Source organism: Oryctolagus cuniculus, chromosome 7, assembly GCF_051225735.1.
Source record: "Oryctolagus cuniculus isolate XC-2025 breed Fujian yellow rabbit chromosome 7, ASM5122573v1, whole genome shotgun sequence".
Lineage (NCBI taxonomy): Eukaryota > Metazoa > Chordata > Mammalia > Lagomorpha > Leporidae > Oryctolagus > Oryctolagus cuniculus.
In genome coordinates this window covers 23448985-23593163 of record NC_142873.1, presented here as the reverse complement: position 1 = coordinate 23593163, position 144179 = coordinate 23448985, and the positions used below count along the sequence as shown (strand labels likewise).

Below are 144179 nucleotides of genomic sequence, written 5' to 3'. Positions count from 1 at the left end.
TTTCATTCCCTCTAGGCTCTTTCTGCCTTTCCCCGCCAATGTCTTGGGTTACCGAGGTTTTTATCTCACCTCCCCTTCCAGCACTGGTGCGCAGACTCCGTGGCGCGGTTCCTGTGGCTTGGCGCTGCGGGCGGTGCGGCTCCCGCGGCTTGGCTTCCACGCAGTGGGCGACCTTGCTCTCCCCATAGGTCCTCCATGTCACATCCACTAGATCCAGAAGAGTTTCCTCTGCAATTTTTTCCTGAGCCTTTTCCTGTGCCTACAGTAACTCCACTTTTATTAAACTATCTTTTCCCGGACTATCGGTGCACGCCCTCACTATTCCGCCATCTTGGCTCCACCCCCCTATCCTGAGAATTCTATGGTGTGTTTCAACCATCCTCTTTTTTTGTCAACATAGTCACACGGGTCCAGTCATTTCAATGGGGGGAACACAAACTCTATGACTCAATGGAAGAGGGACAAGAGCAGACTGTAAGAATAAGAAGTAGGGTATAAAATGCTGCTTAGCTAAAGGTTTGTAAACTTTGTCTCTATTCAGAAAAGTCTTAATTTCACTGCTTTTTTCCTAGTATGTGCTTCTGTTTTAAAAATATAAAATTTTAAAATTTGAGAGAATGTGAAAATGTGAATCTTCCATTCACTAGTTTACTCTCCAAATAGCCACAACAGCCAGGGCAGAGTCAGACTGAAGTCAAGAGTCTGGGTCTCCACCAGGGTCTCTCATGTGGATGCAGGGGCCCAAGGGGCTCAGACTGGGCCATCTTCTGTTGCTTTGCCAGGCACATTAGCAAGGAGCTGGATTGGAATTGGAACAGCTGGGACATGAACCAGTGCCCATATAGGATGCCAACAATATAGTTAGTAGCTTGACTCGCTATGTCACAATGCCAGCCTCCCTCATCTCTGTTTCTGCTCTGAACTTCATACTTTCATTTCTTGCTAACTTTGGGTTTTGATTATTCTTTTTTGTAGTTTATTGAGGTGTAAACTTAAGTTGTTTATTGAGATCATTCTTTTCTTCCCACTAAAATATTTTATTAATAATTATATATATATATGTTTATGGGGTAGAGTGTGACATTTCTTTATGTTCCTAGAAGCATTTTTAAATTTAAGATTTAACAACTTTTAATATTTTGCCACATTCTCTTCAAATGCAATATTATGTACATACACATATATTCTATTTTTCTTGAAAACATGGATATTTTTATCACATAATGTAGGAGTCACAACAATGATCATAAAGGGGGAAGGAAGATATATTGATATACAGATGGTATAATTCAGGGAAGACAATATTTATAACTATCTGTATGATGAATAATATGACACCTGTGAAATTTCTGCATGTTAACTTTGACGTAGGAGAGAAAGCATGTGATATTTGTTCTTTCTATGTCAGCTTTATTTCATTTAGCATAATGATCTCCAGTTTCATCCATTTTGTTGCAAATGTCAGGATTTCATTCTTGTTATGTCTGAGTAATATTTCCTTGTGTGTATATATACCACATTTTCTTTATGCAGTCATATGTTGATGACATCTTGGTTGATTTCGTATCTTTGCTATAAAATTGGCCTGCTATAAATATGAGAGTACAGATGCTTCTTTTATATGCTGATTTAATTTCCTTTGAATATATTCGAAGGATTGGAGTAGCTGGGTCATATGGTAGATATAATTTTAGTCTGGAGAATTTTCCATATTGTTTCCATAATGGGTATGCTAATTACATTCCTGTCAATAGTGTATAAAAATAGTGTCAAAAGTGTACCTTTTCCCCCTACAACCTCACGACCCTTTGTTATCTATTTATTTTTTTTATTTTTGTGTAATACCCATTCTTACTAGCGTGAGAAGATACTTCAGTGTATTTTTATTTGCATTTCCTGATGGTTTGTGATCCTGAGTATTGCTTTCATGTCTCTTTGCTTTTTCTTAATATGGACATTTTTTGCTATAAGATTCTTTCTTAGAATTGCTTTAGCAGATGCTGGTACATAGCTTCCTGTGAGAAAAGCATCTCATCTAAGTGCTGGTTTGAATCCCAACTGCTCTATTTCGCATTCAGTTCCCTCTTGACATACCTGGGAAAGCAGTGGAAGATAGTGCCTTGCCATTCATATGGGAAACCCATAAGGAGTTCAAGGCTGCTGGCTTCAGCCTGCCCCAGCCCAATCATTGCAGCCATTTAGGGAGTGAACCAGAGGATGGACAGTCTTTCTTTCTCTGTCTCTCTCTCTCTCTCTCTCTCTCTCTGTAACTCTGCCTTTCAAACAAACAAAGTAATTATGGGATATTTACTCTATAGAATATTATGCAGTGGTAAAAAATGAAATTTGCTCATTTGCAATGAAATTGTGTAATCTGGAAACCATGATACTGAATGAAATAAGCCAATCCCAAAGGGACACATATCATATATTTTCCTTGATCTGTGACAACTAACTGAACACCTATACTTTGTGAGTCTGTGATGGTGTAAACTGTTGAAATCTTTACTGAGTATATACTAAGTTGATGTTCTGTACATAAAGAGAATTAAAAATTAATCTTAATGAGGAATGGGATGGGAGAGGGAATAGGAGATGGGATGGTTTGTGGGTAGGAGTGTGGTTATAGGAGGAAAAACAAATATAATCCAAAAGCTGTACTTTTGAAATTTATATTTATTAAATAAAAGTTAAAAAAGAAATGTGGGTGATGAAGGTCATTCTGATGAGGTCTCAGACACAAAAGGTCATCTTTATTGTAAGGTCATAAAGACCATGGCTGAGTCACTCTATGTTCTGCTGTTGGGGATGTTAAAACTTGTGTGCAATTAAATTGGGTATTTGGCTGAGGAACTCTCTAAGCAACATGTTCAAGGTGCTGCTTTATTACTCTTCTGTCTATAGTAAAATACAAGGGGCAGGTAAGACACCTGCTGCCTGTATCAGAGTGCCTAGTGTGATGACCAGCTGAGGCTCAGGAGGACAGTTTCCTGTCCATGCTGACCTTGGGAAGCAGCAGTGATGACTCAGGTGGTTGGGTTCCTGCCACCATGTGGGAGACCTGGACTGAGCTCCCAGATCCCATCCTGGGCCTGTTCCAGCCTGAGCTCATTGTGGGCATTTGAAGAGGGAACCAGTGGATGAGCTCCTCTCTCTCTCTCTGAAGCTCAAACAAATAAAATAAATTAATTAAATAAATTTTAAATAAATTACCTAAAGGTAAAATTGTTAACAAAAAAGCACAAGGATATGGCTAGGTGATCTTTTGATAAGGAGATTAGTATGATGAGACATCTCAATGGAATCCAGGAGCTATTTATCACAACAGTAAGGATATTAGTCAGCCATCTAAACAGCAGCCAAGGCCCATTGTGCAAGACGTTGGAAAATGACCCCAAGGGCATTTCAGAGACAGTAGGGACTGCCCCGCCTTCATAAGCCCAAAGTGCTACATCTTGAGGGGCAGAGCACACTGTCAATATTTGTTCTTTGGCCTTGAGGTCTTAGACTTGCTTAAGAACACCTGCTCCTTTCTTCTTCCCAATTTTCCCTGTTGGAATGTGAATGTCTATGCTGTGCCTGTCCCACCACTGTATTTAAGATGTACACAATATATTTAATTTCAAAGGCTCACAGCTGTAGGGCAATTTGTCACAGGATGAATTGTAACTTAGTGACACCCATATATGATTTTGATGAAAATTAGATGGGGCTTTTGGGTTGGATTTTAAAATTCAGTCTGGAACAAGTAAAGACTTTGGGGCTACTGGAATAGAATGAATGCTTCTGATGTGAGAAGGGCATGAATTTTGAAATGTAATGAGTGATGCCATGGTCTGAATGTTTATGTGCCCCACCCCTAATTCATAGGTTGACATTATCCCTCTCAAGGTGATGATATTAGGAAGGGAGGCTTATGAAGTAATTATGTGATGGGGTAGAACCCTCTTGAATAAGATTAATTTCCTTACAAACGAATTCTAACAAAGACTCCCAGTTACTGCTGCTGAGTTCAGACTAAGAGATGGATATCTATAAGGAAGAGATCTTCACTAAAGCTTAAGTCTCCTGGAGCTTTGTGCACTTATCAGTCTCCATAACTGAGAAACAAATTTCTGTTGTTTATAAGCCACATTGCTTTCAATATTTTGTGATAGTAGCACAAATAGGCCAAAACAAGTGTCAAGCAAAAGAAATTTGTTATCTTAAAGAGTTATCTGCTTTCCCTTATTCATTTCAGTATTTTCCACAACAGCCAAGATGTAGCAATAAACCAAGTACCCATAGGCGTGTGAATGGATATGGTATATATACTCATGGGTACATTACGCTGAGTGAAATAAACTAAGTGCAGAAAAACAACATTGCATGGTATCATTTATGCATGGAATCTAAAATAGTTGAACTTATAAAGCAAAAAATATAATTTAGTTTCCAATGACTGAGGAAGTGGAAGAAGGGGCATGTGTGGTTCAGTGGGTACAAAGATTTGTTTCTGCAGGGAGAATAGTTCTGGATATTTGAGTTTAAAATGGTGACTGTAGTTAAAATTTCTTTGTTTTTTTTTTTTTGAGATTTTCTAAGAAACCAATTCTTTTTTGAAGATTTTATTTATTGATTTGAGAGGTAGATTTACAGACACAGAGAGAGAGAGAAGCAGAGAGAAAGGTTTTCCTTCCATTGGTTCACTCCCTAAATGGCTACAATGGCCAGAGCTGCGCTGATCTGAAGCCAGGAGCCAGGAGATTCTTCCCATTCTCAGACGAGGGTGGAGGGGCCCTAGGACTTGGGCCATCTTCTACTGCTTTCCAGGTCATAGCAGAGAGCTATATGAAGAGTTGCAGCTGGGACTAGAACCAGTGCCCACAGCACCGGCCCCAGGAAACTAATTCTTAAATTTTCTCAATGCACCAAAAAAGAAAAAGAAGATACATATCTGAAGTCTATAGTAATTATTTTGATTTAATTATTTCATAATGTATTCATATTCAGAATATTGTAAAGAGAAATACAGAAGAATTATTGTTTCAATGTACTTTTGAAATTTTGTGTGTAGGGGAGATATTATAACAGCAATCTTTGGAAAATACAATCCATCTCTTTAATGAATCACAGTAAATTATAGAGAAATAATAAAATTTACTTCCAAAATGTATGCCATATTTTCCAAAGGGCATTCTTAACCCAACAGAAGATATAGTCAAATGTATTCTGCTCATCTTCTTCATTTCTATCTTTCTTTTTTTCATCATATCTAATCCTTGCCTCTACTATTCTTTTAGATATTTCTTCCTTTGTTTTAAGACTACAATCATTTTCTATAAGTTTAATTTCATTCTTTAACTGCTCATCATATTTTTTCTGCAAAATATCTGCCTGCTTATTCAGTCTTTTCTCTATGTCCTTGTATATGTTCTCATTAAAATACCCACATGGATTTTCCCGTGACATCTTCTCTATCATATCCACCAGCTCCTGCACCTGACCCTCCTTCTCAGCCTTGTCTGCTCTGTTGCTAATGGCGTAGCAGCGGCCCCCGCACTCCTGGATGACGCTCTTCAGGCTCACATCTGCCGTCGCTATAAAGTCATCCAGGGTCTGATCCTCCAGCTCTTCTCTGCGGGTAAACAAGACGATCATGTGCTTCATCGCTGACTCCCCAAAGACACCCTTGATCAGTGCAACAGTGTTTTGATCTTCTTGTGTGTAGCGGCCCAGCGGCATAACCAGGAGAATGGCATGAGGCCCTGGGCAGGAGAAGAGGACGCACTTGCTGATTTCTTTGCAGGTTTTATCCAGTTTCTCCTTAGTGTCAAAGAGCCCCGGGGTGTCCACAACAAGGAGTTCTGTCCCCTTCCGTTCCCGGGATGCTTTTTGACAGGTCTTGGTAAGGGATTGGGCACTTACTCCAGATGAAAAGACTTCGTTCCCAAGGATGGTGTTTGCTGTCGCACTTTTCCCACTTCCAGTTTTCCCTACTAGAACGATCCTCAAAGTACGTTTTTGAAGGCCAGCCATGTCTATGTAAGGACGCTTGGGAACTTAGGCACATATAGACCTTAAGGAAGGAAGGGAAGGAAAAAAGGCCAATTTAGTGAGTAGGAATTGTTCCCAGTCCTTTTTTCTTGTCATTGTTGAAAATCTGTAACATTTTCTTATGCATAGTCCCCTCAGTGAAGACAGAAAGATGAAGCAGTCCAATTACTAAGGAAGAAATACTAGTGTAAAGAATTCTCTAACAAAAGAGTATCAGGTCCATGTTGTTTGACCAGGAAACACTATTAAAATTTTAAATATCAGCTAGTATTTGCAGACACTATTCTTGTTTATGTGATCCTTTTGTTCTTAGTCCTATCATTGTGATCAATTGTGAACAGAAATTGATCACTGTGACTAGTGAGATGGCATTGGTACATGCCACCTTGATGGGATTGAATTGGAATTAGCTGATAGAATAAAAAAGGGAGAGAACGATCCAACATGGGAAGTGAGATACACAGCAGACCCATAGAATGGCAGATGTCCTAAACAGCATTCTGGCCTCAGAATCAGCCCTTAAGGCATGCGGATCTGGCTGAAAAGCCCATAAGAGTATTTCAGGCATGGAAAGCCAAGACACTCTGGGGAAAAAAAACCTAAATGAAAGATCTCTGCGAGTGAGATCCCAGTGGAAAGAATGGGTCATCAAAGAAGGAGGTACCTTTCTCTGAAGGGAGGAGAGAACTTCCACTTTGACCATGGCCTTGTCTAAATATGATCAGAGTCGGTGAACACAGGGGGCTTCCATAGCCTTGGTAGCTCATGACAAGAGCCTAGGGTGATTACTGACGCCATAAACAAGAGTGTCAATTTGTTAAGTCAACAACAGGAGTCACTGTGCACTTACTCCTCATGTAGGATCTTTGTCCTTAGTGTGCTGTACATTGAGATTTAATGCTATAACTAGTACTCAAACAGTATTTTTCACTTTATGTTTCTGTGTGGGAGCAAATTGTTGAAATCTTTACTTAATGTATGCTAAACTGATCTTCTGTATACAAAGAGAATTGAAAATGAATCTTGATGTGAATGGAAGGGGAGAGGGAGTGGGAAAGTGGAGGGTTGCGGGTGAGAGGGAAGTTACGGGGGGGGGGGTAAGCCATTGTAATCCATAAGCTGTACTTTGGAAATTTATATTCATTATATAAAAGTTAAAAAATTTAAATATCATAGTCTCAATACTACTTAAACTGTTCCTGACTGTCATTGAATCATTTTCAGTTATCTTTATATACAGAAGATCAATTTAGTATATACTAAGAAAAGATTTCAACAGTCTGAAAATTAACAACTCAAGAATCTCTAGAAAATGTGTAAACACATGAAGACTGAACAGCATGCTCCTGAATGAACAATGGGTCACAGAAGAAAAAAATGAAGGGACAAATTAAAGAATTCCTGGAAATAAACAAATATGACAATATAACATATAAAAACTTAGGGGACACAACAAAAGCAGCAGTGAGAAGGAAACTTATAGCAAACAGTTGGTCACAACATCAAGAAAGTAGAAAGTTATCAAAGACATGAGCTCTCAGTCCATCTCAAGGATCTAGAAAAACAACAAAAAACAAACTCAAAATTACTAAAAGTCAAGAAAAATCAAAATTAGAGAAATAGCCTGGAATTGGTGTAGAAGTAGACATGTGGATCAATGGAACAGAACAGAATGCATCAATCCATGCATGTACAATCAATGAGTCTTTGACAAAGGATATAAAATGAATGCTTGGAGAAAGGGCAGTCTCTTCAAAAATTGGTGCTGGGAAAATTGGATCTCTACATGCAGAAGCATGAATCAAGACCCCTACCTTACACCTCATACAAAAATCAACTTAAAAGGGATCAAGGATCTATATCTATCCTGATACCACCAAATTACTAGAGGATAACACTGGGGAGACTCCACAAAACATTGGCATGGGCAAAGAATTCTTGAACAAGACTGCAGACACACAGTCAATTAAAGTCAAAGAAGACAAACGAGATTACATCAAACTGAGAAGCTTCTGCACTGCAAAGGAAACACTCAGCAAACTGAAGAGGGAAGTGATAGAACAAGAGAAAAACTAGCAAACTGTGAAACTGATAAAGGATTAATATCCAGAATCTACAAAAAGCCCAAGGAACTCAACAACAACACAGCAATCCAGTTAATCAATGCACAAAAACTTGAACAGACATTTTTAAAATAGAAAAATCGGCTGGCGCCGTGGCTCACTAGGCTAATCCTCTGCCTTGCGGCGCCAGCACACCGGATTCTAGTCCCGGTCGGGGCGCCGGATTCTGTCCCAGTTGCCCCTCTTCCAGGCCAGCTCTCTGCTGTGGCCAGGGAGTGCAGTGGAGGATGGCCCAAATACTTGGGCCCTGCACCCCATGGGAGACCAGGATAAGCACCTGGCTCCTGCCATCATATCAGCGCGGTGCGCAGGCCGCAGTGCGCCAGCCGCGGCGGCCATTGGAGGGTGAACCAATGGCCAAGGAAGACCTTTCTCTCTGTCTCTCTCTCTCACTGTCCACTCTGCCTGTCAAAAAAAAAAAATAGAAAAATCAAATGGCCTACAGACACATTAAAAATTGCTCAAGATCACTAGCCATCTGGGAAATGCAAATAAAAAAGACAGTGAAGTTTTACCTCATCCCAGTTAGAATGGCCATCATTCTAAAATAAAAAAAAAATACATTCTGGCAAGGATGTGGGGAAAAGTGCAGGCTAATACACTGTTGGTGGGAATGTAAATTAGTATAGAAATTATGGAAAACAGTATGTACATAGCTGAGAAATTTGAAAATAGCTGTACCATATGACCCAGCAATCTCACTCCTTGGTAATTTACACAAACAAAATTAAATCAGCATATGAAACTGTCATCTGAACCCCTATGTTTATTGCAATGGAGTTCACAATAGCTAAGATATGAAATCAACCCAGATGCTGATCAACTGATGACTGGACAAAGGAATTGTCTGTGTGTGTGTGTTTATGTGTGTGTGTGTTTGTGTGTGTGTGTTGTTTATTATGGATTACTCCTCAGCCATAAAGAAAAATGAGGTACTGCTTTTGCAACAAACAGGATTCAATTGGAAACCATTATACTTAATGAAATAAGCCAGCCCCACCCAAAAAGGCAGCTACCATATGTTTTTATCCAATTTATTGCAAACGTAATTTTTCTTTTATACAAAGAATATCTAATAGTAGAAAACCAAAGACCAACAACTTGATAGAAAGTTGAGCAAGTAATATGAATATGCAGTTCAAAGAAGACATGAAAATTTCCCTGGAATATATAGAACTACATTCAATTAGTTCATAATAGAGAAAAATAAATGAAAAACAGTTCAATATACTCTTTCTCAAGGATAGATATGGCAAAGTCCAAAAGTTTGTCAACACAACCTGTTGGGAAAGGTATGGGGGAAATAGATCATCTCCAGTGAATAGTGGGAATGGAAAAATAGCCCAACACTTACAGAACATTTAATAATATCTTTCAATAATTGCATATGCATTTATTCTTTGATTATCAATCCAAATTTTGATACTTACCTGAAAGCTACACAGAAAAAAATACAAAGGATATATGAAGGTACTTCAAATAATTCATACAAATTGGAATTAAAACGCATTTATATCAATGGGATCTCATTATAAAATTGAAATCAAGGTACACTTTTTAAATAATATACATTATTCATAAATTTTCTAAAGGTACATTTTATTCAACTGATGCCACACTATTAGCAATATCAAAAGATGAAAAACCTATCAAATGATCATCAGTATGGGATCAGCTGAATAAACCAGGGTGTATTCACACAGTGAGGTGTTATCCAAATGTAAAAAGGAATGTGAACTGTCTCTATATACAAATAAGGAGTGATCTCCAGGATATGTTGTTGAGTGAAGAAAAAAATCAAAGTAGAAAAAATAATGTATATTTCATTGCCATTTATAAGAAAAAGAGGAACATGAGTTAGATATATAAATGCCTTTTCATATATATGTGAAAACACAGTGGCAGAATAATCTGAAACTAAGAAAAAGTTACTCATATGAGGATGGAAGAAATGGGTGAAGGCAAGGAAAGATACTAAAAACTTGACTTTGAATATTATTGGTTTTGTATATTTAGTCTTAAGATCATCCAGTTTACAGCTAACATTACATTTTTAAAAGCATGAAAAAATCAAAACCAACTAAAAAATTAAGCTAATTGTATTTTGTGTGATAGATGAACCAAGGGTCTTGAAAATGCAGTCATTTCACTGTTCATACATACCTAATGGAATATAACCTAAGGAGACAGAGGAAAAACCCTACAATAATCTTAAAATGTTTTCAGGAATTGTGTTTATTGTTAGGGTGTGTGTGTGTGTGAATTTCAAAGTCCATATAAAAGACATAAACAATGACCAACACAATACCAATGAGTATGGTGAATACCCAGATTGTGGTCTTCAAGTGTTATTTCTCACTCAAAAAATTAGGGCTCTCCAAATAAAATGATGATTCCAGATCTTGGCCAAGAAATATACAAGTTCAACCTTGAACTCTATTCACTAAAAAGCAGGTGTACTATTAAAAGTTATTGCAAAACTTTATGAAAGGGCCAGCGCCGTGGCTCACTAGGCTAATCCTCCACATAGCGGCGCCGGCACACCGGGTTCTAGTCCCGGTCGGGGCGCCGGTTTCTTTCCCAGTTGCCCCTCTTCCAGGCCAGCTCTCTGCTGTGGCCCAGGAGTACAGTGGAGGATGGACCAAGTGCTTGGACCCTGCACCCCATGGGAGACCAGGAGAAGTACCTGGCTCCTGCCTTCGGATCAGTGCGGTGCGCCGGCCGCGGCAGCCATTGGAGGGTGAACCAACAGCAAAAGGAAGACCTTTCTCTCTGTCTCTCTCTCTCTCTCATTGCTCACTCTGCCTGTCAAAAAAAAAAAAAACTTTATGAAAGAAAAGAAAGGAAGGAGACAGGATTGGTGTGGGGGGGTGAAGGATGTATGTTGTCTTCTAAGAATTGTTATCAATTAAATACATGAAATCTGTTCTGTTTACATTAATAAAATTTTTAAAAGATATTACAGGCCAGTCAAGAGACTCAGTAGCTACCATGAAGAAACTACAACTGGAAAATGATGGAGCAAGTTCAGCATCAGTAAGAAAAATCAAGTCTAACTGCTGAAATATGCAAACATGTTGAAAATCAGTAGCTGGGAGCAATGCCATCTTCTTCAAGAAAATTAATTGCTCCCTTTGCAGTGTGCTTGAACACTGCAACTTATCACTATGAACGTGGATAAGTAAAGGGGGAAGTCAATCACTTTTCAGGTGTTTCCCTTATTTCATCTTTTAATTGTGTCCCAAGAGAATGAAAGAATTGCTGAAGGGAAGTTACTTTGTATATTAAAAATTATTCCATCTAATAAATGAAGAAAATATAAAATTAGTCTATCATCATTTGGAAACTCTTGATGAAACACTAAATTCATTCTAGGCAATAAAAATGCCTGCTAGCATCACAAGAGACAACAAAACAGTATGTGTTTTCTTCTAGAAGTTTACAACTTATACCCATGAAGCATTCCACCAAAAATAGTGAGGCAAACCTTAATCTGATTGAACGGCTCCCCACATATAAATTCACAAGACACTAGAACTATAGGACTGTATTAAATGGCATTATTTTACCAGCAAAGTGAACTCTCTCTAGTTCTGTTAGTTTCTCCCATTTCTTAAATTTGCCTAGGGTAACATGCATACAGTTATAGGGCAGAACAAGGATTTGATGTGAAGTCCTTAGCCACCCCTCCATTTGCCTATAACCTTCCGCACTCCCGCCCCCCTCCACATCTTAGGTTCTTCGGAGTCCATGAGTGTAAGCATCATTTTACATCTTATCCAGGATAGACTTCGTGCAGATAGTGGGGTATCCACACAGTCTCTAGAAGGGTGAGCTGGGAACAAGCCTGTGACAGGTAGGGCCAGGAGGAGGTCCTCAGTGTCTCAGTGGACTTCTTTCCTTAGTGACAAGCCAACATTGAGAGGGAAAGTCAGAAAAAATATCCCTTAAGAACTTTCTCAGAATACCCAGAGGACCTGCAGCTAACAGAAGGGTACACAAGTGAGGAAAGCATGGACTTCAGATGTGGTAAGACCTAATCTGTGGCCCAGACCTAGAACACTTAAGAACATGCCTCAAGTTCTTTGATAGTCAGCTCCTCTGTGATGAAAAGGGACAATAAAACCTACTAGGCATGATGTGAGGCCTTCCTAGAGGAGGTTCCACAAATGTGCTACAGAGCACAGCACCCACTGATTGCAAAAGTAGTTGTCACAAAATACCATTGGCATGTGAACACACACATCAAAGACACTGAAGAACTGAAAACTGATTACTCCTTCGGCATTTATGAGGTTGTACCACTTCATGTGGCCTGAAAAAGAAGAGTGTGGTAGGAAGGTTGAGAAAGTAACTAATCTGCTCCCATAGCACTCCCTTCTCCATCTCGCAAGTTGCACTGTTAAGGACACAGCTTACATTTATTACCTGTTGGAAAATAGTGAGCAGACTAAATTTTATCATCTTATCATTAATAGCCTGGATAAGACATGGAGAATGAACAAACCTTGGGATTCTGATTTTCTTTTTGAGTAAAAAGAGAGATTTAGATTGTCCCTAAATAATTTTCCAGCTCTAAAAATTTGCCATGGGAGCACTTACTTTCCTATTAAGGTTGCCAGGTTGCCAAGCAATGCTAAGTATCACCGAGCCATTAGGAAAGGCACCCTATTCAGCAAAAGTTTGTCCTGTTAAATATCGATGAATGGACACTACGATAGAAAAATCTTACTCCCTCCCTTCCACCCATCTTCTACCACCTTGGAAGTATCCTCTGAATATTACATTACCTGTTGGCACTTTATATTTTCCCTCCTTAGATCAGAATCCACCCCACCCAAGTGCCCTGTTCCCTATTGCCCCTCCCAGATCTGTCATTCTGGGCCCTCTTCTCAGACAGGCTCACCTTTTGAACAAGCTGGTGAGTTCTCAGGTTTCTCTAGAGAGGCTGTTGTAGCTGTTGCTGTTGAGGTGACTGTAGGGGAAGTGTTTGCCCTCCCCACAGCCTCTGTATTCAGGAAGCTCAGATTGGGTGGAGCCAGTGAAGGCAGCATTTGCCTTTAAAGAAACAGAAATATTGCTCCAGAATTTCATAGCTAACCTTTCTTAGAGTTTTAGTAATAGATCCAAAATGGCCCAATTAAGTGACCCAAAATATTATCCAGAGAGCAAGTCACAGTATCTGATGGTCATTCCTGGGTGCAGAACGAGACTGAGGGTTGGTCTGGGGAGGAAGGAACACAAGCATATGCCCTGGTGTTTCCAATAATAGAGCTGAGTGTATTGTTTGTTGACTGAATTCTATGAATTTTCTTTTTACAGTCTTTCAGGAAGGTCTCAACTTACTTGTGTAAAAATGAACAGCATTGAGTAGAAAACTGAGAGGATATCATACATGGGAAACCAATACAAAAAATAAATAAGGTAGGTGAATCCTGGAAAAAATAACATCCAAAGACAAAGAGCTTCTTGAGTTTTTTTTATTTTTTATTTTTTTAATTTATATAAATGGAAAAAATTTCATGTATCTTACATTTGGTTTTGAAAAATGATTTATTTATTTTCTTGAGAGGCAGAGGCAGAGAAAGATAGAGAGAAAGAGAGGTCTTCCATCCAGTGGTTCACTCTCCAGATGGCTACATTGGCCAGAGTTGTGCTGATCCAAAGCCAGGAGCCAGGAGCTTCTTCTGGTTCTCCAGCATGGGTGCAGGGGCCCATGTGCCCAAGGACTTGGGCCAACTTCTACTGCTTTCCCAGGCTATAGCAGAGAGCAAGATTGGATGTGGTGCTGCACAGAATTGAACTGGAGCCCATATCGGGCTGGCACAAAAGGCTTTGCTGGCTGCACCACAATGCAGGCCCCCATACATATGGTTTTAAGAACAAAAAGACAGTTCCCACTCCACCCACCCCCCCCGTTTTGCTCCCACCCTACATCCTATTTCCTTTCTTATTTTTCTTTTAAAAATGGTTATAATAGAGAAAATTTTTACCATGAGTTGAAGAACCCCCCAGTGAAAACTGCAATAGAGTTGGACACTTAGGCATAACTAAAACTTATGAGGCATAACAATATCTTACACTCAATACACTAAAACAAAGTAAATCTTTGAAAACAGGTTTTACTATTAACTCTCATAATTCAAGTATTTGAGCACATATAGAGCCTGCATGGGAAGTTAGTGTGCAGTAACTCCTGTTGATAATATAATAATTAGCACTCTTATGTATGATGTCAGTGATCACCTGAGGCTCTTGACATGAGCTGCCTAGGCTATAGAAGCATATTGAATCCACTAATTTCTTCAATATTTAGACAAGGCCATAAGAAAAGTAAAAGTTTTCTCCTTCCTTTAGAGAAAAGTACATCTTTCTTTGATGACCACTCCTTTCCACTGGGGTCTCACCCAAAGAGGTCCTTCATATAGGGACACTTTTTGCAACAGTGTTGTGGCTTTCATGCCTGAAATTCTCTCATGGGCTTTTAAGCCAGACCAGAGTGCATTAAGGGCTGATTTTGAGGTCAGAGTGCTACTTCAAGTGATGGTCTTTCTATGAGTCAGCTCTATGGACTCCTTGCCATATTGGAGCAGTAACACTTTTTGATTCTATTATTATAAAACAATTAATCCTATATGTATGATCTTTGTAATACTTCACTCTATCTAAATGATCACTTTAATGCTTAATCTTATACCCATGATCACTTCAAATGCTTTTTTTAACCCCCAACCCACCCTTTCACACCTAAGGGGATTTGTTATCCCATGGCAAGTTTTGAAACTGTACCCTTAGAAGGAAGTCTGTAGGAAATTATGCAGAACTATACAGCTTTACAGTTACAATTTCATACATTTTATAATCACAGCTTTAGGAACATAGTGAGTCTTCCCATGGTGCCCGCCTCCTGCCCACACTTCCACCTCCCTTCCTCCTTCATCTCTTATTCTTACTCTTATTTTTAACTAAGATCTATTTTAAATTAAGTTTATACACATATTATTAACTGTATGTTAAAGCATTCAACACATAGTATGAAATAAAAAAATACTCTTCCTCAATTGTTCACATGCATCTTCAAAAACATTGCTTGAGATTCTCATGTGATTCTTTTAACCATGAAAATATGCATGACATGACAAGTAAATATGCAGCAAGAGAATAAACCCTATTTGTTCACTTCCTTCTACGTTGGGCTCAGAGAAGTGTAGATTCCAGTCTGCTCTGGAAATGTTTAATTTTCTATTAATTTTGGATTTTATTTAAAAGCAGAGAGACACCTCCCATCTGCTGGTTCACTGCCCAACATGCTCACAACAGCTAAAGCAATCCTCCCCTACATGTTGGAGCTAATATTTTAAAAACAAATAGAAAGAAATGTCTGTTTGTATCAGTACTGCTGGAAACATAGTTCTGTAAAACTTTGTTTTATGCTTTGGTCATCCCAGCAGTTAATAATGTTATACTATTACAAGTTTAGTGATCTGTGATTACTTTAAAATTTACAGTTCATGGGAGAATTTCCAATTATAGTTTATAGCCATTGTCTATATTCCCATTAAACTATTTTTACTTTTTGATTTGTTAAATTTATTATTACAGGAAGTATTAAGCTTTTTGGATGGTATGCAAATTTTAAATATGTTACCTCAAAACAAGAAAAAAGAAAAGAGATGGAAGGATGGTGGGATGGAGAGTGGATTAGGGAAGGAGGAAGGGAGTATCACTATGTTCTTAGAATTGTATCTATAAATCACATTAAATCTTGAGGGGCGGAGCCAAGATGGTGGAATAGTGAGAGTGTGCACTGATAGTCCGGGAAAGGATAGTTTAATAAAAGTGGAGTTATTGTAGCCTCAGGAAAAGGCTCAGGAAAAAATTGCAGAGGAAACTTTTCCAGATCTAGTGGATGTGACACAGAGGACCTACGGGGAGAGCAAGGACGCCCACAGCTCAGAACCAGACATGGAGTCTGCCCACCAGCGCTGGAAGAGGAGGTGAGACAAAACCTCGGTAGCCCGAGGCATTGGCGGGGAAATGGCAGAAAGAGCCTAAAGGGAATGAGGCTTGAAGCCACACTGGGGAAAGTTCACCAGGCTGACAGGAGGAGAGAAAAAAATTAATAAATAAGGGGGACCGGCATGGACACGCGCCTTTCTCTCCACTCACTTTACAAATTCGAGCAAGACAAAGAGCAGGTGCCATTTTGGACATTCATAAAGCGGCATCTGCCATCACCCAAGCAGAAAAACCTGACTTGGGTGGGGAGAAATAACAGGAGGTTAGGACCTAGTGCAGGTGTGGAGCTAATGAAATGAGACTGTGAAAATCTGAGGGTGGGTGAAAGAACTCACGGAGTACTCAAACTCGATAACCTTGGCAACCTGGTGGGAGACTGCAGAGAATTTTGAGACCACACTGAGGGCTGCATAGACCTTTTGTGTAGTCCTTGGGGTAGAGAAGATGAATATCATACCCACAGTGGCCAGATTTCATACATCAACTACCCTCAATTCCGCTCAGCTGTGCAGAATTACTTCCCTTCTGAGTTAAAAAAAAGAGAGAGAGAGAGTGAGAGGGAGAGGGAGAACAACCTCGGTGAGTCACTTTGGCACACCCTTAACGCTGAAGAACCAAACAGAGCTCTCTGGCCACACCCATCACAGCCTCTAAGGATCCATCAAAAGCAGACAGTCCACTTAATCTAGAGTCACAGTATAATGAGAAAAAACACCACACCGAAAAAACCAAAGAATATCTCCACAATGCCAAGCAACAAACACAGAAATCAAGGAAACAAGAATAAGGAAGACACTATGATGCCCCCAAATGAAAAAGACACCCAAATTCAAGATTATGAAAATGATGAGATAGAAGAAATGCAAGAAGCGGATCTCAAAAAATTGGTAAGAACATTAAGAAGTTCTCAAAAACAAATTCTTGAACTACAGAAACCCTTAATGGACAGGAGAGAAAATCTCTCTCATGAAAATGAAATATTAAGGAGGAATCAAAATGAAACGAAACACTAGTAGAACATGAAACTATGATAGTGATGAGAAATCATAATGAAATGAAGAATTCAATAGATGAAATGACAAACACAAGAGAGCCTTAAAAACAGAATGAGTGAAGCAGAAGAGAGGATATCAGACTTAGAAGACAGAGAACAGGAAAGTATACAGTCAAACCAAAGAAAAGAAGAGGAAATTAGAAATCTAAAAAATATTGTTGGGAATCTACAGGATACTATTTAAAAAACCAACATTCGGGTTCTAGGAGTTCCTGAAGGCATGGAGAGGGAGAAAGGATTAGAAGGCCTTTTTAGATACTAGCAGAAAATTTCCCAGTTTGGAGAAGGACAGAGACATCCTAGTACAGGAGCTCATAGAACCCCTAGTAAACATGACCAAAAGAGATCCTCACCACGACACATTGTAATTAAACTCACCACAGTGAAACATAAAGAAAAGATTCTAAAATGTGCAAGAGAGAAACGTCAGATTTCTCTCAGAGGCTCTCCAATTAGACTCACAGCAGACTTCTCATCAGAAACACTACAGGCTAGGAGGGAATGGCGAGATATAGCCCAGGTACTAAGAGAGAAAAACTGCCAGCCCAGAATATTATATCCTGCAAAGCTCTCATTTGTGAATGAAGGTGAAAAAAGACCTTTCATAGCAAACAGAAATTGAAAGAATTTGTCACCACTCATCCAGCCCTGCAAAAAATGCTTAAACATTTTTAACAAGACAACGTCTTTATGTGCTACTCACAGAAACACAGAAACACGGCCATAAATATGAAAGAAGGTAAAGGAAGAAAATCTCCCAGTAAAAGATCATAGGAAGCTCAAAGCATGTACTAGAAAATATCTTTGGGACAATGGCAGGGCAAGGTTACTACTTATCAATAATCACATTGAATGTTAATGGCCTCAACTCCCAGTTAAAGACACAGATTGGCTGAATGGATTAAGGAACAAAACCCATCTATTTGCTGCTTGCAAGAAACACATCTTTACAACAAAGATGCATGCAGACTGAAAGTGAAAGGTTGGAAAAAGATATTCCATGCCAACTGAAACCAAAAAAGCAGGTGTAGCCATCTTAATATCAGACAAAATAAACTTTAACACAAAAACTGTTAAGAGAGACAAAGAGGGGCACTATATAATGATTAAGGGTTCAATTCAACAGGAAGATGTAACTATTATAAATGTATATGCACCAAATTGCAGGGCACCAGTTTATTTAAAAGATATGTTAAGGGACTTAAAGGGAGACTTAGACTCCAATCCAATAGTCCTGGGGGACTTCAGTACTCCACTCTCAGAAATAGACAGATCAACCAGACAGAATCAACAAGGACACAGCAGATTTAATCCACACTACTGCCCAAATGAATCTAACATATATCTACAGAACTTTTCATCCTACACATAAAGAATTTACATTCTTCTCAGGAATGCATGGAACCTTCACTAGGATTGCCACATACTAGGCCGTAAAGCAAGTCACAGCAAATTCAAAAGAATTAGAATCATACGATGCAGCTTCTAAACTACAGTGGAATGAAGTTGAAAATTAGCAGCTCATAAATCCCTAGAGAGTATGCAAACACATGGAGACTGGGCAACATGCTCCTGAATGAACAATGGGTCATAGAAGAAATCAAAAGAGAAATCAAAAAATTTCTGGAAGCAAATGAGGATAACAACACAACATACCAAAACTTATGGGATACAGCAAAAGCGGTGTTAAGGTGAAAGTTTATAGCAATAGGTGCCTAAATAAAAAATTGTAAAGGCACCAAATAAATGAGCTTTCAATGTATCTCAATGATCTAGAAAAACTGCAGCAAACCAGACCCAAATCTAGTAGAAGAGAAATAATTAAAATCAGAGAAGGAATCAAGAGGATTGAATAAAAAAAATTACAAAAAATCAGCCAAACTAGGAGCTGGTTTTTTGAATAAATGAATAAATTTGACACACCATTGGCTCAACTAACTAAAAAAAGAAAAGACACAAATCAATAAAATCAGAGATGAAAAAGAAAATGTAACAATAGACACCACAGAAATATAAAGAATAATCAGAAATTACTACAAGATGTTGTATGCCAGCGAACAAGAAAATCTATCAGAAATGGATAGATTCCTGGACACATGCAACCTACCTAAATTGAACCAGGAAGACATCAAAAACCTAAACAGACCCATAACTGAAACAGAAATTGAAACAGTAATAAAGGCCCTCCCAACAAAGAAAAGAAAAGGACTAGATGGATTCACTGCTGAATTTACCAGACATTTAAAAAGAACTAACTCCAATTCTTCTCAAACTATTCAGAACAATCGAAAAAGAAGGAATCCTCCCAAATTCTTTCTATGAAGCCAGCATCACCCTAATTCCTAAGCTGGAAAAAGATGCAGCACTGAAAGAATATTACAGACCAATATTCCTGATGAACAAAGAAGCAAAATCCTCGATAAAATTCTGTAGAATGCAACAACACATCAGAAACATCATCCACCCAGACTAAGTGGGATTTATCCCTGGTATGCAGGGATGGTTCAATGTTTGCAAATCAATCAACGTGATACACCACCTTAACAAACTGCAGAGGAAAAACCATATGATTATCTCAATAGATGTGGAGAAAGCATTCAATAAAATCCAACACCCTTTCATGACGAAAATTCTAAGCAAACTGGGTATAGAATGAACATTCCTCAATATAATCAAAGCAATTTATGAAAAGCCCACAGCCAGCAACATATGAATGGGGAAAAGTTGGAAATATTTCCACTGAGATCTGGCACTAGGCAGGGATGTCCACTCTCACCACTGCCATTCCATATAGTTCTGGAAGTTTTAGCCAGAGCCATCAGGCAAAAAAAGAAATTAAAGGGATACAAATTGGGATGCAAAAATTCAAACTATCCCTTTTTGCAGATGATATGGTTCTTTATTTTGGGGGATCCAAAGAATTCTACTAAGAGACTATTGGAACTCATAGAAGAGTTTGGCAAAATAGCAGGATATAAAATAAATGCACAAAAATCAACAGCCTTTGTATACACAAGCAATGCCACGGCTGAGGAAGAACTTCTAAGATCAATCACATTCATAATAGCCACAAAAACAATCAAATACCTTGGGATAAACTTAACCAAGGACGTTAAAGATCTCTATGATGAGAATTACAAAATCTTAAAGAAAGAAATAGAAGAGCATACGAAAAAAACGTAAAAAATCTTCCATGCTCATGGATTGGAAGAATCAATATCATCAAAATGTCCATTCTTCCAAAAGCAATTTATACATTCAATGCAATTCCAATGAAGATAGCAAACACATTCTTCTCAGATCTGGAAAAAATGATGCTGAAATTCATATGGAGACACAGGAGACCTCGAATAGCTAAAGCAATCTTGTACAACAAAAGCAAAGCTGGAGGCATCACAATACCAGATTTCAGGATATACTACAGGGCAGTTGTAATCAAAACAGGATGGTACGGGTACAGAAACATAAGGAGAGACTAATGGAACAGAATAGAAACACCAGAAGTAAATCCATACATCTACAGCCAACTTATATTTGATCAAGGATCTAAATCCAAGAGCAAGATCAGTCTATTCAATAAATGTTGTTGAGAAAACTGGATTTCCATGTGCAGAATCATGAAGCAAAACCCCTACATTTCACCTTACACAGAAATCCACTCAACATGGATTAAAGACCATCAAATTATTAGAGAACATTGGAGAAACACTGCAAGATATTGGCACCAGCAAAGACTTCTTGGAAAACATTCTGGATGCACAGGCTTTCAAAGCCAAAATTAACCCTGGGATTACATTAAATTGAGATGTTTCTGTACTGCAAAAGAATCAGTAAGGAACCTGAAGAGGCAACTGAGAGAATGGGAACAAATATTTGCAAACTATGCAACAGATAAAGGGCTAATAACCAGAATCTACAAAGAGATCAAGAAACTCCACAACAACAAACAAACAACCCAATCAAGAGATGGGCCTAGGACCTCAATAGACATTTTTCAAAAGAGGAAATCCATACTCTGGTTTCTCTTCAGATCATATAAATCTTTCGCCTTTTACAAAAGAGGAAATCCAAATGGCCAACAGACACATGAAAAAATGTTCAAGGTCACTAGCAATCAGGGAAATGCAAATCAAAACAACAAGGAGGTTTCACCTCACCCCAGTTAGAATGGCTCACATACAGAGATCTACCAATAACGGATGTGGGAGAGGATGTGGGGAAAAAGGGACACTAACCCAATGTTGGTGGGAATGCAAACTGGTTAAGCCACTATGGAAGTCAGTCTGGAGATTCCTCAGAAACCTGAACATAACCCTACCATACAACCCAGCCATCCTACTCCTTGGAATTTACCCAAGGGAAGTTAAATTGTCAAGCAAAAATTGTCTGCACCTTAATATTTATTTCAGCTCAATTCACAATAGCTAAGACCTGGAATCAATCCAAATGCCCATCAACAGTAGACTGGATAAAGAAATTATGGGACATGTACTCTATAGAATACTATACAGCAGTCAAAAACAATGAAATACGGTCAATTGCAACAAGATGGAGGAATCATTATGCATCACTTTATGCTGAGTGAATTAAGCCAGTCCCAAAGGGACAAATGTATGTTCTCCCTGATCGGTGACAAATAACTGAGCACCAAAGGGGAAGCCTGTCGAAGTGAAATGGACACTATGAGAAACATTGACTTGATAAGCCCTTGCCCTGACTGGTGATGAACAACTTAATACTTTACCCTTTTAGTATTTTTTTATTTCTTCTACTTAATACTATTGGTTGAATTCTGTAATCAATACACAATTATTCTTAAGTGTTGAAATTTAACTGAATAGTGATCCCTGTTAAATATTAGTGGGAATAAGAGAGGGAAGAGATGTACAGTTTGAGACATGCTCAATCGGTCATGCCCCAAATGGTAGAGTTAGAAACATGCCAGGGGATTCCAATTCAATCCCATCGAGGTGGCATGTATCAATGCCATCTCACTAGTCCCAGTGATCAATTTCTGTTCACAATTGATCATAATGATAGGACTAGAGTCAAAAGGATCATATAAACAAACTAGTGTTTGCAAATACTAACTGATAGAATCAAAAAGGGAGAGAATGATCCAACATGGGAAGTGAGATACACAGCAGACCCATAGAATGGCAGATGTCCTAAACAGCACTCTGGCCTCACAATCAGCCCTTAATCATGCGGATCTGGCTGAAAAGCCCATGAGACTATTTTAGGCATGGAAAGCCAAGACACTCTGGCAAAAAAAAAAAAAAAAAAAACTAAATGAAAGATCTCTGGAAGTGAGATCCCAGTGGAAAGAACAGGTCATCAAAGAAGGAGGTACCTTTCTCTGAAGGGAGGAGAGAACTTCCACTTTGACCATGGCCTTGTCTAAATATGATCAGAGTTGGCGAACTCAGGGGGCTTCCATAGCCTTGGCAGCTCATGACAAGAGCCTAGGGTGATTACTGATGCCATAAACAAGAGTATCAAATTGTTAAGTCAAAAACAGGAGTCACTGTGCACTTACACCTCATGTAGGATCTCTGTCCTTAATGTGCTGTACATTGTGATTTAATGCTATAACTAGTACTCAAACAGTATTTTTCACTTCGTGTTTCTGTGTGGGTGCAACTGTTGAAATCTTTACTTAATATATGCTAAACTGATCTTCTGTATATAAATAGAATTGAAAATGAACCTTGATGTGAATGGAAGGGGAGAGGGAGCAGGAAAGGGGAGGGTTGCGGGAGGGAAGGAAGTTATTGGGGGGAAAAGCCATTGTAATCCATAAGCTGTACTTTGGAAATTTATATTCAGTAAATAAAAGTTAAAAAAACACATTGAATCTTAACAATTAATTAAAATTAAAAGAAAAACTACAAAAAAAAGAAATCAAATTCTCACATATTGAGTGGGTTATTTGTAACAAAAGAGATACAGGACTGGTTATAAAAGGACACTTTAAGCCAGATCCATAAAGGGAAACATTGGTCAAATTCTTATAAAATAGGTAAGTGCCTATCCCCTTCAAATGGTGATAGTTGTTTTTATTCTGTCATTCAGTCTCATTATCAAACAAACCTCTGCTTTCTTCCCGTGCCTACTTGAAGACTCTGCTATAAAAATCCTGTCAGAATTTGTTTCTGCAGTAGAGAAGCACTGTCTTCAAACTTCCTGCAGTGTACTAGGTACTCTGTTCTATAAAAACAAACCGAGTTTGTGCTGTCTTGTTTTGGCAGCATGAACAGTAAAGACAGGGTCATGATGAACATTTCTGAGGTTTTGCTTTGTTCAAAATACTAGTCTTTATGTCATTGTACCTTCATTTTTCATAAAGTATAAAATGATATGGACAAGAACTATGACTGGAGTTTTAGGTAGGCAGAGCTCCACCAAAACATTGTGTTAATTGTTTTGCGAGAGGAGACCAAAGAGAAGAAGATTTAGCTGGAAATAAAGATTGCAAGAAATTATAAGAATGACTGAATGCAAGACCAGGTATGGAGTCTAAGCCTCTATAGTGGTTGTCTTCCAAGCACAGTGATATATATCTCTTTCCTGGATTAGAAAAGAAGAGACTAGTGATATGTCACCCCCAAATTGCAGACACTATCCATTTATTATTACCTATTATGTGTTGAATTTTGTCTCTGAAAAATATTTTTATCCTAGTACTTGAGAACATGACCCTATTTGGAAATACAGTCTTGGTAATATAATCAAGTGAAGGTGAAGTTGTTGGGGTGTGCACTATTCCAGTGATGCTTACCCTTATAAAATGAGTGAAATTTTGACAACTGCATGGAAGAAAAACATGTGACAAGATGGGCACATTTTGAATGTTGAATCTACAAACGAAAAAATACGAAGGGTTTCTAGCAATCATCAGATGTTAGAGGAGGCAAGAAAGGATCTTCCCCTAGCAGGAAGAGAGCATGAGCCTGCTAACACCTTTTTTGGACTTCTCAAGAACTGTGAAATCACACATTTCTGTGGTTGTAAGCTATTGGTTTCTGAAAATTTTCTATAGCAGCACTAGGATTCTAATATACTACCTTTCTTTTCACTTCCACTTTTATGCTGCCTGCTTCTTGATTCTTTCCTCTTTAACAACCTAATGATTTCTCTGTTGCACTGTGCAATATGAGCAGTGCAAAATCCTTAGAAAGATTTACTTTACTGAGGGTTCTCCAGAGAGACAGAGTTAAGCAATCAGATATATAGATAAAGATGGATGGATGGATGGGTGGATACTAAAAGTGATTTACTAAGGGAATTTGAGCATGCAGTTATGGAGACTGGAACTATTTTGCTGGCAATCTGCAATATTGAGAACTTAGGACTCGATGCAAAGCTCTGTGCAACTCCAAAGGCCTCAGGATCATGGAAGCCAGTGGTCCCTGGGAACCCAGGGACGCTGGTCCAACTCCTGGAGTCCAATTTTCTGGGCCCCAGTCAGTTGGATAATGTTGGCCACACGGGGAAAAGAGACCTTCCCCCATGAGCTTGCACAGCAATCTGCTCTGGAGACACCTCCAAAGACAAAACCAGAGTGATACTTTACAACTTCTCTAGGTTTTTCTTAACCAGGTTGAGTTGACACCTTTAATGTACCATCAAAACATAGTTCTCATTCTTCATTCTTTTTCATGAGAAATAAGGATGGTCTTCAGAGGAGCATGAAAGTCCCAGTGCTGAGAAGAGAATGCGTGGCTTTCTCAGAAGGCCAGTTCTCACTGCATGAGATGGTTCCTCAAGCACATTTCAGGCCTCAGATTTCCCTGATTCCTAGCTGCCTTCGCTTTACTCCCATTTACTAATTCTGTGTTTAGATCCACTTTATAGAAGGATTTGTTTGTTGTCATCAATTTATGCAGTACCAAAGCAAGAAAGTCACCTTCCTTAATAAGTACTGATAAAATTATGTACTGATGGATGCAGTTAAGGCCTCTTAACTCTTAAGAGGAGCAGGCAAACTCTCAGGACAGCACCAACTGAGTAGGTTACAACATCCCCTGTCCATAAAAGCATACACCAGTCTGACCAGCAAGTGCCAACTCATAATCTAACAGAGTACCCCATTACAGAACAGAATTGTTTCATCAGTTAAAGCAGAGGAGGGCATTATCCTTTGAAAAATAAGAAAAAAGTGGCAGGCATTTGGTGTAACTGTGAAGAGTTACTGGTGAAGAGTGTAACTGTGAAGAGTTACTGTGAAGAGTGCCTGGTACAACTCCTAGCTCCTCTGCTTCCAGTCCACCTTCATACTAATTTACTTCCTGAGAAGTGAAACTCAAGAACCTGGGTCCCTGCTGCCCACAGAGACACTCACATTGAATACCCTGGCTCCTACCTTCGGCCTGACCCGGATTATCTAAGTGTGATGTGTATAATGGCATTGTACAATAGTGCAATAATTAGGCTTTGCCCATTGACTACAAATCCCCAAGCACTCCTTTTGGCACAATGCATAAGCCCCAGCCCATTGACCTACAGTACTGCTCAGGGGCTGGGGTTCACAGTTACAAACTATGTTATGCCCAAAAGAGTGATCCTCCAAAGGAGAGTACCAGGGAGAGAGAGATCAGTCCTGGATCACTTTGCTTGATAGTCTGGTGTGAGGGAGCAACATTAGTCCAAACTCTGTTTTCCCAATGCATAGAGTCTGCATGGTCATCAGAATAATGGTAATCACAGACACCAGTTTTATTTACCACCTGGCACAGAATAGCCAAGGAAGCAACAAGCAAAGAAGCACACTTTTCTTGCAGAGTCTTCTGTTACTATCAGCCACATCAGATCCCTTCATTACCTGGCTTAACTGCCTAAGGTCCAGAAGGTTGCTTGGATATCCCCTGAATTTGTGGCCACTCTGCAATAGTAATGGTGGCAGAAAAGGCTGCAGAGGAGAACATCTTTGAGGAAAGACTTAAGAGACTGCCATAACCATCCAATAGCATTCAGTAACTTCCTATCTCTGGGATTTGCAGTGTGGTTGCACAGTTCTTGCTACTGTTTTCATTCATCATTTTGATTTTGATTTGATATCCTTTCTTTGTTTACTTCACTCTCACATTCCCATAAATAAATTATTCTGGAGTGCTTATTACAAATGATAAGTGTTGTAAATCAAACCTTACCAAAAGATAAAGGAACCAGTGTAATACACACCTCAACATTTCACCACATAAGTTCTTTGTTACCTATAATGCCCTGTATCTTCAAGAAAGGAACAACAAAAGGATTTATTGTAAATTCTCTTGCTCTTAGAACAGCATGCATCCTTCCTGTCATGGTTATTTCCTGCCTCACCTCCCCCCATCCTGTCTCATTTGTTAAATACAATTGTGGTCATCTTACAGGAAGAAGTGCAAAGCTATGGGGACACTGTCACCTTCTTTGTACCAACAAAGTGTTAAGAAACTGAAGAGTAAGTCCTGGTCAAGAAAGCACATTACTGTGGAGATTGCTCCCTTTCCCCTCAGCTACCAATGAAAGGAGACAACATCTCACCAGCAGCTTCAAGTTGACAGCATTTTTGATCCTCTGTACCTCTGAGTTGTGGAGATTAAACTCATGATGTGTGCAGCCAGTGGCACTGGTCTTTTTATCATGAGGTGGAGGCCCATTCTGGATAAGGCAGCTGCTGGAACCCCCATTGCCCACATTTCAGACCCCTCATATGGTGGCACCTGAGTGCTGAGAGAAGCAAGTGAAGAAGAGCACTGGTTGTTATTCCCTGCCCAGGGCCTGGAGCTGTGACTCAGAGGTTTTGTTCATGGAGGAAAGCAGTCTAATAATATAGATTTCCTCTTTAAATGTTTTATGTAATTCACTAGTAATGCATCAGCTCATTGACTTCACTTTGATGGGAGACTTAATTACTGCTTCACATTCGTTGGTTGCTATGCATCTGGTTTTTCTGTATCTTCTTTATTTAATCTTGGTAGGTTATATGCAAGGATTTTATCCATTTCTTCAAAGTTTTTCTATTTGTTAACATACAGTTTTTCATAGTAGTTTCTTATGATCCTTTGTATTTCTGTGGTATTGGTTGCAATGTCTCCTTTTACACGTCTAATTTTTTATAATTGAGGTTTTCTCTTTTTTCATGTCAGCCTGGCTAAAGTTTTGTCTATTTTGTTGAATTTCTCAAAAAACAATTTTTCACTTTGTTAATTTGAGATTCTTTTTATTTCATTATATCTGCTTTTTTAAAATTTATTCTTTATGATCTAGCAATCTCCTCAGTAAACACTCAAAAGACACAAACTCATTGCATCAAAGAGATACCTGTACCACCATGTTTTTAGCAGCATTGTTTACAAAAGCCAAGATATGGAATCATCCAAGGTGTGTGCAGCATCAAATGAATGAATAAAGGAAATGTATATATGCACAATAGAATACTGTTCAGCTATAAAGAGAATGAAACTCCGTTGTTTCAGCAAACTGTTGCAACTGAAGGACACCATATTGAGTGAAACAAGCCAGGCAGTAAAACAAATAACACATGATCTCCATTATATGTAAGCTGAAATTTTTTTAAAAAGAAATCTCAATCTGAACAGAGAATATTAATTACTAGAGGTTGGATGGAGTGTTACGTATAAAAGGAGTTTGTATAAGAAGATAGAAAAAGCCTGGTGGGTTCATTAATTGTTAACAGATATACTAACATAACTTGTTAGTAGGAGAAATTAGATGAGTATTTGAGAAGTCTTTTTACTACTATATTACAATTTTTGTAAGCTTAAAAGTGTTATCAAATTAAATGTTTTAAAAGGAAAATGGTGATTAAAATAATATAGAGATCCAAATGTCTCTACCAAAAATGAGTTTATTTGAAATAGAATGTGGAAAAATTTCAAACCAAATATAACGAAAATAATTATGGCTGGGAATGTGGTCTTGCAGTTAAGACAGCCCTTAGGAGTCCACATCCACATCTAAGCACCTGGGTTCAAGCCCTGGCTCTGCTCCCAGTTCCAGCTTTCTGCTAATGCATAACCTTGGAGGCATCAAGAGAGAACTCAAGTGATTGGGTCCCTACCACTCACATGGGAGACTCAGATTAAGTTCTGAGCTCCTAGCTTTGGTCTGGCCCAGCCTCAGCGATATTGCAGAAATTGGGAGAGTGAACCAATAGATGAGAGATCTTTGTGTCTGTATGTAAGCCTCCCGCCCTTTCAAATAAATAGAATTTTTACATAAGATAGTGAAGATTTTGAGGACAAGCAATTTACAGAAGATGTATAAATTGTATGAGCTGCACAAGAGAGGTTCTAAGTTTGTCAGTAATAACCATGGAAATGGGCAAGTAAGAATAGCCCTTCCAGAGCTAGTGAAAACCTTAGGACTAACCCTAAATTACCCTTGCATCCAGAACCAAGTTCATTTACCCTTGAGTATGGAATCAAATTCAAGAAGACCATGAAGCAATGTATATCCCAGGTCACTGCTAAAAAGAAGAAACCAACCAACTTGGAATCGATAGAATGAATAGCTGGTGTAATACTTACAAATAGTGACAGCTCAACAGAAAGATTAGAGAAAGATAGTCTATGAAAGCACTGCTAAAACTGGTATCATCCCAGAGTGATTATATGCATGTACACAGCTGTATCATCTAAGCAACAGTATCAGATTTCACACCACAGAGAAAAATAACTTCAGTAAAGAGTCTAGCCCCAGTGCGAAAATTGTGGCATAGTGAGTAAAACCACTGCCTGCAGTGTAAGAGTCTTTGCTGCTACACTTACAATCCAGCACCCTGCTAATGCCCCTGGGAAAGCAGCGAAAGTATTACTGTTTTACTCTTGACAGTTTGACTACAGTGTGTTGTGGTGAAGATCTTTTCTGGTCATGTCTATAAGGAGTTCTATGTGCCTTGGATGTCCCTTTCTTCAAATTATGGATAATTTCTCTAATTATTTCACTGACTGGGCCTTCTAATGCATTCTCTCTTTGCACACCTTCAGGAACTACTAAAACCTGTATCTATATTGCATTATTTGATAGTATCACAAAGTCTTCAACAGTGTTTTTAATTTTTTTAAATTTCTTCTTTTTTTATTTTGATCTGACTGAGATATTCTCAGATTTTGTCTTCTATTTTACATATTCTTTCTTCTGCCTCATGTAGGATTTCTGTCCTTAATGTGTTGTACATTGTGAATTAATGCTATAACTAGTACTCAAACAGTACTTTATACTTTGTGTTTCTGTGTGGGTGCAAACGGTTGATATCTTTACTTAATATATACTAAATTGATCTTCTGTATATAAAGAGAATTGAAAATGAATCTTGATGTGAATGAAATGGGAGAGGGAGCGGGAGATGGGAAGACTGCAGGTGGAAGGGAAGTTATGTGGAGGGGGAAAGCCACTGTAATCAAAAAGCTGCACTTTGCAGATTTAAATTTATTAAATAAAAGTTAAAAAAAACTAAAAAATTTCAAAGTAAAAACAGGAATATTTTTGAAAAAAAAAAGAGTTATTCTTAAGTGTTGAAACTTAACTGAAATGTGATTGCTGTTAAATATAAGAGTGGGAATAAGAGAGAGAGGAGATGTACAATTTGGGACATGCTCAATCGGACTTTCCCCAAATGGTAGAGTTAGAAACATACCAGGGGATTCCAATTCAATCCCATCAAGGTGGCATGTACCAATGCCATCTCACTAGTCAAAGTTCAGTTCACAATTCATCATAATGATAGGAATAAGAGTCAAAGTGATGACATAAACAAGACTAGTGTCTGCAAATACTAACTGATAGAATCAAAAATGGAGAGAACGATCCAACATGGGAGCGAGATACACAGCAGACCCCTAGAATGGCAGATGTCCTAAACAGCACTCTGGCCTCACAATCAGCCCTTAAGGCATGGCTGAAAAGCCCTTGAGAGTATTTCAGGCATGGAAAGCCAAGGCACTCTGGCAAAAAAAATGACCTAAATGAAAGATCTCTGTGAGTGAGATCCCAGTGGAAAGAACAGGTCATCAAAGAAGGAGGTACCTTTCTCTGAAGGGAGGAGAGAACTTCCACTTTGACCATGGCCTTGTCTAAATATGATCAGAGTCGGTGAACTCTAAAGGCTTCCATAGCCTTGGCAACTCATGACAAGAGCCTAGGGTGATTACTGATGCCATAAACAAGAGTGTCAATTTGTTAAGCCAACAACAGGAGTCACTGTGCACTTACTCCTCATGTAGGATCTCTGTCCTTCGTGTGCTGTACATTGTGATTTAATGCTATAACTAGTACTCAAACAGCATTTTTCACTTTGTGTTTCTATGTGGGTGCAAACTGTTGAAATCTTTACTTAATGTATGCTAAACTGATCTTCTATATATAAAGAGAATTGAAAATGAATCTTGATGTGAATGGAAGGGGAGAGGGAGCGGGAAAGGGGAGGGTTGCGGGTGGGAGGGAAGTTATGGGGGGGGGGAGCCATTGTAATCCATAAGCTGTACTTTGGAAATTTATATTCATTAAATAAAAGTTTAAAAAAAAGAAAAAGAAAAAATGGCAGGGCAGTCCTTACTTGTAATATTCTCCTGGAATATTAATTTCCTCAACTCTGCATTTAGAAGACACAGACTGGCTGAATGGATTAAAAAAATAAACCCCATTTATTTGCTGCCTACTAGAAACACATCTAACCTACAAAGATGAATGCAGACTGAAAGTTAAGGATGGAAAAAGATATTCCATGCCAACAGAAATGAAAAAGGAGCTGGTATAGCCATCCTCATATCAGATAAATAGACTAACACAAAAATTGTTAAAAGAGAGAAAGAATGGCACTGTGTATGTTTAAGGGATCAATTGCACAGGAAGAAAGTATTATAAATGTATATGTATGTAATTACAGGGCACTTGGCTATTTAAAAGAAATGTTAAGGGATCTAAAGGAAGACATAGACTCCAATACAATAGTAATGGGGGGCTTCAGCAATGGACAGATCAACCAGATGGAAAATCAGCAAGGCAACAGCAGATATAATTGACACTATAGGCCAAATGGACCTAAAAGATATCTACAGAACTTTCATCCTACAGTTGCAGAATACACATTCTTCTCAGCTGTGCATGGAACTTTCTCTAAGATTGACGACATGCTAGGTCATAAAGCAGGTATCAGCAAATTTAAAAAATCAAAATCATACCAAGCATCTTCTCATACAACAGAATGAAGCTGGAAATCAGCAACTCAGAGATCTCTGGAACATATGCAAACACATGGAGACTGAACAACACCCTCATGTATGAACAACGGATCATAGACGAAATAAAAAACAATTAAAATTTCTGGAAAAAATTAAGACAACAATACAATATATCAAAACTTATGAGATACAGCAAAAGCAATGTTAAGAAGAAAGTTTATTGCAATAGGTGCCTATCAAGAAATTGGAAAGGCACCAAATAAAGGAGCTATCAATGCATCTTGAGGATCTAGAAAAATAACAGCAAATTAGACACACAACTTGGAGGAGAAATAAATATTTAAAAGTACAGAAGTGGGGATGGCATTGTGGCATAGTGGGTAAAGCCGTAGATTATCTAAACTGGATGCCTACTATGGTATTGTATAATTCCACAATACTTGGGCATTGCCCAGTAAACACAAATCTCCAGACACTCCCATTGACACAAAGCATGAACCCAACTCTATTTACCCACAGTACTGCTCTGATGTTGCAGGGACATACGTACAAACTATGTTGATGCCAGGAACAGTGATCCTCTAAAGGAGACCACAAGGGAGATAGAGATCAGCTTTAAACTCTTGGCTTGATAGTCTGGTGTGAGGGAGCAACATTAATCCAAACCCTCTTTTCCCAGTGCTTTAAAGACACAGCTTAATTTACCATCTGGTGCGGAATAGCCCAAGAAGCAACGTGCAAAGAAATGCAATTTTCTTGCAGAGTTCTGCTACTCTCTGCCCTCACCAGATCTCTTCATTATCTGCCTAAACTGCTTATTTTAGCTACACCCCTCTGAAGTCTAGAAGGCTTGCTTCGATATCCCCTAAATTCATAGCAATTCTGTAATAGTCATGATGGCAGAAATGGATGTGTGGGAGAGCAGACATTACAATTAAGAAGCTGCCATAACCTTAGATTGCTTTCAGTGACTTCCTCTCTCTGGGATTTTCAATTCGGTTTGCACAATTCTAGCTGCTGTTTTCATTTCTTATCTTTGGTTTCAATTTGACATCCTTTCTTTATTTACTTCACTCTCATCTACCATAAAGTGTTCTCAACTACTTATTGCAAATGGTAAATGTAATAAACAAAAACTTAACAAAGGATAAAGGAACGATTGTAATGCACATCTCAGCATGTCACCACATAAGTTCCTTGTTCCCTATGATCTCCTCAATTTTCAAGAAATGACTTACTATAAATTCCCTTGCATTTAGGAAAGCATGCATCCTACCCATCTACAGCATTTCTGCATCACCTCCTGTTTTTTTTTATTTTCAATTATCTTTATATACAGAAGATCAGTTTAGCATATATTAAGTAAAGATTTCAACAGTTTGCACCCACACAAAAACACAAAGTGTAAAGTACTGTTTGAGTACTAATTCTAGCATTAAATCTCAATGTACAGCACACTAAGGACAGAGATCCTACATGAGGAGTAAGTGCACAGTGACTCCTATTGTTGATTTAACAAACTGACATTCTTGTTTATAGCATCAGTAATCACCCTAGGCTCTTGTCATGAGTAGCCAAGGCTATGGAAGCCTTTAGAGTTCACTGACCCCAATCTTAATTAGGCAAGGTCGTAGTCAAAGTGGAAGTTCTCTCCTCCCTTCAGAGAAAGGTACCTCCTTCTTTGATGACCTGTTCTTTCCACTGGGATCTCACTCGCAGAGATCTTTCATGTAGGGTTTTTTTTTTTTTTGCCAGAATGTCTTGGCTTTCCATGCCTGAAATACTCTCATGGGCTTTTCAGCCAGATCCGCATGCCTTAAGGGCTGATTCTGAGGCCAGAGTGCTGTTTAGGACATCTGCCATTCTATGGGTCTACTGTGTATCTCGCTTCCCATGTTGGATCGTTCTCTCCCTTTTTTATTCTGTCAGTTAATATTTGCAGACACTAGTCTTGTTTATGTGCTCCCTTTGGCTCTTATTCTTATCATTATGATCAATTGTGAACAGAAATTGATCACTTGGACTAGTGAGATGGCATTGGTACATGCCACCTTGATGGGATTGAATTGGAACCCCCTGGTATGTCTCTAACTCTACCGTTTGAGGTAAGACAACTAACTGAGCACCAAAAAGGAAACCTGTTAAAGTGAAATGAACACTATGAGAAACGGTGACTATTAGGCCTTGCCCTGACTGTTGATGAACAACTTAATACGCTATCCCTCTTAGTATTTTTTTTTGATTATTTGTTCTACTTAATACTTTTGGTTGAATACTGTAATCAATACACAGTTATCTTCAAGTGTTGAAACATAACTGAAAAGTGATCGCTGTTAAATATAAGAGTGGGAATGAGAGAGGGAAGAGATGTGCAATTCGGGACATGCTCAAGCTGACTTACCTCAGTTAAATTTCAACACCAAAGAATAATTGTGTGTTAATTAAAGAGTTCAACCAATAGTACTAAGTAGAACAAAAAAATACTAAAAGTGATAAAGTATTAAGTTGTTCATCAACAGGGCAAGGGTTGATCAAGTCACTGTTTCTCATAGTGTCCATTTCACTTCAACAGGTTTCCTTTTAGGTGCTCAGTTAGCTGCCACCCATCAGGGAGAACATATGATATTTGTCCCTTTGGGACTGGCTTAGTTCACTCAGCATTATGTTTTCCAGATTCCTCCATTTTGTTGCAAATATCCGGATTTAATTTTTTTTACTGCTGTATAGTATTCTATATAGTGTATGTCCCGTAATTTCTTTGTCCAGTCTACTGTTGATGGGCATTTGGGTTGATTACAGGTCTTAGCTATTGTGAATTGAGCTGAAATAAACATTAGGGTGCAGACAATTTTTGTTTGACAATTTAATTTCCTTTGGGTAAATTCCAAGGAGTGGGATGGCTGGGTGGTATGGTAGGATTACATTCAGGTTTCTGAGGAATCTCCAGACTGTCTTCCACAGTGGTTTTACCAGTTTGCATTCCCACCAACAGTGGGTTAGTGTCCCTTTTTCCCCACATCCTCGCCAGCATCTGTTGTTGGTAGATTTCTGAATGTGAGCCATTCTAACCGGGGTGAGGTGAGTTATGGGTCTATATATGTTTTCTATGTCTTCATGGTTCAATTTAGGTAGATTGCATGTGTCCAAAAATCTATCCATTTCTGATAGATTTCCCTGTTTGCTGGCATACAACATCTTGTAGTAATTTCTGATTATTCTTTATATTTCTGTGGTGTCTGTTGTTGCATTTTTTTCACCTCTGATTTTATTGATTTGTGTCTTTTCTCTTCTTTTTTTAGTTAATTGAGCCAATGCTGTGTCAATTATATTCATTTTTTTCGAAAAAACCAGCTCTTCGTTTGGCTAATTTTTTGTAATTTTTTTTTGTATTCGATCCTGTTGATTTCTTCTCTGATTTTAATTTTTTATCTTCTCCTACTAGATTTGGGTCTGGTTTGCTGCAGTTTTTCTAGATCCTTGAGAAGCATTGAAAGCTCATTTATTTGGTGCCTTTCGAATTTCTTGATGTAATCACCTATTGTTATAAACTTTCCTCTCAACACTGCCTTTGTTGTATCTATAATTTTTGATATGTTGTGTTGTTATTCTCATTTACTTCCAGAAATTTTTTGATTTCTCTTTTGATTTCTTCTATGACCCATTGTTCATTCAGGAGCATGTTGCCCAGTCTTCATGTGTTTGCATATGCTCTAGGGATTCCTGGGTTGCTAATTTCCAGCTTCATTCCGCTGTGGTCTGAGAAGCTGCATGGTATGGTTCTAATTCTTTTAAATTTGCTGAGACTTGCTTTATGGCCTAGTATGTGATCAATCCTAGAGAAGGTTCCATGCACTGCTGAGAAGAATGTAAAGTCTTTAGATGTAGGATTGAAAGTTCTGTAGATATCTGTTAGATCCATTTGGGCAATAGTGTGGATTAAACCTGCTGTTTCCTTGTTGATCTTCTGTCCGGTTGATCTGTCTATTTCTGAGAGTGGAGTATTGAAGTCTCCCAGTACTCTTGTATTGGAATCTAAGTCTCCATTTAACTCCCTTAACATATCTTTTAAATAAACCGGTGCCCTGTAATTAGGTGCATATACAGTTCATTATCTTCACACATTGACTAGCTTGTAACCTCCTGTTGTTTTTCCCCACCAGAGTCAGGTTTTTCTGCTTGGCTGATAGAGGGCACAGCTTTTACGTATGTCCAAATTGGTGCCTGCTCTTTGTCTTGCTCGCCTTTGTAAGGTGAGTGGAGAGACTCGTGACTGTACTGGTCCCTTTTATTTATTTATTTTTCTCTCCTCTAGCTATCCTGGTAAACTTTCCCCAACGGGGCTTCAAGCCTTGTTCCCTCTAGGCTTTTCCTGTCACTTTTCCGCCAATGTCTCAGGTTACTGAGGTTTCGCCTCACCTCTCTTTCCAGCGCTGGTGCCTAGCCTCGGCAGTTGGGGTCCCGAGCCATGGGCACCCTTGCCCTCCACATAGGTCCACCGTGTCTCACTCGTTCCGGGAGAGTTTCCTCTGCAGTTTTCTTCCCCTAACTTTTCCCTTAAACTACATTCTCTCAACTTTTTTTGAACTATCATATCCCGGACTATCAGTGCGCACTCTCACTATTCCACCATCTTGGAGGACTCTTGCACATCCTGTCTTACTTGTCAAATAAAGTTGTGGTTGGGGATGGCGCCATGGCTCACTTGGTTAATCCTTCACCTCTGGCACTGGCATCCCATATGGGCCAGATTCTAGTCCTGATTGCTCCTCTTCCAATCCAGCTTTCTGCTGTGCCCCGGGAAGGCAGTGGAGGATGGCCCAGTTGCTTGGGCCCCTGCACCTGTATTGGAGACCAGGAGGAAGCACCTGGTACCTGGCTTAGGATCAGTGCAGCGCGCCAGCCATAGTGGCCATTTGGGGGGTGAACCAATGGAAGAAAGACCTTTCTCTCTGTCTCTCTCTAACTCTACCTGTCAAATATAAAAAAATAAATGAAGTTGTGGTCATGTTACAGGCAGAAGTGCAAAGTTATGGAGCTCATCTTGCCTTCTTTGTACTGACAGTGTTCAGAAGATACTGAAGGATAAGTCCTGCTCAAGAAAGTACATTACTGGCCAGCGCCGCGGATCAATAGGCTAATCCTCCGCCTGTGGCGCCTGCACCCTGGGTTCTAGTCCCCGTCGGGGCGCAGGATTCTGTCTCAGTTGCTCCTCTTCCAGGCCAGCTCTCTGCTGTGGCCAGGGAGTGCAGTGGAGGATGGCCCAAGTCCTTGCCCTGCACCTGCATGGGAGACCAGGAGAAGCACCTGGCTCCTGCTGGATCAGCGCAGTGCATTGGCCACAGCACTCTGGCCGCGGCGGCCATTGGAGGGTGAACCAACAGCAAAAGGAAGACCTTTCTCTCTTTCTCTCTCTCTCTCACTGTCCACTCTGCCTGTCAAAAAAAAAAAAAAAAAAAAAAGGAAGTTCATTACTGTGGATATCGCACTGAACTATGCTCAAACGCCACCTTGGGTCTTCTTCAGGTTGATGCTGGGCAAGGGTGAAGCAAAGAATTTCCCTCTGAGTCTCCACATCCACACAGTGGCCTCATTCAGGGCAGGCATAGCAGCTTGCACTTTTGACTGTGGCATGAGCTGAACAAAATATACGCTGCTCTAAACTGGATCAGGTGCTAATAAGTGTTGATGCTTTTCTATATTATAACAATGAAGTTCTGAAAACCTAAGCAGCTTATGAAGAGCTGAACAGCCTCCTTGTTTTTTTTTTTTTTTCAAGATTCTTCTATCTACTTGAAAGACCAAGTTACAGAGTGACAGGGGCAAAGGGAGAGAGAAGTCTTCCATCGGCTGGTTCACTTTCCCAGATGGCCACAATGGCCAGAACTGCACTGATAACGAAGCCAGAATCAGGAGCTAGGAGCCATGAGATTCTTCCATATCTCCCACATGGGTGCAGGGGCCCAAGGACTTGAGCCATCCTCTATTGCTTTCCCAGGCCATAGCAGAGAGCTGGATTGGAAGTGTAGAAGTCGGACCTTAGCCAGCGCCCATGTGGGGTGCCAGCACTGCAGGCGGCAGCCTTACCTGCTATACCACAGTGCTGGCCTTCATGCTTGTTTTTGATTATTATTTATCAAAAGAAATATAATTTGAAAATGGCATGTAAATAACTCATTTCTAAGCTGTGAACAATCATTAATTGACTATGTGGAAATACAGAAACAAGCATTTCTCTTGTCTTATGCAAGTATTTACCTGTAGTAGGAAACCAAGAACTTGCAGGTAAGATAACAGCTTAGGAAACAATAGCAGCTGCTATCTAGGTCCCTGTTTAATAGTTTTCTACTCTAATAGGACAACTAAAATGAAGGGAAAAAAAACCTCCACAAAATCCATGCATTTATCATGAAATTAGAAGAGGGAGTTACTAGTGTGATCTGAAACTACTGACAGATTATATCCAATATACATTATGAGAAATCCTGTGTGATGTGTTAAGAGATGAAGCAATTATAACTTGTGATTTAAAAAAAATATTATTAGAGCTATAAAAATTTCATGTATATCATATATAAAGAATCAGGAACACAGAGATACTTCCCATCTTCCCTCAGTCCTGCCCACATTCCTGCCCTTCTGCCTCTTCCCTCTGTGATTCCCATTTTTATTTTTTACCAAGATCTATTTTCAATTGACTTTATACTTGTTAGATTAACCCTACACTAAGTAAAGAGTTAAACAAATAGGATGAAGAATAAAACACTGTTCCTCAACAGTCAAGAAAGGGGCTGTTACAAATTGTTGCATCTCAAAATCTCAATAACATTTCTACAGTTTACCTTTTAGGTACTCTATTAGTTACCACAGATCAGGGAGAACATATGTTGTTTGTCTTTAGGGGATTGGTTTATTGCACTAAGTATAATGGTTTCCAGTTTCAACCATTTTGTTGCAATTGACAGGATTTCATTTTTTTTTTTTTTTACCGCTGCTAATGCATAACCTAGGAGGCATCAAGAGATAGCTCAAGGAGTTGGGTCCCTGCTGCCCATGTGGGAGACTTAGATTGGGTTCTGAGTTCCTAGCTTTAGTCTGGCCCAGTCCGAACTATTGAAGGTATTTGGAGAGTGAACCAATAAATGGGAGATCTTTATGTGTCTGTATATAAGAATCTCTTGCTCTCTCTCTCTGCCTTTCAAATAAATAAAATTTTAAAAGTAAGATAATGAAGATTTTGATGGCAAGTAACTTACAGGAGATGTAAAAAATCCTATGAGCTCCTCAAGAGAGGCCCAAAGTTTGTCAGAGAGAACCACGGAAATAGGCAAGTAAGAATAGACCTTCAAGAGTCGGTGAAAACCTCAAAGACTAACCCCTAAAACTACCCTTGCAAATGGAACCAAATTCATCTACCCTTGAAAATGGAACCAAAGCAAGCAGATCATGAAACGGTACATACCCCAGGACATTGGCAAAAAGAAGAGAGCAATCTACTGGGAATTGGTAGACCTAACAGCTGGTGTAACACCAACAAAGAAAGTTAACTCAGCAGAAAGATTGGAGAATGACAGTCTAAGTGAGCACTGCTAAAGCTATTGTCATCCAGGGAGATTCTATGCATGTACAAGGCTGTATCATCTAAGGAACAATACCAGATTTCGCAGCACAGGGGAAAATGACTTTACTCAGAGTCTGGCCAAGTCACTGGACAAAGGAACAAACAAATGACATCAAAATCCCTAGAAACAGAGAAAGCTTATAAGTATAATTGATGTCGTTACACAGTATCACCTAAAATGCTGTTTTCAATAAAAACTACAATTTATGCAAAGAAACAGGAAAATGAGGCTCATTTCAGTACACTGGGAAAAAGTAGGCAATGGACACTGCCCGATAAAGGACTTAGAAGTTGCATTTAATGACATAAATTCTAAGTGGTGATTGTAAATATGTTCAAATAACCAAAGTAAATCAACCTTAAAGAAATGGAACTATGTGGCTGGCATCATGAATTGATGGGTTGAACCACCAACTGCGATGTTGATATCCCTTATGGCAGTGCCAGTTCAAGTTGCAGCTCTTTGGGTTTTTACCCAGATCCGTGCTAGTATGGTGGGGAAAGTGGCAGAACATGTAACAAATACTTGGGCCCCTTCTACCAGTGTAGGAAACCAGATGGAGATCCATACTCCTAACTTTGGCCTGTCCCAGCACCAGCTGTTGTGGCTATTTATGGAGTGAACCAACAGACGGGTGATCTCCTTCTCTTTCAGTTTCCCCTCTGTCTGTCACTCTGTTATTTATTCAAGTAAATAAATAAACAAATCTTCAAAAAAGAGATAAAAAAGCTATAATATCTCATTTATGGGGGGGGCATCAACAAAAATAAATTAGTTGAACAAAACAAACAGGGACCAGTATTGTTGATGTGGGTAGAGCCACCACGTGCATAGCTGGTGTCTCATGTGGGCCCTGGTTCATTTCCTAGCTGCTCCACTTCCCATCCAACTCCTTGCTAATGCCCTGGAAAAAGTATCAGAAAATGGCCTAAGTGTTTGGGCTTCTGCCATACATGTGAAGATGTGGAAGAAGCTCCTGGATCCTTGCTACTGGCTTTGGCCTGGCCTAACCTTGGTCATTGTGGCCATCTGGGGAGTAAACCTGAATATGGACAATTTCTCTTCCCCTCTCTCTGTAACTCTGTCCAATAAAAAATAAACCCTTTAAACATCAAGTGGAATTTTTAGGACTGAAAAATGCAATCACAGAAATGAAAATTTTACTAGAGAGTCTCCATAGTGGCAGAACAAATAATCAGTGAATTTGAAATATAACAGTTATAAATACATATGAAGTCAACAACCAAGTCTTAAAATACTTGAAATAAAAGTAGCAGAGATCAAGGGGAAGTGAATAATCAGACAATGATAGTTTTAAAATTCAATTATCTCAACAATGCACAGAACAATTAAGTAGAAAGTCAACAAGGAAATAGAAGATATGACCAATATAGTAAAACACCGAGATCTAATAAATGTCTATAGGACCATTTACCCAACCATACAATACAAATTCTGCTCAAGTGTACAGGGTGCATTCCCACAAACACCCCATATATAATAGTATACAATAAGTAAAAAAACATTAAGAGGATTGAAACCATGAAAAATATGTTCTCAAATCATACTGGAGTAAAACTAGAGATCAATAAGAGAAAAAATTAAAAATTCACAGATAGTTGGTTATTAAACAGCATAGTTCTTATAATCAATGAGTCTAAGAAGAAATCAAAACAGAAATATAAATGCTTTGATCCCAATATGTAGAAATTATGTTTGATGAGATGAAAATGCTATGTGCCCTTATCTAATCATTACACATTACGTACAAATAACAAATATGATATTATAGTTCACAAACATGTAAAATTGATGTAAATTAATAAAATACACAAGAAGAATAAAAATGGAGGAACACAGGTAAAACAAAGCTTGGAAGAAAATTCATGGCTAGAAATGTCTATATTAAACAAAGAAGAACTCAACCCGATAACTTAAGATTTCACATATAAGGTAGTGATGAACTGGGGCCAACTGGACACCAACCTGTGATGCTAGTATCCCACTGGTTAGTGTTCTTCCTCCCCTTTTCCAATTCAGCTCCCTACTAATGGCCTCGGACAAGAAACAGAAGACAGACCATGTTCCTTGGCCCCTGCACTCACGTGGGAGACCCAAATGAAGCTGCTGGCTCCTGTCTTCAGCCTGGCCCATTACTGGTCATTGTGAACTTCTGGATAGTGAACCAGTGGATGGAAGATTTCTCCCTTTCTTTCTTTAATTCTGATTCAAATAAATAAAGGCAAATCTTTTTTAAAAAATAAAACTAAATCTAACATAATCAGAAAACATAGTAAAGATTAGAGCAGGAATTAATAAAACATAGGACAGAAGAAAGAAGAAAAAAATCAAAACTTGACAATTTAAAAAGTAAAAACAAAATTGACTAATCTCTAGTTATTTTGATCAAAAGATATAGAGGAGATTCAAATTACTAAAATCAGGAATGAAATAGAGGACAGTAATACTAAAATGACAGACAACAATTATTTGGAAATGCTATGAACAATATTCTCCTCTCAAATTAGACTACTTGGTGGTGTGCTGGCATGGCAGGTAAATCTGCTGCCTGCAATGTCAGCATCCCATATCAGTGCCAGTTCAAATCCCAGCTACTCCACTTCCAATCCAGCTCCCTGCCAATGGCCTGTGAATAGCAGCAGAAGATAGTAAAAGTGCTTGGGCCCCTACCACCTACACGAGAGACCTGAATGAAGCTCCTGGTTCCTGGTTCCTGGCTTTGACCTAGCCTAGCCCAGGCCATTGCTGTTATTTGTAGAGTGAACCAGTAGGTAGAAGTTCTCTCTCTTTCTGCCTCTCCCTGTCTTATATAACTCTGACTTTCAAGTAAAAAAATACACTCAAATTACTTAGATAGTATGGACAAATTCACATACTACCAAAATATTCTCAACAAAATATTTCATCTGAATGAATCTATATCACTGTGCACATTTCCACAAAATACCCCATGCCCCACCACAGACCTTGACATTTACCACTGTGCCTATGATGGCAGCCCATCCCCGCAGCTGGACCCATAAATGCTGCCAGCCCCAGTCTCCACTGCCATGCTGTGCCTAAGTTAGAACCTGCAGCTACACATGTGCTTACTGCCATTTCTGACCTCTGTAGCTATACACACGTCCAAAGCTAACTGTATCCCTAGTGCCTGTTGCAACTTGTACCTACAGCTGGCAGCAGTGACCCTCCACATCACACAGCCACCTGGAATATCACAGGTCTGGGTGTGCATTGTATGATAGTGGATCCCATCTCCATGTGTTCTCCTGAATTTGGCCTCAGACTCTGACTCACGCACTGGTCATCACCACTGTGGGCATACCAACACTGGCCCCTGTTATCACACATGTGCCTGAAGCCAATCCCACACCTAAGCACATGCACACTGATGACCTCGCCTTCACTACTGCCTTCTCTGATCCCCCACCACTGGACCCAGAGACACAGGTAAGCATCCTGGGAGTCCTGGAAGTTTCTGTGTACCTCCAGCAACCCTTGCCACCAAGACCACACAGTTGATGATGTCATGGACCTCAGCTATGAGCTACTGAGATGTCATGTCCTCCAGGCCTGGAGCCACTGCATCCTCCACACTGTATGACCTGCCCCATCAGACCTAGTGTCACAATGTCCTATCATGCCCATCCCCATTCCTCCTCTCAGGAGAACATCTCTCCTTAACAAAAGGAATCTATGACGTCTGGAAGACAGGATGACAGGTCAACACTCAAAAATCCATGAGAAATAAATCTGAACTCATTCTATGAGGTCAGTATCACTGAATTACCAAAACCAGAAAAAGACATACGAGAAAAGAAAACTATAGATCAATATCCCACAGATGTAGTTGTGAAAAATTCCTCAGCAAAATATTCACAGATCAGTTCAACAAGGCACATAAAGAATTGCACATCTTGACCAAGTTACTTTTATCCTAGACGAGAAAAGCATTCTCAGTATTTGGGAGTCAATTAGTGTATCCCATCACATCAACAGGCTAAGGGAGAAAAACTACATGAAAACATTAATAGATGTAGAAAAAAACATTTGACAAAATCCTGCACCAATTCATGCTCAAAAACTCTCAGTAAACCAAGCATAGATGGGAACCTTCTCCACTGAGAGGGAATAGCTAGAAAAACCATAGCTGACATCACACTTATGAGGAGTAAAGCAGAAGCTTTCCCATCAAGCTAGGCTCAAGGCAAGGATATTCCCCCTTTACTACTCCTTTCTCCTTTTTAATATAGAAGGCATAGCTCATGCAAAAATAAAGAAAGAAATAAAATAGTCTTTAGGATATGTTGTCATGAGGACATTATCATCTATGTAGAAAATATGGAAAAACCCAGAAAAAATGATGGGACTAAGCTGCAATATAGCAAGGTTGTGAGGTATGAAATTACTACAGAAAAGTCTAGCAATGAGCTTGTATAACTAGTTTGAGTTTAAAAAACAATCATTTATTTTAGCATTCCCCAAAATAAAGACTTAAGTATAAATCTAACAGAATAAGTACAAGATCTCTATGAAGAGAACTACAAAATGCTGATGGAGTACACCAAAGACTAAATGATTGGAGAACAATTTCATGTTTATGACAGGAAGACTCAATATTGCCAAAATGTCAATTCTTCCCAACTTGATCAATAGAAACAATGCAATTCCAAACAAAACCTAGGAAGTTATTTTGTGGAATTTGACGAAGTTCTTGAAAAGCTTGTATGAAGAAGTAGAAGATCCAGAGTAGCAACACAATAATAAAGGAGAAGAACATTGTTAAAGCGTTGACTCTATCCCACTTTAATATTTACTATTAATCAACAGTAACTGAGACCCTACGATATCAGTGAAATAACAGAGAAATAGATCAATGGAAGAGAAGAAATCATCCAAAACAGGCCACATAAATATATAGTCAACTGATCTTTGACAAAATAGCAAAGGCAATATAAAGGAAGAAGGATAGTATTTTCAGCAAATCATGCTAGAAAAGCTATACATATAAACATATAAAAATGAATCTAGGCCAATGCCGGGGCTCAGTAGGCTAATTCTCTGCCTGCTGCACTGGCACCCCAGTTCTAGTCCCGATCAGGGCGCTGGATTCTGTTCCGGTTGCCACTCTTCCAGGCCAGCTCTCTGCTGTGTCCCGGGAGTGCAGTGGAAGATGGCCCAAGTGCTTGGGCCCTGCACCCACATGGGAGAACAGGAGAAGCACCTGGCTCCTGGCTTCTGATCAGCATGGCGCTCCAGGTGCAGTGGCCACTGGGGGGTGAACCAACAGAAAAGGAAGACCTTTCTCTCTGTCTCTCTCTCTCACTGTCCACTCTGCCTGTAAAAAATAAAAAAATAAAAAAAAATGAATCTAGACCTAGACCTTATTCCCTTTACAAAATTTGACTCTAGGGCTGGCAACATGGTGTTACACATATAGCCACTGCCTGAGGTGCCAGCTTCCATATGGGCACTGGTTTGAGTACCAGCTGCTCTGCTTCTGATTCAGCTCCCCGATGATGCACCTGGGAAAGGAGTGGAGGATAGCCCATTCCCTGGGGCCCTGCACCATCAAGGAAACCCAGAGGAAGCCCTGGCTCCTGGCTTCAGATCATCCCAGCACAAGCCATTTTGGCCATTTGGAGAGTGAACCAGCAGCTGGAAGATTTCCATCACCTCTCTTTCTCTCTCTCTCTCTCTGCCCTCTGACTTTCAAATAAATAAATAAATCTTTAAAATTCACTCAGAATGAATCACAGACCTAAATATGATACAGAATTATGAAACTCCCAAAATATAAAGTATAAAAAATCTAGATGGCCATTAATGTCTTGATGACTTTTTCAATATAACACCAGTTTCATTCCATAAGGACAGACTTGATAAGTTAACTTCATTAAAATGTTCTGTTCTGTCAAACACTGTCAAGAGAATAACAAGGCAAGCTACAGACTAGGGGAAAATGTTTACGAAAACATACCTTGTAAAGGACTGCTATCCCAGATACACAAATAACCCTTAAAACCCAATAATACTAGTAAGGTTAACCCTAAACTAAGTAAAGAATTCAACAAACAGAATGAGAAAAAAACACTGTTCCTCAGCAGAAGAGACAAAGATAATAAACAATCATTGAATCCCAAAATGCCCATTTCACTTCAATATGTTACATGTTAGGTACTCTATTAGTTACCCCAGTTCAGAGAAAATAAATCATCATAAAATTTAAGATTGAAAATAGAAGAGGGAGGAGGATTAAGGATTGGAGCTTGGGCAGGAGGGAGAGAGATAGAGTGGGAAGTAACACTATGTTCCTAAATCTGTATCTTTGAAATACATGAAATTTGTATAACTTAAATAAAATTTTAAATAACAAAAAATAATAATAAAAATAAAAATAAATAATAATAATTAAGTGTTAAAGGTATCATATAAATAAGATCAAGTGTCTGGCAATAATAATAGATAGAATTAAAAAGAGAGAATATTCCAACATGGGAAGCAATCCACACAGTAGACTCATAGAATGACAACCCCTTTAAATAGCACTTTGACCTCAGAATCAGCCCTTAAGACATTCTGGTCTGGCTGAAAAACCCATGAGAGTATTTCAGGCATGGAAAGCCAAGACACTGTGGCAAAAAATGTCCTGCATGAAGGATCTCTATGAGTGAGACCTCAGTGGAAAGAAGTGGCTATCAAAGAAGGATGTACTTTTCTCCAAAGGGAGGCGAGAACTTATACTTTGCTATAGCCTTGTCTAAATACTAATGGAGATTGGAGATTTGAAAGACTTTCATAGCCTTTGGCAGCTCATATCAAAAGCTTCTTTAGGTGATCATTGACATCATATACAAGAGTGAAATTGTTAAATTAACAACAGGAGTCAATGTGAACTTACTTCCCATGCAGGACCTCTGTCCTCAGTGAGTTGTATTATGAGAATTAACTGTACAAATTGTTCTCTAATATTTTGCATGTGTGTGTACAAATTGTTAAAATCTTTACTTAGATTAGAATTGGTCTTCTGTGCACAAAGTTAATTTAAAATGAATCTTAATGTAGAATGGGACTGGAAATGGGAGGGGGAGGAGGGTTTAGGAGTTGGAGGGTGGGTATAGTGGGAAGAATCACTATATTCCTAAATATGTACTTAACAAAATTTCTACTCCTTTAATAAAAGTTTTTTTTTGGAGAAAAAAGCTTAATGAGAATATGATTCAAAGATTTTAACAGACATCTCAATGATGAAGATATACAGTTGGCAAACATGTATATGAAAAGATGCAGCACATAGTATGTCATTAGGGAAGTACACATTAAAACAATAACAAGATACCACCATACGTCCAGTAGAATAGCCAAACTACACAAAAATGACAATACCAAATCCTGTCAAGGATGGGACCCAGTGGGGTCTGCCATTAATTAATGATAGGGATGGAAAATGGCTGAGACCCTTTGGAAAGCAGTCTTGCAATTTTTTATAAATCTTACCATAGGACTAGAAATCACGTTCCTTGGCATGTACTCAATGGAGTTGAAGACTATGTCCACATTAGGACCTGTACACATATGTCTTGGAGGCTTTGTTCATGATTGCCAAACCATTTTCAATGTAGGGAAGGAGGGAGAAAGAGACCTTCTATTTGCTTGTTCATGCTGCAGCTACTGAGGCTGGGCCAGGTTGAAGCCAGGTGCCTGGAACTCAATCCATGCATCATCATGTGGTTAGCAGGGACCCTAGTACTTGAGCGATTATCTGCTGCCTCTGGGATACACAAACATTAGCAGGAAGCTCGGTCACAGGCAGGGTGAAGTCTTGAACCCAGGCATTTCAATATGGGGTGGTGGCATCTCAGGCAGCATCTTAAGTGCTATGCCAAACACCTACCCCATCCTATGTTTAACAGCCAGAAGAGCCTTCCTTTTCTCTAAGGATGAAGAGACTCTGCTTGTGACGTCCTCGCAGGTAGGACCACTGTGACGGCATTGTCCAGACAAGTGCCCCATCATGGGTTCCTGTCAGGATTCCTCCCTGGAAAAGAAGACTTTCTGGAGATTATTTTATAGGAAAATATCTAAAATGAAAAGGGCAACTGGAGGTATGATAAGTGACCAAAGGCTAGCAGATAGGCTTCAGAAACCCAAAAAGTTTTCTGTCTGAGGTTATAGCTCCTTTTAGAACCAAGACATCAGTGACATAGGGATCTTCTGAAAACATCACCCTAGTCCAAAGCAGGGGATGCAGTTTGTGTTGGAAATCTTGCATGGCCACTCCTTCACTGGTGAGGGTTTCTGTCTCTTTAAGTCCTCACCATCGTGCCCTTCCTGGGCTCTAAGCCCTGAGTCTGAGCGACTTCCTCTGTGTGTGGGGGAGGACAGCAGATAAGGGTTTTCTCAGAGTCCAGTCCAGGACTTGTCACTGGGAAAGGTGAGCCTGATCCAGGGATGGAAGCTGGCTGGGGGCTGGAACTAGTACAGCAGGAAGCCGTCAGTGTCTGAAGGTGTTGCTCAAATGAAGCTGGTTGAGTGAGCACCTCCAATCTAGAGAGGGGAGAAGGGAGTGTGATCTAGAAGGAATAACTGCATGCTTCCAGGATGACAAAGATGCTCGGGCTTTCAAACGGACTAGATTTCGAAGAAGTGGTAAGCATTCTCACCGGCTCTGGAATGCACACATCCTTACTTTTGGACTAAATCCTTTCTCCTTCCCTCCTCCCCCTATTCATCATTGACAAGGACTTCTTGCTTCAGCTAAATTCTTGCTCTAACTAGCACTCTAAATACACCAGCTGTTTCATTTTGTTCTGTGTAAATTATGAGAGTCTAAATTTCTTGTTTCAGAATAGTTTTAGATCTATAAAACAAAAACTATGAAGTAGTATGAATAGTTCCCATATACCCTATACATACAACTTGAAATATTTGTCACAATAAATAAACCAGAACTAGATTCACCTATTATTAACATCTGTTATTGGTACAACATATTTGTCAAAATTAAAGAGCAGTGCTCAACTTCCCCTGTTTTTAAATGCAAACTTCGTCAATTCCCCCAAGCACTCCCAGAGTCTAATTATCACCACTCTGTGTTCAGATGGAGGGAGAACATGCATTATTTGTCTTTTCATGTCACTTACACCACTTAACATTATGCCCTCCAATCTCATCCATTTTGCTACAAATAACGTAATTTCATTTTTTTTTTGTTTAATAGTATTGCATTATGTTTATATCCAACACTTTCTTTATCCATTCATCTGAAGATGGGCACCTTGCCTGATTCCATATCTTGGCTAATGTGAATAGTGCTGCAATAATCATAATGGAGTAGGTATCTGTTTAATATAATGGATTCATGACTCTTGGATATATGCCCATAGTGGGATATCTAGATAATACAAAAATTCTTTTTCTAGTTTTTTACTATTTTCCATAGTGACTGTGCTAATTTATAGTTCCATCAGCAGCATGTAAAAATTACTCTTTCTCCACATCCTTACCAGTAATTGTTACTTTCTGTCTTCTTAATATCAACCATAATAACAGGGGTAAGATGATATTTTACTGTGGTTTTTATTTTCATTTCCCTGGAAGCTATTGCACTGAATATTTTTTTACGTACTTGCTGGTCATTTGTATCTCTTCATTTGAGAACTTTGTCTTCAGGTCCTTTTTTCATTTCTTAACTGGATTTCTTCTTTGGGGGTTTTTGAGTTTCTGATATATTCTGGATATTAATCATTTGTCAGATAAGTAGCTTGCAAACATTTTCTCCCATTCTGTTGGATATCTCTTCACTCTATTCACTGTTTCCTTGTCTGTGTAGAAGCTTCTGAGTTTGATAAAATCCCCTTTGTCTAGTTTTGCTTTTGTTGCCTGTGCTTTTGGAGTCTTATCCAAGAAATCACCATCTCCACCAAAGTCTAATTGTTTCCTCTGTGTTTTCTTCTAGAAATTTCACAGCTTCATGGTTCGCACTTAGGTCTAAATCCATCTTGAGTTGCTTTTTATAAATGTTGAGGTGCAAAGATCTAGTTTCATTCTTCTTCAGTCTGTGTCTGTCCAGTTTTTCCTTGACACTATGTTGAAAGGACTGTTCTTTCTCCAATGGATGTTCTTAGTATATGTGTCAAAAATCAATTGGCTACAAGTGGCCATATGCACTTGTATTACTTTCTGGTGTCTCTGTTTTGTTGCATCCATCTATATCTGTTAGAATGAATGAATTAATGAATCACACCCAGCTGTAGTCCTTCTCCAGCGAAATATTGAGAATTACTAATAGTTTCCTATGATCCTTTGTAGTGCCAAGATTTTGGATGTAATGTCATATTTTTCATCTGATTTTATTTACATAAGGTTTTTCTCAGTCTCACTGAACTATTAGGTTTTTTTTGTTAGTCTCGCTAAAGTTTTCTCTGTTTATAAGCAAGAACAAACCAAACCCAAAATTAGCAGAAGGCAAGAAACAATAAAAATCCGAGCAGAAATAAGTGAAATTGAAACCAAATAAAAAGTCAAGAAAATGAAAGGCCATTTTTTGACAAGTCTATCGATTTCTACATGCAAAATATTTGAACACATAACCCATAGGATGACTTTTAACATAACTTATTAACTGAAAAAATTCACTTGATTCTGTCTTGCCACCTGCTCCTCCCTAAAACTATACACATAGATGTTAAGAAGCTCGCAGGCAGTGGCTGGGTCCTGCCATCGGTGTCACGGTGGTGTCACCTTGGTTGGTCTTTGCCTGATGCACTCCATCAACTGGACAGATGAGTAAATGAATGAATGAGCTGTGTTTGGGACTGTTTCAGGGAAGCATGGGAGGTCGGAGGATGGTGAGAGATGAAGAGAGCGCCTATGGTAAGGAACCAACTCTGCAACTCATCCTTGCCCCTACCCCAGGTGTGAGCTTAGGGAAATAGGGGAAAAGGGGCTTCCCTGAGGTTGAGCAGGGGCAAATCCCAGAGACATCCAAGGCCTGGGGCAAAACAGCAAGAGTCTGGGGTCTGCACTGTAGCTGGATCTCTGTCCCACCCCTCCTCTGAGATGCCCAGTCCTCTGACCAGCCTGCACCCTCATTCCTGAGGAATAAAGGGAGGTGAATAAACCAGCTGTGATCACCACAGAAAAGGTCAAAGAGGATATAATCATACACTGTGATAAACACCAGTTACCAGGTGCACTGTGTTAGTGGGGGCATGAGGGAAACCCCAATTCAGAAGGAAAACCAGGGTACACCCCCCACCAAGAGCTCAACGTCTATAAGCAGATGACTGCTCTAAAGGTTTGGTTAAAAGGGGGAACGTTCAAATCTCATTCTCTTTTGTTCTAAAGACAGTTTTTTGTCCTGAAGGGAGCTCTGGGTTGACTGCCATGAGACTGTGAATCCTTTGCTCTCCCAGGTTTGGAAGAGGACAGCCAGTCCTGCCAGGTGCCCAGGCTGAGGCTCGTCTTGGTTGGGAGGACAGGAGTCGGGAAGAGCGCCACGGGGAACAGCATCCTGGGCCAGAGAAGGTTCCTCTCCAGGCTTGAGAGCTCGGCGGTCACCAGAACCTGCTCCATGGCCAGCTGCAGGCGGGCCAGGTGGCACGTGGACGTCATCGACACCCCAGACATTTTCCACTCCCAAGTCCCCAAAACAGACCCAGGAGGTTTGGAGAGAGGTCGCTGCTACCTGCTCTCGGCCCCAGGGCCCCATGCGCTGCTCCTGGTGACCCAGCTGGGCCGCTACACGGCCCAGGACCAGGAGGCGGTGAGGAGGGTGAAGGAGATGTTCGGGGAGGGCGTGATGGCTTGGACAGTCGTGGTCTTCACCAGGAAGGAGGACCTGGCCGGGGGCTGCCTCCAGGACTACGTGCGCTGCACAGAGAATCGGGCTCTGCGGGAACTGGCGGCCGAGTGCGGGGGCAGAATCTGTGCCTTTGACAACCGAGCCACCGGCCGTGAGCAGGAGGCCCAGGTGCAGCAGCTGCTGGGCCTGGTGGAGCGCCTGGTCAGGGAGAACGGAGGTGCCCACTACACCAACGAGGAGTACGGTGTGCTGCGGGCCCTGCACTGGGCCAGCCCCGAGGAGCGCCTCCGAAGGGTGGCAGAGAAGGTCGCGGCCCGCATGCAGAGGTCCAGGGGCTCCTGGCTGCTGGCCCGGCTGTGGGAGTGGCAGAAGTCGCTCAGGAACCACTGGAGACTGGGCCTGGCCCTCCTCCTGGGGGGTGCCTGTCTGCTCTACTTGCTGTTCTACAGGCACCAGCCTGAGCCCTCGGCTGAGGTCCATTCTGATTGACAGATTGACCAGGTCACTTGCTGGTCTCATTGCTCCGTCTCTGTTGCTTGGTGTTCTGTACCAGGGCCCACACTGACCCCTCCTTTCCCTCCACACCCATAAACTTCCAGCTGGAGAGTCGTGTCCTGGCCCCCCTCCCAGCCAAAGCCTTTCCTGGGACCTGGCCCTCCCTGTGCTGGCCCCTTGCTGCAGCTAAAACGACCACTCTCACTCTTGCCTATTTTCCTGACACCAGATTGCCTTTCCCTGCCATCAGTCGTCTTCTCTCCTGAATACAGATGAGGAATGTTTGTCCTCTCAGGCCCCATGTATCCCACAGGGACAAAGCCAAGGACCAAGACAAAGAGAAACCTAGCACCCTTGTGTTTATTTGAATTGAATTTGTTAATTCCAAAAATAAATTCACTGTGGGATCACATTGTCTTAAAGGAAGCTAGTAATTGTGGATTTTTGTTCTGAGCCTCATGTGCCCGCTGAACAAGGCACTCTGCTGTGTCTTTCCCAACCCCTTCTGCCTGCACATGCACACACATCCACATATGCATCTTTTGGTGTGCAGTCGTAGGAAGGGAATACACAGCAATGGAACTTTCCTTTTCTCCCAGTAGGGGAGTGTGTCCCCACTATCCTTATTCTGATCTCCCAGCAACTTGAGAGCAGAGAATTCTGCAGATCCAAGGAGGTTAAAAACTCAACTCCCAGTAGCCACTGAGGGCCTACAGAGTGTCTGCTTCCCAGGAGAGGTTTTCTCATTGGCTTATGGGCTCACAGTTCAGTTATGCAAGAATAGTAAATCCTGGAGCGCTTTAAACTGAGATAAATCAAAACATTCAAGAGATTTGGAAAAGCTTTCACTTCTATTTTGAATCTCCAAAGGTGGGAGGGCACCAATCCGGTGTTTGTGGGCTGAGAGCTGGAGACAGGACTCTGGGCTCTGGAGTCACCTGCCTCTGTCCCATGTGTGTGTGGGGGAGTGGGCTCTCTGCTCCAGATCAGGTGTCTATTGCTCCTCCCTATTCATCTGGCCATGTTTGCTTTGTACCCAGCACCACCACCCTCACAGACAGACCTCCAGTCATCCCTAATCCTGCTGGGTAACTGCAGGTCCCTCCCTGTAGTATCCCCTGCCTGCTGTCTCCACATCCAGAGCTCCTCAGATGATCTCTGCAGAGACATGCAAAGAGGGGAAATATCCACATAACTGAGCCTCCACTGGAGAGGGAGGCTCATACGTCCCTCATGTGTGAAGCTCTCACATGTGATACTAACGGAACGCCAAGGCCATGTGATAGACTGCACATTTCTTCAGTAGCAGAGACCAGGTTAGTTTAAGGAATTGTAAACAGATCCCAGCAGAAGTTCTGATAGGGAATCTTGATTTGATTTGTTCATTTTCCAATATGCGCTTAGGGCGGACATTTGGAGTAGTTGTTAGCACACTGTTTGGGACATCCTCATTCCACTCCAGAGAGTCTGGGTTTGAATCCTGGCTTCACTGCCAGTCCAGCTTCCTACTGTTGCACACCCTAGGGGCAGCAGGTGGTGACTTGGGTTCTTGAGTCCCTGCCACACATGAGATACCCCAGTTGGATTCTGGGCTACTAGATTTGTCCAGGTTCAGCAATAGCTGTTGCAGGCATCTGGAGAGTGAACCAGCAGATGGGAAACATCTCTCTTCTCTCTCTCTGTAGTAAATAAAAATAAGTAAATTAATAAAGCCTTATTTTTTTAAAAGAAGTTCTATGACTGTCCTAAAATAATTATTTGTCTACATACATGTATGCACACACATGTACACACACAGAGAGACACTTGTAGTGAACAAGCAGAGAAAACTCTGCCATGGGCACTCTGCTGATCACTGATGAAAATAAATGGGTCCAATGTGTCACAGTGAGTAAAGCTGTGGCTTGCAAGGCCGGCATCCCATATGAGCACTGTTTGAGTCCTGGGTGCTCTACTTCTGATCCAGCTCTCTGTTAATGCACTTGAGAAAGCAGTGGAAGATGGCTCAAGTCCTTGGCCCCTGCACCCACATAGGAGACACAGAATAAGCTCCTGGCTCTGGCTCCTGGCTTTGGCCAGGCCCCGCCACAGCCATTGGAGTTGTTTGGGGAGTGAATCAGCAGATGGAAAACTCTCTCTCTCTCTCTCTCTCTCTCTCTCTCTCTCTCTCTCCCTTTCTCTCCCTCTCTCTTCCCCTCTCTTCCTCTCTCTTTCCTGTCCTTCTCTCTCTGTAGCTCTGCCTTTCAAAAAAATAAAAATATGTATTAAAAAATACTGAAAAAAGGTAGCACCATTTCTGGTGTAAGCAGTGGGAGGTTTTAATCCTTGACTCAAACCAAGTGAGAAATGTTTGATTCCTGCTGGTCAGTTGCGTGAAGCCGAGATTTTCCAAGGGTCAGTGACTGAGCTGGTTGGAATAAGGGAAGAGCACTTAGGGGTCCTAGAGGGTAAGGCAATTGTCTGGCTCAACCCTCATCCAGCTGAGTTCAGGACACAGTGGAGGAGAAAAGTGTTTTCCAGTCAATAACTTATATGACAGTCTTGTGTATATGAGGATTATAAGAAAAAAAGTATAAAAGATGGCATGAAGACAGATAGAGAGAAATCTCCCATCCACTGATTCACTCCCCAAATGGTTGCAATGGCTGTGGCTGGGCCAGGCTGAAGCCAGGAGCCAGGGACTTCCTTCAGGGCTCTCACATGTGGTCAGGGCCCCCCAAATTTGGGCCATCATCTGCTGCTTTCACAGTCATGTTTGCTGGGTGCTGGATCAGAAGTAGAGCAGATTGAACTTGAACTGTCGCCCACACAGGTTGCTGGGGTACCAGTATGCCACAATGCCAGCCCCAAAACTATAACTTTTTTTCATACTTGTAGCAAGAATCACTAGCCAACTCCCTTCATCAGGCCATGGACCCTTGTGGTGTTAGCAGAAAAACTTTCTTCTCATGTAGCACACTATCTACACTTCTTTTTTTTTAAAAAAAAAAAAGTTTATTTATTTGAAAGGCAGAGTTACACAGTGAGAGAAGGAGAGGTGGGGGTGGGGGGAGAGAGAGAGAAAGAGGTCTTCCATCTGCTGGTTCATTCCCCAACTGGCCGCAATGGTTTGAGCTTAGTGCAATTGAAGCCAGGAGCGTGGAGCTTCCTCTGGGTCTCCCACATGGATGCATGGACCCACATTTTGGGCCATTTTCTACTGCTTTCCCAGTGCATAGCAGAGAGGTGAATTGGAAGTGGAGCAGCCAGGAATCAAACTGGTGCCTATATGGGATGCCAGCACTGCAGGTTGTGGCTTTACCTGATACACCACATCGCCAGCCCCCATACTACTTACACTTCTGAGTTCATTGGCCATCCAGTGGCCTCAACTCTAAGCTCTAGCAGTGTGCACAGCTATAAAATTATGAAAATAAAATACATATATATACATATATATCTTTGTACAACATGGTGTTTCGAGTTATGCACACACTGGAAAACAATCACCACAGTTAAACTAATTTTCATATCCTTCACCTCACACAGGTATCTCTTTATTACAGTAGTAAGAATACTTAGGGTCTTCACCCATAGTAAGTTTCAACTCTATAGTAGAGTGTTGTTTACTACAGATACCATGACATGTCTTATCCATGCAGAACTTACTGATCTTGTGTAACTAACGTTTTGCTCCCCTTGATGATTATCTCCCCATGTCTCAATCTCCCAGCAGCTGACAACTGCCATTCTACTCTACATTTCCATGAGTTTGAGTATTTTAGGCTCCACAAATTAGTGAAGTCACACGGTGTTTATCTTCATAGCTAGCTTATTTCATTTAACATAATAAATTGAGTTTTATCAAAATTTAAAACCTTTGCCTATCAAAGAATATTATCAAGAACATGAGAAAGAAAACCCCAGAATGGGAGAAAATACTTGAAAATCATAAATGTGATTAGGGCTTAGTAATCAAAATAAATAAAGAACCCTTATAGTTCAACTAAAAAAAAAAGCAAATAATGCAGTTTTAAATTGGGCAAATGATTTGGATAAACTTTTCCCTAAGGAGAATACAAAAATGACCAATAAACACAAGAAAATGTGTTCAATCTTAGTTATTAGTTCCATACTGTACCAGGATGGTTACACTTTTTTAAAAGATGAAAGTTGCAAGTGTTATTTGTGAGTGTGTGGAAAATCTAATACTTGTAAATTTCTGGTAGGGATGTGAAGTTATGCAGCCATTATGGGAGATAATTTTTTATTTCCTCAAAAAGTTAAACACAGAATTGCCTTGATCTCAGTAATTCCACTGCTAGGTATAAATCCAAGAGAACAAAAGATGTATATTCATATACAAACTTGTGTTCTCTTGTAAAAGATATATTAAAGTTCTAACCCCAGTACTTGTGAATTTGACCTCATTTAGAAATATCTGTCTCACAGAAAACCTAAACAGACCCATAAAGTAGTAAGAAATTGAATCAGTAATAAAGGCCCTCCCAACAAAGAAAAGCCCAGGACCAGATGGATTCACTGCTGAATTCTACCAGACATTTAAAGAAGAACTAACTCCAATTCTTCTCGAACTATTCAAAACAATTGAAAGAGAGAGAATTCTAACCTTAGTTAATCATGCCAGTAGGAATGCCTGCATACCCATCAGAGTACTGGCTTCAAGTTTTGGCTTTGTTCCTGTTCCATATTCCAGTTCCCTTCTGATGCAGACCATGGGGGGCAACAAGGGAGGATCTCAAGTACTTGGGGCTCTGCCACTCACATGGAAGACCTGGATTGAATCCTAGCCCAGTGTGACCCTGCCCCAGCCATTGAGGCATTTGGGGAGCAACAAGGAGATGGGAATACATTGGAATAAAAAATATAATAATTGAAAATTTCAAACTTCTAAAAGAAAACAAGGCAGATATACTTCAGGATGTTGAAATGGTCAAGGATTTTTGACATCTAAACAAAAACACAGGCAACAAAAGCAAATTAGACAAATATGATTTTATCAAACAGAAGAGCGTCTTCATAACAAAGGAAACAGTCAACAGAGTTAAGAGACAACTCATGGAACTGAAGAAAATATTTGCAAGCTATGCATCTGACAAAGAGTTAACAAGAAGAATATTCAAGGAATCCTAACAACTCAATGACAAAACAAGCAAATAAAACAAAACAAAATGAATAATTAGAAAATGGATCATAGAAATAAATAGACGTTTTTCAAAACAAGGCATACAAATGGCCAACAGGTCATCACTAATTATCAAGGAAATGGAAATCAAACCCACAATTAGGGTCAGGTTTTCTGTGCAACAGTTAAGACACCATGTGGGGTGCTTGGAATTGAGTTCAGCTCTGACTCTAATTTCAACTTCCTACTACTGTTGATCCTGGGAGAGACAGAAGATGATGGCTCAAGTAGTTGGGTACTTCCATCCACAATAGGAGACACTGATTGATTTTGGTCTCCTGGTTTCAACCTGGTCCAGTCCCAATTGTTACAGCAACTGGAATGAATCTGCAGATAGAAAATCCTCATGTCTGTTTCTCTCTATATATTATCTATCTATCTGTCTGTCTATCTATCTATCCATCCATCTATCTATCTCATCTAGATATCTAACTATTGTTATCTTTATATACATCTGCCTTAAAAGTAAAAATAAAAAAAATTTTAAAAAGATTTTTGTACTAGAAAGAATTTAGTAATTGTAGCTGGGTGAAAAAAAATCATTAAAAAGCAAAAATATATTGCATTGTTGACAGCTGCCATTAGAGTACCTTGTAGGAAGAGAAATGTAATAAAAATATTTTGATAAGACTTTGAGCAGAATAGAAGACCAGAGCATTTAGTCCACCAAGCATGACTTTTGTTATGCTTAGACAAAATTCTGGTTTGTAATGTTGATGGCTTCTTACAAAATCATTTTCTAAAAATATTTGAGTCTGAATATTACTTTGACTCTTTCATTGGCATACTTTTTACAACTAACATTTTAATCTCCACAACAAGCTGTGTCCACATGCTTAGAGAGAATAAAAAGTAAATACATTAATCATTAATCATTTTAACTACTACGCACACTTCATATGTTACCAATTAGATGAAAAATACTGACAAGTCCCTCTTCCCTCCACAGTTCTGAATACTTGCATGTACACACAGAGAATAGAGTCAATTGGGAAAACTAGGTCCTTTTCACCCAAAGCACAGAACACAAAATAGTTTCCTGTCAATAATAGACATGCTTCTACATTGCAGTGAATTTTAAAATATTACATTGCAATTACCAAAAATAATACTATTAATGATGAGTTTGACCTTCCACCTAAACTCTCGCCAAAGCAACAGTTTTCTGCTATCTGGGTGATCCTGAACTTGACTTTGGAACTGGTTTCTGTAATGGAGCTGCTATAAGCTTCATGCAGCCATGTCACTACTACGAGTTTGGAAATCAAGGAGATAAATGAAATTGTAGAGTGTTCTCCACAAACTTGTTTCTAAGCCACTTGTCTCTAATTTTAGTATTTTACTTAGTGCCCAGAGATGGAGAGGTGCAATTCATCTGCCATATATTCCCTTAGGCTTTGTGTTAATGCATGCAAGATTTTACATTATAGTCTCTCTACCCTGGACAATAATATGTCATTAAGTGTGTAACTAGGGCAATTAGTAGAAAATTCTGGACATGGCATTTCCAAAATGTCAATAACTTACTAAGAAGTTTTAAGTGAAATACCCATAAAAAATGAATGTTGCAATGATTTTCAGCACTCCGGTTAGAAGACATGAACAAGTAGTTGATCTGAAGCAGCACAAGGAGGAACCACAGACAATCAAACAAGAGCAAATTACAAACCCCCACAAAGTGCAAAATAAAGGAAAATGCCACAGAATAGAAGACATCGAGAAAGAAACCTGCAAAACAGGAAGCACATTGCAAGACTTCTTTCAGTCAACCTCAAGAAATTTTTAGATAGAGGAGAAAAACAAAAATGAGAAAATGAAAGCAATGTCAACAACTGAAATAGCAAGCAGCAACTGCCAAACAGATAGAAGAAGTAAGTTGGAGCAAACTCAAAGAGATATCCCTCCTCTAGGAGAAAATTTTGTAAGTATTCATAGAAATATTTAAATATTTCATAGAAATTCATATTCATATAAATTCATATTCATATTCATAGAAATATTTAAGTATTCATAGAAATCAAGTTGGAATGGTGGGCATTGTGGTGCAGCAGGTTAAGTAGGCACTTGGGGGCCTGCATTCCATATGGGAGCACTGGTTCAAGTCCAGGCCTCTGATACAGCTTCCTGCTAATGTACCCTAGGAGACAAGAGATCTTGGCTTAAGTACTTGTTTGCTGCCAACTAAGTGGGAAACACGGATGGAGATCCTGTTTCTGACCCTGGCTTTGCCCAGCTTTGGATATTGCTGTCAAATGAGTCAGAGAAAAGGAAGAAAAATAAGACCCCTAAGGAGTGCAGATATCTTGATCTTTGTCTTCTGTAATCCCTGTTCTGATTTCTGATAGGTATAAACATGTCTGGACAGGCATCCTGATCTTGATTTTCTGTAAATCCCCTGTTCAAGTTTCCCATAAGTGTGATCTACAGTTCCTCAAGGATGGTTCTAAGTCAATAAACCCACCAATGCTGTAATGGTGAAGGCTTGATGGTGATGAACCTATAAATATTGTAAGAAGCTTAAACTGGATGCTCAGTCTTGGGAAGCAGTTCCACTGGGCCCATTGATGTTAATAAACTCCTCGTCCCCCACTCAGCCTCTAGTGCCTGTTTGAACTAAGGGGACTTCGAAAATCTAGCTTCTTGTAACCATCTCTCTCTCGATCTCTCAATCTCTCTCTCTCTCTGCTTCTCTCTCTGTCTGTCTTTCTTTGTCTCTGTCTCTATCTTTATCTCTCCCTATTTCTATCTCCCTATTTCTGTGTATATCCTGTTGTTCTGCCTTACAAGTTGAAGAAAATAAGTGAAAATTCTCATTCACAATAACTACCAAAACAATCAAATACCTCGGAATAAACTTAACCAAGGATATCAAAGATCGATACGATGAGAATTACAAAATCTTAATGAAAGAAATAGAAGAGGATACCAAAAAATGGAAAAATCTTCCATGTTCATGGAATGGAAGAATCAATATCATGAAAATACCCATTCTCCAAAAAGCAATTTATAGATTCAATGCAATATCAATCAAGATACCGAAGATGTTCTTCTCATATCTGGAAAAAAATGATCCTGAAGTTCATATTGAAGCACAGGAGACCTTGAATAGCTAAAGCAATCTTGTACAACAAAAACAAAGCCAGAGGCATCACAATACCAGATTTCAGGACATACTACAGGGCAGTTATAATCAAAACAGCACGGTACTGGTACAGAAACAGATGGATAGACCAATGGAACAGATAGAAATACTAGAAATCAATCCAAACATCTATAGCCAACTTATATTTGATCAAGCATCTACAACCAATTGCTGGAGCAAGGGCAGTCTAATCAACAAATGGTGCTGGGAAAACTGGATCTCCACATGCAGAAGCATGAAGGAAGATCCCTACCTTACACCTTACAGAAAAATCCACTGAACGTGGATTAAATACCTAAACCTACTGCCCAACACCATCAAATTATTAGAGAACATTGGAGAAACCCTGCAAGATATAGGTACTGGAAAAGACTTCTTGGAAAAGATCCCAGAGGCACACGCAGTCAAAGCCAAAATTAATAACTGGGATTACATCAAATTGAGAAGTTTCTGTACTGCAAATGAATCAGTCAGGAAAGTGAAGAGGCAACTGACAGAACGGGAACAAATATTTGCAAATGTTGCAACTGATAAAGGATTAATAACCAGCAACAGTGGGTTAGTGTCCCTTTTTCCCCACATCCTCGCCAGCATCTGTTGTTGGTAGATTTCTGTATGTGAGCCATTCTAACCGGGGTGAGGTGAAACCTCATTGTGCTTTTGATTTGCATTTCCCTGATTGCTAGTGACCTTGAACATTTTTTCATGTGCCTGTTGGCCATTTGGGTTTCCTCTTTTGAAAAATGTCTATTGAAGTCCTTGGCCCATCTCTTAAGTGGGTTGTTGGTTTTGTTTTTGTGGAGTTTCTTGATCTCTTTGTAGATTCTGGTTATTAACCCTTTATCTGTTGCATAGTTTGCAAATATTTTTCCCATTCTGTTGGTTGTCTCTTCACTCTCCTGACTGTTTCTTTTGCAGTACAGAAACTTCTCAATTTGATGCAATCCCAATAGTTAATTTTGGCTTTGACTGCCTGTGCCTCCCGGGTCTTTTCCAGAAATTCTTTGCCTGTGCCAATATCTTGAAGGGTTTCTCCAATGTTCTCTAATAACTTAATGGTGTCAGGACGTAGATTTAGGTCTTTAATCCATGTGGAGTGGATTTTTGTGTAAGGTGTAAGGTAGGGGTCTTGCTTCATGCTTCTGCACGTGGAAATCCAGTTTTCCCAGCACCATTTATTGAATAGACTGTCCTTGCTCCAGGAATTAGTTTTAGATCCTTGATCAAATATAAGTTGGCTGTAGATGTTTGGATTGATTTCTGGTGTTTCAATTCTGTTCCATTGGTCTATCCATCTGTTTCTGTACCAGTACCATGCTGTTTTGATTACAACTGCCCTGTAGTATGTCCTGAAATCTGGTATTGTGATGCCTCCGGCTTTGTTTTTGTTGTACAAGATTGCTTTAGCTATTCGAGGTCTCTTGTGCCTCCATATGAATTTCAGCATCATTTTTTCTAGATCTGCGAAGAATGTTTTTGGTATCTTGATTGGTATTGCATTGAATCTGTAAATTGCTTTTGGGAGAATGGACATTTTGATGATGTTGATTCTTCCAATCCATGAGCATGGAAGATTTTTCCATTTCTTGGTATCCTCTTCTATTTCTTTCTTTAAGGTTTTGTAATTCTCATCGTAGAGATCTTTAACGTCCTTGGTTAAGTTTATTCCACGGTATTTGATTGTTTTTGTAGCGATTGTGAATGGGATTGATCTTAGCAGTTCTTTCTCAGCCATGGCATTGCTTGTGTATAAAAAGCTGTGGATTTTTGTGCATTGATTTTATATCCTGCCACTTTGCCAAACTCCTCTAAGAGTTCCAATAGTCTCTTAGTAGAGTTCTTTGGATCCTCTAAGTACAGAATCATATCGTCTGCAAAGAGGGATAGTTTGACTTCTTCCTTCTTGATTGTTGGGAATGCAAACTGGTCAAGCCACTATGGAAATCAGTCTGGAGATTCCTCAGAAACCTGAATATAACCCTACCGTTCGACCCAGCCATCCCACTCCTTGGAATTTACCCAAAGGAGTTTAAATTGATAAAGAAAAAAGCGGTCTGCACCCTAATGTTTATTGCAGCACAATTCACAATAGCCAAGACCTGGAACCAACCTAAATGCCCATCAATGGTAGACTGGATAAAGAAATTATGGGATATGTATTCTTTAGAATACTATACCGCAGTAAGAAACAACGAAATCCAGTCATTTGCAACAAAATGGAGGAATCTGGAACACATCATGCTGAGTGAAGTAAGCCAGTCCTAAAGGGACAAATACCATATGTTCTCCCTGATCGGTGACAACTGACTGAACACCAAAAAGGAAACCTCCTGAAGTGAAATGGACATTATGAGAAATGGTGACTTGATCAGCATAGCCCTGACTGCTAATGGACAACTTAATACATTATCCCTCATAGTATTTTTTTTTGTCTGTTCTACTTAATATGACTGGTTTAATTCTGTAATTATCACACAGTTATTCTTAAGTGTTGAAAATTAACTGAAATGTGATCCCTGTTAAACATAAAAGTGGGAATAAGAGAGGGAAGAGATGTATAATTTGGGGCATGCTCGGGCTGACTTGCCCCAATTGGTAGAGTTGGAAACATACCAGGGGATTCCAATTCAATCCCATCAAGGTGGCATGTGCCAATGCCATCTCACTATTCCAAGTGATCAATTTCAGTTCACAATTGATCATAATGAAAGGACTAAGAGTCAAAGGGAGCACATAAACAAGTCTAGTATCTGCTAACACTAACCGATAGAATAAATAAAGGGGAGAGTGATCCAACATGGGAAGTGAGATACTCAGCAGACTCATAGAATGGCGGATGTCCTAAATAGCACTCTGGCCTCAGAATCAGCCCTAAAGGCACTCGGATCTGGCTGAAAAGCCCATGAGAGTATTTCAGGCATGGAAAGCCAAGACACTCTGGCAAAAAGATCTCTGTGAGTGAGATCCCAGTGGAAAGAACAGGTCTTCAAAGAGGGAGGTGCCTTTCTCTGAAGGGAGGAGAGAACCTCCACTTTGACTATGACCTTGTCTAAACAAGATAAGAGTCGGAGAACTCAAGGGGCTTCCATAGCCTTGGAAACTCATGACTGGTGCATAGGGAGATTATTGATGCCATAAACAGGAGTGTCAATTTGTAAAGTCAACAACAGGAGTCACTGTGCACTTACTCCTCATGTAGGATCTCTGTCCTTAATGTGCTGTACACTGAGGCTTAATGCTATAACGAGTACTCAAACAGTATATTTCACTTTGTGTTTCTATGGGGGTGCAAACGATTGAAATCTTTACTTAATGTACACTAAACTGATCTTCTGTAAAAAAAAAAAAAAGAAATTATCAATTCCCAACTTGACTCTCACTGGGATTAAACATGACAATAGGTCTGATCTGATTTCATCATCATTTTAAAAAAAAATCATCTATTATTTTTCACTTTACGTTTCTGTGTGGGAACAAACTGTTGAAATCCTTACTTAATGTATACTAAGCTGATCTTCTGTATATTAAGATAATCGAAAATGAATCTTGATGTGAATGGAAGGGGAGAGGGAGTGGGAAAGGGGAGGGTTGTGGGTGGGAGGGACGGTATGGGGGGGAAAGCCATTGTAACCCATGAGTCGTACTTTGGAAATTTATATTCATTAAATAAAAGATAAAAAAAAAGGATTAATAACCAGAATCTACAAAGAGATCAAGAAACTCCACAACAACAAAACAAACAACCCACTTAAGAGATGGGCCAAGGACCCCAATAGACATTTTTCAAAAGAGGAAATCCAAATGGCCAAAAGACACATGAAAAAATGTTCAAGATCACTAGCAATCAGGGAAATGCAAGCAAAACCACAATGAGGTGTCTTGTCACCACGTTTAGAATGGCTTACATACAGAAATCAATTAAGTCTCGGGAGCCAAGATGGCGGAATAGTGACGGCGCGCACCGATAGTCCGTGAAAATTTAGTTTAATAAAAGGGGAGTTACGGTAGCCTCAGAAAAAAGAACCAGGAAAATATTGCAGAGGAAACCCTTCTGGATTGAGTGGTCGTGAATCGGAGGACCTCCTGGGAGAACAAGGTCGCCCACCGCGCGGAAGCCGAGCCGCGGGACCGAGCCGCGCAAGCCGAGCCGCGGGACCGAGCTGCGCAAGCCGAGCCGCGGGACCGAGCCGCTGGAACGCGAGGTGAGCCGAACCTCAATAGCCCGAGACACCGGCAGGCAAGCGGAGAGAGGAGACTAGAGGGAACGACCCATGGGGGGGGAGGGACTTCACCAGGCTAACTGGAAGAGAGAGAGAGGAAAAAAAAAAAGGTGACTGGTACGGACACGGGTTTCTGTCTCTCCGCTCACCACTCAAGGGCGAGCAAGACAAAGAGCAGGCACCATCTTGGACATACGTCATAAGCAGAGCGACCTCAGGTCTGCACCGGCCCTGAGCCTAGCAGAAAAACCTGACTCTGGGCGGGGCAAATTAACAGGAGATTAGGACCTAGTAAATTTGTGGTGCTACTGAACTGAGACTGTGAAAAAAGAGACGGTGGGGGAGAGAACTCACGGAATTCACGTGAGCACTCTCCAGAGACGCTACAATTCCGTAACTTTGGCAACCCAGTGGGAGACTGAAGGAGAATTTGAGCCCACTCTGAGGGCCGAACAGATTCCCTGTGTGGTCCTCGGGAAAGAGCTTCTGATCTCTGGCTCCTGTGGGTATATCATTTGCCTGCTAACTACCTCCAACTTCGTTCAGCTGTGCAGAATAACTTCCCTTTTGAATCAAAAAAAAAAAAAAAAAAAAAAAGAAAGAGAGAGAGGGAGAGGTTTACCACGCCTAACCTGGGAGTGTCACCTTTGGCACACCAAACAGAGCTCTCAGGCCACACCCATCTCAAGCCCTAAGGCTCCATCAAAAACAGATAGTCCACTTAATCTAGAGTCATAGTACAACAAGAAAAAGCACCACAGTGAAGAAACCAAATATCTCCAATATGCCAAATAAGAAACGCAAAAACCAAGGTAATAAAAACAAGGAAGTCACCATGACGCCCTCAAATGAAAAAGACACCCCAATTCAAGATTATGAGGATGATGATATAGAAGAATTGCAAGAAGCAGATCTCAAAAAATTGATAAGAACATTAAGAAGTTCTCAAAAACAAATTCTTGAACTACAGAAATCCTTAATGGACAAGATAGAAAATCTCTCTCGTGAAAATGAAATATTAAGGAGGAATCAAAATGAAACGAAACAACTAGTACAACAGGAAACTGGGATAGTGACTGAAGTGAAGAATTCAATAGATCAAATGAAAAACACAATAGAGAGCCTTACAAACAGAATGGGTGAAGCAGAAGAGAGAATATCGGACTTAGAAGACAGAGAACAGGAAAGGATACAATCAGACCAAAGAAAAGAAGAGGAAATTAGGAATCTAAAACATATTGTCGGGAATCTTCAGGATACTATTAAAAAACCCAACATTCGGGTTCTAGGAGTTCCTGAAGGCATGGAGAGGGAGAAAGGATTAGAAGGCCTTTTTAGTGAGATATTAGCAGAAAATTTCCCAGGTTTGGAGAAGGACAGAGACATCCTAGTACAGGAAGCTCACAGAACCCCTAATAAACACGACCACGTAATTGTAATTACGACACATTGTAATTAAACTCCCCACAGTGAAACATAAAGAAAAGATCCTAAAATGTGCAAGAGAGAAACGTCAGATTACTCTCAGAGGATCTCCAATCAGACTCACAGCTGACTTCTCATCAGAAACTCTACAAGCTAGGAGGGAATGGCGAGATATAGACCAGGTACTAAGAGAGAAAAACTGCCAGCCCAGAATATTATATCCTGCAAAGCTATCATTTGTGAATGAAGGTGAAATAAAGACTTTTCATAGCAAACAGAAATTGAAAGAATTTGTTGCCACTCGTCCAGCCCTGCAAAAGATGCTTAAAGATGTGTTACACACAGAAACAAAGAAACACAGTCATCAATATGAAAGAAGGTAAAGGAAGGAAACCAAGGAAGGAAAGCTCACAGCAAAAGATCACAGGGAATTCAAAGCATATTTTAGAACTTATCTTTGGCAAATGGCAGGGCAAAGTTACCACTTATCATTGGTCACATTGAACGTGAATGGCCTGAACTGTCCAGTTAAAAGACACCAATTGGCTAATTGGGTTAAGGAACAAAACCCATCTATTTGCTGCTTACAAGAAACTCATCTTTCCAACAAATATCCATACAGACTGAAAGTGAAAGCCTGGAAAAAGATATACCATGCCAACAGAAATGAAAAAAGAGCAGGCGTAGCCATCTTAATTTCAGACAATATAAACTTTACCACAAAAACCGTTAAGAGAGACAAAGAGGGACACTACATAATAATTAAGGGATCAATTCAACAGGAAGATATAACAATTATCAATGTATATGCACCTAACTACAGGGCACCAGTTTATCTAAAAGATTTGTTAACGGACTTAAAGGGAGACTTAGACCCCAATACAATAGTACTGGGGGACTTCAATACTCCACTCTCAGAAATAGACAGATCAATAGGACAGAAGATCAATGAGGATACAGTAGATTTAAACGACACTATAGCCCAAATGGATCTAACAGATATATACAGAACTTTCAATCCTACAGCTAAAGATTTTACATTCTTCTCAGCAGTACATGGAACCTTCTCTAGGATTGACCACATACTAGGCCATAAAGCAAGTCTCAGCAAATTCAAAAGAATTAGAATCATACTATGCAGCTTCTCAGACCATAAAGGAATGAAGTTGGAAATTAGCAACTCAGGAATCCCTAGAGCATACGCAAACACATGGAGATTGAACAACATGCTCCTGAATGAACAATGGGTCATAGAAGAAATCAAAAGAGAAATCAAAAACTTTCTGGAAGTAAATGAGGATAACAGCACAACATACCAAAACTTATGGGACGCAGCAAAAGCAGTGTTAAGAGGAAAGTTTATATCAATAGGTGCCTACATCAAGAAATTGGAAAGGCACCAAATAGATGAGCTTTCAATTCACCTCAAGGATCTAGAAAACCTACAGCAAACCAGACCCAAATCTAGTAGGAGAAGAGAAATAATTAAAATCAGAGAAGAAATCAACAGGATTGAATCAAGAAAAACACTACAAAAAATCAGCCAAACGAGGAGCTGGTTTTTTGAAAAAATAAACAAAATGGACACCCCATTGGCCCAACTAACTAAAAAAAGAAGAGAAAAGACCCAAATCAATAAAATCAGAGATGAAAAAGGAAACGTAACAACAGACACCACAGAAATAAAAAGAATCATCAGAAATTACGACAAGGACTTGTATGCCAGCAAACAGGGAAACCTATCAGAAATGGATAGATTCCTGGACACATGCAACCTACCTAAATTGAACCAGGAAGACATCGAAAACCTAAACAGACCCATAACTGAGACAGAAATTGAAACAGTAATAAAGGCCCTCCCAACAAAGAAAAGCCCAGGACCAGATGGATTCACTGCTGAATTCTACCAGACATTTAAAGAAGAACTAACTCCAATTCTTCTCAAACTATTCAGAACAATTGAAGAAGAGGGAATCCTCCCAAATTCTTTCTATGAAGCCAGCATCACCTTAATTCCGAAGCCGGAAAAAGATGCAGCACTGAAAGAGAATTACAGACCAATATCCCTGATGAACATAGATGCAAAAATCCTCAATAAAATTCTCGCCAATAGAATGCAACAACACATCAGAAAGATCATCCACCCAGACCAAGTGGGATTTATCCCTGGTATGCAGGGATGGTTTAATGTGTGCAAGACAATCAATGTGATACACCACATTAACAGACTGCAGAAGAAAAACCATATGGTTATCTCAATAGATGCCGAGAAAGCATTTGATAAAATACAACACCCGTTCATGATGAAAACTTTAAGCAAACTGGGTTTGGAAGGAACATTCCTCAATACAATCAAAGCAATCTATGAAAAACCCACAGTCAACATCCTATTGAATGGGGAAAAGTTGGAAGCATTTCCACTGAGATCTGATACCAGACAGGGATGTCCACTCTCACCACTGCTATTCAATATAGTTTTGGAGGTTCTAGCCAGAGCTATTAGGCAAGAAAAAGAAATTAAAGGGATACAAATTGGGAAGGAAGAACTCAAACTATCCCTCTTTGCAGATGACATGATTCTTTATTTAGGGGACCCAAAGAACTCTACTAAGAGACTATTGGAACTCATAGAAGAGTTTGGCAAAGTAGCAGGATATAAAATCAATGCACAAAAATCAACAGCCTTTGTATACACAGACAATGCCGTGGCTGAGGAAGAACTTCTAAGATCAATCCCATTCACAATAGCTACAAAAACAATCAAATACCTTGGAATAAACTTAACCAAGGACGTTAAAGATCTCTACGATGAAAATTACAAAACCTTAAAGAAAGAAATAGAAGAGGATACCAAGAAATGGAAAAATCTTCCATGCTCATGGATTGGAAGAATCAATATCATCAAAATGTCCATTCTCCCAAAAGCAATTTACAGATTCAATGCAATACCAATCAAGATACCGAAGACCTTCTTCTCAGATCTGGAAAAAATGGTGCTGAAATTTATATGGAGGCACAAGAGACCTCGAATAGCTAAAGCAATCTTGTACAACAAAAACAAAGCCGGAGGCATCACAATACCAGATTTCAGGACATACTACAGGGCAGTTGTAATCAAAACAGCATGGTACTGGTACAGAAACAGATGGATAGACCAATGGAACAGAATTGAAACACCAGAAATCAATCCAAACATCTACAGCCAACTTATATTTGATCAAGGATCTAAAACTAATTCCTGGAGCAAGGACAGTCTATTCAATAAATGGTGCTGGGAAAACTGGATTTCCACGTGCAGAAGCATGAAGCAAGACCCCTACCTTACACCTTACACAAAAATCCACTCAACATGGATTAAAGACCTAAATCTACGACCTGACACCATCAAGTTACTAGAGAACATTGGAGAAACCCTTCAAGATATTGGCACAGGCAAAGAGTTTCTGGAAAAGACCTGGGAGGCACAGGCAGTCAAAGCCAAAATTAACTATTGGGATTGCATCAAATTGAGAAGTTTCTGTACTGCAAAAGAAACAGTCAGGAGAGTGAAGAGACAACCGACAGAATGGGAAAAAATATTTGCAAACTATGCAACAGATAAAGGGTTAATAACCAGAATCTACAAAGAGATCAAGAAACTCCACAAAAACAAAACCAACAACCCACTTAAGAGATGGGCCAAGGACTTCAATAGACATTTTTCAAAAGAGGAAATCCAAATGGCCAACAGGCACATGAAAAAATGTTCAACGTCATTAGTAATCAGGGAAATGCAAATCAAAAGCACAATGAGGTTTCACCTCACCCCGGTTAGAATGGCTCACATTCAGAAATCTACCAACAACAGATGCTGGCGAGGATGTGGGGAAAAAGGGACACTAACCCACTGTTGGTGGGAATGCAAACTGGTCAAGCCACTATGGAAGTCAGTCTGGAGATTCCTCAGAAACCTGAAGATAACCCTACCGTTTGACCCAGCCATCCCACTCCTTGGAATTTACCCAAAGGAATTTAAATTGGCAAACAAAAAAGCGGTCTGCAGCCTAATGTTTATTGCAGCTCAATTCACAATAGCTAAGACCTGGAACCGACCTAAATGCCCATCAACGGTAGACTGGATAAAGAAATTATGGGATATGTACTCTTTAGAATACTATACCGCAGTAAGAAACAACGAAATCCAGTCATTTGCAACAAAATGGAGGAATCTGGAACACATCATGCTGAGTGAAATAAGCCAGTCCCAAAGGGACAAATACCATATGTTCTCCCTGATCGGTGACAACTGACTGAACACCAAAAAGGAAACCTCCTGAAGTGAAACGGACACTATGGGAAATGGTGACTTGATCAGCATGGACCTGACTGTTAATGAACAACTTAATACATTATCCCTCTTAATAGTTTTTTTTGTCTGTTCTACTTAATATGACTGGTTTAATTCTGTAATTAATACACAGTTATTCTTAAGTGTTAAAAATTAACTGAAATGTGATCCCTGTTATACATAATAGTGGGAATAAGAGAGGGAAGAGATGTATAATTTGGGACATGCTCAAGCTGACTTGCCCCAAATGGTAGAGTTGGAAACATACCAGGGGATTCCAATTCAATCCCATCAAGGTGGCATGTACCAATGCCATCTCACTAGTCCAAGTGATCAATTTCAGTTCACAATTGATCATAATGAAAGGACTAAGAGTCAAAGGGAGCACATAAACAAGTCTAGTACCTGCTAACACTAACTGATAGAATAAATAAGGGGGACAGTGATCCAACATGGGAAGTGAGATACTCAGCAGACTCATAGAATGGCAGATGTCCTAAATAGCACTCTGGCCTCAGAATCAGCCCTAAAGGCATTCGGATCTGGCTGAAAAGCCCATGAGAGTATTTCAGGCATGGAAAGCCAAGACACTCTGGCAAAAGATCTCTGTGAGTGAGATCCCAGTGGAAGGAACAGGTCTTCAAAGAAGGAGGTACCTTTCTCTGAAGGGAGGAGAGAACCTCCACTTTGACTATGACCTTGTCTAAACAAGATAAGAATCGGAGAACTCAGAGGGCTTCCATAGCCTTGGAAACTCATGACCGGAGGATAGGGAGACTACTGATGCCATAGACAGGAGTGTCAATTTGTAAAGTCAACAACAGGAGTCACTGTGCACTTACTCCTCATGTAGGATCTCTGTCCTTAATGTGCTGTGTATTGAGATTTAATGCTATAACGAGTACTCAAACAATATATTTCACTTTGTGTTTTTATGGGGGTGCAAACTGTTGAAATCTTTATTTAATGCATACTAAACTGATCCTCTGTAAAAAAAAAAAAAAAAGAAATTATCAACTCCCAACTTGACTCTCACTGGGATTAAACATGACAATAGGTCTGATCTGATTTCATCATCATTTTAAAAAAATCATCTATTATTTTTCACTTTATGTTTCTGTGTGATAGCAAACTGTTGAAATCCTTACTTAATGTATACTAAGCTGATCTTCTGTATATTAAGATAATCGAAAATGAATCTTGATGTGAATGGAAGGGGAGAGGGAGTGGGAAAGGGGAGGGTAGTGGGGGGGAGGGACGGTATGTGGGGGAAGCCATTGTAATCCATAAGTCGTACTTTGGAAATTTATATTCATTAAATAAAAGTTAAAAAAAAAGAAATCAATTAACAACAGATGCTGGCGAGGATGTGGGGAAAAAGGGACACTAACCCACTGTTGGTGGGAATGAAAGCTGGTAAAGCCACTGTGTAAGATAGTTTGGAGATTGCTCAGAAACCTGAATATAGCCCTACCATACAACCCAGCTATTCCACTCCTTGGAATTTACCCAAAGGAAATTACATTGGCAAATAAAATAGCTGTTTGCACCTCAATGTTTATTGCAGCTCAATTCACAATAGCTAAGACATGGAAGCAACCTAAATGCCCATCAACAGTAGACTGGATAAAGAAATTATGGGATATGTACTCTATAGAATACTATACAGCTGTAAAAACTATGAAATCCGGTCATTTGCAACAAAATGGAGGAATCTGGAAAACATCATGCTGAGTGAAATAAGCCAGTCCCAAAGGGACAAATATCATATGTTCTCCCTGATTGGCGACAACTAACTGAGCACTTGACAGCAAACCTGTTGAAGTGAAATGAACACTATGAAAAACAATGACTTGATCAGCCCTTGTCCGGACTGTTGAGGAACAACTTATTATTTTATTCCTTTTATTTTTTCAGATTTTTTTGTATTTTTATTTAAAAATTAAAGTATTAGCAAACAATATCACATTAAAGATGAATCTATGGGTTGAGGCTTTGGTGTACTGGTTTAAGATGCCACTTGGGACACACACATCTCATATTGGAATGCCTGGGATCAAGTTCTTCTTCTGCTTCCATTATCTTCCTGCTAATGTGCACCCTTGGGAGAAGGCAGGTGATGGCTCAGGTAATTGGGTCCCTGCTACCCACAGAGAAGACCCGGATGAAGTTCTGGCTTTGGCCTGGCCCAGCCCAGGCTACTGTGGGCATTTGGAGAGTGAACCAGTGGATGAAAGATACCTATCTGTCTCTCTCTGTCTCTGCCTTTCAAATAAAGTGAAAAATAAAATAAAACTGTTAAAAGATTAGAAGACTGTAGAGTAGCATATGTTTAAGACATTCACATTCCATATCAGAGTGTCAGGGTCAGTACCTGGCACTTGTTCCTGACTCCAGCTTCTTGCTGGTGAAGATCCTGGGAGGATAATGTATTGGCTCAAGGAGTCAGATCCCTGTCACCCACATGGGAGACCTGGTTTGAGCTCCCAGCTTCCAGCTTTGGCCTGCCCAGCTCAGGCCATTGCAGGCATTTGGGAAGTGAATCAGCATAGGGGAATTCTGTCTCTCAAATAAATTGATTATTGGTTCAATGTTTGTTAAAAGAAGAAATATATCATCAGCTCTACAGATGCTAAAAAGGCTAATAGTGTTTTTTGTTGTTGTTGTTCTATTTAATACCATTGGTTGAATTCTTTAATTAACACATAATTATTCTTAGGTGTTTAAATTTAACTGAAAGGTGATCTCTTTTAAATATAAGAATGGGAATAAGAGAGGGAGAAGATGTACATTTTGGCACATGCTCACTCAGACTTACCCCAAATGGTAGAGCTAGAAATGTGCCAGGGGATTCCAATTCAATCCCATCAAGGTGGCATGTATCAATGCCATCTTACTTGTTAAAGTGATCAGTTTCAGTTCATAACTGATCAAAAAGATAGGATTAACTGTCAAAGGGATTACATCAGTAAGACCAGTGTCTGCAAATAATTGATAGAATTAAAAAAGAGAGAATGATCCTACATAGGAATGGGGATACACAGCAGACTCACAGAATGGCAAATGCCCTAAACAGCACTCTGGCCTCAGAATCAGGCCTTAAGGCATTCGGATCTGGCCTAAAAGCCCATGAGAGTTTCGCAGGCATGGAAAGCCAAGACACTGTGGCAAAAAATAATGACCTAAATGAAAGATCTCTGAGTGAGATCCCAGCAGAAAGAACAGGTCATCAAAGAAGGAGGTACCCTTCTCTGAAAGGAGAAGAGAACTTCCACTTTGACTATGGCCTTGTCTAAATAAGATTGGAGTTGGTGAACTCAGGAGGCTTCCATGGCCTTGGCAGCTCATGACAAGAGCCTTGGGTGATTACTGACATCATAAATAAGAGTGTTAATTGTTAAATCAACAATGGGAGTCACTGTGCACCTGCTCCCCATGTAGGACCTCTGCCCGTAATGTGTGTTGTACTATGAGAATTAATGGTGAAACTACTACTCAAACAGTACTCTATACTTTGTGTGTCTGTGTGGGTGCAGTCTGTTGAAATCTTTACTTAGTATATACTATGTTGATCTTCTGTATATAAAGATAATTGAAAATGAATCATGATGAAGAATGTGATGGGAGAGGAAATGGGAGATGGGATGATTGCGGATGGGAGGGAGGTTATGGGGAGAAAAGCTGCTATAATTCAAAAGTTGTACTTTGGAAATTTATATTTTTTAATTAAAGTTGAAAAAAATGAATTTTCTCACCATTCAATATCATCTGGGTTAGTGAGTTTTTGTTTAACCAAAACTTAATAGACTGAAAAAGGAGATGTCATTAATATCTCCCAGGAGCTGTGTCTCTTATACATGACTTAAAACATCTTGAACTTTTAAAAAGGACTAAGGGAGTAAAGGGAAGAGAGTGACCAAAGGGAAGGAAGACTTGTACTGTGCACATTCTCCAGTAAATCTACTATAACTAATAACAGAAAATGAAAGAAAGTTGAATATGAATTATTGAGTGAATACCAGGGTTCTTTTTTTAATAACATCAAAAATCACTGCTTTTAAGGTTCTCAGAATTGTGGGCTGACATTGTAACAGTGCATATTTTTGTGGGATCAAAGCTGAATAAAGGCAAGGATGAAGGAAAAGGAACTGTTAGGGACAGTGGGCAGGACTTTGGACTGTAAATAAAGTTTGGGCTAAATTTATGCAATTCATTAAGGAGTGGGAACACTCAGCTGAAATATGAATGACAAACTATAAATTGAAGGCCCTGGACTTTGGACATATCAGATATTCTTCTGTCTTAAGGATTTTACAGTACAATGAAAAAGAGTGACAAGAAGTAGTAAGTCCTGGATGCACAGAATGTGCTAAAATCAAATAGGAACAGCACTTAAGCCAGCCTTGAGTGGGCAGAAAACTTTGCTTAAGAACACGGGATTTAATATTAATATGCAAACTAAATGATGAATTGGGGCTTGTGTTGTCCCACAGAGGGCAAAGCCACTGCTTGCTGCTGATTGCTTTTCTGCCATCCCATATTGTAGTGCCAGTTCAAGTCCCAGCTGCTCCATTTCCAATCTGGTTTCCTGTTAATGCACCAGGGAAGGCACCAGATGTCCCAAGTGCTTGGGCTCCTACCGTCCATGTGGGAGACCAGGTTGGTGTTAATGGTACCTGGCTTTGGCCTGGCACACACCTGGCTGTTGCAGCTATTTGGAGAGTGAACCAGCTGGTGGAAGATCTATTTCTCTCTGTGTGTCTCTGTTTCTCTCTCACAGACTTTCCTTAGAAATAAATAAATAAATAAGTATTGTAAAATAATAATAACAACAGCATACTTTTTAAAACCCAAGTGATAGATTGGGACAGTCATCTGAAGCTGGTAGTGATGCATTTGGAAGGTGGGGGGGGCAGATAGAGCTGCTGGGGGGAAGCATTGAGGCAGAGAAAGGCAGGGCCCATCAATGTGTCTCTAGTGGTAAAGAATGGTAACCAGTGAGTGTGGAGATTTAGATGCATGCTACGGTGTGCAGCAACAAGAAGTCTGCAATGTGTGAGGGCAAGGCAGAGGCATAAAAGGGTACAGCCAAAGAACGCCATTGTGCTGACTCCTTGTTTATTGAGTGTTCCTACCATAAAATGGTATGGATTTTGTCAAATGTTTTCTCTGTGTTAATAGAAATGGTCATGGGATTTTTTTCCTTCATCATCTTGATATGGTATAATAACTTGATTAACATTTATATATTGAACAAATAGTATATTCTTGGGATAAATTCTAAATATGTATAATTTTTGTATGGTAAGTACTTTTTATAGCATTTACTTAATTTCATACATTGCTCTGATTTGCTGGCATTTTGTTGACAATTTTGTGTCTAAATTCATAAAAGATATCTGTCCATAGTTTTTTTCCTTGTAATATTTTTATCTGAGTGATATCAACCTCAAAGAATGAATTGTGAAGTGCTCCTTCTGTTCCTATTTTTTGAAAATGTTTGTGAAGTATTGGTGTTAATTGTTCTCTAGATGTCTAATAAAATTCATAGTGAATTATCAGGTACCAGGATTTTCATTGGGAATGTTTTCTTAAAAATATTATTACTAATTTAATCTCCTTAACTGTTATAAGTTTATTCAGTTTTTTATTTCTCCTTGAATCAATTTCAGTAATTGTCTCTTTCTAGGAATCTCTACATTTTATCTACCTTATATAATTTGTCGGCATGCAGTTTTCTTAGTAATTTCTCATAATCATTTTTATTTATATAACATCAGTAGCACTGTTCTCTCTTTCATTCCTGACTTCAATAATTTTTGTTTTCTTTCCATTTTTTGCTCAGGTTAATGAAAGATCTATCAATGTTGTTGATCTTCGCAAAAGGCCAATTTTTAATTTGTTTTTTTTTTCTTTATTGCTTCTCTACTCTGTATTTTTCATTTCTTTCCATTCTAATCATTAGTGTTTCCTTCCTTTCACTTGCTATTGGGCTTACTTTTTTTCTACTTACTTAAAATGGAAGATGATCATATTAGTTTGCAATTAAGAAAGAGAGATAGATCTCTTCTATCAGCTGGTTCACTCCTCAAATGGCCACAATGGATGGGTCTGGGCCAGTTCAAAGCCAGGAGCCTGGAGCTGCTTCTGGGTCTCCCATGTAGATGCAGGTGACCAATGACTTGGGCCACCTTCCACTGCTTTCCCAGGCACATTAGCAGGGAGCTGGATGGAAAGTGGGTCAGCTGGGACTCTAACTGGCACCCATCAGGGTGCTGGAAGTTCACCACCTCCCTTAGGTGCAGGCATTGTGGTGCAGCATGTTAAACCACCACTTGTAATGGCAACATCCCATATCAGAGTGAGGATTCAAGTGTCAGCTGCTATGGTTCTGTTCCAAATCCCGGCTAAAGTGCCTGGGAAGGCAGCAGATGGTGACCAATACTTGGGTCCCGGCCACCTACATGAGAGACTTGGCTCCTGGTTTTGGCCTGGGCCAGACTTGGCTTTTGAGGCCATTTGGGAGTGAACCAGAGGATGGGAAAGCTCTTTCTCTCTCACACACACTCATGGACATGCTCTTCCTTTCAAATAAATATATAAAACTTTTTTCTTAAGTTCACCACCTCCCAACATGGCCACACTGAGGAGCAAGCCTCCAAAATATGCATCCTTGGGAAACAAATCACAGCCAAACCATAGCAAGGTCTTTACTGAAAAGGTTCCATTTGAGGTAGGAGGAAAGGAGTTTCAAAATCCACTGGTCCTGTGATTCCTCTGGGGACTTGAGCTTGCTCTCAGTTTCTGCAGATCATGTCAGCAACTCAACCTGCTTCCTTGCAGGAATTTAGCCAAATTTTTATGAGATTTTTCTGTTTTTTTTTTTTAATTGGGAAGTTTTTTTAAACTTTTATTTAATGAATATAAGTTTCCAAAGTACAGCTTATGGATTACAATGGCTTCCCCCCAATAACTTCCTTCCCACCCTCAACCCTCCCCTTTTCCGCTCCCTCTCCCCTTCCATTCACATCAAGATTCATTTTCGTTTCTCTTTATATGCAGAAGATCAGTTTAGCATATATTAAGTAAAGATTTCAACAGTTTGCACCCACATAGAAACACAAAGTGAAAAATACTGTTTGAGTACTAGTTATAGCATTAAATCACAATGTACAGCACACTAAGGACAAAGATCCTACATGAGGAGTAAGTGCACAGTGACTCCTGTTGTTGACTTAACAAATTGACACTCTTGTTTATGGCCTCAGTAATCACCCTAGGCTCTTGTCATGAGCTGCCAAGGCTATGGAAGCCCCTTGAGTTCACTGACTCTGATCATATTTAGACAAGGCCATGGTCAAAGTGGAAGTTCTCTCCTCCCTTCAGAGAAAGGTACCTCCTTCTTTGATGACCTGTTCTTTCCAATGGGATCTCACTCGCAGAGATCTTTCATTTAGGTTTTTTTTTCCCCAGAGTGTCTTGGCTTTCCATGCCTGAAATACTCTCATGGGCTTTTCAGCCAGATCCACATGCCTTAAGGGCTGATTCTGAGGCCAGAGTGTTGTTTAGGACATCTGCCATTCTATGGGTCTGCTGTGTATCTCACTTCCCATGTTGGATCATTCTCTCCCTTTTTGATTCTATCAGCTAGTATTTGCAGATACTAGTCTTGTTTATGTGCTCCCTTTATCTCTTAGTCCTATCATTATGATCAATTGTGAACAGAAATTGATCACTGGGACTAGTGAGATGGCATTGGTACATGCCACATTGATGGGATTGAATTGGAATCCCCTGGTATGTTTCTAACTCTACCGTTTGAGGTAAGTCAGCTTGAACATGTCCCGAATTGCACAACTCTTTTTAAAAGCTAAATTCACTCAAAAACCGGATACTTCAGTGTATCTTTCTCACTGTAGGGAGAGAAGTGAACATAATGGTGTTCCTCTGAGGAACAAAAAGGGGAGCCTGGTGGTGCTGCATGAGCCCATGTGAAAACTAAGCCCATGCTTGTTGCATTAACAAAACAGAGACCACGAAAAGGAATAGCGTCCTCAGCAGTGACATCTGCTCTCCAGCCAGAGATCGGGAGTAGCTGGACATCCCGCATGTAGTGCATTTATTGGTTGTGTCAGTGTCTCCTAGCATCAACACAATGGACATTTTGGGTCAGAGCATTCTTTCTTGTGGGGGACTGTCCTGTGCATTGTAGGATACCCATGAGTTCCCTGAACTCTACTATAGTTAGGAGCACCCACACACTCTTGGGACAGCCAAAAATGTCACCTGAAGGGTAAAATCATTCCCATTTTAGGACTACTGGATTAAATCAGTGACATTACTTTGAAGAGGCAGGATGCTTAGTAGATGTCCTGATTGCTAGTAGCTGTGGGAAGACACATATTCCTGAGAGAATTGAAAGACAGTCCTGCATGGCCTGCTCAGAGGTGGCTCATTGGTGTGGAAGTGGTGCCTTCTTCCAGAATCAAATAAATACACTGGGTCTGTGACCTCTACATGGTGCTGCATCTCCACAGGAAAAAACATGGGTTTGAGAACCAGGAAAAGAAGAAGCAAGAGAGGCCATACTCATCATCGCTCTCAATTATGCCCTTAAGATTTTTGTCCTTCTTCTCTTGGGGTTCTGTGGAGAAACAGGATAAGCACCACTCTGGATGCCTGTAACCAATACTGAAGTACCTGGTTCAAGTTCCAGCTAAACCATACTTCAGTTCAGCTTCCTGCTAATGATCCTGGGAGGCAGCAGATGATGGCCCAGGTCCATGGGCCCCTGCCACCCACATGGGAGACTTGGATGGAATTTCTAGGTTCTGGTTTTGGCTTTGCCCAGCTCTGGCTGTAGTAGGCATTTGGAGAGAGCACTCGTGAATGGAACATCTCTATATATAGCCCCACCTTTCTTCCTCCCTCCTTTCCCTGCCCTGTCATTCTGCCTTTCAAATCAATCAACAAATCTTTTGTTTTAAAAAAGATTTGTCATGTTCAGCAAAAGTCACATTAAACTATAAGCAATGTGGACACTTTGTATTCCAGAAACCCACAAGCATGAAGAGCCATCTCTTCCAGTTTAATGGAGCCCGGTTGGTACCAGGAAGCAGGACTGCTGTTCAGCAGCGGGGGTACCAGGTACACCTGTGGGACTCGACTTGGTCATCTCTGGCCTCTCCTGTGCCCAGCTGTAACTGTGAATGTGCAAATGAAACAACCCCAGCCCTTCACAAAGACTGTGGCTACCAGGGACTCTGATCCCTCAGGAAGGAGGATTTTGGTCACACCAGTGAGGAAGCACCAAGAGCATTAGTGGGAACTGAAAGGGAGGAGAATAGAGAACATACAGTGAAGGAGAAAGGCAGTGAACTCCAGTCGCAGCCCACGAGGGGACCTGACAACGGAGCGCAAGTTCACCCTAGAAACCCTCCGCTTTCAGTTTCCCCACAGGGAGTGTGGAATCCTGAAGGAATGGCTCCTCAAATGTCTGTGGAGATGTGGATGTGTGTGGAGCCTGCCAGCCAGCTACGGCACCCAGGAAAGTGTAGCACTCCTGAAGGTTCTCCTGTGAAGTAGAAGTTGCCGTTCAGCAACAGGGAGAGCAGGGAGCCTCCAGCTGGAACATTTCCAGGAGTCAGTTCAGCTTCTGAGCCCAAGTTATGCTCTCCCCAGGGAGTTCCTGGCCTTAATGCTGAGCACAGCAAAGCTTCTAGTGTCTGCTCAATGCAGTACTTGGCCAGGGAACTCCCTACTGAGCTGGTGCAACTTTGTCAAATGGGAGGCTCTCCTGCCCCTCCCCACTTTCCCTTTGCAGGTGTCAGGCCTACATCACAGACCAAAGGCTTTCCTTGCCCAGTTCCGCTTCTCCTTCCTTTGTCTTTCAAGGGCACTGATCACCACCAATCCTCTTTCTGTCCTAACTCACTTAGCATATACTTCTTGGAGCAACTGGCACCACAGTACTGTCACCTCATTCAACAGCAGACCTAAATTAAACAGCAATGTGTTTTTATGCTGCCTGTGAGAAGGTGCCACTTTACTTTGTAACCCACACGTCTCCACCTCATGCAGGCTCCAGGGTAGCCTGCTTAGCCCTGGGTAGCACATTTGGATTTGTTCCTTCCTTTAGACAGAAGGGAAGTTTTGGAAAGTGTAGAAGGACAGGGGGAGGCACAGAATGCCTTCCAGACTTATTCCTCCCATGTTTCTTGTTCTAATCCAGTTACATTTCTTTTCCCTTGCTGTAATAAATTGTCCAGAAGAGAGGGCCCTGAGCTGGCAAAAGCCTGCCATCCCCATTGCTGTCACCCAACCTAAAGGTCCTCAGGCAACAAAGTTGCAAAAACCTCACCTGACGGATGTCCTAAATAGCACTCTGGCCTCAGAATCAGCCCTTAAGGCATTCGGATCTGGCTGAAGAGCCCATGAGAGTATTTTAGGTATGGGAAGCCAAGACACTCTGGCAAAAAAAAAAAAAAAACCTAATTGAAAGATCTCTGTAAGTGAGATCCAAGTGGAAATAATGGGCCATCAAAGAAGGAGGTACCTTTCTCTGAAGGGAGGAGAGAATTTCTACTTTAACTATGACCTTGCCTAAATAAGATCAGAGTTAGCAAACTAAAAAGGCTTCCATTACCTTGGCAACTCATGACAAGAGCCTAGGGTGATTACTGACGCCATAAACAAAAGTGTCAATTGTTAAGTCAACAACAGGAGTCACTGTGCACTTACTCCTCATGTAGGATCTCTGTCCCTAATGTGTTGTACAATGTAAATTAATGCTATAACTAGTACTCAAACAGTACTTTACACTTTGTGTTTCTGTGTGGGTGCAAACTGTTGAAATCTTTACTTAATATATACTAAATTGATCTTCTGTATATAAAGATAATTGAAAATGAATCTTGATGTGAATGGAATGGGAAAGGGATCAGGAGATGGCAGGGTTGTGGGTGGAAGGGGAGTTATTGGGGGGAAAAGCCACTGTAATCCATAAGCTGTACTTTGGAAATTTATATTTATTAAATAAAAATTTAAAAAAACCCTCACCTGAGTCAAGATATTTAACATCACAATTCCCTGTTCATGGAGGTGTACTCTTTCCATAAATCAGAAAAAATAGGAGTCAGAAGAATGTTAATTTATAATAGAGCTCATTTTTATTATTTGATTCAAATGAATGTATTTACACAATCATTTTCTAGAAGTTATTATGTGAAGGGTTGGGGAGCATCCAAAAGGGATTAATCATGAGAGTCTATTCCTATAAATGAGTTAATCTTGAAGATAGCCTGATATTGTTGGGAAGAAAAACAGGTGACATAGATCCTGTCCTCAGGTATGTATAGAGTGGTTGATGCTGAAAACATCAGAGAAAATTACATAGTTTTCACCTCACATCTCATCCACACCAAGCTTCTCCCAATAGAATCTGCTCAGCCCTTGATAAAGCACCACCATGTTGGCAATCAAGTGCAAGTTTGATAGTGGAATTCCAAGGTCAGTGGAGCTAAGGGAGCCAGATGGAATGAAGCTAGCAAGTTGATGTCCACCAGGAACTCCTGGGCTTCTTGACAGGAGATTCAATACACCTCTAATGTGTTTAGCCCATTATTATCTGAAGGGAATACAAAAGAGTTTTTAGTAACCTTACCTAGAGAAAATCTAGAATTACACTTAGGTTATTAGAACCCTAACTGGAGAATTGGTTCTCTAATCATGGTAATTTTATTGTGCTGGTGACTTTTCTTATAGTCTATTTCAATGTGATGCTGATCAATACAGTCTCAAAAGATTCACACCCATTTCCACAAGCAGTGGAAGACTGTGTCCCACTTTACATGCAGGTATGCAATAAGAAGAACACTAAGAGATAGTCACCACATGAGGAAAGAAACTCACTGGCCCCAAGGAGCCAGTGAGGATACACAGGACATCATGGAACCAGCAGGCTTGCAAGACAGCCCTGGACATCCCAGATGTCCTGCATTGTTGGACAGTGCCTATGACCCAGGAGTGTGCTGGATATTGCCCTGATCTATGTATCTGGATTCCCTGGTTTTTGTGTAGCTATGTGTATTCTGACTCCCTAGTTGTCTCTGCCTTGGCCATGGGTCTGTCCTGACTCCAAGCTACCTACATAGGAAAGGTGATTCTTGTGAGCTGGCCTGACCCTCAGTATTAGTCTAATTTTGAAACATTTTTTTCAGGTTTCTGTATTTTATTCCCCCTTTCTTCTTTACAGTCCCCTAATACCTGCCTCAGCCACATAGGTAGTTGTATCCTCTGAATAGCTGCAGCATCACAGCCTAGGATGCAGTTCTCTTTCAAGCACTGAAAGTCATGGACTCCCCTGCCATCCTGACAGTTCTACCCCACCCTCCCCTCTTTAACTTCTGGATGCTTCTACCTTGCAGAGACACCAGGCACTTCAGCTACCTACTTTAACAGATCTTTCAGACTACTTATTAATGTTTGGAGACTGTGCCTTTGCTGGGCATTTTTAATGCGCTTGCTTATATCCTTCCAGGTATGAGGATACTCATGTCCTCCAAGACTTCTCCTCAGGTCATTGGCCATTGTCAAAAGAGCATTCATCTGTTCTTCCTGGGCTTGGCCAGTCTCTTTGTTATTAAAAGCACAAACTCGCCACCCACTTTTTCTAAGTACATTCCTAAGGGCTTTGTTTTCTGTGTTCCGGACATAATCATCAATAGTCCCAGATGCAAGATCTTCCTTCCGCGTGAACAGCACAATCGTGTATTTCATGACATCCTCCCCAAAGATGGCCTCTAGTTTTTCCACTGCTCTTTTGTCCTCTTCAGTGAATTGTCCCAGCTGGAACACCAGCACCAGAATGATGGCTCCTTCTTCACAGCAGAACAAACAGCGCTGGACCTCTTCCTCTGGCCAGGATGAGTCCTTTCCCTTACTGGGCATCTGGAAGAGTGAGGGTGTGTCCACAACCACAATGTCCTGCCAGTCCAACGTCCTCCTGCTGCTCTGGCACTTCTTGGTGACTGCCTGGGGTTGCAGTTGAGAGAGGAAGACGGGGCTGCCCAGGAGAGTGTTCCCAGTTGCACTCTTCCCAACTCCACTCCGTCCCACTAGGATAATGTTCAGGGTTTCTGTAGAAAGGAAATCAGGAGATTCGTGAGCATGGTCTGAAATGGAGTCTGACATCCAAAGTTATTCCCTATAACGCAAAGCTATCAAGCATGGAGGATGCCCAGACAGCATCAAGGCCTCCTCCAACCAGACAGGTTGATCCCCACACATGTGGGTGGTGCCCCAGGTCCCTGAGTCAGCATCAGGACATGGATTCCAGTCTCTCTCCAGTGCTCACCATTGAACACGCTGTGGATCCTATCTGTGAATCTTCTCTGATCTTAATTTCTAAGACTTTTTCTGGCTCCACTCTACCTGAGAGTTTCACTGACCTTATTCTCCATTCCTTGCACTGGGTCAAGTCTACAAATCTAATCCCTTCATCTTCTATCAATGATTATGTCTTCCCATTGCCAACTGATGTTAATTATAGCAAAATCCCCCTGGGTGTTTGAGAAATAGTTAAAATTGAATGAATTGGATTTTCTTGCAAAAGTAACCACATATATCATCAATGGTTCATCAGTTTCCTTAGTTGTATCACATTAAAAATTCATTTCTCATTAAAGCCACATTGCACTTACTTGATGAGTCAGAAGTCACATCATGGTTTAATTACTAATATCCTCTAACACTGTTGTGTATGGTGTCAGTGATGGAGAAGAATAAGTTTACCTTTAAATGAAATTTACAGAGGCACTGAGAACTTATGACATACATTCTTCGGGATTTTTCCTACGCCTTCACACTTGTTCTACAATGGTCCATTGAACATTCTTTCATACCAGTGCTTTCCCATAATAAATTCTTCTTAAGAGTATAAATATCCACCTCAAAACAAAGGAGGAGTGTCATCCCATGCTCTTCTAACTATGGCAAATTGTTCAATTAATTATCCTGATCCACAATCTCACAGTTATATTTATAGGATAAGAACAGGATCAATTATTTGACATCTCCATGTTTTTCAGGATTTCAGTTATCACATTGTGCCTACAGATGATCTGGCCTCAATTATATCTGAAATCTGGTGTAGACTCTTCATCCCACAGTATCTAGAATAATGAACCTCCGTTTCCTTCAACCTTCCTCTTGTCTACTCACAACTGCCACGCTCCATCAGTTTCACTCTCCTGCTTCAAATTGCTAGTGCACTCTGGAATGTCTTCCAACTTTGAACTCAGCCATGCAACTCACTATCCCACCTCCAAATCTCTTTCAAATTGAGCTCTCCTTGCACAACCTCTCTTGACATTCCCACATATCTATACTTTGAGGAGATGCCCTAGTGCCTGACCCTCCATGAAGAGTATTAAAAGGCTCAGTAAACTGAATCTCCTTTGGGTTTGATGTTCTTTCTGGGTGAGGGTATTTGAAGCAGAAGATAAGAGGATAGGAAGAATGGGACAGTTGTCAACTCAGGTTAATGGAATATGTAGCACTGAGTGGATAAGGAGTCATTCAGTAGTAGAGAGGGAAGAGCGGCTGGGCTACTAAAACCCATTCCGTACCACATGGAACCATCCACTGTGAGCATTCAGGTTCCCTGCCCTGTTCAGTCTCTGGATTATAAGCATCCAAGTACCTTAGAATGCTAAGTGTCACAGCCACTTACACTTTCTTTCAGATGACCTCCCACTTCCAACAGAGAGAAAAGCAAAGAACCTAGAGAGTGGTTGACCTAAAAAGAATCAGTGGAATAAACCAATGACATAAGACTATCTCACCACAATCACTAAAATGGCAAGCCCTGAGCAAGGGTACACTGTGGAGAACACAAGATATCAGAAACAGTCAACAAACTCCCTAAAGGCCCTTACTATCCAGCTGAAGCAATCGCATGAGGGTCATGGCAGATTTAAAGATGAGTTCTGGGAGGGTACGCAAAGGTCACAACTTTAGTACAATTTGAGGAAGAAAGAGAAAAAAGAGTTAGTCATAGGAATGCCCGATCCTATGTTCTCATGCCTTTCAGAAAATGAAAATTCCCTGCATCATCTGTACAGAAATGTTTTCTGTCTGCAGTTTCACCTTGTTTTCTGAAGACACAAGGCTTGCTTGCCTTCTGGTGCACCATCCTCTGGATTTTGTGCAGGAGCTCGTCTACCTGCCTCTGCTCCTCTTGCCCCGTTGCCCGGTAATTAAAGGTGCTATATCTGAATTCACACTTCTGGAGGAGCTCATAGAGAGCTCCATCTCCTCTTCTTAAGAACACATCCAGATCCTGATCCCCTAAATCTTCTATCCTGGTGAGGAGAATGATCGTGTATTCGATGAAGTTTTCTCCAAAACATCTTCGGATGGTATTTAGCACGGCCTTGTCTTTCTCGGTGTAGGAGCCCAGTGGGACCACCAGCAGGAAGGCATGGGGTCCTGGAAAGGTGTGCTTCCTGAGCTCTGATTCAACATCCCTGGAGGATGAGATGTCCGGAGCATCAATGATCAAAACTTCCTTCTCTCTCCAGATTCTTCTCTCAGATCTGAACCTCTGGGTTACAGGCTCTTCACTGAAACGAGTCTCAAAGATCCGCTTCCCCAGAATACTGTTTCCTGCTGCACTTTTTCCAACACCACGCTTCCCAAGGAGGAGAACCTTCAGTTCTGAGGCCTCTGGGTCCTGCTCAGATCCTGTGGCCTGAAGTTGCCTCTCTTCTGGGCCTGTAGACAAAGGGACACATTGAGAGCCAATTCCTGAAGGTGAATGTGGGTGTGGACAGGTTTTATGGTTCCTCAACTCTGACGATTCTTACAGAGAATGGCACTGGCTCTGAACCAATAGAACTCAAGGCCCAGAGAGAAGCTGTCCCTTAAGGTAAAGCCCACAAACTGGGCTTGGTTTTCCCACAGTTATGAACCTGCTACATTTTACATTAATCAGGCTTGAGCCTTAGGGCTCCTTTCATTTTGTATCTGATTTTAAAATTCATAAAATATATATTCATTAAATAAGATTATACTCAACAACTTGGACATCTGATGATCTTATGACTTGATTTTTCTTTAGAGCATTTGGTGATACTCTTGTGGAGTAGTGGTCTTTCTATTTTTTTACTGCTTCAATATTATGGTGTGTAGTGTATTAAGCCTGTTATTATAAAGTTAATTGAAATTATGTTAGAGTGGAGAGTGGGATGGAGGGAAGTATGGTTATCTTTTTAGAATTTTATCTATAAAATATATGAAATTGTTTTCTTTATATTAATAAAAAATTTAAAAAGAGTAAACCAGTGAACTGTAGATATAAAATGTGTATGAATTTCAAATTTGGTAAGTAGAAGAAGCCAGACACAAAACTGCATACCATCACATGGCATTAAGAACAGGCAACATTGTTCTATCTTGATAGGAGTCTGAACAGTGCTTTTCTTTGGGAATGTGTAGTATGAACTGTTAATGCGATGGATATTCTTGATCCTTTATATCTTTAACTAGGGTGTCATCTTTATGTATAGTTGGAAAAATCATTAGTCTTATTATTTAATAATTGTGCATTTTTCTCTAGATAAATTTCGCCTCAATTAATTGGTGTAAAAATCTGCAAACCTCACCCTAAAACTATCTCTGCACACATCCCAGGCATCTACTACTTGTCCTGTGAGTCAAGGTTGACAATAGAGCTATGTACTGATAAAAAGATCAGATTATCAGCTACAATGAACACTCACTGAATCTAAGTCAAAAAGGGCACACTTGGGAAAGGATTGTTACTCAATTTCCAAGCGGTACCAGGGAGGTGGAATAGACACAGCATGTAAAGCAATGCAGAGCAGCTCAAACGCTAGTGACACCAGTGTTTATGTTGCTTTGGACAAGTAGTACTCCCTGTGAATCTCAGATCACACACTGGAAGAGGGAGAACATCGAAGCTCATGCCATAGAGCTGGTGAATCGTCTAAAGGGGAGAGCGTGTGTAAAGGCTCTGGTACCATAACTGACAGAGAGGAGTGTCCACAGACGGCTAATGGGTAAGGAGGAGCTTAAGTTGAGCCTTAGAGCTCCCCTTCCTCTCTCTCACACTCCCCCTTTCATCTCTCAGCCTTCAGGATTCTGGCACATACAATAGTATCTTCCTTACTCTTTAGCCTATAAAACTCCTGCTGGTCATTTAGGCTCCTGAGTAAACATGGCATCTTCACAGGAGCTTCCCCTATATTCTGCATATTAGATGCCATGTATTTTCCTTTAAGGCTCTGACCAAATAACCATTCATTATTTCTCCAATATTGGCTCCTGTCAGTACAGGAGAGACATTGTTGTGTAATGGTTAGAAGTATGCACTGAGAAGTAAAAAGATAACCCCTGAGAAACAGGAGTGGTCTGTCAATCACAGTTAGGAAGTGGTACCCTCCTATTCATAGCAGCATGTCACAGCATAACAGATGTGAGCACTCTGTGGCTACAGCCACTCCACAATCCTGTCCTGACACGGCAAAAACAAGAGTATTGCCAAAACATCCCCTCTCCTGTCTGAAGGGACCACACTGACTTCCTGACAGCTCTAGCCCACTTTGAATCACCATTAAAGCAAGAATTACTAATGAATCAGACCAACATTCTGCTGCTATGAACATTCTTCAAAAACAGCTAACAAGTCCATATCCTGTGACAAACCCTCCCCAATACCCTCGGTCTGAGGTGCCTGGAACAGCTTGAGGAATTTTCACCAAAAGCAGAAGTTTAGTCTCCAAAGCCTTATGGTATCATGCAAATTGATTAGACACTCATTCACATTACTTTGTTTAGAGGTGGGGGCCTTTGAGATGTGATCAGACTGCATTAGGCTGCTAGGGTGAAGTCTCCAGTAGTAAAACCTGGTGACTCTTAAGAAGCCATGGGTACACAGACACCTGCTCTCCCTGTCTCTTGCCGTGTGATGCTGTGCCACCTCTGGACTCTGCCAGTAAGAATGCCATCACCAGAAGTCAAGCCTGTGGGACCCCCTTGATCTGCACTGTTAAAGTTACTCTGTTTCACTTCTGTTACACTAATGAAAAGCTGACTAATGCAGTGACCTACAATTCCCGATGGTCTGTTGTGCTCCATCTGGAGTCAATAAATGAAATTTTTTTCAGTAATAAAGGGTCTTGGCTGATGGACATCGACAGAATTTTTAAGTCCTACTGTCTGAGTTCATATATCTATAAATCAAGGATGTTGATAGAAGACACAGTTTATTATGAGAACTAATATATAGGAGGCCATTTCTTTTCTTTTTTTAAAGATTTATTTATTTGGAAGTCAGAGTTACACACAGAGAGAAAGAGAGGCACAGAAGAGAGAGAGAGAGAGAGAGAGAGAGAGAGAGTCTTCCATCTGCTACTTCACTCCCTAATTGGCCGCAATGGCCAGATTGTGCTGATCTGAAGCCAGGAGCCAGGAGCTAAGGAGTTTCCTCTAACTCTTCATGGAGGTTCAGGGGTCCAAGAACTTGGCTCAGCTTCCACTGCCTTCCCAGGCCATAGCAGAGAGCTGGGTAGGAAGTGGAACAGCCGAGACTAGAACCAGTGCCCATATGAGATCCTGGCGCTGCAGGTGGTGGCTTTACCTGCTATGCCACACTACGCTATTTCAAAAAAGCTTTGGTGAAATTAGATTACAGATAAGTTTATTTTATGCAGCTGGTATTATGGCAGAATTGGTTAAGCCACTGCCTACTGGTTCCAGTCCCAACTGCTCTGCTTCCAATCCAGCTCCCTGCTGATGCACCCAGGAAAGAAGAAGCTGATAGCCCAAGTACTTGGGACTCTGTACTCGGCACTCATATGGGAAACCTGGATAGAGTTCCAGGCTCCTGGCTTCAGCCTGGCCCGGCCCTAGTCATGGCAGCCATTTGGGGAATGAATCAGCAAATAAAAGCTCTCTCTCTCTCTCTCTCTCTCTCTCTCTGTGTGTGTGTGTGTGTGTCTCCCTCCCTCTGTCTCTCTCGCTTTCATTCTATCCCTTTGTCTGTGAAGCTTCCTTCAAAAATATAAAAAATATAAATCTTTTCAAAAGTATGTTATTTTAGTGCATTTTTTCAAATGCCTACATTTTTCTCATAGTGGACATTTTTTTTGTTTTTTTTTCTTTTATTAAAAAAATTATTTAAGCTATACAAATTTCATTTATTTCATATATACAGATTTTGGAGCATAGTGCCATTTCCCCCATTCCCTTCCTCCTGCCCACACTCCAACCCTTCTTCCTCCTCCCTCTCACATTCCCACTCTTAGTTTTTACAAAGATCTAGTTTCAGTTTACTTAATGATCATACAGCTATCCGTACACTAAGTAAAAAATTTCAGGAGTGTTTTGAGGACCACTGATATCTATGACTTTTCATGCTGTGAGAATTAAATTACGTAGTTAATTTACATCATATACTAGCACATTACCTCAGCTACAATTATTATCAATGTTATTAAAATTATAACTTTATTATCTTGGAGCATTCCATGGGGACAGAGACTATGTCTTTTATTCACTGATGAATACTCAGTTGTGGCACAAGGTGGCGGAAATAACCTGAAAGTCCACCCTTAATGATGGCTGCATTTGTTGCATGTGTCTGACACACTGTGGGACAAATAGCATCTACCAAGCAGAACGGGGTGGATCCAGGTACTGGCTTGTGCAGATGTACTAGATGTATCATTAATGGTGATCACCACATGGACACTGCTACTTCAGGGAATCCCACGAGTTGGTGCTGTCCATGAAGGAGTGATTTCTGCTTTCCCATCACAAGGCAAAACTAGCATAGAACAAGGGGTAGGCAGTTGCCACAACAATTATGATACTGCTTGGGATGCCCACACTCAATAGCAGAGTGCTTGGGTTTCAATCCTGGCTATACTTCTGATTCCAACATCCTGCTAATGTTCACCCTGGGAGGCAGCAGGTGATGGTTCTAGTACTTGGGTTGGTTCTAGTACTTCCACCCACATGGGAGACTCAGGTTGAATTTCAGACTCCTGGCTTCAACATAATCCAGCCACAGCTAGTGTGGACATTTGGGGAGTGCACCAGTAGATGGAGGCTCTCTCTGTCTCTGTATCTCCCTGGCTTTCAAATGAAATGAAAAATAAATAAACACAAATTTTTTAACATGGGTAGTGCTAGATCCAAGGCCCAGTAGAACAGGTTGAATTAGGAAAGAAAGCACAGGTGGCCAGCCCAGCTCCATAACATATCAGAGAAGGCCATGAACACCTGCAGTGTTTCCAGAGCCTTCATTGACGCTTTACCAACTCACAAGTGCTGGGAATTCCCTGGGGAAAGGTGTCAGCACCCACCTACGCTAGGTCTAATGATGGATTTTTGTTCTGAGTTATAGAAATAATTTTTTCTCTTCACTTTGGCTGCTTAACACATTTAAATGAATGCAGATTTGAGCTTAATATTTTAAAGAATCAACTTACCATGTGGATGGTCCCCCTCCTGAGGTGGGGCTTCATTCATAAAATCCTACAAGAAAAAGGGGAAATGAGTACCACAGATTTGAAATCTCATCTTTCACAAAGAGAAGAAATGGAGACACAAACACTCATATACAGTAATTCAGAGTAAGCAACTGATTAAGATGTGGTCAAATCAAAGCCATGGTGATGCCCTCACTGGGACACAAAGTCACCTGTCCAGAATTTTAGATCCTAGGGATGTCACTGTGACAAGTTCCAGGAGATGCAGATACCTCCAATATCTTCTTCCCTCGCTGTCTTCACTGTGGATGTGAGTATCTTCTAACATGATGTTCAGAATATTTGGAAACCCCATTCTCTAACAGAAGCAGCAGGATAGAGTGCCAAACATATAACTGACACCCCTCCTTCTGCCTGGTGGATTGTTATACTCACTCCCCAAATAGAAATGATGATACACACCCTTGATGTGCCTGCTATCTTTAGAAGCTTCATAGACTTCACTTTAACTTTCTCTCTTAAATCTCAGTGCTACCCAATGAAGCTCCTCTGTGCTTTTTATATCTTGTCTTGCACAATATTTTTGATAGCTTCAGTTATCTGTCTCCATGGGTCTTTTCTATTCTACTCGATTATCAGAATTTTTTCACCTTACATAGTTCACTTTGAATTCTTTGGTGTTCTTTAAATGCAAAACATGTTCTAATGTCAATGTGTAAGATTTAAAAATCAATAACCTTCCCATCTCCAATCCACTGAGACAGTAATGGCTGTGAACTGATACATATCCTTCTATGCTTTTCCAGGCTTTATATACAAACACATATGAAGATACAAAGCCTTTTGTTCTGAAATCTACTTAATAAAATATCTTGGTCATTTATCCATTTAGCTGTTGCTTATAGCAATTATGTGCATTCCCACTAAACTAGGGTCTTTTTGCTTTTTAATTGTTAAACTTATTATTTGATCAGCTATCGGACTTTTTACTGTAACATAAATTTAGAAGATGTTATCTCAAATACTAAAAAAAAGAAAGAAAGATGGAAGAGACAGCAAGATGGAGAAAGGGAATATCATTATATTTTTAGAATTGTATCTATTAACTATATTGAATCTGTTAAAACTATGAGAAGCAATGACTTGATCAGTCCTTGTCCTGCCTTTTGAGGAACAACTGACTATTTTATTCCTTTTAGTATTTTTTTGTTCTACTTAATACCATTGGTTGAACTCTTTAATTAACACACAATTATTCTAGGGATTTAAATATAACTGAAAAGTGATCCCTGTTAAATATAAGAGTGGGAATAAGAGAGGGAGGAGATGTACAGTTTGGCACATGCTCATTCGAACTTACCCCTAATGGTAGAGCTAGAATCGTGCCAGGGGATTCCAATTCAATCCCATCAAAGTGGCATGTACCAATGCCATCTCACTAGTCAAAGTGATCAGTCTCAGTTCATAATTGATCATAAAGATAGGATTAAGTGTCAAAAGGATCAGATAAACAAGACTAATGTCTGCTAATACTAACTAATAGAATTAAAAAGGAGAGAACGATCCAACATGGGAAGGAGGATACACAGCAGACTCATAGAACAGCAAATGTCCTAAACAGCACTCTGCCCTTGGAATAAGCCCTTAAGGCATTTGGATCTGGATAAAAAGCCCATGAGAGTTTCGCAGGCATGGAAAGACAACACACTGTGGCAAAAAAATGACCTAAATGAAAGATCTCTGTGAGTGAGATCCCAGCGGGAAAAACAGGGCATCAAAGAAGGAGGTACCTTTCTTTGAAGGGAGGGGAGAACTTCCACTTTGACTATGGCCTTGTCTAAATAAGATCGGAATTGGTGAACTCAAGAGGCTTCCATAGCCTTGGCAGCTCATGGCAAGAGCCTCGGGTGATTACTGACATCATGATTAAGAGTGTCAACTGTTAAATCAACAATGGGAGTCACTGTGCACCTATTCCAGATGTAGGAGTTCTGTCCTTAATGTGTTGTACTATGCAAATTAACGGTAAAACTACTACTCAAACAGTACTCTATACTTTGTGTGTCTGTGTGGGTGCAGTCTGTTGAAATCTTTACTTAGTATATACTAAGTTGATCTCCTGTATATAAAGATAATTAAAAATGAATCTTAATGAAGAATGTGATGGTAGAGGGAGTGGGAAATGGGATGGTTGCGGGTGGGAGGGAGGTTATGGGGAGAAGAGCCGCTATAATCCAAAAGTTGTGCTTTGGAAATTTATATTTATTATATAGAAGCTGAAAAAACTATTTAAAATTAATAAATAAAGTATGAAAAGGGAAAGAAAAATAAAGGAAGGAAAGGAATATGATTATATTCTAACAATTGCATTGAACATGTTAAAAATAAAAACAAAAATAAATTATGGCTTAAAATGACATATCCTCTATATATGTACAAATTAATAGAGTTAGCTCTATGTTTTTCTCTTCAGTAGGTACAATTTATTACATAGTAGTGGCATACATTACTAATAGGATCATCCCTTTATTGATTGGCCTCTGGATAATTTCTATTAATTAAAAGTGCTATAATTACTATTTTTGTACATATGAAGGGATTTCAAAAGTTCATGGAAAATGGGCATAAAAGATAACAATATAAACTTTGTCAATGTAGCTCCATCAGATTCAAGACACTTTTGTTGGGCAAGCATTTTGGTCCAGCTGGTTAAGCTGCCTCTTGCTACATGGGCAACCCATATTGGAACACTAGTTGAGGTCCTAGGTGCTCTGTTTCTGATCCAGCCACCTGCTAATTTGCCTAAGTAGGCAACAGGTGATGGCTAAACTACTTGGGCCCTTGCCACCATATGGGAGAAGTGTATGGAATTCCTGGCTCCTGGCTTCAGCCTGTCATGGCTGTCATGAATGTCTTCAATACCCCTAGAAACTATTGTCATGACCCTTCCTCTTATGTTTTGACTGGAGCACTTCCACCCCTAAGCGGCCATTGCATTCATTAAACTTTTCTCTATAGTAAAGTCATGCTTCATTTACTATTAAAATTCTTTGAAGCAATGCTTCAGGATCTTTAGCCCACTTATTGAAAATTTCTATTGAAAGGTCTGCTTTTGTCTATAGCTGATTTGGTCAGAACAACTTTGGCACTTAGTGAGTAAGAAGTTTGCTCAACCTAATTTTTCAGTCATAATTGTTTAAGCTGAACCAGGAGACATGAGGATAGTGTTGGCCATTATTTCTGTTATTAACCAATGGTGCTGCTTAATGAGGGTGTAATAAAGATTAATATTTTTCCTACAAAATTCACGTGGATGATCTGCTGCTATGGCCTACATCTTCAACATCATCTTGTCCCTTCTTGGAACAAATTATCCATTAGTAAACTGCTCATTTCTTGGGGGGCATTAGCCACATAAGCTTGTCACAAAGCATGACCAGCCTTCTGCTCAAGCTTCAGCAGTTTATTCTTGCTTCAAGTTTTAATAGAATTCATGTTGCTCTGAAAGGGTTTGTTTCCTAAGTGACATCTTACCCTTCTAAGTTACCTGAACTAGATCCTGTCCAAACATTTAATAACAAATTAGTACTGGATGTTTGTGGTGCAAAAAATTTTTTGAACCCATTTGTGTTTTTTTTTTCATAATACACATTATCATGAACTTTCAGAAGAGCCTCATATATCTTTATACATATAAATATCTTTTATTTCCAGGGCACAGTAGATGTCTGGCTCTGTGTCTTGTTAAAGATTTTAAAGTGTTCATCATTTATTTGATTTTTATAAATCTTTATTATGTAATGGTAGCAATTTATAATTATTAAACATATACCAAGTTTCAAATGTTTGTTAACAACCTTGTAAGTATCTCATTTAATCTTTACAAAATTCCTAATATACTTATTATCTCTATCTTAAAGAAGAAAAACTAAGACACTCTGGTGAGCAAAAGATACATGATTTGTGTTTTCATGGAATTTTGGGGGTGCCAAACACTGCAAATTTACTGATAGGGATCCCTGGATATGGTGGTGGCTAGTGTGAAGGGTGCCATGAGGACAGGGCAGCTGCAGGAGCTCAGTCCAAGAACCCAAATGTCAGGACAGTCAGGGAAGTCTCTCTGAGCAATTCATTCTGCATCCCTTGTTCTGACATCTTTCTTTGACACAGCCTTCAACAGAGGGTCAGATGGGCACAAAGGAAAGGAAATTCAGTCCTCGAAAATAAGAGAAAAAGTTACCGAAGCTCTCTTGTGCCTCAGTTTCCTCATTTGTACAATGTCTGGCATGGGTTAGATGAAATGATAGTGGTTGAGGGGATAGAGAGAAGTAAATGGATTCCAAATACATGAATCACAAGCATGGTGACTTCTTGGCTATCAGATGATTGCTAGCAGTGGCATCCAAACTCACATCTTGGTGGGCATAGTTATGGAGAACATGGTGAGCATTTACTGAGCTGAGAATAAAACTGAAGTCTTAGAGATTTAAGATGGAAGATCAAACATTCAGATGTGTCAAGTCAGAGAATAAGGGAGCCATCTTTATAGACGTCAAGTAGCAATCGGGTAAAGGGGTGAGAACTCAGAGAACAGAACTGGGTTAAAGTTGCTCATTTAGTCATAGATGAAGCTCAAAGTCATAAAAAAGTGGGACTATCTGTCGAGAGGGTGTCAGCATTGCTAGACGGACCAGAACCAAGCCTAGGGATGCCAACTTTTGGAGGTTGGAAATTGGAGGAGGACTCAGCAGTCTTTAAATTAACCAGATAGAGAGGACAGAAAATTAGAAAAAGTCACTTTATTGAAGCTGGGAGAACATATCCAAACCAATAACTTTGCATCCAATCGCATAAGGGATCAAGTAAGATAAAGTCTTTTATTTGTTTGTTAGTTTGCCAACAAAGTCCAAAATCCCTAGGTTGATATTTAAAGTAGCCAACAGTCTTGAGTCTCTTAATATTCTAGATTATGTACAAATTTCTCCTTAAATAAAATTTATATTCCAATACACAAACACAATATTTCATTTATTTGTACCAATCTTCATCTTACTAGCTCTTATGACATGGAACTTCTTAGAGACCTTAACACAAATTCTTACCTGGAACCTGCTGCCTTCAGTTCTGAAGTGCACATAATATGGTCCTCGGCTGTCATCCACCAAGCTCTGGACCTTGCAAAGGAGCTGCAGCACCTGGGTGTCCTGCTCACCCCCATCTGCCAGGTTATTGAAGGCACAGTATCGGCCTCCATTGTTTTGAACCAACTCCATAAGAGACCTCTTGTTTTCAGTGTATTGTTGCAGCAAGTCATCCGTCAGATCATCCTTCCAAGTGAAGACAATAATGATATGCTTCTTGGCTTCAGCACCAAACACCTCCTGGATGCCCTCAATAGTCTCCTCATCCTCTGTTGTATAATGGCCAAGAGGAATTACAAGGAGCAGCGCATGGAGGCTGGGAACAGAGAGCTCCAAGCACTGCTGGATGTTGCGTTGCTTGTCTTCAGCACAAGCCATTGAGGAGAAAAGGTCAGGGGTGTCAATAACCACAACCTGCTTCCCTCTCAGGACCCTACTTTCTCTCTGGCACCTTGTAGTCACTGGTTGATCACTGAACTTGGACTCAAACACCGGTTTACCCAGAATGGTGTTTCCTGTGGCACTTTTCCCACAGCCACGTTTCCCCAGGAGAAGGAGTCGCAGTTCGGGCATCCCACAGTCCTGCTCCAAACTGGTCTCCTGACACATGTTTCTGCTAGTCCTGTTGAGACAAGAAGCAACGCACAAGCATTCAACTCACACAAAATGGATAGGGGAACAGCGAGAAAGCTCATTTTGGGATGGGCATTAAACTATTGCTTAAAGACTCCTTCATTTTGTTAAGGACTCCTACATTTCATATGGGAGTATTTGTTCGAGTCCTGGCAACTCTCCCTCCTAATGCACCAGGGAAGTAGCAGAACATGGTCCAAGTTCCTGGGGTCCTACCATCCACGTGGGAGACTCATGCAGTTCCTGGTTCCAGGCAGCAGCGTGGCCCAGCCCCAGCTGTTCCGTCCGTCTGGGGAGTGAACAAGCAGATTCAGGATTTTCTCTGTGTCACTGTCTCTCTCTGCATGTGCATGTGTGTGTGTGTGTGTGTGTGTGTGTGTATGGTGACTAAGCTTTTCAAATAAATAAATAAAAAAGAAAGGGAAAGGAAAGAAAGCTCATTCTTTTTGTCTTCAATCCACAAAGGCCAATTTTTAAAAACTATAGGAACAGATGATTCCTCAGATGTGCAAAATCAGTGTAGGAACACAAAGTAAAGGCAATGTGATTCCCCCTCCTCAAACATGGTAATGCCTTAGATTCACACTATCAAGAAAGGGAGATTGACAAAATGATTGATAAATGACTATGAAGTTTAAGTATAAAATACTAAAGAGACAAAAGAGAATAGTGACATGCAGTTAAACAAAATTAGGAAATTTATGTATGATATGAATGAACATTGAGCAAAGAGATAGGGACCTTGAAAAAGAAACACCAGAGTAATCTATACCACAGATCAAATCAATTCAATAGACACTTAACAGAACATTAACAGCAGAGTAAAGATTCTTTTCATGAGCACATGGAACATTATCTTGGATGGATCATATAATATGTAACAAGACAAGTTACATATTTTTTTAGAAAAAAAAGGATATCATATCAACTGTATTTTATAACCACAATGGGATAGAAATGGAAATTAAAAAAAGAAACTAAAAAATATACAAATGCATGGAAATTGATCAATATCAAAATCAATATACAAAAATCAGTAAATTTTCTCATAATTCCCTTATTAACTCACTGCAAAAGACCCTATAAAAGTAATCCTATTCATTTTAGTTACAAAAATATTTTAAAATAAATTTAAACAATGATGTGAAAAAACTCCACAATGAAAATTACACAACGCTAATGAAAGAAATTGAAGAAGAAACAAGAAACCAGAAAGATCTATCTTGTCATGGATTGGATGAACTAATACTATTAAAATATTCATAATATCCAAAATGATTTATAGATTCAATACACTCCTTTTCAAAATATCCATTATGTTCTTAACATAATCAGGAAAAAACCTTAAAATTCATATGGAAACACAAAGGACCCCGAACAGCTAAAGTAATCTTGAGAGAAAAAAAAAAAAAGCTGGAGGCGTTACAATACAAGATTTCAAGAGATACTACAGCACTGTTAAAACCCAAACAGGATGATGCTGGCATAAAAACAGACACATAGGCAGTGGAACAGAATAGATATCCCAGAAAAAAGTCCATGCATCTGCAGCTTATTTATCTTTGACAAAGCTGCTGAAAACACTCCTGGAGAAAGGATAGCCTCTTTTATATGTGGTGTCAGGGGAACTGATTTTCTACAGAGAAATTTGAAAGAAGATTCCCTGTCAACCTGTACAAAAATCAATTCAATATGGATCAGAAAGCCAAATTTAAAACCTGAAATTATGATGCTTCTAGGAGAAAACATAGGGAAAATAATTCAAGAACTTGGTATGGCAATGAATTTTTGGACAAGAACCCAAAATTTCAGGCAATAAAAGCAAAAGTAGTCAGGGCTATAGCAAATAAGTAAGTTTCTGCACAAAAAAGGAAACGATCAACAGGGTGAAGAGATAACCAACAGAATGGGAAAAATAATTGAAAACTATGCATCTGATACAGGATTGATATCCTGAATATATAAGGGGCTCAAGAATTTCAACAACAGAACAAAGAATCCAGTTCAGAAATGGACAAAAAGTTCTCAGCAGACATTTTTCAAAAATAACAATTTCAAATGGCCAAGAAGCACATGATGGTGAGGATGGAGAAAGAGAAACCCTATGGCCTGGGCGTTGTGGTGCAGCAGGCTAAGTTGTCACTTGGGATGCCCATATCCCACATTGGAATACGAGTATGAGTGCTGGCTACTCCACTTTTGATCTATCTCCCTGCTAATGTGCCCGATAAGCAGCGGATAATGGCTCAAACACTTGAGTCCCTACCACCTATGTGGGACACCAGAATAGAGTTCTTGGCTCCTGGCTTTGGTCCAGTTCAGTCCTGGCTATTGTTGCCATTTGATGAGTGAATCAGCACAAGGAAGATGTCTCTCTCTCTCCCTCTCCCTCCCCCACAACCCCCTACTTCCCCCTCTCTCCCCTCCCTTCCCCTCTTCCTCTCTCTCTCCCTGCCCTTCAAATAAATAAATTAAACAAACATTTTTTTAAAAAGAAAAGAAAATGTAACTGTAATGCACAATTCGTGGGAATGTAAATTAGTGCAATCATTATGGAGAACAGTAGAGAGGTTCCTCAGAAACCTAAAAACAGGTTGTCATATGACCCAGCTACCCCACTCCTGAAATTTATCTGAAGGAAATGAAATCATGACTTGAAAGAGATACTTGTATTCCCATGCTTATCGCAGCACTGTTTGCAATAGACAAGGTATAGTCAACCTTGAATCACTGATGGATGAATGGATAAAGAAAATGAGGTAAATACACACACTGGAATGATATTCAGCCACAGAAAAGGGTGAAATCCTGATTTTGCAGCAAAATGTGTGAACTAGAGATCATTATGGAAAGTGAGGTAAGCCAGCCAGACACAAATACCACATGTTGTCTTCTCATTTATTCCTGTGAGGGTGTTTTTAAGGGAATATACATTTACATCCAAGGACTTTGAGTACAGCAACTTTCTCTCTGTAGTGTGAGGCAGACTTCATCCAATCTGGTGGAGGCCTGAATCGAGAGAAAGGCTAATCTGCTCTGAGCAAGAAAGGATTCTTCAGCAGGTACCTGCAGACCTCATCTGCAACATTGGCTCTTGCTGGTTCTCCAGCAAATGGCCTTTGACTTGAAATGCAACTCTTCCCTGCATCTCCATGTCTGCTGGCCTCTGCTATCTGATGTTGGACTCACTAAGCCTCCACAATCATGTCAGCCAATATCTTAATCCTCTGCCCCTTCATCTCACCCTTCTTCCCTCTCAAGGGTAGCTCCACCCACAGAAAAATGTAGGCAGACAAGCTTCCAGAGCCCAGCATGAGGGAGGACCTTAATCCTAGCCCCATGGCTTGGTCATCAGGAGGAAGGAAAGGGTTAACTGGTGAGGGGCAGGTTGGCTTAAATGGAGGTGAAAGCAGAAATATCATTTTTGTAAATTATTTTTGTAAATTATTGTAAATAATTTGTAAATTACCCTACAAAATATCAATTTTGTAAATTATAAATGAAATACCAACTGCACAAAGGCTGGGAGAAATTAGAAGACTGAATATGGAAAATCAGCATTCCTGTCTCCTGTTTCCCAGCAGCCCCAACCGCACTCAGTGCCTTTTCTCTGGGGGCTGCTCTGTGGACCCTTGCAAAGTCAGAGGGGTCCTGAGATTGCTTTTCCTGGGCCTGTTCCTGCCTCTTACACCACACCTTCATCTCAGCCCTCCTCCCCCTCCTGGGTGCACAGCAACCCTAGTGGCCCACCTCCTCACACAGCTGCCAGACATGGGCCTCCCCAGGGAGTGTGCTGCACTTGCCACACCTGCTCCCCAGCAGGTTGGAGACACATTTAGCACCAGGAGGAAGCTCTCTCAGACACAGAGGCAGGCTGCCTTTCATATGGCAGCCTTTCGCCAGCCCCACACACGTGCTGTAGCACACACACCAACACGCCATATACATGTCACGCACATACCTGGGTTGCCTGCACTGGTCTCTCACACTCTCAGAACTGCCACATTCCACTGGATTCTGTGTCTCCATTTCTCAGCTGTGTGGAAACCTCTGCTAGGTCCCCTCAGGTAGTACCCAGCTTCTCAGGGCTTAATCCTGCCAATGGGAGGATTTCTGGGTGGTTCAGAGCAGGAAGGGGCTTCTAGAAATTAGTTTCATATCCACAGAGACACAGGTGCTGTCGGAGAGGAAGCTCAGAATGGCAGCGGCTACAAACACGAGGCGCACTCAGGCTCAAGGAGGAGCCAGCATTGTGCAACACACAGTGGCCCAGGGCTGCCCGTCTTTGGGTGTCACCTCACAGCAGAAGGCACAGCCCCTAGCACAGCTGCTGAATGAAGGGCAGGGGAGAGACGCAGGTGGAGGCTCGGCCCGGGGGCTGTGGGAGCCAGGTGCTGCTGCTTGGCTCCAGCAGCAATCTGTACACACAGCCAGGGAAGCAGGTGCTGGTGGGTTCCCCGGAGGCTTGAGCCACGCCAGTTCTAGGGTGGCTCTCAGAGCAGATATTTCTTCCTCTTGCTGGTCCTCTCCACTTCCTCCTTTACCCTAGACTTGGTCGAGAGAGGAAGAAACAGTTTGCTTTCTCCCACAGACTCCCTGGGCTCTGTCAGCGCTGCAGTAGCCTTTATAGCTCCCTTTGCTGAGTCCTCACTTCCCTCCCGGAGGGCGTCCCTAAAATCCGCAGCTTGAGTAGCTCAGAGCCCAGAGGGAGATGAGAGCTTTTCCCCAGCTGGTAAAACATGGCAAGTACTAGAACCTTGCAGCTTTCAAAGATCTCATAAAATGAAGCCCCTTTATGAGATCAGAGTGTCGCAAAGCCCCAGTCTCTACTTTTTGACGGAGTCAAACATGGAACATCGCTTTCTTTCTTTTAACCTGATGTGAAAAACACCTCACATGAAGATTACGGCATTAACGGGTGTAAGGTGTGCAGTGCAGTGGTGCACCAGATTCCTGGACCTAATCCTGCAACACGGACACACCGGATCCACTAGACTCTGACTCCCTTCCCTGTCGGCTTCCCCCTCCTCTCAGCCCCAGGTCACCACCTTTCTGCCTCCTATTGCCGTGATTTTTGATAACTGCAGAGGCTTCACAGAAGGGAACACACAGCACCTGCCCTTGTGTGCCTGGCTGCTTTTGCATATCACAGTGTCCTTGAGGTTGTCCCCATGAGCAAGATCTTTACTTAGGATCCACCACTCCGGAAGCAGTGAACTTGAACTCCTATGGATTTTATAAATGTCTGAGGTGATGGTGAGCTTTCAAAAAGGACTTCTCAATGGGGATGGGGGTCGCTAAACACAGGGGATGCTCAAGGCACAAAATCTCTCAGTTGGCACAACTATGAGTTTTGGGGTGCTGCTCTCTGCCTGTCACCTTCCCCTGGGCTGCTTCATGAGTTCACCGGGAGACCTCCTTTACCTTATTATGACCCTGGAGGAAAACCCTGTTATGCTGTGTGGGTCAAGGTTTTGGGCAAGGTAAAGAAGAGGCCGTGGTGGGGAAAACCAAAAAAGCCTCTCCCATCCTCGACTCCACGTAGTTTCTCAGTAAAAGGAGAACCCATTCTAGGAAGTTTCACTTTCGTTAGCCTCTAAGCTAACGCACGTACAAGCAACTGATTAAAATGATGAGACAAAAAACATTAAGCCAGTTCAGGCAGTTCATTCCAGATGGGTTACTGCCAGACACAGAGGCCACTGTGCTGGCAGAGTTAAAGGCCCCGCAGGATACCATTTCACCCAAAAAGGGAAGACATTAAACTAAAGGAAGCCTTGGGGCTGGCGTGGTGGTGTAGCAGGTGAAGCAGCTACCTGCAGCACCAGCATACCACGTGGTGCTACATCATGTCCTGGCAGCTCCTCATTGATCCAGCTCTCTGCTGATGGCCTGGGAAAGCAGTGCAAGATGATGACACAAGAGCCTGGGCCTGTGAGCCAATGTCAGAGAATCAGAAGAAGCTCTTGGTTCCTTGCTTCAGATTGGCCTAGATCTGGACATTGTGGCCATTTGGGGAATGAACCAGCAGATGGAAGACCTCTTTCTTTGTCTCTCCCTCTCTCTCTCTGTCTGTAACTCTGCTTTTCAAATAAATAAGTAGGTCTTTAAAAAAAAGAGGAAAAAACTCAAGCAATCTTTCTGAATTATTATTTGAGACACAGTGAGCATGTGCCCAACTGCTGATTCATATCTCAGATGTCCACAATGCGTGGGACTGGACCCCATGAAGCTGGGAGCCTGGATTGCAATCCAAGACTTCCATGTGAGTGGCAGGAACCCACGTACTTGAGGCATTACCAGTTGGAGGAGTTGAACTCCAGAATGGAGTGCTGGTGTCCTAACTGAAATCTCGCATCCTTTAATGAAATATTGAGCATTTGAGGGGTACCTTGAGTAAAGTCAAAGCTGCAACTCCTCTGGGCCCTAGTAAATTGATTTTTGCAAAATTGGCCAGTATAAGGCCATCACAAAACACACCAAACCCCAGAGTAAGGGAAAGAGTTTATTGATAGGTTAAATCAGACAGGTCAGAGGGAAGAGGCAAAGAAGGAAAAAGAGGACACGTGTCCAGGAAATGGGTCTTATTCTACTTTTATGAGGGGCGGGTAGGGAATTAGAAATAGTGAATCTCATTAGGGTTAGGGTGGAGCTGACACTGGTGGTTGGACCACGGGCCTTAGGAGTGAAGCCTACTGTGCAACGTGGCTACAAGGTCCAGAGCCCAAGATGGTGTTGGGGGCATAGGTGGCGCCATAGATAAGATGGCACCTTTTACTAACAACCAGTTGCAAAATCTTTCACCTTATTGGCCCTTGGAGAATGGATTTCTGAGTAGGAAGCTGCCTCTCTGATCCTGGATTTGCAATGATCTCAGGAAGGATGAGAGCTCCCTGCCCCTTAGTGGCTTTGTGACTCATGACAGATGCAGCAGGTGCCCACCCAGCAAGGTAGGAGTAAACCCGACTGGAGGAGTTGAACAAGTCAAAGACACAGGGAGGAATCTACTGGAACCAGGCCCAAGGCAGGCAAAGGTGAGCAAAACAATCTCAGCTCAGAGAGAGGGGAAAGAGGCTACCCTTGTGATGGGACACAGTGGCATACAGTGCACTGGAGATGACTGGAGACGTGCTCAGGGTGTCATGGGAGGGAGGGGGAAGTGCTGTAAACCCTACAAAGGGGAAAAACAGCCACAAGGGAAATAAACATAGATCACCCATCTGCTTTGGCAGATACTGCAATAGATAAGGTTGTCAGGCTGCTTAGGGAAGGCACTGTCTAAGAGCTGTGCAGAAAGACGCCTGTAAGGTGATGGGGCGAAAGGCAGTGTGAGAACTGCAAATGCCACAGGCATCTGGTGCTGAGAGCAGCTTGGTGTGTGGGGGAGAATGGGTCAGACTGCGGGCAGGGAATCCAGTGAGGACCTACTGCAGTGGTCCCAGCTAGAGGAGGACGTGCATGAAAACACTCACAGTGGAAATGCCCCGCAGGAAAGGGAACAGATCAACGATCTATTTAGGAAATAGAAGCAATGAAGAGAATTATTAAAAAGAAGAATTCATGGCTTTCACTGCAATTGCTCCAGTTGCCTCCCGGAAGGGGAGGGCTAGCCACAGCACAGTTTTTTTCTTTGGAAAAGTGTTGTTAGACATTGGCCCACTTCAAAATGGAACATTTTTGTGTTTACTACAGTTTGGACAGATGGCAGGAAAATGCCTTGTAAGTAATTTCATGTATTTTGACAATTCTCGAATGGAATTCAGGGTCTTACTCAAACAACCCATGGAGATCAATGTTGTGCTGTTGCAGGTTAAGTTGCTGCCTGCTCACCAGCATCCCATATGGGCACCGGTTTGAGTCCTGGCTGCTCCATTTTTGATCCAGCTCCTTGCTAATGCACTTGGGAAAATAGTGGTAGATGGGCCCCATGGCTTAAGTTCTTGGGCACCTACACCCATGTTGAAGACCCAGAGGATGTTCTTGGCTCCTGGCTTCAGCCTGTACCAGCCCTGGCCATTGCAGCCATCTGGGGAGTGAACCACTGGATGAAAGGGCTCTCTCTCTCTCTCTCTCTGTCTCTCTCCTTATCTGTAACACTGCCTTTCAAATAAATAAATAAACAAATGATCTCAAAAAACCCATGGTTGTAGCAATGACAATAATGTGAAATAATATGCTTTTTCAAAAATTCCTAACTTGAAGAACAGGTGCTGTTTCTGATTTACTTAAAAGGAAGTGATCACACTGGGCTGACTGGGTGCAGGGTGCCCAGAGAACACATCATTTTCTAGTGGCTCTGTGGCAAGAGGGCTTTGTGAGAAGATGAGCACATCACGTGGGGACATTGAACTTGAGGCTTCCAGGGAGGGCAAGCAGAGGTCAAGAAGATCAGGACTGGTTCCTGTTTCCCACCATTACTTGCAACAGCCACCTGCTGGAAATGACTGAAGTTAAACAGGATACAGATAGCTTTAAATTTTCTCAAAAGCATCCAATGACACGGAAAGACAATAGGAAACTACCAGGCCAAAGCAAGAACCCTGAGTGGAGGCAAGAGCAGAGGGTGCCTTTTCCTGAGGGCATTTGACCATCCTGGAAGGTGGAGATCCTTTGCTTTGTGACCTCAGGGAAAGGGGAAGAGCAAGCGAAGCTCCAGTGGGAGACAGCAGAGAAAAAACTGCACTGGGAAAATTCAAAATACATGAGAAAGACTTTGTGTGAGGCTCCACAGGGGGGAAAGGCCAAAACTCAATCTTAAATCAACTCCGCTGAAACACTGGGTGCGAGGGTCATGACACACTGGAGAGGGCTGCTGAAAAGTCCAGCAGTGTGGTAGAGGGAGGATGACCAATGGGATTTGTGCAGCCCAGTGACTTATTCCTGACTGCAAATGTGTTGCTCTGTCACTAGCACACCTGTGCCAGTGAACAGGTGCAGATTAGGCTCCTAACTTCCCAGAGACTGGGAGATGGGGTACTCTGTCCTCGATGCTTATTTCTCAAAGGTGTGACTTCCTTGCCCTTAGAAAGGACAGCCCTGGGCTGTGAAACTGTCAATGGGCTTTCAAAAGACCTACATCTCTGAGGGCCAGAGGAAGAACTGACAAGTTTTCTAAAGTAACTGCTCAAAGCAAAGAGAAGTCAGGGCCTGGAGTCAGGAAGAAGCCTGTCCAAAGCTTGGTCAAACCCAGGGGACCAGGAAGGTCAGCATGGCCAGAGCCTAGCAGGAGGCAGTTCCTCCTCCTCCTCCTACACCCAAGTAAAAGGCTGGGCTCCTGGAGCATTGCCCCCTCGGGGAACTCAAGTAGAAGGGGAACAGCAGTGCCTCCTCTGAGTGGCTCGGGGGACTGAAGTCTTGAACTCAGTTACTGGAAGTGCTGATGAATACTGATCACAGAGAGGGTGTGAACCAATGCAAATCCTCCCTGAAGGTTTTGTTAGGATCTTCACTGTGTGGCTCCACATTGGTGTATAAAGAATTTTAAAGACAGCACCCAGACCACAGCTGAAATTAGCCAAGCACATCTGGTGAATCACAGCCCTCATAAACCCACTGCTCACCAGCACCAGGCCTGGCCTGCACAGCTTGGCCTTGCTGCTTGGAGGCCTACAGAAATGCTGGCTGGCTGACTTCTAAATACATGTTTGTCGTCCTCACCTGGGCTCTAACGCTGGGTGTCAGCACTCTGTGTTCACCTGGACGTTCACTTGCTTTCCCATTCTCTGGACAATTATCCCCTGCTTTCTCTTCTCTTGTAACAATCTCCCCCATCCCCCATTATCTGCCTTTACTTTCTCTTTCTCTAAGAAAACAGGAACAGTCAGAGGAGGACTTCCCAATAATCCCCGCCCATGGACTCTGCTTTCCTTCATATTAATATAAATAAACCTTTCAGGTTCCCCGGTTAGGTCCAGTTCCTGCAAGTGGGCACCAAACCTTCTCTTCTCACCACCTGAGAGCTTTGCTACAGAATTTCTTCCCCTCTCCCCTGTACCATCAACACTCCTTTCCTTCCTGAACCATGGCCATTGGGATCCAGCCATGCTAACTTCCTCCCACATTTACAAAGGGATACTCCCCAACACCAAACCCCACCCCCCAGAAACCACCTAATTTCTCTTTCTGCAAATTAAGTATCTCATTGTAGGGTCTCCAAATTCTCTCCTCCCATTCTTCATGTAGGCCATGGCCATCATGCATTTACCCCACCACTCCAGTAAAAAGACTCAGAGTAGGGTCTGCAACAATGATGTTTCATTGCAGGTAGAACCAGTTTGGTCTTATGTTACCATCTTATCCAGTTTGTGCTTCTGTTCCGTAGTCTCAGCTTCACCTGGCTGCCCCTCCCCATAACACTCTGATGTCCCTGGTACCTCTGTGGCTGTTCCTTGTCCATCCCTTTCTTTGGTTCCTTCTTTTCATCTCTGTCCTCTACACTTCTGAATCTCAATGGCTCAGTCTTTGAACTTCTTTCCTACCCAAGTTCACTCTCTAAAGATTACATTCAGGGTCAGCACTGCGGCTCAGTAGGCTAATCCTCCGCCTGTGGTGCCGGCACCCCGGGGTTCTAGTTCTGGTTGGGGTGCCGGATTCTGTGCCGATTGCTCCTCTTCCAGTCCAGCTCTCTGCTGTGGCCCAGGAGTGCAGTGGAGGATGTCCCAAGTCCTTGGGCCCTGCATCTGCATGGGAGACCAGGAGGAAGCACCTGGCTCCTGGCTTCGGATCAGCACCGTGTGCCAGCTACAGCACGCCAGCCGCAGTGGCCATTAGAGGGCGAACCAATGGAAAAGGAAGACCTTTCTCTCTGTCTCTCTCTCTCACTGTCCACTTAGCCTGTCAAAAAAAAAATTACATTCAGATTAACAGCCTTAAACAGTATCTATTGACATCTATTGGAATACAACAGAGCCCACAAACTGACCCTTGCTTGTGTGTAACTTGATATAGGATTAAGATAATGTGACATGTAAGTGGTCTTTAAATGAAGTGGGGGAAAAGTCGTCATCTATGTTGGAGAAAAATGAATTGGCACCCTAACTTATACAACACAGTAAAATTAATATATTCAATTTATAAATGGCAAGAACAAAGCATAATACTTCAATGCAAGTTTGGGAAAGATACGAGTCAGCAGGGTGTCTTATCTAGTGTTCGTGAAAGTGAAAACTAGTACAACTGGTACAACCAATTGGCATTACTGGTTGAGTTGATACTCAGATATCCTACAACCCATGTGTATGGCTTCCTGGATATAAAGGAGTTCAATCAGAGAGGTACAAAGTGTTCACGGCAGGGGATGCAATTGTCACAGCAGTTAAAACATTGCTTGAGACACCCACATCCCTTATCTGAATGCCTGAGTTCAAAGCTCAGTTCTGCTTCTGATTTCAGCTTCCTACTAATGTGTACCCCAGGAGGCAGGAGGTAATGGCTCAAGTATTTGGGTGCCATATGGGAGCCACAGATTGAGTCCCAAGCTCTTACTTTCAGCCTAGACCAACCATGGCTTTTGGTCACTGAACCAGCACAGAACATCTCTCTATCATTCTCTCTGTCTTTCAAAGAAATAAGTGAATAAAAATTTTAAATGTTTGTGGAAGAATGGTTTATGAAATAAAAATCCTAAAAACAACCAAAATGCCCAATATCAGGAGACTGTATAAATAATTTGTAGGGTAACGACACAATAGAATAATGCACAGAAGCCAAACCAAGTGGTCTTCATATGCCTGCAATGATGTGAACTGATCATGACAATATGATTGGAGAAAAAGAAACATCCCCAAAGATTACATGCACTGGATCCCACCTTATAAAGTAAAAAACAACTTCAGTTAAGCCAGATACTTTACAGAGCAACAGAAAGAGAAAGAATGAGCCCTTAAGCAGGTGGCTCTGTTGGCAGCCTCTGCCCCAGGCTTCATCCTCAGCCCTTGATGAGAAACCATCTTGGAAAGAGGTGGCATCCCAGGCTATAATCCTCTAATCCTAAAGTGTTGGAAGGGGGCTAGAAAGAGAATGGAGAGGGTAGTTTCTCCATATTCAGATGTTTCTTCCACACAGAGAATGAATTTTTCTACCACCTTGATGTTGTTACAATGACATATTCCCTTGCCATCTGGGCTGCTGACTGGTGAAGCAACGGCAGAGGTTTTAGTAAGCTTTCTTCCAGGCTATTCGCTCATCTTTCTCCCAGACTGCAGCTGTCAACCCCATCTGCACCTACCATGAACACACATACCCTGTGATTTTTCACATCAGCATTTTTTCTGTACGTCTTGGCTTTGGAGGAGGGGGGGTTGGTTTTTGCTATTGGTGGTGATGGTGCTGGTTCCTGAAGTCCTGCTTTTCTCCCTGATTTGGTTCAGAGGTGACTTAGCACCCAAAATGCATCAGCAGATTTGCAGGACCAGGAAGCCTTCTACCTTCCCAGTAGAAGCAGGAAGCTACCTTAGGGTTCTGTTAGCAAGCAGAAGTATTCAAAAGGAGCCCTGTGAGTAAAACTCTTCACCAGAAACCCAATGGATTGTTAACAAAAATGTGAATCCACAGGCAGGTGTTTTTGTCCTGTCTCATTCCATTTCCCAAGAGAAAACACAGGTATATATGTTTCTCTGGTCTCTGTACCTGTGGGAGATGACTTGGACATTCCCTGTAAGATCAGAAGCAGCCCGTGATTGTTAAATGGCAGGGAGTATGGGTGTCACAGGTGCCCAGGGTGCTGGGGTCACACTTGGAGGACCTGAAGGGTCCCTTACAATGGAGAACAGTGAAGGGCTGTTACAATAAGCCCAGTTTATCATCAGCAAGACAAAGCCTGTCCCCCCACCTTTTATTATGATGATACTGGTTCTTCTCTCAATTCCTGGTGGTAAAGGCAGAACAGGGTCAAGTTGCATTTGGAATTTTCTAGAGAGACATTGGTCAAGCACAAGAGGCCTGGAGGCCAAATCAGGAGTGAAGCTTGGAAGTTTCTAACCCCTGGGTGATTCATTGTGGTAGCAAAACATACTTTTGGAGATTAAAACAGTAGGTCCAGGGCAGTTAAATACTGGTAAGAGAACTGAAGTTGAAATGAAGAAAACCACTAACAAATAAAGGTCCGAAGACAGTGCTAACTCCTCTGAAAATCTACAGTAACTTTTCCATCTCCCCAGGGCATTTCTAATACCTTACAACTGTTTCTTCTTCCTGGATTTTCTGCAAATCCCCCTAATTTTTTCACCATGATAATGAGGACTTCTAGGATGACTGAGTGCCCTTCCCTGCAATGTTCCTCTCTGATATTCACAGTTTATTTCCATATCTTCAGACCATCAAACACCTGGTCCCTGATTTCAGGTTCTATGTCCATCTTGCTTGTGATCATGTCTCTAGCTTCTGAAACAGACCCTAGCACATAAGACAGGGGTGGGTTCACTCAGCCTGTAGACCACAGAAGACCTGTAAAATAATTTGGTCTCACTCTGCCAAGGCAACCACAGGCAGGACTCAAAATTCAACAAATCCACAGCTGGTTTATTTTTAAGTGATGATTTTGAATGGTCTGTGAATGATATTATAAATATCCAAATAGCCCTTGGCAGAAAAAGGTTCCATGGAAACTAGTGGCATCTGATAAACTGGCACATGGATGTATGAATAAAAAATTATACATCCCTGTATTGTGGGTTTCTTGACACACCCCAGGAATTAAACATTACTTGTGGAGATCTTATATTATCACTGAGTTGAATTTCATAGAATGTCTCTTCTTAGATTGTCAATGGAAGAACAGAGACTGGATCTGTCAGCCCTGGGGTTTGCATCCATATTGACTCTACTCAGAAACACAGAAAGCAGGTGCTCAGTGGGGAAAACCATGACCCACTCAAAAGAAGGGTAAGGGGAGGGGGTGTTCAGGAACCTGGTTGTCCAGATTTCAGGGTTCAAGCTCAGGGCTATGGCCACTATCCTAATGGCTGGACTCTTTCCACTCCACAAAAGTCTCTCCCTCCAATGGCTCCAGACAGTAGGGGGCACATGAAAATGAAACACGAGGGTGAAGGAGAGAACCAAGTGCTAATCCTGTGAAAGCTCTGTCCAAACCAGCAACACTGCTGCTACCATGAAAAGTGCCCTTTTTTGGCCGGCGCCGCGGCTCACTAGGCTAATCCTCCGCCTAGCGGCGCCGGCACACCAGGTTCTAATCCCGGTCAGGGCGCCGGATTCTGTCCCGGTTGCCCCTCTTCCAGGCCAGCCCTCTGCTGTGGCCAGGGAGTGCAGTGGAGGATGGCCCAGGTGCTTGGGCCCTGCACCCCATGGGAGACCAGGAAAAGCACCTGGCTCCTGGCTCCTGCCATCAGATCAGTGCGGTGCGCCGGCCGCAGCGCGCCAGCCACGGCGGCCATTGGAGGGTGAACCAACGGCAAAGGAAGACATTTCTCTCTGTCTCTCTCTCTCACTGTCCACTCTGCCTGTCAAAAAAAAAAGTGCCCTTTTTTGATATTTAAAGAGTGGATGTGTCTTTTCCACAATCCAACTTGGAGCCACTCCCCCAACCATGCAGAATCCTTAAATCTAATGTCTCATGGGTTTGTCTCCAAGTTCTACCTTAAGAAAAGCAGTGCAGAGGGAGGTCAGAGAGATTGGTTGGACAAGTGAGGGGACAAAAGCCCCATTGTCATTGGCTGGAGTCCCCAAAGTGGATTCATTGGAGCAAGAACAAGTGATCATAAATGGAGGACAGGGTACAAGGAGGCCCTAGTGTCCTGAGTCACTCTGGGAAGAATCCCCATTCTCCTAATAGACAGAAATGGTCCCATCTGGCCTCCTGGATGATGGAAACGACATCTTTCCTTCTTGGGAGGTGCATTTCTTTCTCTTCTCTGTTCTACATCTGGGTATCCAGACTCTGCAGCATTTGCTTGGCACGGCTGCCCTCACCCTTGACCCAGTATTCCCCATGCTTCACCTAAACATGTCCATCCTGTGTGTGGAGAAAGAAGGGTGGTGATTTGTGGTTGTGCTCACCACTTTGCCTCAGGTCTCTTCCATCCAATGTGTACAACACAAGATACTGCCTGGGGCCTCAATACCAAGATGGCTAAAACAGCTGCAAGGTTCCAGAACATACACCTGGGCCCCTTTTCCTCCTGCTAGAATCATGTCAGGGCTCCTAACACTTCACTCAACCATGGCATTCTTGTCCCTCTCTCTCTTGAAGAGTATTCTGGGGAGATTGACAATATCTCACAATTAGGAAGTCTCTGAGTCTCCCAGGTCCACCCATGGCCCTACCTGGCCTGAGGGTAGTTAGCTCCCAGCAGCCCCAGCAGCTCTGACAGAGAAACGTTTCCAGCAGAAGCAACTCAACAGCCACAATTCTTGGATGGGGAGGTATGAAGGCAGTGCTGAGGGTGAAGAGGGAGCAGGTGTAGCCATCACTGCCACCTCCAAACTCAGCCTACACCAAAGCCACAACTGCTAGGGCTTAGGGGCCCTCCTCTGATGTGGGCACTTACTCAGGCCTCAGCTGACCTCTAACGATTGGGGTTACTGTTAAAAGAATGAAACTCCTGCCAATCTGCCTCTGAGTTTCTGGGGTGTGTAGTAGCATTGGCCCAGCCCCTAGGAGCTCTGGCCTGGGCAGACCCCACCCTAGAGTTTCTTCAGAGATCCTGGGAGGACAAGTTCTCCGGCATAGGACCCTACCACAGCTGCATCTGTGCCTGGACATTGTACTTTCACCACAGGGGATCCCTGGGATTGTTCCGCAGACAGGAAGTGGATGCCTGGCTTTCTAGTTCAGCTTCCTGAGATTGCCATTCCTCCTCATGCATTTTGGTGGCCTGGTTCCCAGCTCAGGAGGCCTGAGAAGAGTGGTAATGACATCACTTTAGAGGGTGAAATGCCTCCAGTCTTCCCTTCTCCAGCCCCACTTGCCTCCTCTGGGAAAATGCTCCACCTTGGAACAACATCCTGGGGCAGGATGAATGATCCCTACGACTGCTGGCAAAATTGACCTCCTTATCAGGAGGACTCCTGCAGCCTCCCCACTTGCTCTGCTCAGGAGAGCACTGTGAGGGCTCTGCCTGTATCATCCTCCTGGTGTCCTAGCTCCTTTCTGCAGGGACTGGAGGCCTCTGTGCTCTCTGCTGCAGCGCAGAAGGAAGAAGGGATGGACCTGGTGGCAGGGTGGGTTAAGCCCAGGCTTGGGTCACTGGCATCCCATACGAGAGTGTCTGGGATAGAGTCCTGCCTTCTCTTCCAGATTAGTTTCCTGCAAATGGGTACCCTTAGAGACAGCAGCTGATGTCCCACGTATTTGGGTCCATCCCACCCACATGGGAGATGCAGATTGAATTCCTGTCTTCTGACTTTGGACTGAGCCAGTCCTATTGCCTCTTGGCTGTTGTAGACATCTGGGGAAAGACCCATCAGATCAAAGATTCTCTCTCTCTCTTCCTCCCTCCATCCCTTCCTACTTCCATCCCATTTCCAATAAAAATAAATGATTTTTTAAATGAAAACGGGAGCAGCATTGTGGCATGGTGTGTTAAGCCATCATTTGTGATGCTGGCATCCCTCATGAATGCAGTCTGAGTACTGCTTATGTTTCTGGGAAGGTAGCAGGAGATGGTCCAAGTACCTGGGCCTTGTCACCCACAAGGTGGTAGAGCACCAGGCTCCTGGATTTTTCCTGGAGCAGACCTGGCCATTACTGCCATTTAGAGATTGAACCATCATATGGAAGATTTCTCTATATATTGTGGAAGATAACATCAAGTAGTCTTTGTTTTAATTATTTTCCATGTTTCTCATCTCCTCCTGCTCCCAGACTGCAAGACTTCCTCACTGGCTCCTTTTTTATATCCAGTCATGCAGATCTGGAGACCATTGGCTCTGACCAAGAATTTGACATTGATAAGATCCTAAATTGTCCTCTGGGTAAGGGAGTAGGGTAATTACTTTTGTTTCTATACAATATGGGATTTGTGTGTCCTGTTGAACTACTAGATTTGAAGACAGCGGTCACAGGAAAGACTTGAATTTCCCATGACCCAACTTTCTAGACAATGAGAGACCCTATTGAGCAGTCCCAGGTTAGGGTTGCTGATGCAAGAGCTCAACTCTCCAAGCCTCTCTGTGGTACTTCTCCCCTCTCAAGTCTTCAGTGTTTACAACATGGTACTGGGGTGGGGACAGACTAAGGGATAGTGGAATGACAGAGTCAGTTTATTTATCTCTTCAACAAGCTCTCTAGGGTATGAGGTACAGGTCAGTCTGCAGTTTTGAGCAGATTTTCATAGTGGGGATACAAAAGCTCCCACTTAAGAGTGCATTACAACTAATAAAGAAGAGTCACCAGGGTTTTTCTATAAGTAGTTGCATAATTTTCTTCTTTTCCCTATATTCTGGCAGAATTGTTTTGAAATGTATACTCTTTTTTGAAAGTTAATACCTCGAAGTCGGCTCCAAGATGGCAGAATACGGAGGGAGCTCACTGATAGTCCAGGAAAATATAGTTTCATAAAATTGCAGATAGTGTATTCTCAGGGAAGAGTCAGGGAAAAAATGGCAGAGGAAACTCTTCTGAAATTAGAGGGACATGGTGGATCTACCTGGAGGACAAAGGGTGCCCATGGTTCAGAGACCCAGCTGCCGAGAGTATCCTCCACACCAGCACTGGAAAGAGAGGTGAGGTGAAACCACAGTAGCCTGAGATGCTGGTGGAAAAGTGGCAGGAAAAGCCTAGAGGGAACAAGGCTTGAAGCCCCGTGGGGGAAAGTACACCAGCCTAAGTAAAGGAGAGAAAAAAATAAAAGGGACAGTATGGACATGATTCTCTCTCTCCACTCACAAAAGTGTGAGAGACAATAGAGCAATAGAGTAGGTGCGATTTTGGAACATACGTAACAGCTGTACCAGCTTGGGTGTGCGCCCACTCTCAATGAAGCAGAAAAACCTGACCCTGGTGGGGAGTAATAAAAAGAGACTCAGACCCAAAGAATGTGTGGAGCTTATGAACTGGGACTGTGAAAAAAAAAAAAAAAAGAATTGAGGGTGTGTGGGAGAGCTCACTGTGTGTCTGAGACATGAGTAGTCTCGGTGGGAGATGCCACAAGATTGGACAGCATTGGCTACCCAGTGAGAGACATTGCAGGGGAATCTGAGCTTAAACTGAGGACTGAACAGATCCTTTGTGTGGTCCTTGGGACAGAGCAGACGAATATTGTACCCACTGGAGCTAACGCTCAGGCACTGATCACCATCGAAGAGAATTCAGCTGAGCAGAATTACTTCCCTTCCTTCTGAATAAAAAAGAAAACAAAAAAAGAACTGGTAAAGCCATTATGGAAGTCAGTCTGGAGATTTCTCAGAAACCTAAATATAACCCTGCCATACAACCGAGCCATCCCACTCCTTGATATTTACCCAAAGGAATTTAAATTGGCAAACAAAACAGCAGTCTGCACCTTAATATTTATTGCAGCTCAATTCACAATAGCTAAGTCATGGAATCAACATAAATGCCCATCAACAAAAGACTGGATAAAGAAATTATGGGATATGTACTCTATAGAATACTATACAGCAGCAAAAAAAATGAAATCCGGTCATTTACAACAAAATGGAGGAATCTGGAAAACAGCATGCTGTGTGAAATAAGCCAGTCCCAAAGGGACAAATATCATATGTTCTCCCTGACCAGTGATGACTGAGCACCTAAAAGGAAACCTCTTGAAGTGACATGGATACTATGAGAAACAATGACTTGATCAGCCCTTGTCCTGACTGTTGAGGAACAACTGACTATTTAATTCCTTTAAGTATTTTTTGTTCTACTCAATACTATTCATTGAACTCTTTCATTAACACACAATTATTCTTAGGTATTTAAATTTAACTGAAAAATGATCCTTGTTAAATATAAGAGTTGGAATAAGAGAGGGAGGAGATGTACAGTTCAGCACATGCTCACTCGGTGTTACCCCTAATGGTAGAGCTAGAAACCTGCCAGGGGATTCCAATTCAATCCCTTCAAGGTGGCATGTAACAATGCTATCTTACTAGTCAAAGTGTTCAGTTTAAGTTCATAATTGATCATAAAGATAGGATTAAGTGTCAAAGGGATTATATAAATAAGTGTCTGCAAATAATAATTGATAGAATTAAAAGGAGAGAACAATCCAACGTGGGAAGTGGGATACACAGCAGACTCATAGAATGGCAGATGCCCTAAACAGTGCTCTGGCCTCAGAATCAGCCCTTAAGGCATTCAGATCTGGCTAAAAAGCCATTGAGAGTTTCTCAGGCATGGAAAGCCAAGACACTCTGGCAAAAAAAAAAAAAAAAAAAAAAAAATGACCTAAATGAAAGATTGTGTGTGAGGTCCCGGCAGAAAGAACAGGTCATCAAAGAAGGAGGTACCTTTCTCTGAAGGGAGGAGAGAACTTCCACTTTGACTATAGCCTTGTCTAAATAAGATCGGTGTTGGTGAACTCAAGAGGCTTCCATAGCCTTGGCGGCTCATGACAAGATCCTCAGGTGATTGCTTACATCATAAATAATAGTGTCAATTGTTAAATCAATCACAGGAGTCACTGTGCACCTACTCCCCATGTAGGATCTCTGTCTTTAATGTGTTTTACTATGCAAATTAATGGTAAAACTACTACTCAAACAGTAATGTATACTTTGTGTGTCTTGTGGGTGTAGTCTATTGAAATCTTTACTTAGTATATACTAAGTTGATCTGTATATAAAAATAACTGAAAGTGAATCTTGATGATGAATGGGATGGGAGAGGGAGTGGGAAATGGGATGGCTGTGGGTGGCAGGGAGGTTTAGGGGCAAAAAGCCTCTATAATTGAAAAATTTTACTTTGGAAATTTATATTTATTAAATAAAAGTTCAAAAAAGTATGTTAATACCTCAACCACTATGAAAATTGAAATTTACAGGGTAATGAGACAAGAGTCAGCATCTCCATCTGCTTATTCTCTGAATATAGGAGAGTAGTAAAAAAACAGCCCAGATTGTTAGAGTAACGGAGGGCATGGGGGAAGTCATGGTGCTGAGCTCTACCCAAGCTGTCTAAATTCAGTTCTCTGTGGTCCCTGCATGACCTGTCTGAGTGGGACACGTGGGTAAGTGCCTCAAGCACAAGCATCACTCTCAAATCACTGTCCGGGAGCTTGCCTCACTTTTCTCCCTGTTCCTAATCCCAAGTGGATTTTTAAAAAGATTTGTTTTGGGGGTCTTGTGTTGAGGCACAGTGGTTTAAATCACTGCTATAAGAGTAAAGGTTCAATTCCCGGATGTTCCATTTTGGATCCAACTCTAGGCTAATGCACCTAGGAAGGCAGCAGGAGATGATCCAAGTACTTGGGCACCTGCCACCCATTTGGAGGACCCAGATGGAGTTCCAGGTTCCTAGTTTGGCCTGGCCCATCCATGGCTGTTGTGGCCATTTTAGAAGTGAACCAGCATATGGAAGATCTCTCTCTCTCTCTCTCTCTCTGTGTCTTTCTTTCTGCCTTTCTGTCTCTGTAATTCTGCCTTTCAAATCAGTAAGTCTTTTAAAATATGTATAAGATTTATTTATTTGAAAGGCAGAGTTAGAGGGAGAGGGAGAGGAAGAGTGAGCGAGAGAGATATTCCATCTTCTGGTTCACTCTCTAAATGGCCTCAACGGCCATTGACAACAGTGGCTACTGTGGTGACCCTTGTGTGCGTGTGTGATCCAGGATTTTGTCATGTTCCCCACTGACTTTGAGTCTCACTGGGAGGGTTGACAAGGGGTGGGGCACCCATGTAACACTATGAGGTGCCCTAGCTTCTCCGTATATCACAGGCTCCAGGGCTCAAGCTGCCAAGGTGGAGCATCCATAGGCAGCTGGCTCTGGGAACATCTCTGCTGTCTCCCTTGATGGGTCAGGCCAGTGGGCTGAGTAGATCCTCTGCACCCTGTAACTGTGAGAGCTTTCTGTGCTGAGAATGTGGAAACTCTACATGATAGGGTACAGGGTGTAGCTGGGTCTCTGGGCAATTACTGTGTGTGGTGCCACAGGCTCAGATCTCCCTGATTGCCCGGGGTGGGTCAATGCTGTAGGATCCCTGCTCACACTGAGAACTGCACAGATCCTTTGTGTGGTTCATGTGGCAGCATAGGTGAATATTGTACTCATTGTGGGGTAGCCCTGGGCATTGATCACATTGGAAGGGAGGAGCTGAAGGTATGATTATACCAACAGAGATGATCATACCCACCCCCTGCTGATCTACCATACCAAATTTAGGTGTTACCCTGGATACTCATCACACCCTGAAGCACTGACCAGAGCTCCGTGAACACACCCAACACACACCACAGGGTATTCACTAAAAGAGCAGGCACACCACAAAGCCATAGAGGCAAAGTTCAAAGATAAAGGCCATCAGAGGAGAAAATCAACAAGTATTAAAACAAATGTCTAAAAATAAATGCAGGTTCAAGGAACAAAAATAAGGAAGATAGCATGACTCTCTCAGAAGAATACAAGAACACTTCAATATTAGAATATGAAGATGAAGACATTGATTAAATGCCTCAAAAGGAGTTCCAAAGATTGATCATAGGATTATTCAGAACGATGAGAAGGAAATTCATGAGTTAAAGGAATATATACATGACATGGAAGAAAAATCTTACCATGAAATGGAGATTTTGAAGAGAAATCAAGCTGGAATAATCAAAGTAAAAAATTCAATATGTCAAAAATTATAACAGAAGCCTTAATAACAGAATTGGTGAGGCAGAAGAAAGAATATCCAAGAGAGAAGACAAATCTAATTTCTTCGATTTTGTCAGACCAAAATAAAAAAGAAGAAATTAGAAAAATTAAAAACAGTGTAATACTATCAATGTAATACTATCAAATGATTCAACATACAGGTCTTAGTAGTTACCAAAGGTGTGCAAAGAGAGAACTGATTAAAGTCCTAGTCAGTGAAATGCAGAAAATTTCCCTAATTTGAAGAAAGGGACAACCAAGTACACAAGACACATAGAATTCCTTACTACATAACCAAAAAAGATCTCCACTATGACAAATTGTAGTCAAACTTTCAAGAGTAAAGCAGTAAAACTTCTGCTGCTTTCCCAGGCACATTAGCAGGGTGCTGGATTGGAAGTGTAGCAGCCAGGACTAAAGAGGTAAACATAAGTGATGCTGGCACCAAAGGCAGTGGTTTTACTCACTATGCCACAATGTCAGCCCCTTGGCTAGACTCTTTACTGAAGTCATTTTCCTCTGTGGTGTGAAATCTGACACTGCTGCTTAGATGATACAGATGTGTACATGCACATAATCACTTGGAATGACAACCGTTTTAGCAGTGTTTTCATAGACTGTCTTTCTCTAATCTTTCTGTTGAGATGTCTCTATTTGTAGGTACTACACTACCTATTTGTTCTATCAATTCCAAGTTGATTGGTTTATTCTTTTCAGCAATGCCCTGGGATATACATTGTTTCATGGTCTTCTTGCATTTGATTCCATTTTCAGGGGTAAATGAATTTGGTTCCAGATGCAAGGATGGTTTTAGGGGTTAGTCCTGAAGTTTTCGCTGGCTCTGAAAGGGCTATTCTTACTTGCCTATTTCCATGGTTATTGCTGACAAACTTTGAGCCTCTCTCGTGAAGCTCATAGACTTTATACATCTTCTGTAAATTTCTTGTCATCAAAATCTTTGTTATCTTAATTAAAAATTTTATTTATTTGAAAAGGAAGGGGGTTACATACAGACACAAAGATCTCTCATCTACTGGTTCACTCTCTCAATTTCTGCAATATGGTTGAGGCTGGGCCAGACCAAAGCTAGGAGCTCAGAACTTAATCTTATCTCCCATGTGAGTGGTAGGGACCCAACCACTTGAGCTATCTCCTGATGCCTCAGAGGTTATGCATTAGCAAGAAATCGGAATTGGGAGCAGAGCCAGAACTTGAACCCAGCTGCTTTGCTATGTGGGATGTAGACTTCTAAGGGTTGTCTTAACTGCAAGACCAAATTCTCAGCCATAATTATTTTCACTATATTTGACTTGGAATTTGTCCACATTTTATTTCAAATAAACTTATTTTTTGGTAGAGACACTTGGATCTCTATATTGTTTTTATCATCATTTTCCTTTAGAACATTTTATTTGATGATAGTTTTAAGTTTACAAAGCAAAAATTGTGATGTACTAGTAAAAAGACTTCCCAAATACTCATCTCATTTTCCCTATTAGCATCTTATATTAGTATATTTGTAACAATTAATGAACCCACCAGGCTTTCCCTATCTTTTTATTCAAACTCCTTTTATACATAGCACTCCTCTCAACCTCTAGTAATTAACATTATCTGTTCAGATTGAGATTTTTTTTAAATTTCAGCTTCCACATATAATGGAGATCATGTGTTATTTGTCTTACTGTGTCTGGCTTGTTTCACTCAATATGGTTTCCTTCAGTTGAATCCAGTTTGCTGAAACAACAGGGTTTCATTCTTTTTATAGCTGAGCAGTATTCTATTGTGCATGTGTACATTTTCTTTATTCATTCATTTGATGATTCACACATCTTGGATGATTCCATATTTTGGCTATTGTTAACAGTGCAGCTATAAACATGGTGGTACAGGTATCTCTTTGATACAATGAGTTTGTATCTTTTGGGTGTTTAGTGATGGGATTGCTAGGTCATATGGAAGAAATAAAAGAAATAAGAACAGATATAATGAAATAAAAATAATTTCAAAAGATCAACAAAATGAAAAATTGTTTCTTGATAAGCTCAACAAAGTAGACAAAACTTTAGCCAGGTTAACATAGAAAAAAAGAGAAAACCTCAAATACATAAAATTAGATGTGAAAAAGGAGACATTACAACCAGTACCACAGAAATACAAAGGATCATAAGAAACTATGAAAAACTATTTGTTAACAAATTGAAAAAACTTGAAGAAATGGATAAAATCCTTTCATTAAACCTACCAAGATTAAATAAAGAAGATACAGAAAAACTAAACAGATGCATAGCAAGCAACGATGTGAAGCAGTAAATAATTCTCCCATCAAAGTAAAGTCAATGAGCTGATGCATTACTAGTGAATTGCATAAAACATTTAAAGAGGGAATCTATATTATTATAGACTGCTTTCCTCCATGAACAAAACCTCTGAGTCACAGCTCCAGGCCCTGGGCAGGGAATAACAACCAGTGCTCTTCTTCACTTGCTTCTCTCAGCACTCAGGTGCCACCATATGAGGGGTCTGAAATGTGGGCAGTGGGGGTTCCAGCAGCTGCCTTATCCAGAATGGGCCTCCACCTCATGATAAAAAGACCAGTGCCACTGGCTGCACACGTCATGAGTTTAATCTCCACAACTCAGAGGTACAGAGGATCAGAAATGCTGTCAACTTGAAGCTGCTGGTGAGATGCTGTCTGCTTTCCTTGGCAGCTGAGGGGAGAGGGAGCCCCAATTTCTTGGCCACTTTGGCCCAGAGTTGTGCCTCCTCACTGATCTGAGGGTAGGCTGTTGAAAGAAGTGCTTCACGACTCAAGTGTCACACATTCTCACTGTTCTCACCAAAATTTAGTCAGTTTTCCTGAATGAATACCTTCACATTTGCTGTGTTCCCTTATGACAATAGTCAAAAGGACTCACTTTTTAAGAAAACACCAGTTATTATTGTTCCACCTGATAACATGTCACACAGGATTCCTCATGATGTATAATGGATGTAGTCTGTCAGTAGTAACAGACCAAACTTTGGTCACACTGGTAACTCCCTGCTTCTCCCTTTCTGCTAAATGCATAGATTTTATAGAGATTTGTTTTTCCTTCTTGTTAGTGGCCCTATTAGAATGAAAAGCTTCTAAACAGAGATGCAGATATCATTTGCCATTGTTTCCCAGGCTGTTATCTTACCTGCAAGTCCTTGTTCTCCTACTACAAGTAAATAGGTTATACTTGCAGGGGATAAGAGAAATGCTGGTGTCTGGTTTTTTCAAATAGTCACTTAATGAACTTCACAGCTTAAAAATGAGTCATTTACATGCAACTTTCACATTATCTTTCTTCATGATAAATAATAATCAAAAACAAGGAGGCTGTTCAGCTCTTCATTAGCTGCTTAGGTTTTCAGAAAGTCTTTGTTAGAATATATAGAAAGGTGGCTGGCGCTGCGGCTCGCTTGGCTAATCCTAGGTTCTAGTCCCGGTTGGGGCGCCAGATTCTGTCCTGGTTGGTCCTCTTCCAGTCTAGCTATCTGCTGTGACCCGGGAAGGCAGTGGAGGATGGCCCAAGTGCTTGGGCCCTGCACCCCATGGGAGACTGGGAGGAAGTACCTGGCTCCTGCCTTTGGATCAGTGTGGTGCGCCGGCCACAGTGCGCCGGCTGCGGCGGCCATTGGAGGGTGAACCAATGGCAAAGGAAGACCTTTCTCTCTGTCTCTCTCTCTCTCACTGTCCACTCTGCCTGTTTAAAAAAAGAATATATAGAAAGGTAACACCACCAATTAGCACCTATTGCAATTTAGAGCAGCGTATATTTTGTTCAGCTCATGCCACAGTCAAAAGTGCAAGCTGCTATGCCTGCCCTGAATGAGGCCACTGTGTGGATGTGGAGACTCAGGGGAAATTCTTTGCTTCACCCTTGCCCAGCATCAACATGAAGAAGACCCAAGGTGGCGTTTGAGCATAGTTCAGTGCAACTTTCACAGTAACGTGCTTTCTTGACCAGGACTTACTCTTCAGTTTCTTCTGAACATTTTGTTGGTACAAAGAAGGCGACAGCGGCCCCATAGCTTGCATTTCTGTCTGTAAGATGGCCACAACTGTATTTGACAAATAAGACAGGATGGTGGGAGGTGAGTCAGGAAATGGCATGACAGGAAGGATGCATGCTTTTCTATGCACAAGTGTATTTACAATAAATCCTCTTGTTGCTCATTTCTTGAAGATACAGGAGGTTATAGGAAATAAAGAACTGTGGTGAAATGCTGAGGTGTGTATTATAATGGTTCTGTTTTCTTTTGTTAAGGTTTGATTTACAAAACTTATTATTTGTAATAAACACTGCAGAATAATTTATTTATGGGAATGTGAGAGTGAAGTAAAGAAAGAAAAGATAGCAAATTGAAATCGAAATGAAGAATGAAAACCGTAGCAAGAATTGTGCATACCACACTTCAAATTGCAGAGACAGGAAGTTACTGAATGCTATTGGATGGTTATGGCAGTCTCTTAATTCTTTCCTCAAAGATGTTCTCCTCTGCAGCCTTTTCTGCCATCATTACTATTGCAGAGTGGCCACAAATTCAGGGGATATCCAAGCAACCTTCTGGACCTTAGGCAGTTTAGGCAGGTAATGAAGAGATCTGATGTGGCTGATAGTAACAGAAGACTGCAAGAAAAGTGTGCTTCTTTGCTTGTTGCTTCCTTGGCTATTCTGTGCCAGGTGGTAAATAAAACTGGTGTCTGACTAGCATTATGCTGATGACCATGCAGACTCTATGCATTGGGAAAACAGAGTTTGGACTAATGTTGCTCCCTCACACCAGACTATCAAGCAAAGTGATCCAAGACTGATCTCTCTCTCCCTTCTACTCTCCTTTGGAGGATCACTCTTTTGGGCATAACATAGTTTGTAACTGTGAACCCCAGCCCCTGAGCAGTACTGTAGGTCAATGGGCTGGGGCTTATGCATTGTGCCAAAAGGAGTGCTTGGGGATTTGTAGTCAATGGGCAAGGCCTAATTATTGCACTATTGTACAATGCCATTATACACATCACACTTAGGTAATCCGGTGCTTCCCTGTCTTTTATCTTAAAATATATTAGAGTTCAGAAATATTATTTTTTTCTGAATCCACAGATATCACAAACCTCAGAATTAGATCATGAACATTTTCCAGTTGACATTATACTTCACATATTCATGGAAGACAGTCATTGTTGGTGTGCTGTTCTGAAAATGTACTACTGAAGGTCTCAGAACAAAACAAATGTCATTTGGGCTCTGAAGGGTTCTATTCAATGCAAATCTAACAAATTTCAGTAATCCTGTGCTGCTGGTGTAGCCTAGAGATAAATGTTTTTTATATATGGGGTCTTCCCAAAGTTTGTGGAAAATGCATATTCCTAAGCATTATGAAAATCTGCATTTCAAAAGCCATTTTTGCATCCCAATAAATGCATCTTTTTCAATAAAATCTTTGAAGTACTCTTTTTTTTTATTTTTTCTTTTTTTTTTTTTGACAGGCAGAGTGGACAGTGAGAGAGAGAGAGAGAAAGACAGAAAGGTCTTCCTTTGCCGTTGGTTCACCTCCAGTGGCCACCGCGGCCGGTGCGCTGCAGCCAGCGCTCCGCGCTGATCGGATGGCAGGAGCCAGGTACTTCTCCTGGTCTCCCATGGGGTGCAGGGCCCAAGGACTTGGGCCATCCTCCACTGCACTCCCTGGCCACAGCAGAGAGCTGGCCTGGAAGAGGGGCAACCGGGACAGAATCCGGCACCCCGACCGGGACTAGAACGCGGTGTGCCGGCGCTGCAAGGCGGAGGATTAGCCTAGTGAGCCGCGGCGCCAGCCTGAAGTACTCATATTTTTTTTTCTTTCTTTTTTAACTTTTATTTAATGAATATAAATTTCCAAAGTACGAATTATGGATTACAATGGCTTCCCCCCCATACCGTCCCTCCCACCCACAACCCTCCCCTTTCCCACTCCCTCTCCCCTTCCATTCACATCAAGATTCATTTTCGATTATCTTAATATACAGAAGATCAGCTTAGTATACATTAAGTAAGGATTTCAACAGTTTGCTCCCACACAGAAACATAAAGTGAAAAATAATAGATGATTTTTTTAAAATGATGATGAAATCAGATCAGACCTATTGTCATGTTTAATCCCAGTGAGAGTCAAGTTGGGAGTTGATAATTTTTTTTTTTTACAGAGGATCAGTTTAGTATGCATTAAGTAAAGATTTCAACAGTTTGCACCCCCATAGAAACACAAAGTGAAATGTATTGTTTGAGTACTCGTTATACCATTAAATCTCAATGCACAGCACATTAAGGACAGAGATCCTACATGAGGAGTAAGTGCACAGTGACTCCTGTTGTTGACTTTACAAATTGACACTCCTGTCTATGGCATCAGTAATCTCCCTATGCTCCAGTCATGAGTTTCCAAGGCTATGGAAGCCCTCTGAGTTCTCCGATTCTTATCTTGTTTAGACAAGGTCATAGTCAAAGTGGAGGTTCTCTCCTCCCTTCAGAGAAAGGTACCTCCTTCTTTGAAGACCTGTTCTTTCCACTGGGATCTCACTCACAGAGATCTTTTGCCAGAGTGTCTTGGCTTTCCATGCCTGAAATACTCTCATGGGCTTTTCAGCCAGATCCGAATGCCTTTAGGGCTGATTCTGAGGCCAGAGTGCTATTTAGGACATCTGCCATTCTATGAGTCTGCTGAGTATCTCACTTCCCATGTTGGATCACTCTCCCCTTTATTTATTCCATCAGTTAGTGTTAGCAGGTACTAGACTTGTTTATGTGCTCCCTTTGACTCTTAGTCCTTTCATTATGATCAATTGTGAACTGAAATTGATCACTTGGAATAGTGAGATGGCATTGGTACATGCCACCTTGATGGGATTAAATTGGAGTCCCCTGGTATGTTTCTAACTCTACCATTTGGGGCAAGTCAGCTTGAGCATGTCCCAAATTATATATCTCTTCCCTCTCTTATTCCTACTCTTATGTTTAACAGGGATCACATTTCAGTTAAATTTCAACACTTAAGAATAACTGTGTGATAATTACAGAATTAAACCAGTCATATTAAGTAGAACATGAAGTACTCATATTTAAAAGCATTAAAGCATGTTTTTCTATTTTTTTAAACTTTTATTTAATGAATATAAATTTCCAAAGTACAGCTTATGGATTACAATGGCTCCCCCCCCCATAACTTCCCTCCAACCCGCAACCCTCCCCTTTCTCGCTCCCTCTGCCCTTCCATCCACATCAAGATTCATTTTCAATTCTCTTTATATACAGAAGATCAGTTTAACATATATTAAGTAAAGATTTCAACAGTTTGCACCCACATAGAAACACAAAGTGTAAAATACTGTTTCAGTACTATTTATAGCATTAAATCACAATGTACAGCACATTAAGGACAGAGATCCTACATGAGGAGTAAGTGCACAGTGACTCCTATTGTTGACTTAACAAATTGACACTCTTGTTTATGGCCTTAGTAATCACCCTAGTCTCTATTCATGAGTTGCCAAGGCTATGGAAGCCCCCTGAGTTCACTGACTCTGATCATATTTAGACAAGGTCATAGTCAAAGTGGAAGTTCTCTCCTCCCTTCAGAGAAAGGTACCTCCTTCTTTGATGACCTGTTCTTTCCACTGGGATCTCACTTGCAGAGATCTTTTGCCAGAGTGTCTTGGCTTTCCATGCCTGAAATACTCTCATGGGCTTTTCAGCTGGATCCGCATGCCTTAAGGGCTGATTCTGAGGCCAGAGTGCTGTTTAGGACATCTGCCATTCTATGGGTCTGCTGTGTATCTCACTTCCCATGTTGGATCGTTCTCTCCCTTTTTTATTCTATCCGTTAGTATTTGCAGACACTAGTCTTGTTTATGTGTTCCCTTTGGCTCTTAGTCTTATCATTATGATCAATTGTGAACAGAAATTGATCTAAGGTTGACATTGTAGCACAGTGAGTAAAGCTACCTCCTAAAATGCTGGCATACCAATGGGCATTGATTCAGTTCCCAGCTGCTCCACTTCCAATCCTGCTCATATGTAAAAGCTTGAGAAAATCAACAAAAGATAGCCTAGGTGCTTCGACCCCTGCTGCTCATGTGGGAGACCTGTAAGAAGATCCAGGCACTTGGATTTTTCAGGCCCAGCCCTGGCCAATGCAGCCATCTAAGGAGTTAGCCAGCAGATGCAAGAATGCTATCTCTCTGTCTCTCTCTGTAACTCAAATAAATAAAATTTTAAAAACATTTTTACTGTATTTGAAGAGAGGGACGGGGGAGGGAGAAGGAGAGGAAGAGATAGAAGACAGAAGAGTTATCTCAAAATGCTTGCAACAGCTGAAGCTGAGTCAGGCAGAAGGGAGGAGCCAGGGTACTCAGTGTGGGTGTCTATGTGGGTGGCAGGGACCCAAGTACTTGATTTGTCACTTCTTAGTGTCGCTCCCCCTCTTCGTGGAGGAGCAACACTGAACCCTGCGCTGTTCTTTCGTCTGCTCGGCCCTCCCCGGGTTTGCTGCTGGTTCTTCCCGGGTTGGCTACTATCCCTTCCACCTCCGTGGAAGGGCAGTTCCCCCTGGCCGCATTCCCCACTTCCGCAGGGGAGCGGCACAGCGCCGGCCGGTTCTCTCGGGGGCTGCACAGGTGTTCCCTTAGATGTTCCCCATAGATGTTCCTGGTGCATGCCGTCTCTCTCCTCCTTTATAGTCCTCCTCCGCCAATCCCAACTCGGCTGAGTACGCTGCTCTCCAATCAGGAGCAAGTCCTACAGTTAATTGGTTGAACTGGAGGCAGCTGTGCGGAAGCTGTTTACTTCTCTCCCAGCGCCATATTGTGGGAGAGCAGATGCATAGAATAAGTCTTAATTCCAGTAACAGTCCAGTCCGAGCTGCTCCCCACACTTAGGGAGCAAATTAGCATTAAGGTAGATTGGAAGCAGAGGAGCTAGGAGTTGCACCAGGCACTTGATAGTCATAAGAGTCACACAAAGTATCTGCCGATGTTTTCTTATTTTTTTCTTTTTTTATTTTTTATTAAGTAGATGTAAGTTTCCAAAGTACAGTTTATGGATTACAATGGCTTCCCCCCACCATAATTTCCCTCCCACTCACACCCCTCCTATCTCCCACTACCTCTCCCATTCCATTCACATCAAGATTCATTTTCAATTATCTTTATATATAGAAGATCTATTTAGTATATATTAAGTAAAGATTTCAACAGTTTGCACCCACATAGAAACACAAAGTGTAAAATACTGTTTCAGTACTATTTATAGCATTACTTCACATTGGACAACACACTAAGGACAGATCCCACGTAAGAAGTAAGTACACAGTGACTCCTGTTGTTGACTTAACAATTTGACACTCTTGTTTATGGCGTCAGTAATCTCCCTAGGCTCTATTCATGAGTTGCCAAGGCTATGGAAGCCTTTTGAGTTCGCCGACTTCGATCTTATTCTGACAGGGTCATAGTCAAAGTGGAAGTTCTCTCCTCCCTTCAGAGAAAGGTACCTCCTTCTTTGATGGCCCCATTCTTTTTTTTTTTTTTTTTTATTTTTTTTTATCTTTTATTTAATGAATATAAATTTCCAAAGTACGTCTCATGGGTTACAATGGCTTTCCCCCCCATACCGTCCCTCCCACCCACCACCCTCCCCTTTCCCACTCCCTCCCCCCTTCCATTCACATCAAGATTCATTTTCGATTATCTTAGTATACAGAAGATCAGCTTAGTATACCTTAAGTAAGGATTTCAACAGTTTGTTCCCACACAGAAACATAAAGTGAAAAATAATAGATGATTTTTTTTAAATGATGATGAAATCAGATCAGACCTATTGTCATGTTTAATCCCAGTGAGAGTCAAGTTGGGAATTGATAGTTTCTTTCTTTTTTTTTTTTTTTAACAGAAGATCAGTTTAGTGTACATTAAGTAAAGATTTCAATCGTTTGCACCCCCATAGAAACACAAAGTGAAATATACTGTTTGAGTACTCGTTATAGCATTAAGCCTCAGTGTACAGCACATTAAGGACAGAGATCCTACATGAGGAGTAAGTGCACAGTGACTCCTGTTGTTGACTTTACAAATTGACACTCCTGTTTATGGCATCAGTAATCTCCCTATGCACCAGTCATGAGTTTCCAAGGCTATGGAAGCCCCTTGAGTTCTCCGACCCTTATCTTGTTTAGACAAGGTCATAGTCAAAGTGGAGGTTCTCTCCTCCCTTCAGAGAAAGGCACCTCCCTCTTTGAAGATCTGTTCTTTCCACTGGGATCTCACTCACAGAGATCTTTTTGCCAGAGTGTCTTGGCTTTCCATGCCTGAAATACTCTCATGGGCTTTTCAGCCAGCTCCGAGTGCCTTTAGTGATGGCCCCATTCTTTCCACTGGGATCTCACTCGCAGAGATCTTTCATTTAGGTCTTCTTCTTCTTCTTTTTTTTTTTTTTTTTTTTACAGGGTGTCTTGGATTTCCATGCCTAAAATACTTTCATGGGCTCTTCAGCCAGATCAGAATGCCTTAAGGGCTGATTCTGAGGCCAGAGTGCTATTTAGAACATCTGCCATTCTATGAGTCTGCTGTGTATCCCACTTCCCATGATGGATCGTTCTCTCTCTTTTTGATTCTATCAGCTAGTATTAGCAGACACTAGTCTTCTTTGTGTGATCCCTTTGACTCTTAGATCTATCAGTGTGATCAACTGTGAACTGAAATTGATCACTTGGACTAGTGAGATGGCATTGGTACATGTCACCTTGATGGGATTGTATTGGGATCCCCGGCACGATTCTAACTCCACCATTTGGGGCAAGTCCGACTGAGCATGTCCCAAATTGTACATCTCATCCCTCTTTTATTCCCACTGTTATATTTAACAGGGATCACTTTTCAGTTAAAATTTAAACACCTAAGAATAATTGTGCGTTAATTACAGAGTTCAACCAATAGTACTAGAACAAAACAAAGAAAAAATACTAAAATGGATAAAGTATTACATTTTACATCAACAGTCAGAACAAGAGCTGATCAAGTCACTGTTTCTCATAGTATCCATTTCACTTCAACAGGTGTCCCCTTTGGTGCTCAGTTAGGATCATGAAGCAAGACCACTACCTTACACCTTACACAAAAATCCACTCAACATGGATTAAAGACTTAAATCTACGACCTGACACCATCAAGTTATTAGAGAACACTGGAGAAACCCTGCAAGATATAATTACTGGCAAAGCCTTCCTAGAAAAGACCCTGGAGGTGCAGGCAGTCAAAGACAAAATTAACATTTGGGATTGCATCAAATTGAGAAGTTGCTGTACTGCACAAGAAACAGTCAGGAGAGTGAAGAGACAACCGTCAGAATGGGAAAAAAACATTTGCAAACTATGCAACAGATAAAGGGCTGATAACCAGAATCTGCAAAGAAATCAAGAAACTCCACAAAAACAAAACCAACAACCCACTTAAGAGATGGGCCAAGGACCTCAATAGACATTTTTCAAAAGAGGAAATCCAAATGGCCAACAGGCACATGAAAAAATGTTCAGGATCACTAGTCATCAGGGAAATGCAAATCAAAACCACAATGAGGTTTCACCTCACCCCGGTTAGAATGGCTCACATTCAGAAATCTACCAACAACAGATGCTGGCGAGGATGTGGGGAAAAAGGGACACTAACCCACTGTTGGTGGGAATGCAAACTGGTCAAGCCACTATGGAAGTCAGACTGGAGATTCCTCAGAAACCTTAAGATAACCCTACCATACAACCGAACCATCCCACTCCTTGGAATTTACCCAAAGGAATTTAAATTGACAAACAAAAAAGCGGTCTGCACCCTAATGTTTATTACAGCACAATTCACAATAGCTAAGACCTGGAACCAACCCAAATGCCCATCAGCAGTAGACTGGATAAAGAAATTATGGGACATGTACTCTACAGAATACTATACAGCAGTCAAAAACAATGAAATCCGGTCATTTGCAACAAGATGGAGGAATCTGGAAAACATTAAGCTGAGTGAATTAAGCCAGTCCCAAAGGGACAAATATATGTTCTCCCTTATCGGTGACAACTAACTAATGTTTTCTTATTTTAAAGGGATAATCCCCTCCTCCCCTTTAAATGATGAAAAAATTATTTTCTGAAAATTGGATACACTGTAAGAGTTTGAGTTGGCACTTGCTGGTCAGACTGGTGTGTGCTTTTATGGACAGGGGATGTTGCAACCTGCTCAGCTCATGCTGCCCTGAGAGTCTGCCTGCTCCTCTTAAGAGTTAAGAGGCCTTAACTGCATCCATCAGGACATAATTTTATCAGTACTTATTAAGGAAGGTGACTTTCTTGCTTTGGTACTGCAAAAATTGATGACAACAAACAAATCCTTCTATAAAGTGGATCTAAACACAGAATTAGTAAATGGGAGTAAAGCGAAGGCAGCTAGGAATCAGGGAAATTTGAGGCCTGAAATGTGCTTGAGGAACCATCTCATACAGTGAGAACTGGCCTTCTGAGAAAGCCACGCATTCTCTTCTCAGCACTGGGACTTTCATGCTCCTCTGAAGACCATCCTTATTTCTCATGAAAAAGAATGAAGAATGAGAACTATGTTTTGATGGTACATTAAAGGTGTCAGCTCAACCTGGTTAAGAAAAACCTAGAGAAGTTGTAAAGTCTCACTCTGGTTTTGTCTTTGGAGGTGTCTCCAGAGCAGATTGCTGTGCAAGCTCATGGGGGAAGGTCTCTTTTCCCCGTGGGGCCAACATTATCCAACTGACTGGGGCCCAGAAAATTGGACTCCAGGAGTTGGACCAGTGTCCCTGGGTTCCCAGGGACCACTGGCTTCCATGATCCTGAGGCCTTTGGAGTTGCACAGAGCTTTGCATCGAGTCCTAAGTTCTCAATATTGCAGATTGCCAGCAAAATAGTTCCAGTCTCCATAACTGCATGCTCAAATTCCCTTAGTAAATCACTTTTAGTATCCACCCATCCATCCATCCATCTTTATCTATATATCTGATTGCTTAACTCTGTCTCTCTGGAGAACCCTCAGTAAAGTAAATTTTTCTAAGGATTTTGCACTGCTCATATTGCACAGTGCAACAGAGAAATCATTAGGTTGTTAAAGAGGAAGAATCAAGAAGCAGGCAGCATAAAAGTGGAAGTGAAAAGAAAGAATCCTAGTGCTGCTATAGAAAATTTTCAGAAACCAATAGCTTACAACCACGGAAATGTGTCATCTCACAGTTCTTCAGAAGTCCAAAAAAGGTGTTAGCAGGCTCATGCTCTCCTCCTCCTAGGGGAAGATCCTTTCTTGTCTCCTTCTACGATCTGGTGGTTGCTAGAAACACTTTGTATTTTTTGGCATGCAGATTCAACACTCCAATCTGTGCCTGTTTTGTCACAGGATTTTATTCCATGCAGTTGTCCAAATTTCACTCATTTCATAAGGGTAAGCATCATTGGAATAGGGCACACCCCAACAACCTCACCTTCACTTGATTATATTGCCAAGGCTGTATTTCCAAATAGGGTCATGTTCTCAAGTACTAGGATACATATCTTTTTTCAGAGACAAAATTCAACACATAATAGGTAATAATAAATGGATAGTGTCTGCAATTTGGGGGTGACATATCTCCAGTTTCTTCCTTTCCAATCCAGCAAAGAGATTTATATCACTGTGCTTGGAAGACAACCGCTGCAGAGGCTTAGAGTCCATACTAGGTCTTGTATTCAGTCATTCTTACAATCTCTCTCAATCTTTATTTCTAGTCCACTCTTCCTCTCTTTATCTCTTCTTGCAAAACAATTAACACAATGTTTTGGTGGAGCTCTGCCTACCTAAAACTCCAGTCATAGTTCTTGTCCATACCATTTTATACTTTATGAAAAATGAAGATATAATGACATAAAGACTAGTGTTTTGAACATAGCAGACCCTCAAAAATGCTCATCATGACCCTGTCTTTTTTGTTCATGCTGCCAAAACAAGACAGCACAAACTGGTTTTGTTTCTACAGAACAGAGTACCTAGTACACTGCATGAGGTTCCAAGACAGTGCTTCTCTACTGCAGAAAAAAGTTCTGTCTGGATTTTTACAGCAGAGTCTTCAAGTAGGCACTGGAAGAAAGCAGAGGCTTGTTTGATAATGAGACTGAATGACAGAATGAAAAGAACTATCACCATTTGAAGGGGGTAGGCACTTACCTATTTTATAAGAATTTGATCAATGTTTCCCTTGTTGGATCTGGCTTCAAGTGTGCTTTTATAACCAGTCCTGTACCTTTTTTGTTACAAATAATCTGCTCAATATGTGAGAACTTGATTTCTTTTTTAAAAAATTTTTCTTTTATTCAGTTTTAACAGATTCAATGTGATTTATAGATACAGTTCTAAGAACATAGTGATATTCCTTTCCTCCTTCCCTACCCAACTCTCCATCCCACCATCCTTCCATCTCCTTTCTTTTTTTAGTTTTGAGGTAACATTTAAAATTTACATAACAGTAAAAAAGCTTAATACTTCCTGGAATAATAAATTTAACAAATAAAAAGCAAAAAGATTTTAATGGGAATATAGACAATGGCTATAAACTAAAATTGAATGGAAAAATAACAATTTCACCCATGTACAGTAAATTTTAAAGTAATCAGAGATCACTAAAACTGTATTAGAATAACATTCTTAACTAGTGGTTTGACAAAAGAATAAAAGAAAGTTTTACAAAACTATATTTACAGCAATACTGATACAAACATAAATTCCTTCTTTTTGTTTATTTTAAAATATTAGCTTCAACATGTAAGGGAGGACATGCCTTGGCTGCTGTGAGCATGTTGGGGAGTGAACCAGCAGATGGGAGGTTTCTCTCTGCTTTCAAATAAAACCCAAAATTGGGGCCGGCATTATGGCACAGCAGGTTAAAGCCCTGGCCTGAAGCACCAGCATCTAATATGGTCGCTGATTCAAGTCCCAGCTGCTCCACTTCCAACCCAGATCTCTGCTATGGCCTGGGAAAGCAGTAGAAGATGTCCCAAGTCCTTGGGCCTCTGCACTTGTGTGGGAGACCTGGAAGAATCTACTGGCTCCTGGCTTCAGATCGGTGCAGCTCCAGCCATTGTGGCCAATTAGGGAGTGAGTCATCGGATGGAAGACCTCTCTCTCTCTCTCTTTCTCTCTCTCTCTCTTTTTTTCTCTCTCTCTTTCTCTCTCTCTCTGCCTCTACTTTCTCTGTGCAACTGTGAATTTCAAATAAATAAATAAATCTTAAAAAATAAAACCCAAAATTAATACATAATTACACATTTCCAGAGCAGACCAGAATCTACACCTATCTAAGCCTGAGGTAGAAGGAAGCAAAAACAACAAGTAGGTTATATTCTCTGGGTGTATCTTTACTTGTCAGATCATGCATATTTTCACACTAAAAGAACCACATGCCAGCGCCACAGCTCACTAGGCTAATCCTCCTCCTTCAGCGCAGGCACCCTGGGTTCTAGTCCCAGTTGGGGCACCAGTTCTATCCTGGTTGCTCCTCTTCCAGTCCAGCTCTCTGCTGTGGCCTGGAAAGCCAATGGAGGATGGCCCAAGTGCTTGGGTTCTGCACCCGCATGGGAGACCAGGAGGAAGCACCTGGCTCCTGGCTTTGGATCGGCACTGCGCCGGCCATGGCAGCCATTTGGGGGGTAAACCAATGGAAAGAAGACCTTTCTCTCTGTCTCTTTCTCACTGTCTAACTCTGCCTGTCAAAAACAAAACAAAACAAAACAACTGCATGACAATCTCCTGCAATGTTTTTGAGGATGCATGTCTTGAAAATTGAGGAACAGTATTTTTTTTCTCTTTCATACTATTTGCTGAATGCTTTATTTAATATACAGTTAAGAACATGTGTATAAACTTAATTGAAAATAGATCTTAGTTAAAAAAAAAAGAGTAGAAATAAGAGAGGGAGGAGGAAAGGAGGTGGGAGTGTGGGCAGGAGGGCGGGCACCATGGGAAGAATCACCATGTTACAAAAGCGGTAATTATAAAATGTACGAAATTGTAACTGTAAAGCTGTATAGTTCTGCATAATTTCCTGTAGACTTCCTTCTAAGGGTAGAGTTTCAAAACTTGCCATGAGAGGACAAATCCCAAGTGGGGGGTGGTGGTTAAAAAAAGCATTTAAAGTGATAAAGTGATTATAGGGATAAGATTAAGCATTAAAGTGATCATATAGATAGGATAAAGTATTAGAGTGATCACACACACAGGATTAATTGTTTGGTAATAATGGAATCAAAAATGTGTGACTGCTCCAATATGGGAAGGAGACCATACAGCTGACTAATAGAAAGGCCATCACTTGAAGTTGCACTCTGATCTCAGAATCAGCCTTTAAGGCACTCTGGTCTCGCTTAAAAGCCAATGAGAGTATTTCAGGCAAGGAAAGCCAAGATACTGTGGCAAATAGTGTCCCTAATGTGGATGACCTCTGTGGGTGAGACCTCAGTGGAATGGAGTGGTCATCAAAAAAGATGTATTTTTCTCTAAAGGGAGAAGAGAACTTTCACTTTGCTTATGGCCTTGTCTAAATTATTGAAGGGGTTGGTGGATTCAATATGCTTCCATAGCCTAGGCAGTTCATATCATGAGCCTCAGGTGATCACTGACGTCATATATAAGAATGCCAACTGTTATATTAACAGGAGTTACTCTGCACTAACTTCCCATTCAGGACCTATGTGCTCAAAGACTTGGATTATGAGAGTTAATAGTAAAACTTGTTTTCAAAGATTTACTTTGTTTTAGTGTATTGAGTGGAAGATATTCTTATGTCTTATAAGCTTTAGTTATGCCTAAGTGTCCAACTCTATTGCATGGTAAAAATTTTCTCAAAGGAAAAAAGTATATTATCACATAATTAAAAGAAAAATAAGAAATGAAATAGGAGGTAGGGTAGGGTGTGAACGAATCAGCGAGGGAGGATGGGGTGGGAAGTGTTATTTGTTCTTTTTTTTTTTTTTTTTGACAGGCAGAGTTAGACAGTGAGAGAGACAGAGAAAAGTCTCCTTTTTCCGTTGGTTCACCTCCCAAATGGCCACTATGGCCAGCGCACTGTGACGATCCAAAGACAGGAGGCATGTGCTTCTTCCTGGTCTCCCATGCGGGTGCAGGGCCCAAAGACTTGGGCCTTTCTACACTGCCTTCCCAGGCCACAGCAGAGAGCTGGACTGGAAGAGGAGCAAATGAGACAGAACCAGCACCCTAACCGGGACTAGAACCCAGGATGCCAGTGCCACAGGTAGAGAATTAGCCTAGTGAGCCATGGCACCGGCCTCATTATGTTCTTAAAACCATAGGTATGGGGGCAAAGCTGCTGCCTGTGGTGCCAGCATCCCATATGGACTCCAGTTCAATTCTGGGCAGCTCCACTTCTAATCCAGCTCTCTGCTATGGCCTGGGAAAGCAGTAGGAGTTGGCCTAAGTCCTTGGGCCCCTGAACCCACGTTGAAGATCCAGAAGAAGCTCCTGGCTCCTGGCTTTGGATCAGCACAACTCTGGCTAATGCAGCCATCTGGAGAGTGAGCCAGTGGATGGAAGACCTCTATTTCTCTCTTTCTCTCTCTTTCTCTGCCTCTCAAGTAAATAAATAAATCTTTTTAAAAATCTAATTTATGAGATACATGAAATTTGTTTGTTCCATTTAATAAATTAAAAACTTAATAAAAAATAAAAAGTCAAGAAGCTCTATGGGCAATGGCTATGATTTTTCCAGGCTTCATCTACCTTTTTTAATTTTTGTATTTGTTTCTCATGTATTAGATCCTTTTGGTTTTGTAGTCAATACTGTTAATTTAACACAAGTTGATACCTTCCTAAAAGACTGTAGTAAGTAATAAAACCCAAGAATACAATCACCAAAACATACACTCAGCTCTGTGCTTGGAAATACCAAGGTACATGCCAATGTACCCTCCTCCCCAGACCATCCCTCAGTCTCCTTCCGCACCCAGGAATGACCATCAGATACTGTGACTTGCTTTCTAGAATATATTTGGGTCACCTAATTTGGCCCTTTGGATCCATTACTGTCACTCTAAGAAAGGTAAGCTTTCTATGCATGAAATGCAAATGACCTAAATGAAAGATCTCTGCGAGTAAGATCCCACAGTACCTTTCTCTGAAGTGGGGAGAGAATTTCCACTTTGACTGTAGCCTTGTCTAAATAAGATTGGAGTTGGTGAACTCAAGAGGCTTCCATAGCCTTGGCAGCTCATGACAAGAGCCTCGGGTGATTACTGACATCATAAATAAGAGTGTCAATTGTTAAATCAACATTAGGAGTAACTGTGCACTTACTCCCCATGTAGGATCTCTGTCCTTAATGTGTTGTACTATGTCAATTAATAGTATAACTAGTACTCAAACAGTACTTTATACTTTGTGTTTCTGTGTGGGTGCAGTCTTTGAAATCTTTACTTAGTGTATACTAAATTGATCTTCTGTATGTAAAGATAATTGAAAATGAATCTTGATGTGAATGGTATGGGAGAGGGAGTGGGAGATGGGATGGTTGCAGGTGGGAGGGAGGTTATGGGGGGGAAAACCGCTATAATTCAAAAGTTGTATTTTGGAAATTTATATTTATTGGAGTTAAAAAAGAAAATAAAACAACAAAAAAGAAAGGTTAGCTTTGGAAATTTTGGTGTTATTTCAGGCACATGGAAATAAGGTGTCAACTTTTAAAATTAGAAGCAGCTACCAAATTATAGAGCAATATTTCTGTTTCTTTAAAGGCAAATGCTGCCTTCACTGGCTCCACCCAAGCTGAGCTTCCTGAATACAGAAGCTGTGGGGAGGGCAAACACTTCCCCTACAGTCATCGCAGCAGCACCAGCTAAAAGAGCCTCTCTGGAGAACCTGAGAACTCACCAGCTTGTACAAAAGAAGGTGAGCCTGTCTGAGAAGAGGACCCAGAATGACAGAGCTGGGAGGGGCAGTAGGGAACAGGGCACTTGAGTGCAGTGGATTCTGATCCATGGAGGGAAAATAAATGGTGATAATAGGTAATGCACTATTCAAAGATGTTTCCAAGGTGGTAACAGATGGGTGGAAGGGAGGGAGTAAGGTATTTTTCTATCATGGTGTTCATACATCTCATATTTAACAGGACAAACTTTTGCTGAATAGGGTGCCTTTCCTAATGGCTGTGGTGATAAACACTTAGCATTGCTTGGCAATCTTAATAGGAAAGTAAGTGCTCCCATAGTGAATTTTTAGAGCTAGAAAATTTATTAGGGACCATCTAAATCTCTATTTTATTCAAAAAGAAAATAAGAATCCCAGGATTTGGTCATTCTCCATGTCTTATCCAGTTCACTGATGATAGAAGATGATAAAATTTAGTTTGCACACTATTTTCCAACAGGTAGCAGACATAAGTTGTGTCCTTAACAATGCAACTTGTGAAATGGAGGAGGGAGTGCTATGGGAGCAGATTAGTTACTTTCTCAACCTTCCTACCACACATTTCTTTCTCAGGCTACAATGAAGTAGTTCAATCTGATAAATGCCAAAGGAGCAATATGGCTTTCAATTCTTCAGTGTTTTTGATGTGTGTGTGTTCACATGCCAATAGTATTTTGTAGCAACTACTTTTGCAATCAGTGCGTGCTGTGCTCTGCAGCACATCTGCAGAACCTCCTCTAGGAAGGCCTCACATCATGCCCAGTAGGTTTTATCATCACAGAGGAGCTGACTATCAAAGAACTTAAGGCATATTTTAGACGTTCTAGGCCTGTGCCACAGATTAGGTCTGACCACATCTGAAGTATGCTTTTGTGCACCCTTCTGTTAGCTGCAGGTCCTCTGGGTATTCTGTGAGAAAGTTCTTAAAAGATATTTTTCTGACTTTGCCTCTCAATGTTGGCTTGTCACTATGGAGGAAAGCCCACTGAGGCACTGAGGCCCTCCTTCTGGCCCTACCTGTCACAGACTTGTTCCCAGTTCACCCTTCTAGAGACAGTGTGAGTACCTCACTATATGCCCAAAGTCTATCCTGGATAAGATGTAAAATGATGCTTACACGCATAGACTGAGAAGAACCCATGACGCGGGGGTGGTGAGGAAGGTTACAAGTGAGTGGAGGGGAGTCGATGGACCTCACATCAAATCCTTGCTCTGCCCAGTAACTGTATGCATAGTTACCCTAGGCAAACTTAAGAAAGGGAGAAAAGCTAAAAGAATTAAGAGTTCATTTTGCTGGTAAAATAATGCCATTTACTACAGTCCTGTAGTTCTAGTGTCTTTTGTGAATTCATACTTGGGGAGCCATTCAATCAGATTAAGTTTTGCCTTTTTTTTTTTTTTTTTTTTTGGTGGAATGCTTCATGGGTATAAGTGGTAAACTTCTATTAGAAAACACATAATGTTGGTTGTCTCTTCTTTTGTGGTGTTAGTAGGCATCAATGACTGCCTAGAATGAATTTAATGTTTCATCAAACATTTCCAAATGATGATAGACTAATTTGATTATTTTCTTCATTTATTAGATGCAATAATTTTAATATACAAAGTAACTTCCCTTCAGCAATTCTTTCATTCTCTTGAGACATAATTAAAAGATAAAATATGGGAAAAACCTAAAAAGTGCTTTACTTCCCCCTTTACTTGTCCATGTTCATAGTGATAAGTTGCTTTCCAAGCACACTGCAAAGGGAGAAATTAATTTTCTTTAGGAAGATGACATTGCTCCCAACTACTGAATTTCAACACGTTTGTATATTTCAGCAATTAGACTTGATTTTTGTTACTGACGATGAAAGTGCTCCATCTTTTTCCAGTTGTAGCTTCTTCATTGTAGTTACTGAGTCCCTTTGATGGCACTGTAATTCCTTTTAAAATTTTTATTAATATAAAAAGAACAGATTTCATGCATTTAATTGATAACAATTCTAAGAAGATAATATACTTCCTTTCCTCCCCACCCCCCATCTCCTTCCTTTCTTTTCTTTTTTCTTGAATTTTGCAGTAACTTTTTATACTATACCTGCTTTTTAGTGAAAAGAGCTCCAGGTTGAACTTGGTTATTTATTGTCCAAGATCTAAAATCATAAATTTATTTGGAGAGCCCTAATTTTTTGAGTGAGAAATAACACTTGAAGACCACAATCTGGGTATTCAGTGTGCTCACTGGTATTGTGTTGGTCATTGTTTATGTCTTTTATATGGACTTTGAAATTCACACACAGACACTCTAACAATAAACACAATTCCTGAAAATATTTTAAGACTTCTTGTAGGGTTTTTCCTCTGTCTCCTTAGATTATATTCCATTAGACATGGACAGTGAAATGACTGCATTTTCAAGACTCTTGGATCAGTTTTTTATGTAGTTCATTTATCACATAAAACATAGGTTAATTTGTTGGTTGCTTTTGATTTTTTCCTGCTTTTAAAAATATAATGTTGGCTGTAAACTGGATGATCTTAAGTCTAAATATACAAAAAAATCATATTCAAAGTCTAGTTTTTAGTATCTTTCCTTGTCTTCACCCATTTCTTCCATCTTCATGTAGTAACTTTTTCTCAGATTATTCTTCCACTGTGTTTTCACATATATATGAAAAGTCATTTATGTATCTAACCCATGTTCCTCTTTTTCATATAAAATGTGATAAAATATACATTATTTTTTTCTACTTTGATTTTTTTCTTCACTCAACAACATATCCTGAAGATCACTCCTTATTTGTATATAGAGACAGTTCACATTCCTTTTTACATTTGGATAATGCTTCACTGTGTGAATACACCCTGGTTTATTCAGCTGATCCCATACTGATGATCATTTGATAGGTTTTTTATTTTTTGATATTGCAATTAGTGCTGCATAAATTGAATAAAAGTATCTTCAGAAAGTTTATGAATAATGTATATTATTTAAAAAGTGTACATTGATTTCAATTTTTTGAAACTGAAATCCCATCAATATAAATGTATTTTAATTCCATTTTCTATGAATTATTTGAGGTACCTTCATATATCCTTGGTATTTTTTCTGTGTAGCTTTCAAGTAAGTCTTAAAATTTGGATTGATAATCAAAGAATAAATGCATATGCAGTTTTTGAAAGATATCATTAACTTCTCTGAAAGTATTGGGCTATTTTTCCATTCCCACTATTCACTGGAGATAATCTATTTCCCCAAACCTTTTCCAACAGGTTGTGTTGACAAACTTTTGGACTTTGTCATATCCATACTTGAGAAAGAGTATATTGACTTGTTTTTCATTTTTTTCTCTTTTATGATTTAATTTAACATAATTCTTTATATCCCAGGGACATTTTCATGTCTTCTTTGAAATGCACATTCATATTACTTGCTCAAGTTTCTATGAAGATGTTGGTCTTTGGTTTTTCTACTATTAGATATTCTTTGTATAAAAGAAAAAAGATATGTTTGCTATAAATTTCAAAAAACAATTTCCTTAGTTGGATATTTGCATTTAAAGTGTCAATTGTGTTTTTTGCTTATAATATTAATTTAAATATTTATTTAATCAAATAAGTCTGTCTTTGTCTTTTGTTTTATTCAGTTTTTTGATTTGTTTCTCACTGAATTTTGTTATATTTTATTTTAAGCCTTATTTTATTTTATTTTACAAATTTCATGTATTTCAAATATACAGCTTTGGGAACATAGTGATACTTCCCACAATACCCCTCCCTTGCCCTATTCTCATACTTTTTCCTTCTTCCTCATTTTAATCTATCTCTTAATTTGTTACAGTGATCTACTTTCAGTTTCCTTTATACTCATAAGATTAACCCAAGCTAAGTAAAGTGCCCACTAAATAGTAAGAAGAAAAAATATTGTTCCTCAACAGAAGATACAAGGACTGTAAACAATAACTGAATCTCAAAATGCATTTATGCTCCTATAGATAACATTTTTTGATACTCTATTAGTTACCACAGACCAGGGAAAACATATGGTATTTGCCTTTTTGAGTGGGGCTGGCTTATTTCACTAAGTGTAATGGTTTCTAATTGCATCCTCTTTGTTGCAAAAGGCAGTACTTCATTCTTTTTTATGGCTGAGTAGTAATCCATAATAAATGCACACACAAGCACTCACACACATAGACAATTTCTTTACCCAGTCATCAGTTGATTAGTATCTACGTTGATTGCATATCTTAGCTACTGTGAACTCCGTTGCAATAAGCGTGGGAGTTCAGATAACTGTTTCATATGCTGATTTCATTTTTTTGTGTAAATTACCAGTAGTAACATTGCTACGTCTTATGGTATAGTTATTTTCAGCTTTCTGAGGTATGTCCATACTGTTTTCTATAATGGCTATACTAGTTTACATTGTCACTAACAGTGTATTAGGGTGCCCCTTTCCTCACATCCTTGACAGAATGTATTTTTTTTTATTTTAGGATAATGGCCATTCTAACTTGGACGAAGTAAAACTTTGCTGTATTTTTTATCTGCCTTTCCCTGATGAGCAATCTTGAGCTATTTTTAATGTGTCTGTCAGATATTTGAATTTTCCCTTTTGAAAAATGCCTGTTCGAGTTTTTGTGTATTGATTAACTGGATTGTTTTGTTGTTGTTGAATTCCTTGAGCTTTTTATAGATTCTGGATATTAATTCTTTATCAGTTTCATAGTTTGCTAGTTTTTCTCCTGTTCTGTCACCTCATCAGTTTGCTGAGTGTTTCCTTTGCAGTGCAGAAGCTTCTCAGTTTGATGTAATCTCATTTGTCTTCTTTGGCTTTGATTGACTGTGTGTCTGGGGTCTTTTCCAAGAAGACTTTTCCTATGCCAATTTTGCAGAGTTTCCCCAATGTTATCCTCTAGTAATTTGGTGGTATCAGGTCATAGATATAGATCCTTGATCCATTTTAAGTTGATTTTTGTATGAAGTGAAGGTAGGGGTCTTGATTCATATTTCTGCATGTATAGATCCAATTTTCCCAGCACCATTTGTTGAAGAGACTGCCCTTTCTCCAAGCATTCATTTTATTTTCTTTGTCAAAGATTAGTTGATTGTAGATGCACGTTTTAATTTCTGGAGTTTCTATTCTGTTCCATTGATCAAATGTCTATTTCTACACCAATTCCAGGCTGTTTCTCTAATTTTAATTTTTCTTTACTCTTAGTAATTTTGAGGTTTTTTTTTGTTGTTGTTTTTCTAGGTCCTTGAGATGCACTGAGAGCTTATGTCTTTGATGATTTTCTAATTTCTTGATGCAGTGACCAACTGTTTGTTATAAGTTTCCTTCTTACTGCTGCTTTTGCTGTGTCCCCTCAATTTTTATATGTTGTATTGTTATATTTGCTCATTTTCAGGAATTCTTTAATTTCTCCCATGATTTTTTTCTGCTATGACCCATTGTTCATTCAGGAACATGCTGTTCAGCCTTCATGTGTTTACACATTTTCTAGAGATTCTTGAGTTGTTAATTTTCAACTTCATTCCATTGTGGACAAAAAAGGTAAATGGTATGATTTCATTTTTTTTAATTTGCTGAGATTTGCTTTATGGCCTAGCATATCGTCTATCCTAGAGAAATTTCCATGCACTGATGAAAATGTGTATTCCGTAGCTTTTTAATGAAAGGTTCTCCAGATATCAGTTAGGTCCATTTGGTCCATAGTGTAGATCAGCTCTGTTGTTTGTTGATTTTCTGTCTTCTTGGTCTGTCAGTTGATGAAAGTGAAGTGTTAAAGGCCACCATTACTATTGTATTGGAGTTCATGTTTCTATTTACATTCATTAATTTTTCTTTTAAATGGTCAGCCACCCTGGCATTGGGTGCATATACTTTTATTATAGTCACATATTCCTGTTGAATTGATCCCTTAATCATCACATAATGCCCTTCTTTTCCTTTTAAAACAGTTTTTTGTATTAAAGTATATTTTGTCTGATATTATAATGGCAACATCTTCCTATTTTTGCTTTCCTTTAGCATCAAATATCTTTTTCACCCTTACCATTTTAGTCTACCACCCCCAGGCACAAAGAATTTATAGATTTTTTTAGTAATTTATATAGCTCTTTTACATTTATAACTCAAGTCTATTTTTAAATCAAATGGTACGAGGAAATGGTTGCAATTTTTTTGTTTCCATGATTATACAATTATCCCAATTTGCTTATAAAATTGTCTTTTCTCCACTGATATGATATACTACTTTACAGAATGTAAATGTAACATAGCTGAATTGAATATAGGCAAATACATTAGGAACAACAGTCCATTTGTGAGTCTTCTGTTTCCTTCTCCTCATTCTGTCTGTATTCACTCATCAGCATCACAGTTCTTTAATTACAGTAGTCATGATGTTTTTCTTGCTGGTAAAACAGGTCTGTCATCTTAATGAACTTTATTGTCAGCTTTCTGAAATACAGCCAACCAAAAATTGATGACAAAAGTTTTAAAATATATATTTACATAACTCATGTTAAAGAAGTATGTATTAATTCACAGTTTATAAAATTCTTCAAACACAAATCAATTTTAAATTCAATCAACTAGACATTTTTAGTTAATTCTCCTATTAAGGTATTAATAGGATATGTTGTAACAATCCATTTTATCATACCGAGCCAACCTTATAGTTCTTAAATAAACCACACCTAATCAAAGTATATTGTTCATTAATGTTTCATAATTTAACTGGATTTTTGTTATCAGTATTACAAATGAAACACACTTGTAGCTTCTTTACTGGTGAAATCTTTATCAGTTTTTAGAATCAATATCATATTTGATTCAAAGAATGCTGCTTTGCTTACTATACCGTCATGAACAGTTTAAGTAGTATTGAAACAATGATATTGAAAATTTTAATAGGGTTTCATTGTTAAACAACCTGGACCTGATACTCTTTTGTTAGAGAATTCTTTACACTAGTATTTCTTCCTTACTAATTGGGCTGCTTCATCTTTCCATCTTCACTGAGATGACTATGCATAAGCAAATATTACAGATTTTCAACAACGACAAGAAAAAAGGACTGGGAATAATTCCTACTCACTAAATTGGCCTTTTTCCCTTCCCTTCCTTCCTTAGGGTCTATAGGTGCCTAAGTTCCCAAGCGTCCTTACATAGACATGGCTGGCCATCAAAATAGCGCTTTGAGGATCGTTCTGGTAGGGAAAACTGGAAGTGGGAAAAGTGCGACAGCAAACACCATCCTTGGAGACAAAGTCTTTACATATGGAATAGATTCCCAATCCCTTACCAAGACCTGTCAAAAAGCATCCCGGGAATGGAAGGGGACAGAACTCCTTGTTGTGGACACCCCGGGGCTCTTTGACACTAAGGAGGAACTGGATAAAACCTGCAAAGAAATCAGCAAGTGCGTCCTCTTCTCCTGCCCAGGGCCTCACGCCATTCTCCTGGTTATGCGGCTGGGCCGC

The 144179-nt window shown here is 40.7% G+C and overlaps 4 protein-coding genes across 8 annotated transcripts in view; 2 read left to right on the top strand and 2 right to left on the bottom strand.

The window, feature by feature from the left end:
* Positions 1-4942: 4942 nt before the first annotated feature.
* LOC100343521 (GTPase IMAP family member 7) lies at positions 4943-13147 on the bottom strand. 4 transcript variants are annotated; one of them, XM_089299530.1, is made up of 4 exons: positions 13066-13147; positions 10846-10964; positions 5908-6058; positions 4943-5747 (listed from the first exon to the last, which is right to left on the bottom strand). In XM_089299530.1, exons 3-4 carry the CDS (start codon positions 6050-6052, stop codon positions 5140-5142), a joined length of 753 nt encoding a protein of 250 aa, XP_089155656.1. In that variant the 5' UTR covers positions 6053-6058; positions 10846-10964; positions 13066-13147; the 3' UTR covers positions 4943-5139. The 4 variants fall into 4 exon arrangements, with proteins under 4 accessions (XP_089155656.1, XP_089155655.1, XP_089155657.1 ...); XM_089299529.1 differs by having other exon boundaries at positions 4943-6058; XM_089299531.1 differs by lacking the exon at positions 10846-10964.
* A 34233-nt stretch (positions 13148-47380) lies between these two features.
* On the top strand, positions 47381-53087 carry LOC100343263 (GTPase IMAP family member 1). 2 transcript variants are annotated; one of them, XM_017338451.4, is made up of 3 exons: positions 47381-47707; positions 49885-49933; positions 50476-53087. In XM_017338451.4, exons 1-3 carry the CDS (start codon positions 47660-47662, stop codon positions 51351-51353), a joined length of 975 nt encoding a protein of 324 aa, XP_017193940.3. In that variant the 5' UTR covers positions 47381-47659; the 3' UTR covers positions 51354-53087. The 2 variants fall into 2 exon arrangements, with proteins under 2 accessions (XP_017193940.3, XP_069933430.1); XM_070077329.2 differs by having other exon boundaries at positions 47406-47492.
* Positions 53088-80803: 27716 nt separating this feature from the next.
* Positions 80804-100546, bottom strand: GIMAP8 (GTPase, IMAP family member 8). The gene is made up of 5 exons (XM_002722512.6): positions 99910-100546; positions 95277-95937; positions 90175-90220; positions 84806-85432; positions 80804-82794 (listed from the first exon to the last, which is right to left on the bottom strand). Exons 1-5 carry the CDS (start codon positions 99975-99977, stop codon positions 82106-82108), a joined length of 2091 nt encoding a protein of 696 aa, XP_002722558.5. The 5' UTR covers positions 99978-100546; the 3' UTR covers positions 80804-82105.
* Positions 100547-136601: 36055 nt separating this feature from the next.
* LOC138850498 (GTPase IMAP family member 7) overlaps positions 136602-144179 on the top strand; it is an 8656-nt gene continuing 1078 nt past the window's right edge. Inside the window, exons 1-2 of the mRNA XM_070077330.2 lie at positions 136602-136685; positions 143830-144179. The exon at positions 143830-144179 is cut by the window's right edge and continues 1078 nt beyond it. Of these exons, the coding sequence (XP_069933431.2) occupies positions 143871-144179 (309 nt within the window). The 5' untranslated portion in view covers positions 136602-136685; positions 143830-143870. The remainder of the gene's footprint in view (positions 136686-143829) is intronic.

Bases quoted from the DNA above. Each gene is read 5' to 3' on its own strand.
- LOC100343263 (XM_017338451.4), top strand. From the start codon at position 47,660: ATGACAAAGATGCTCGGGCTTTCAAACGGACTAGATTTCGAAGAAGTG. The intron at 47,708-49,884 runs GTAAGCATTCTC...GGACTGTTTCAG, and splicing joins GACTAGATTTCGAAGAAGTG to GGAAGCATGGGAGGTCGGAG. The intron at 49,934-50,475 runs GTAAGGAACCAA...TTGCTCTCCCAG, and splicing joins AGATGAAGAGAGCGCCTATG to GTTTGGAAGAGGACAGCCAG.
- GIMAP8 (XM_002722512.6), bottom strand. From the start codon at position 99,977: ATGGAGACACAGAATCCAGTGGAATGTGGCAGTTCTGAGAGTGTGAGA. The intron at 95,938-99,909 runs GTATGTGCGTGA...TTGTCTCAACAG, and splicing joins GACCAGTGCAGGCAACCCAG to GACTAGCAGAAACATGTGTC. The intron at 90,221-95,276 runs GTAAGAATTTGT...TTTTTCTTGTAG, and splicing joins CTGAAGGCAGCAGGTTCCAG to GATTTTATGAATGAAGCCCC.
- LOC100343521 (XM_089299529.1), bottom strand. From the start codon at position 6,018: ATGGCTGGCCTTCAAAAACGTACTTTGAGGATCGTTCTAGTAGGGAAA.